The sequence below is a fragment of the Centropristis striata genome, chromosome 12 (assembly GCF_030273125.1).
Source record: "Centropristis striata isolate RG_2023a ecotype Rhode Island chromosome 12, C.striata_1.0, whole genome shotgun sequence".
Lineage (NCBI taxonomy): Eukaryota > Metazoa > Chordata > Actinopteri > Perciformes > Serranidae > Centropristis > Centropristis striata.
The window spans coordinates 33383590-33488461 of record NC_081528.1 but is presented as its reverse complement, the minus strand read 5'-3'; the positions used below and the strand labels follow the sequence as shown (position 1 = coordinate 33488461).

At 39.6% G+C, this 104872-nt stretch overlaps 4 protein-coding genes across 5 annotated transcripts; 1 reads left to right on the top strand and 3 right to left on the bottom strand.

Moving 5' to 3' along the window:
* Positions 1-34185: 34185 nt before the first annotated feature.
* On the bottom strand, positions 34186-53248 carry sox3 (SRY-box transcription factor 3). Its single transcript, XM_059346586.1, has 3 exons — positions 53081-53248; positions 40204-40300; positions 34186-35997 (listed from the first exon to the last, which is right to left on the bottom strand). The coding sequence occupies exon 3, from the start codon at positions 35643-35645 to the stop codon at positions 34743-34745; it is 903 nt and encodes a 300-aa protein (XP_059202569.1). The 5' UTR covers positions 35646-35997; positions 40204-40300; positions 53081-53248; the 3' UTR covers positions 34186-34742.
* A 4804-nt stretch (positions 53249-58052) lies between these two features.
* Positions 58053-61850, bottom strand: p2ry4 (pyrimidinergic receptor P2Y4). The gene is made up of 2 exons (XM_059345448.1): positions 61537-61850; positions 58053-60523 (listed from the first exon to the last, which is right to left on the bottom strand). The coding sequence occupies exon 2, from the start codon at positions 60471-60473 to the stop codon at positions 59388-59390; it is 1086 nt and encodes a 361-aa protein (XP_059201431.1). The 5' UTR covers positions 60474-60523; positions 61537-61850; the 3' UTR covers positions 58053-59387.
* A 3810-nt stretch (positions 61851-65660) lies between these two features.
* inppl1b (inositol polyphosphate phosphatase-like 1b) lies at positions 65661-97039 on the bottom strand. 2 transcript variants are annotated; one of them, XM_059345446.1, is made up of 28 exons: positions 96987-97039; positions 88823-89979; positions 86928-86991; positions 84217-84355; positions 84002-84122; positions 82462-82602; positions 81831-81918; positions 81627-81704; positions 81287-81424; positions 81065-81179; positions 80453-80553; positions 80264-80366; positions 79968-80164; positions 77510-77627; positions 77252-77348; positions 77008-77146; positions 76296-76395; positions 76015-76103; positions 74224-74305; positions 73026-73115; positions 72822-72935; positions 72649-72737; positions 72473-72560; positions 71140-71292; positions 70637-70718; positions 68690-69482; positions 68488-68603; positions 65661-67603 (listed from the first exon to the last, which is right to left on the bottom strand). In XM_059345446.1, the coding sequence occupies exons 2-28, from the start codon at positions 88957-88959 to the stop codon at positions 67510-67512; spliced, it is 3666 nt and encodes a 1221-aa protein (XP_059201429.1). In that variant the 5' UTR covers positions 88960-89979; positions 96987-97039; the 3' UTR covers positions 65661-67509. The 2 variants fall into 2 exon arrangements, with proteins under 2 accessions (XP_059201429.1, XP_059201430.1); XM_059345447.1 differs by lacking the exon at positions 96987-97039 and having other exon boundaries at positions 88823-90011.
* On the top strand, positions 95531-100684 carry arr3b (arrestin 3b, retinal (X-arrestin)). Its single transcript, XM_059345453.1, has 15 exons — positions 95531-95593; positions 96007-96040; positions 97328-97358; positions 97519-97579; positions 98108-98152; positions 98248-98441; positions 98586-98645; positions 98825-98901; positions 99014-99149; positions 99239-99323; positions 99457-99529; positions 99794-99931; positions 100090-100167; positions 100260-100283; positions 100396-100684. The coding sequence occupies exons 2-15, from the start codon at positions 96033-96035 to the stop codon at positions 100451-100453; spliced, it is 1068 nt and encodes a 355-aa protein (XP_059201436.1). The 5' UTR covers positions 95531-95593; positions 96007-96032; the 3' UTR covers positions 100454-100684.
* The last annotated feature ends 4188 nt before the right edge of the window (positions 100685-104872 follow it).

The following is a 104872-nucleotide window of genomic DNA, read 5'->3' as shown; positions in this document are numbered from 1 at the left end:
CCAAACCCGATAAAGCAGCTCAATGGCTGTGGGAGGTCAATGATTGCACAGAAATAAGCCCTACATTAATGTTTAATTTATATGATTTTCCTGGATATGAAATCTTACTGATAAGCTGAAGCAAATTAAGTGGCTGAAAGGAGGGCCGTAAGCAGCTTGGTATTTGAGATCAGGTCTTTGAGTGGGAGCATCTTAGAAACCAATTACCAGACAAGAAATAGATCATTATTTTTTCTTAGAGGATTGGGTTGTGGGGATGTGGGGGGGCAAAGGTGGTTGCTAAAAGGAAGGGAGGGTTTTCTAGATTGAGGAGGGAGGGCACAATAAAGACATAATCATCTACCCTCAACTTTTCCTATCCAACTTTCGGATTTTAATTTGCCGTCTGTGAAGTGGTACCTAATTTACTTTCGCCTCATCCCTTCAATGCACTATTGTTGCCGCTGCTGAGATTCAGAGCTTCCTCTCTTAGCTCACCTCGGCGTGAAATTGGTTTAATGAAGCTGAAAGGTATGGGGCTCTCACAACACTGTGGATTCCAGTGACACTGCTTGATCCACCCACCGCTCCTCTCGGTCCCTCCTCCCCCCCGTCAACCCCGCTCCCTGTGCACTCGCATTACGGTGACAATTTATAACACACCCCACAAAAGATCCCTATCTCACACATTACATCAGTGCATATTACTGTCCCTTTGAGAGCGCCAACTCTCAGGCAAACGCTGCGGGGGGAAAAAAAAGTGACTGGCCGATCAGTTTGGGTATATGGCATGCATGAGGCACTTCAAATTATCAGCCAATACCGGCATTAAAATGGATCAGATACTTCGCTGGTAAGAGAGAGAGAGATAGTTTTAAAGTGGAAGGAATCAAAAGAGGTGAAGTAAGAAGTGAGAGATATGAAGAGGTGAAACTAATCAGAGAGAAACCTTGCCGCTTTTCCCCACCTCTTCCAATCTGACCCTGTGAAAGGTGTTCTCCTGTTACCTGTCCCCCTGGGTGTGGTTTCTAATGGGAATGGGAAGGAAGTCCTGTGGGATTATTGTGTGTGGGTGTATGTGCACGTTACATTAATATGATCCCCTTAAGTCATATCGCTTACTTCTTCTCGTCCCCCTTTAGGACAATCGAATGGAAATGCATCCGTAACCAAATGTTCCGGCCTGTACTGCTTGTTTCTGGTTTGAGACCCAGTTTAGAGTTGGTAAAAAAAAAAGTGCAGGATATTCCGGCTTCCTGTGCCACAGGTTAAGAGGGAGTACGATGAGCAGCTGTTTTCTTAAAGGATAGGCTCACGATCTTTCCAGTATGACCTGTCAAGTAAGTCAGCTGCCTATATGAGCATTGAAACAGGTTTAACTAGCTGTAATCATCCCTCCTGTTATTAATAGTCCTGAAAATATCCTAAATGTTTATAATCTAAGGGATTTTGGACAACATCCAAAGTCTGCGTTTCAGACAATAACATGCTCTCAAGAACGGGTTTGTATGATTTTTTATTAGGAAAACAGTTGCAACTCAGTTTTTATATGATATCGTATATGATAATGGCTGCTGTTTTAAACACGACATTTGCTGTTTTGAACACGTTGGTAATGTGACATGGAACTACTTGGTTATGTTTAGCCAACAAGACGACCTGTTTAAGGTTAGGAAAAAATAACAGTTAGGCTTAAAATAACTGCTATTTACAGAACTACTGGGCACATTTATGATGGTGATGTAGAAGAAGAGTAAGGAAGTTTCCAACAGGACATCGACACAAAAGTCCTACGTTTGTTTGTGCCATCGACTTGCTTTCGCCTCCAACTTTAAAGCATCTGCAATCTTTTTGCTAGTGTAACAGACAAAATTTCCTAGCATAGGTAAAAAATTCAGCGCATTAAATTTGTTGGAAACCTTCATTCAGTGCATAACTTTTTACAGGAATAATTATGAACCATTTATGAGAACAGGCTGCATGCAAATATATCGTGAATTTTTTTTCTGAAGCTAATGAGGCCTCGGCGGTCTGAACACAATAAAATAAATTTTTAAGACAAAATGTACACTTTGTGTTAATGCAACTGAGAAAGTAAGAAAGAGGAATTTTCATTTGATAAACAGTAAAACTTTTGAAGATATTCACATTATTTGACAAACTATAGTGAGAGATTTGGCCCCATGGGTTTCATGTAGGAACTGTTTTCTTTATAGTATAGTGTCAACAAGAAACTGCTGACAACAAGGTCTGTGGATTATTGTCTGTTGGACATTAAAGTTTTTTAAAATCTTTTTGCACTGTGAACACCACAAACAAAGTTTCATATATACAACTCTAAGTTTCGATGAGGAAAATATGTTTTTATATATGCTGTATTTTATTTTGAAAAAATGTCCCTTTGTGGCAATAAACCAAGGAATAATTCCAATGTATGTTTTCAGAGAGGCTTGAAAAACTGTGAATCTATCCTCTGGCACAGAGAGGCAGAGACAAAGTCTGGCAGTGAGAGAGACAGCTGAAAAAAAGGAAAAGAGAGAGAGAGAAAGAAAAAGAAGGGGAAGAGCAAGTTCAAAATCTTTAAAAAGAGAAAGAGAATAGCCTAAGGAGATCAGGAAAGGGACAGGGCCGACCCACAAAGGCTTCTTTACACTGTAATGACACGGACATTATGCTGAACTTTGGCTGCCGTAACTCAAAAAGAACGACCACTTTCACTGCTGTGGAGCTCCGGCCAGCAGCACGCACTGCTGTTTGTCTTTCAAATGCCATTGTGGGTGAGGCCACTAGTGTACGCACAAAGTGCCTGTTACAACTTTCTATTCACTGTGGGATTGTGAAACTCACAAAGGAATGTCAAATTACCGGCGTATGATTTTGTGCAATTTCGAATGTCCAACCATCATTTTGTCAGACTAGGCAAATGAGATTTAAACACCTTCTTGTTTCCTGTGATTTCATAGTCTCTGCGGCCAGTTTAGTGATCGCATGAGAGTGGTTATGTATATTCATGTAGCTCTCACACACACATTTACACAGAGTACTGCTAAACTGTTGCGTTTAGCCGCTTCCCAAGCTAAAACTTGATCTGCAGCAGATGGGCTGGGAAGATGAACAGAACCACAGGAGTGCTATCTTTTACAGGTAATTACTCAATTATCAGTAAACACTGTCGCTGGAGACACAATGCCACAGAGAGGATCACACAAACCGCTGAGTGATTCACTTCAACACCACAACAACATGCATTCACAAAGAGGAAAGCCATGTGAAGAAAGGGAAAAAGTCATTACACCAACTTGTCAGTACATCCTTGTGTCTTCAAAATTAAGTGACATGTGCACTGAAATGTGTTTTATGTTTGACTTATTACTTTGAAGCAAAAAAAAAAAGCTAAATATGTCAGGTTTAGGTAAATGTACTCTATTTTAATTTATAAACAATTAGATTAGAAACTCTCTTAATAAATGCATTCACACAGACAAGCAGAAGTCTATCTGATCAGCTGCGGGGTCAGGCTCTGACACTTCTGCTTTTCACCACTAGTGGGAGCTAGTAAACAGGTGACACGAGGCTCCCCTGCAGGCTCCAACCCAGAAAAAAGTTCTTGTTTGAACAGTGTTGGGAACCAACATTGATTTCATGGGTTTGTTTAAAGACACAGGTTAAGACTCAGACAGCCAGGTAGATAAACAGATAGATGAGTTTGCAGGGGCCGGGTGTTAGGTTACACTGATGTTGGCTGAAAGGATGACCAAACCCAGAGTCCTTTCATTGGTCTGCAAACATTTAGGCAGAATTAAACTGAGAGGATGAGATTTGATGCTGATTTGCTGAGCTGTGACAGAACGGACTGAGAAGAATAGAACAATTAAATTAGATGGGTTTTTTGGGCTATTACGTGGAAAAATGCGCATGGAAAGAATCTCTGCAATAAGTTATACTATGATGCAAAGTGTGCTTTTCCTTATTGCAACTTGAGGATGCATCACACAAAATCCTAATAGAAACTAACAAGATAAGGGGGGAAAGGGTTTTAGCTTGTTTCCATTTCCCTAACACAACATTAGACTCTTTTTTGGATTATTGTATAATAACCAATTTAATCCCACTTTGTTTTATTAATCGGATATACATAATAAGCAAGTTAAAAGACACATTTTAGAGGCTTCCCTGGGTTTTCACTCAGTCCTGTTTCCCTGACATATTCCCCTCTATAACAATGTTGTATATAACACAAGTCTGACATCATTTAAGGCTCCAGAAGGCAATGGGGAGACCAAAAGTAAGTTCTCTCAGTCTATTTTCTGGATTTCTTTTTTAAATTTCTTTTATTTTTATATGACTCGGAATGCCAATCGTTCAGTCCGTTTACCTAAATTATTTCTTAGATATTTGATTGTTTAGGGAAACTACTTGAAACTTGCAAAGTGTTCTCAGGTTTTGTAGCTACATTTGTATGTGCAAATTATCTGCTAAAAACTAAGTCCTGTGACTTATATGAACAAACTTCCATTTAGAAAACCATGTAAAATTAAATGATATGGCCTGAGATTGACCATTACACCATTTCAGTAGTTTAAAATGCTAATTTTTAGTACTAAAAAAGATAAAGAATTAGTTTTTAAAATAGATATATATATAAAAAATGACCCTTAACCTCTCTATTATTTTAGGTTGTGGTTGTTGGAAAGGTTAGTCAGATTGCAGCATCTTTACACCTGCAGCGTGAAACCACACACACTTAAACACACAACCAAGGATGGAAACTCCATATGGTTTTACCTGCCTGTGGTCCGTGGTCATACACCTGGCCTTAAGCCACGGCCCAGAGTCCTTCCCTGCGGTCCTACACACTCACCACAGAGGTTAACACACACTCAGTAACACACTCTCCTCCGCTGGAGCAGCCCTGCAGGCTCTTCTAAATGTCTCCTGAGACAACCTACCGTGAGGTAATGAGGAATTAGAGGGGAGGAAGGAGGTCTCCTGAAGATTTACAGGTTTTAACTCCTGTTACTGTCACCCAGGAAGAGCCACAGGCCTGTGGCTATATCAATAACAACAACAGCCACAACCTAACCAACACAACACCAGCTCACAGCTCAGGGAGATTTGTAAAAGAAGGGGAGGGACTGTGGACGCACCACTCATGAAAAAAAGCTTAATTTGTAAGTCTGTCACATACACTCACCTCTCAATGGTCTATTAAAAGCACACATGTGAGTTATTTCTGACCTATTTTCTATCCATCCTGTAACCTCTAATATCTATACATAACACTGATGAGTCACACTTTAAAAAGCCCTGAGACTTTTTTCTTGTTAGTCAGTAAATCAACATTCCACAACTGCTCCTACGTCACATTTACATAAATATCTGAAAAATGTTTCCACAAGCTAACTATTTTTTTCCATCCTAGAAACGGAAATGAAGACACATTTCATTTGTTTCCATATTCCTATTTATTAAAACCTAAATTCTGGGTGTTTCTTTAATGCTTTTTTCTGTTGCCACAATGGCAAATTTAATTACATTCTAAGTTTATATGATATATAAGAACTGCATATTTCTTATTTTCAAAGATGAATGAACAATCAATGATATAATACTGATTATTATATATTCTTTATGTTTTATTGTTTTAGGAAAATGCATTTTTAAGTATACAGATTGGAGGATAAGCATTTATTTAATGTTCTTTTAGGCCTGTGTGGACTGGATTCACAAATGACACTGGAATTTAGAGTTGCATGTAATGATTATTTTCATTAACAATTAATACGACGATTATTTTATCAAGTTATTGATTTGTTTTTTGGTCTATTTAAAATGTAAGAAAATAGGGGGGAAAGTCCATACTGGCTTCTCAAGGTCATAGGTGATGTCTTTAAATGTTATATCAGTTCAAAATAACAACTTTAATATGAAATATGATATAAAGCAGGGGAAAGCAAGACATTTCTATATTTGAGAGGCTGAAATCAGCATTTATTTATTTTATAATTTTTGCATGAAAAAGGACTTTATCGATTAATGGATTTAAAAAAATAGTTGGATATTATTTTTCTGTTTGTCGACTAGTTTATAAATTGAGTAATCTGTGCAGCTCTACTGGATTTTTTTTTCAAAAGCAACAAAAAATTGCACAGAAAATGTTAAATTACAAAGGAACAAATGAGCAACATAAAACATGGCGGAAAAACAAGTCATTTTGGCATTGGTGTGTTATTGTACTATTTGTACACTACATGTACGGTATGTACAACAATACGGTTGGATTAGTATGTGATGTATGTTGTCAACAAGCTCGTGTGACAAACTCCTGCAGCCACTCCTCATTCCAGTTCGCTTCTCCCAGGACCGAGCTGGTAAATATATCTGGATCTCTCTGCAAGGCTTTATTTACTTCTACCCTTCATATCCGTTTTTCCTGAATAACACCAATAAATGATTCTCCTTTCTCTGCACCTCCTCCTAGGCCATCAGGGAGTTTGATAGTGAGAATTTGTTCGTAATTGTTGCATAAAAGTAAAAAACTATTGCTGTTTAACAGAGGCAATATATTAGGCACCTTCACACGCGCATACAGAGTAAGAGAGAGTTTTTTAAAGCGGTTTTCTAACAGTATGATGAGCAAAAGGATCAAAAACTGCCTTCTGATGCAATCTTATGAGATAAAAAGATGATTTATAGAGGGAAACGGATATCAAAGATCAAAGAAACCACTCAAAATAAATACAAAATAATCTTGCAATGTGATGTTTGCAATGCTGTTGTGGTTACAGACTACATTGCTGTAGTACTACTGATACAACATCACGCACACAGTCTGACTCACTAAAAATAACCTGCTTTAAGATCATGATGCCAGATGACTGTTGCAAACCATCATGACTTAACAGTTGAAGGGGGAATTCTGTGTTATCTTGAGTGTGTGAGATCATAGATTCTCACGAACAGCAGCCGATTGCAAATATGAACATGCACACCTTTCTAAGAATTGACCTTTAAAAGTGTAGGACACCTGCATCACATGCAACGACTGACACTGAATGACAGATAGGAGGCTCCCTCTCTCAGTTACCACAATACCGTGAGCTTTCTAACAGAGGGGCCCCATGTTCAGCGGATGGGCTTACACCCTGAACAGGTATGTACCGCACAATTACCAGACTAGCTCAGAGCACGCAGTAATCAGTAGGTGCTCTACCATTAAGTATGGGGGCGGCAGTGCAAACAACTTTAAAGAGAGACCACTAGTGTCAGGTGTCGAGATTTACTTCACCTGACTAATTTTCCCTGCCTCAAACCATGCAGGGTGTTCTCTGAGATGAGGACAGTCTCGCAGTGTGACATGGGCCACAGTGGGTGTGCCCAAGCATGGGAGAATGTGTGTAGGTGTGCTTAAGGTTTTAAAAATAGGGCATGCCTGAAAGACAACTGACAAACCAAAGTGTGTGTTTATGTTTTCGTTGAGGAAGACCGTGTGAATGTGGCTCGGTTGTGTCTGCATCTGACACGAGGCATGAGTGTGTGTGACGACTCCATCACCACAGAAAGCGATAAACAGATTGTAGTAATGGCAAGAATGTGTGTTTGGGTGGTTATGCATTGCAAAAACGTTGTGGGTGAATATGCGTGATGGATATGTGGAAATATGGGGAAGTAAAGTATGCTTGAAGACACATAAGAGAAATGCGTGATTTTTACAGTGTGTGTGTGTGTGTGTGTGTGTGTGTGTGCGTGTTTGTCTGTGTGTATGCATGCGTGTGTGCTCAGCCATGTCTGCAGGGTGAGGTGGAGGCCGATGCTTTGGCAGCAGGTCTGGCACGTCTTTCAGGCCCAAACCTGCAGAGGAGAGAGAGAAGAGAGGCAGAAAGCAAATAGGTGTGAGAGTCTGCCTGCCTTCATGTGATATGCTTCACTTATACCTCACCATCACTAAAAACTCCTGGCACTGTCAAACCACATTCAGGTCCGCTCAACTTGACAGCGAGTGCCATTTTAAAGTGAGGTACAGTCATTAATGCATGGAACAGCAAACAGACGAAAAAGTACATCAAGTTAATTCATGCTTGCACACACACACAACAGTGAGCTCTCACGTATCTTTGTTACATCGAGCTCTTGTTCGCATCCAGCCAGGTGGTTAGTTTCTCTATACACTTTTATGATTTTACCTCGTTTTTGTTTAAATTCATATCGGCACGTTTCTCTTCCCAAGGAGCAACAAGCAAGCATGTGGGCTATTGTTGTTTTGCTTCAACACTTCAGTGAGGCGCATAGCTGTTGATGAACACATTGTGTTTCAGCAGTCACGCGTTTCAGGAATGTGTACAAAATCAATTTGTCTGTTGCTCTTTTAAAGTATCGAACTTAGTTTTCCACCCAACTGTCCACACTGCAGCTACAGCTTTTATTTTGACTTAAATGGGACCTATTATGCCTTTACTAATTTTCTGTCATATATAGGCTAAAATGTTATATAATGTTCAAATTACACATAGCCAAAGTTTCAATGATGAGGTAAACGTAGAACCCTGATTCCAAAAATAGTTGGGATGCTGTACAAAAATGTAAATAAAATGTATGTGTGTATGTGAAAGTTTTCGGATTACGTTTCCAAAAGTTATTTCTACTCTCGGTTTGAACGGACGTAAACTCATGAAGACAATTTCTTTATATGGTCATCTACTCCAAACACATTACTGCGGTGTTTACATGACTTAAAGCTGCATGCTAACATCAGGGAAACCTGTCATCTGATGTTTTTAATTTGCCACCAATTTGGATCAAATTCCTGCTGGAACATGTTTGACTGTGTCGTCTTTGGTTTAGAAGCTGGTATTGGTGATTTTTTTTAGGGTAGAAAGTACTGCTATACGCTGTTATGGTCATTCCTCCGGCTGCAACAATGGACTGTACAGAGACAGCAAGAGGTCAGATGTGGAAGGCCCTGAAACTATGAGTAGACTGGGCTTTTTCAGGTGATTTTATAGAGACAGAACCTACAACGGAGCATTGACAGGAAGTAAATAGAGGTGCAGCAGGCATGGGCCGTCTGAGAAAAATGATGTGTTTTTAAGAGTATGTAAACATGTTTTTGTGGAAACCAAATAATCAAGTATGAACCTGAAAATGAGCGTAGTCGGTCCTCTTTGAGCTTCCAAAGATTCCGTTTTATGTTACTATATCAATCATGTTGCCATCCACATCTCCAGCTAGGCTCCTCAATCATCAAGTCGTTTTAGTGCAGTGTGATCAAGATTATAGGTTACATTTCCAAAATTAAGTCTAACCTCTACTACGGATATCGTTAGATAAAAGGATTTCCTGAATAATATCCAGATAATACGTACACCTACACAGGAACACTTCTAAAGAGAGTATGTGTCCCCTTGGGCGCTAAATCAGTCCACATTGTGACCACGGCACAAAAGTGACGTTGGAGAGTGTATCAACTCCATAACCTCAAAGGAAATCTCTATTCAGCGGCCATAAAAGAACGCCTTAGCCCACTATCTGTGTGGGGCCGGTAACAGAAAGAGCGAACGGATTAAGAGAGAAAACAGAGAGAGAAAAGTGTACAGGTGAAGTCCTATGGGGATGAAGGTTTGCTCAGCTGTGCGGTATTCTTTTCTGCGCCCCACCCAGTAACCAAAGGCAGGGATATCTTTCCATTTCACTCTTTTACACCCCTCCCTCTCTGCATCTCTCTCTCTTTCATATTTGCACAGGTGAGAGGACAGCAGCAGTCCAATAGGTGTGGGTGGGAGACTTGAAAGTCAGGTTTGCCTGGCTGGTGGAAGGAGTTCACCTGTGGACTGTGGATGGATGGAGATCTGATGGCTGGGGCCCTGTCAGCCTTTTGTCTAGAGAGACAGACAGTAAACACACAAACATACAAAAACGGAGGAATTCTGTCGATGAGCGATTCACTCAGAAAATCATAACGGAGAGAGTGGGAGCAGGGGGCACGGCTGTTTAAGAAAAAGGAATTGCACCACCAAGGACACAAACCTGTCTGACATAAACGATTCAAGAAACACGCACAAGAACGTAAAGGGAGGCACCGACTGAAGGGCAGACAGAGCAGGGAGACAGGTGGAGCAGGGCAGGAGTCATAAGGGTGGGGAGGTTTTGCTCCCAGGGCCAAAAGTTCACAGAGAGGCAAATCGAGCAGGTAACCCTAGCCACCATGTGCCAGAGTCTCACGTGTTCCTTTCATTGTCTTAACAGGCCGAAGCTCAGGTTTCTGGAGCACAGAGAGCTTCCTGGGAGATGAGGTCCAAGCACCACCACCCACCTCCTCACCCCGTCTACCCCTCGGACCCCTCGCCCCGCCCTGCAAAAGGTAAACACACACACTCAATGGGCAAACACACACGTAACACGTCAACACATACACATGAGCATTAGGCAAACACTGGAGTACACGGTCAGGCCTGAGAAACACGCCTTTGTCATGCAAGCACAAGCAACACTGACATGCACAAAACTGCTCCAAGTGGACCAATAATGTACAGTAGGTCCAAATCAAAGTAATCTTTTTTTTTATTGGAGTGAATTATGATGAGCCACTCAGCGCCTTTGCTTGAAAAAAAAAACATACAGCGCATGTGATATAATGGTAGCAACTGGAGGAACGAGTCGTAAATCACCATAATTACCATTACGCCCATGTCAAGAGAGTCTCGCTCAGACACATGAGGCGGGATTATCAGACATGAGGATATGTACACCAGAGGCAATTTCCTTCCCTTCCCTCCCTCCCTTCCTCCTCCTGTATAATTCCACCAGAGGATCTTAGTCTGATTCATTACTTACTCAGTGAGATGTTAGTCTATAGCATCCTCTGACATTGATTCGTTAGGGAGCAACTGGGCAAATTCCTCTCGAGGTTCCTGCTACCAATGTGCAACATACTGCAATTTAACATTTGATATTTAACATAATTGACACTGGTTTTATTTACTTATTTTGGTTACTTTTTTACTTGCATTATATATGTCAACTCAGAGAAATGCATGCACTGCAAAAACTGCCCTCTCATAAACTCAGTCTTGTTTGTTCTTTAGCTCTTGTTGTTGTCTTTAACCCATTTAGGCCTAAAACGCCTGGAAAAAATGCCTGGAAAACCGAAAAAGCGATTTTGAAAGAATCCCCTAAAACCTGAAGTTTTTCAGGTTCAATTCAACAGAAGATTTTTCAGCCTTTGTAGCAGATAGAAATGAAATTCAAAAAGTATTTGAGAGCTTATACCCGTGGCTTTCAGGAAAAGTTGAGTTTATTTGTCCAAACCTTCAATAAAGTTTTTAAAAAACATCAACAAACTAAAAATAAAAATCCTATGCATAATACTAATACATGCCCATTAGCAAGATGCAAACATGATATGACCATTGGAAGAAATAGACATAGTTCTCATTAGCCTACTCTAATATGAATAAAAATAATTATCATAATAATAATAATAATAATAATAAATAATAATAATACATTTTATATATTGCACTTTTCAGGGTACTCAACGACGCATAAAGTAATATAAGACATAAACAGTCATGATTTCTTATATCATCATCACAATCAATTATTATTATTATTATTATTATTATTATTATTATTATTATTAATATATTATTAATAATATTATTATTATCTCCAGATGGTCACAAATCTGTCTGTTCTTCTATGAAAATATGTCATCTAAAAATGTATTCCTCATCCATAAATCCCGGTCGATTGGTTCCGAGGGTTCAAAGTCCAGATCAGCAATAAAATCATCGGTTCTGTTTTCATCAAGATCTCTTCCGTCACTTACTGCTGAGCTCCTCCGCTATAGTCGTCTTCCACCATGATTTCAAAGTTCTGGAAAAGTCCCATGTTGCATTGCGACACTCCTGCATGTATTCTGATCATGATTCTGATGCATTTCATTGGCCAAGAGACCGAAAATAGGTGGAAAAAAATACAAATACTACAAAACGACGTAACAGTGCTCCTGGTTTTAATGGTAGAAATGCGGTAATGCTTTCCTGGCTCTAATGGGTTAAACAAATGTGCTTAAGTCTCAACTTGTTTCAAGGTATTTCAAAAAATCAACGTACAGGACAGACATTCATGGTCCCCTGAGGATGATTCCTCACATTGGTGATTTCTGTATTTTCCTCTTGGTTTCGGACTTTTGAAGCTTTTGAAAGCTGTGCTTTGTTATGTTCGTTGCATTTTATCGAATGTGGATCAAGAGAAAGTAAGCCTTATAGTTCAGGGTAAAGTTTGGGAGGCATATGTTTAGTCGCAGTGTGCAATTAACCCGTCAACTGTTCTAATAGGTTAATGTCTGGAAGATCTCCAGAAGGTGTAACAACTTTTTGACACTCTTGTTCGAAATTTTGAACACTAGGTTAACAGTTGGTTAGGTTTAGGCAACGAGACTACTTGGTTAGGTTATGGAAAATATTTATTACGTAAATTAAGTTTCATTTTCATCCATCCATTCATCCAGACCTCCTCCCATTACGGGGACTGGCGCTTACCTTCTGGAGTACGCACTCTGACTGGCTAATGTTGACATGGATGGTTTTACTTTGGAGTTAGCTTAAGCTAAGTCAATATATATGTTATATATGTTTCATATAAAAATATCTGTGTTTTGCAGAAATGTACCTCTGGAAATGGCAGCAGTGTGACGAGGTCCTCCATTCTTCCCTTAGTGCTTATCATTCTGCATTTTTCTCTGGTCGCCAAGAATTAAAAAATGTCCAGATATGGGTAAAATGATCCACTTGTCACTGCCACTTCTTACTCAGCCATCCAATTACAGTGGAGGCAGGGCAGCATCAAAACCACAAAGACCAACCATCACATCACAAGTGCTTAAGAACAACATTGGATAATAAGTTAATCCATTCCTTTCTCCTGACTCCTGTTTTAGCCTCCCCTTCCTCCGGAGCAAGGGCCAGAGCAAGTAACATACTCTACCTTGTGCTGAAAATTTTACTTCTGTGGTTATTCCATATCCTAATAACCAAATGCAACCAAAGCGTCAAAAAAACCCACTGCCCCTTCAAAGCACTCTCAAGCGCTCCCAGCTGGGCACTTTCAGAAGAGCACCTAGCGTTTTCAGCTGGGGAAAAAGGAAAAAAGTAGACACACAGCCTAAATGCTGATTTATCTCAAGCATGCACCTTGCATTCTTCAGAATATTACTCACGAGACACACGTATCTCACACATCTCCAGTTAGAATTTAGAGTCTGAAACTTCACTCACTCTTTAGTGGCTTTCTCTCGCCCACGACAAGGACGCAGACTGGAGGCCTGTGATCCCCGTGATCTCTGAACACACAGAGCCTGGAATCACTGTGATGTCATCAGGATTCCATGAGGCCTACACAATGGCCGTCTCCACGACAACATAACTCAACCTGTTATAGGGTTGCGGAGTATTTCTGGAGCTGCTGGTGTCCAGAGGCAAAAACCCTATTCATTTTCCATGTGGGCGTTGTGATGTGATTTACAGTTGAAGTATAATGGTTAAACAGGAGGTCAACAGCATTATGACTGTGTCAAATAGTGTTTTGTTTTTTTATTAAAAGTCACAGTTACAAGCTTTTTGTATATAAAGATTTAGGGTGAACAGTTAACTATGACTAACAAAGTGCATTTTGACAAAAAACATCTGATCACCAAGTTTATAGTTATATAAAATGCACTGCTAAGATCGCTAAAAAGATGAGGCTGATGAAAAAATGTATTTTATCAGTTAAACAATTCACCATCCTATAAAGACCAAACTTTTTTTGTTCTAGACTGTACACATGTTTATTTCTGCCATAAAGTTTGGCATTTTAACATTAGGATCAGAGGGGAATGACTCATTTTTGGAGCCAGCCTCAAGTGACCATTCGATGAACTGCAGGTTGGCATTTTTTAGCCTCAGAGGTTGCCGCTTGGAGCTGTCCATCATGCTAAAATGATGGAGAAAACCCAGATTTCTCAGAAACTAAATAATTGAAACTGGTGGTCTTGATGTAAACCTTAATAATCATTCGATTATCCAAGTTCAGTGTATCTATTAACCGACGATGAAGATGGAAAAAAGTTACAAGTTAGAAAAAAAAGCTCTAAACTCCTAAAATCACATTGCAATAGCTCCCACCAGAGACTTTGTTCTATCAACATGAAGCACTTAAGCATAACATTAAACATAACTGTGATATGTTTAATCGTCAACTACATCTCTGATTTCCAAACTGCACATGGTATCACATTCCAGATTGCTGTCATGCCCATACTGACTGCATAGATACTGATAGATAAGTGAGTCTCTCTCCATGGGAGGCAATGGGCCCTGCCTTCCCGGCCATTGGTCACTCCCTGATTGCTGTTGACAAGGTGCTCAGGCAAATGGTCCCCCACTGGGAGAACAAATGACTCCGGGAGTGAGAACTACAGGGGCTGCAGTAGGTGGGAAGTCTTGCAGGTACATGTAGTCTCACCTGACCAGGTCATGAATCTTCTGGTATATGTAACTGAGACTCCCTGGAAAGCAGTATTGCAACAGTGTTCTGGCCTGAATCAATTAGTCGGCTTCAGCTGATACAGAATGCTGAAAGTGGATCATATCACACCAAGTAGTTTTCACTGTATACTATCAATCAGAGAATTGGTTTCAAAATGCTACTGTTGATTTATAAAGCACTGTGTTTTGAGGCCAAAATATTGATTTTCTGCTACATAATAAACCACCCAAAACTCTCAGGTCATCTGGTGCAATTCTGCTTTCTGTTCCCAGAGTCAAAACTAAACACAGAGAAGCAGAGTTCACTATTTATGCACAATATATCTTCTTTTGAATCAAGATTGTAGACTTTTCTGTTTGTCGCTAAATCAAATTATTACTTACACTGCACAGTAACTTTCATACCTTCCTTATTCTATTTTAATTCCCTTTTGTGGTGCATTTCTCTCAAAGCTTTTGATCTTTTATGTGAAGCACTTTGAATCGGCATGTTGCTATAATGTGCTATATGAAGAAGCTTGGTTTGCCTATTGATGGTATTGATTTAGTTAGTGTGTTACCTTGGTGAAATAAATTGAATTGAACTACTGTGATGAACCTTTTTAACTGCATTCTTTAGTGGTAAGAAATAATGTTAAATGGATTCCCATCAATAACAATAGTGACTGAGAGAGTGGTAACACATCCTCGACTACATTAATATACAACTAAGTGAATGGATGTGTGTAAACCTGTATTAATACATGGCCTGGAGAAATTAAGGGAGAAATAAAGGAAAATACGTTGTTGCAAAAAACACAAATTAAGGCCACAAAAATTATTCATTTTAAATCAAAAACTCTCTGATACAGTATAAAGAAAAATATAACACAACACAGTACTTGTTATAAAATTCATTATCAGATGTCTCTGTTATTTTGTCCACCACTTGTATTTCTTCTGCCCTTCTAAAAGTAATCAAAGCTATGATTGAAGTCTAGTTTTCCTCTGCATTTTGGAGCCTCCACTGAACCCTGGGCCGCTGCGTGGAGATGTGAATGCTAACATGGCTCAATCTGTATGCTACGGAGAAAAAACAATCCATGCTAATCTGCCGCCACAGACAGGAGTCCAGTTAGACCAATCAGGAGGGGAATCATCTGGAGTGGAGAGGGCTCAGAGAAGCCTAGATCAGGGCCCTGATTGCAGCAGGGTGATTTACAGGCCGAGAACAATGATGGCTGCCTGGGTCAGCACTGATGAAGAGGCTCTGACTGCACCAGCACAGACAGCACAAACTCACCTGACATTCATGCACTGATGTGCATACATGCATGAGCACACATGCACACATGCAGACACACACACACACACAGCCAAAACAACACCGCACACATTTTGTGTAAGTCACAAAGGTACCGGGATCGACCTCACCAGGTTTTCTCTGTGACCTAAACATGCCCCCGAGGCTTGCATTTGACCCTCTGTGTTTCACTGACAACACATAAACCAAAACAACTCAGCAAGCTACTTCCTATGAACTCAGCACAGATAAAACGGGAAACTACCTTTGCCCTGCAGCGGCATATGTAAATACGACGGGAAAGGCTGAGCTTTGCATGAATGAAAGAAGAAGGGAGTTCAGATGTTAAGTGGGCATATGAGGGGAGTGGGAGAAAGAAGCAGAGAGGAGGAGGGAGGAGGGGCTGTCACCATTAAGAGTTTTCTTTGGAGCATCGCCTTTGATCTGCTGGTCATCATTTTGGGAAAGAGGAAGGACCACAAGGGCAGCAAAGGTCCCTTCAAAGTGACCCTGTGGCTTCAATGGCAGCATCCGCACCTGGGTGGTGCATCGGGTCATTTTAAGCTACAACAAATTAATTTAATGTTGTCAGTTAGTGCCTTTTTTATATCACCCAAGCTCTGGATTGAACCCATCTTATAAACTGCATTATTTAATTACCTCCAGCCCTGCTATCAGTTGTTACTGACAAGTTACAAAAATCTAATTCAAATACATAAAGACATTAAGTAAATAATAAGACAAAACATTTTAAAGGGGACATATACAGTAACACTCATTATCAGGTTCATACTTGTATTTTGGGTTTCTATGAGAACATGTTTACATGCTTTACATGTTTACAAACACATTATGTTTCTCATACTATCTGTCTGAATATACCTGTATTTATCCTCTGTCTGAAACGCTCTATTTTTGCGCCTGTCTCTTTAAGCCTTCTCTCCCGAAAAAAGCCCTAGCATGCTCTGATTGGTTAGAATGTCACGGTATCTCACATCTCAACTCACTTTACACCTTTATAATATAGTTGTGACATCATAATGTCATTGATATCCTAACTGCTTATTTAATAGTACAGTTTCCAAATATGGCATGTGTTGACTATCTCCTTGGAATGAGCATTTTTATAGTATTTATTAATTATTATCTCAGTAATTTTTGCACCTAGACCTAATTTAGAACTTCAGACATTGAAGATAAATAAATAAAAAAGAATTATTGATGTCAGAAAGGCTGTAAATATGATGACATTTGTGGATCCTAGTGTTCCAATTGCAATAAAATATATTGGCAGTCTCCCAGCACTAACTGTATTGCTCTAAGTTCATAAACATCATATCCAGGCAGATGTTAATGATGCAAATGCAATAACATACTGTATTTATTGCTGATTTGGCCATCAGGTTTACACACATAGCTTTGAATAGAGATGTACAGCCCAATTAACCCATTTTACAGATTATACTGCCGTTAAAAGCACTGAGGTCCTGCAGCTGTAAGGTGCCTGTTAAAAGTGGATCTGCTGCTACTTGCATCTGCAGGAGATATATCGGTATTAAGAAAGAGTTAATTCAGGGTTTGTCTTGTGTGTTTTAAAGTGGCCGCACTTTCGCCCCAGGTCCTGTGTGGGAGTTAAGAGGCTGGCTTTGACATGCGATGCTACACAGGCGAGATTGCTCTCAGCTTCGAGAATAGGCAGGTGAGTACATGCACATGTGCCCCCCCCGACACACACACGCACAGATACTAAGTCATAGGTCGTATAGTGATAGAATTCCAAACTCTTGCAGCTTTTATCATCACATCTAAATTGTTGCTATAAATGCAGTTAAAATAAAGGTTACAGAATCCATTTATACCCTTGGTATTTTGTTTATTTTACCAGCTTTGATCATGATTATTTAATACTTGCTCATTCCAGAGTAAGGCAGAGGACTTCTCTAACAATGAATGATGGATTACCACAAGAAATTAACTGTCCTAAGAATTAAATGAATCAAACATGATCATCGAAATAATATTTACAATACAAAAGTTTAGTGCTCATGGTAACTCATTGAGCTCTTTTAAATCACATAACAGATTCACTTAATTTATAAGATTTTAGTTTTACCCGTGTGATTGCGTAGTTGAAACACCAGAAAATGAGTATATTCAAATAAAAGCTCATTAACAACATCAACAGTGATAATGAAGCATTTCCCAAACTTTCTATGAACCCTGCTAACGCTTAGTGAAAAATTCCCAGGCTGTTTTGTAAACATCTGACAGTGATACATGAGGCTTATAGGACATCTCTGACTGATGACAGAGATTGGAAACCATGGCTACTGTTGGCAAATACATCCTGCTTTAGACCTCGGGGCCATGACTCATAACACCAAAACCAACACTTAATGGGTTTGAGGGTTCAGTTGTTGTAGGCTGCTGGGAACGAATGGGCAGCAGCCTGTGTACTGTACACCCCAGAGCCCAGGCAGGGAGGCCTGCTGAGGGTGAGAAGGCAGTGGGGGAGGTGGGAGAAGTTTTTTAGGGTGCCTAGAGTTTTGGGGGCTGAGTGGGTCTATTTAGCCCCCAGCAGATTGCCCCCCTCTCCTTTCCTCCCCCTCCTCCTCCTCCACCCCTCTCCTCCCCCTGGCTTTGTGTGCCCTGAGCCCACTCCTCCCCCTTTTGTCACCCGGGCATTCCGCTTTGGTTAGCACACACAATGGGCGCTCAGTGCTCACCCTCCTGACACTGCATTCTGCCTGTGCACCAGGGAGTGGGCACGGGGAGGGGGAGGGAAAGGGGTCCAGGGGGGAGGGTTAAAGGATGACAGCAACTCACCCCATGTGACCAAAATGCCATCAAGTAACTCCCCCCCAACCCCACCTCATCCCTTTTTCAAAGACCATCGTCTAACTTCACCCATCCATACAGATGGGCAGTAAAACTAGTGCCAGCGGGCCTCGGTTGGCACGGTGAAAAACAAAACCTCAAGTTCGCTAGAGCAAACAAACGAACAGGTGTCTCTTATGGCTGACTGGAGATGTGGAGCCCTGGCTTCATGCAGCTCGCCTCTCAGGGTCTGTGTGCCCGCTACATGTGTGTTCCCCTTGTCTTCATGCTGCTGGGCACACATCCTAAACGGAATTTTAAGACCTGGCTTCAGAACATTTTTGTCTGAAAATTAATCCCCTACATCGACGACGGTAAGAGTAAAATTGGCATAATTACAAGTCCGGGCTTTACCGCTTTGACATGTTAATCAAATATTTGGAACTCTTCCTGGCCTCCAGCAGTTTTGCCCCGCTGATATAATGGCACAGTTTGACATGTCATGGCTTATGTTATTTTGTAAATATCTGCACACACACACAACTGACGGACAGATGATTCCACATATCTGTCGGTAATAAACTCCCACGTACACAAACATAAAAACACAGACGACCTCAAGTGTAACAAAAGCAGCTTCGTTTTTAATCTGTTCAGATCTTCCTCAACAAACACTGCAGTACATCACGATCATGTGTCACCTGAAAGAACTCAGGTGCAAAAAAAGTTGAGAATAAAGTTGCAGAACATGTAACTACACACTGAAATTTAACTCCCATTTAGGGATAGCAACAAGTGGAGGGCAAGAGGATGACTTGGTCTGTATATGTGTGTGTGGCAGCAGCTCAGAGGCTGGGGGGTTAGTTTGAGTTTCAAAGACCCTGCTTGTTCGCCCATATTTCACACCACGGTGACATCTTAAAGCCTAGACAGGCCTGGTTGCTTCGCCCTCTCTTTCACTTTCTGAGAAAAAAGGGGAATTGGGATGTGAGGGAGGGGGTCACTGAAATATATGCAAATGGTCCCCCAGAGGGGATACGAATTTTATGGGTTTAGAATTTAGTTCAGCCAACCTGAATAATCAAATGTGGGAACAAAAAAACGAGCCCCCCACCATCCCACCACCACAACTCCGTACCTCCAGCTTCAACCCCCACCTCAGGCCTCATCTCAGTTCCCTCCTGCCAGGTCCTCACATAAGAGGAGCTCAGTACGTCCAAACTCTTATTAGAATCTCCTTACGGGGCAGGGGAATGGAAGAGAAATGAGAGTGGGGGGGTGGGGGCGAAGAGGAGGAGGAGGGGTTTGAGGGAAGGAGAAGAGGGGCTAGTGTACCTGATCAGGCAGAACTGCCGGCTCCTGATTACGACACCATTTTCTCAGCAGGCTTCCCAGCCTCATCCTGCTTCTGTGAATATGGAGCATAGGGCCAGCCAATCCCCTCAGCGCTCCCTCTCATCTAATGGCAGAATTAAGACCGTTTAGAGTGATTTCCTCTGCCTTCATGGTCGCACTCTGAAAGAGCTGAATCTTTTTCCCTTTGCGCCGATTTACAATGTGGGGGGTCTGGCATGCAACGGGTGAGAGAAAAGTTCTACATGACTGAACATAACATTACAACAGGTGGGGAATTGAACAGAGGCTCTGCAGAACATGGCTGAGAAGCATTTCTATTCACCTTTTGCCTTCGAGTTACACTGAGCCACGATTTCAGTTTGGTAGGAAAGTTCTACTTTTGTAGCACACTTACCTTCATGTGGGTTTATGAGTATATACAACCAGCTTTCCTGGGGAGACACAATCACCACCAGCGCTCCGCCTGTTGTCTGCATATCTCCATCACTCTGCGTTTAGTGGTGGACACCTAAATCAGCTGATAAAACACACACAAAGTGATGTCACAGATCCCATGAATGCACTTTCGTGTGTTATTTATTTATTCGTTTTTTGATAAGGGAGAAGTACAGAAAAAAACAGTGACAGTTGCAGAAGAAGTGTCTGATGTAGCAGTTCTTTGATGGGCATTGACAGTTTAAGTAATCAATAAAGTTATATGTTACAGTTTGAAATGTTTAAATCTATCCGTATAATATTCAAAAACAACAACAATCAAGCAATGCAACCAGATAAATGAAACAAACAAAATGCAAACATTCACAGCATCAACTCAAGTTAAAGTAGCTGGTGTCATGATTTCAGTTCTGTTCGAGTTTAAAATCACGACTTGACTCTTGTAGAAAATATCTTAAATCCTAAATCTGCTTTAAGCTGGTTGTGCCTTTAATTGAGAATACAGTTTGTGCAAAGAAGATCCAGCAGTGTCTGATACCTCACAATTTCCTTCTGATATACTGAGGGTTAAGTGGCAGGATAGTAAATTCAAGTGAGGAAAGTGTTGAAATTAGGTGGAACTCGAGTGTGGAGGCTTTTAAATGTAAGCGTGAGGTTAGAGTAACTAATAAAAAAAAGAGTGTATACTACAGGATTTTGCATTGAATTAATCTCTCTGGCTTCTTGTTTATAACTTTGTTAGCTTGGTTGTAGAGGAGGTGGAGGTGGAGAGGTGAGGGAAAAGAATAACTGCATGTGAATAGTCTTACAACTGTGAGGTTAAGTATACAAAAACACCCTGATCCATTTAGTTTATAATTCTGGCATTACCTACATGTTTATAAAATTCACACATTTATGCCGCTGCACCATCATTTGACCTCCAAGGGATTTTTTTTGTGAGTGTATTTTGTTTGTCTGTCTGAAATCTTCATTCAACTCAAAATGTAAAGAGTTTGTGGTTATAATGACCCTGAAATGTCTGATTTAAAACTACAAAAGGATCCTCCACACATGACAGAACAGTGAGCAGTTATATAAATTGAAGGTTGAGGCTTTTCAAACTTGGAAAAGTTCAAAGTTCAGTTGGCAGTTACTAGGAAATTATTTTTTTTGCCATATCCAGAAGTAGAAGTGCTCAGATATTTTACGTAAAAAGTAGCAATATCATTCAACAACATATTCTGTTGCAAGTGAAATTGTTAAGTGAATGGTTAAAGTAAAAAAGTATTAGAATATACTTTAAAGTAGTGAAATTAATAATTTCGCAGAACAGCCCATCTCAGAATAATGTTTTTGTTATAGAACTGGGTTATAATTATTGGTTTAAGAAATTTAAAGCTTCGTTGAGATGATTTCCTGAAGTCGCTACAGACAAATTTTAAAGGTCAGAATTGAAATAAAAATCTTAAACATTATTTTGTTGCTTTAATGTAATAACATTAGTTTTACTTACTATTATTGTGGAGATCATTTCACATTTCATCCAGTGAAAACCATCCAACTCCAACTTTGGTGCTTTTCAATCTCCTGCTTCCTAAACTTAATAAACTATCGGATTATTCTAAAAGTGCATTGTCACAAAACTGAAAGCCGGGCTGTTGTGTTAGCTCATGAAAACTGGCTTTTGCATGCATGCATGGTTTTCATGGGACAGCTGAGATTTATTCACATACATGTAATCCCTAAATGGAAATAAAGCATGCCAAAGGTTGAAAGCTGATCATGAATCAAATCAAACTGATTCATCATGACACTAACCCAAACAGGGTGTAAATCTGGACGCAAATCTGCTTAAACTCACTCCTTCTGTGTCAAACTGCATTACGTCAAGCACATCACTGTGGAATATGGCATCGCACCATATCAAACAACCACAGTTTGAACCTGTTGCTTTTGTGTTCCCCGTGCTTAATGATTCCCCCACTTTTCCTCCAACCTCCAGTAGACAAATCCTTCAGCTTTATTGCCCAGACTCAAGGGCTGCAGGTGCACAGGCCACAAAAGGGAGAGAAGGAGGGGGAGTGGAGGGTGGTGCAGGGATGGAGGAGGGGATGGGAAAGAGAATGGTCAGTCGGGAGATAAGAGAGTAAGGAACAGAGCCCCCCTACCCTGCTGTAACCTCTACTGCCACCCATCCTACCCCTCGGTAGGCCCCGGCCTGCTCCCCTGCCCCTGCAACACCTTTCTGTTTTGGTCCGCTGCCCTGCCACACGTGACGGGAGTGCAAACTGCGAGTGGTGGCGCCTGGCGCTACCAGGCCTTCCTGGGTGTGTGTGGCAGGGGACAGGGGGCAGGCGTGGCAGAGTGGCCATGTGGCGGTAGCGGCCCTTTTCTTCTGAACCAGCAGAGGAGCAGTAATGACTATGAGCTACAGCTGTGCCCACTGAGGCTTGCCCTACCTTGCCCTGCAGTGGCCCCTCAACTTCATCTCACCATGCTGCCCTCTGCTTCTCCTGGCCTCTTCTACCGTCAGAGGGGAAGAAGTATAGTGTTTTTCTCCTCTGAAATAAATGGGGAATTCCTCAAAAGAGATAAAAGAAATAGGTCTTATAAGGTTATATCAGTTAGTAATAATAAAGACAGCTGCAGAGATAATGATCCCACAATAGAGCATTAACTATTTATTGAATATCAGAGATAATACAATCATTTTGGTTTCAGGAAACATTTTAGGCATCTAAAACAAAGTTACTCATCAGAAAATAGTTATCATTTAAAAACAACATGATCTCACAGGAATCTGTGAAATAGCCACAGATTTGCTTAACTCAAAATCTGTGGAATAGCCACGGAATCACTCAAATCAATGCAAGTTAATGACAGTCATATCCCGTGGCTATTCCAACATACAAAGTGATTATGTACATTCACTGAGTGAATATTTAGAAAATTAAACATATATTTCTCGCTAGAAATGTGATCAAAACCCATTTTTATGCAGAAACTAAGTCAAAATATTGATTTTTTCACTAAAAATGAGAGAACTGTCCGCCATGTTTTTTGTTCTGACGTGACTTGGAACAAACCAATAGGAAAAATATTAACTTGCATTGTAGCGAAATCCGTGTCAGTTTCATGGAAATTTGAGTGAATCCGTGGCTATTCCACGGATTTTGAGTTAAGCGAATCCGTGGCTATTTCACGGATTTCTGTGAGACCAGGTTCTTTAAAAACCTGGACCACATTTTTGTCCCTTTTGTTTGGATGTATGCTAAACTTAACTGGCTTTAATTTTTTTAAATAATTTGTTAATAAAATTTACAGACAGATCACTCTTCATCTCTGTTTGTACCACTTTATATGTCTACAAATGCACAAATATATAACCTAAGAAACACACAAATCAGCATGAGTTGATGAGAGACTGCACTGATTTTCATTGATTAATGATAATGTTGTTCTCTTGATTCTTAACTTCAAAATGATTGTAACTTCACGGTGACATCTTCAAATGTCTAATGTTGTCCAATCAACAGTTCATTACAGTCAGAGTTTACAATGATATTAAACAGAGAAACATGGCAAATTCTCACACTGGAGAAGATGCAACCAGCTATAATGACTTAGAAATCAATTCATTGATTATCTAGATTCCTAGAGTGCCTTTTCTGACTGACAAATCAATTCATTGACAAACAGATTCAGTTCTAATGGAAATGGGTGTGAGGGTTGAGGAAGTTGAACAGTGGTGCAGAGACTGTGATCAGGGTGATAACAAAGGTGAAATTGATTTTATTTTATTGATATAATGAGCTGTACTGCAACTAGTGTGGGAAAATGAAGTGGAAACGATGTGGGCCAGTGATGGGGACAAGTAAAATGGTTAATTAAAAAATGAAGTTCAAAGAAAATAGTGAAAAATTAAGTTTTGCATTTGCAACAGACATCAGACTGCTAGCATAAAGGCTTATCATTCAAGACAGTTGACCTTTCTATGTAGGTTTTTTTTTTATTGTTTGAAACATTGTAAATCTTAACAATCAGTGCACTGAGGTGTAACACTGTTTGTATGTGACTCTATAAAGTTTAAAATGTTTGTCGAATATTTCTTGTAACTGTTAATTAGATGATGTCTTACACGCCTGATAAGGTGTGTCATCCCGACATGACACTAAAACTAATGTCATTCATTCAGTGACAATTTGTCTGATAATTGCTGCCACTCACTGTGTCACAATGTTTGTCAAACATTTAATTAAATGTATAATGTGTCTTAACACGTTCCTGCTTCTACATACATAATTAAATAGAATATTAAACACTCATTTCTTTGGTGATTCTTGAGCTGAGAATGTTTACGTCGGTGGGGCTGTGCTTAAAAAAACCAATATTATGATAATGTAAATAAAACCGAGAAAAGAAACAAAATCAGCCGCATCCTCAGAGAGGCTGTGAGATTGAAGGGCTTGTTTGTGGTTATAATGAGTCAGGTTTAAGGACACCCTGAACAGGACACACCGTGTGAGTCACAGATTACGATGTTCCTTCAGTGAAGAAACACCCAACTGAAAAAAATCCAGTTCAAGTGCGGTCCATGCCAGCGTACTCCCACCTGTAAAACAAAACAACATGCGAGTTACCTTCTAAGAAGCTCATGATACTGTAGCTCTCTCTCTGTGTCACACATACATATATAAACACACCAACCTGGCCATGTTACTGGAGCTGCTGCGCTGGGAACACACCCTCTGGGACAGGAATAACAGGCAACTCCAGAGCATGAGGACATCTGAGACACAGTGGCACCACACAAGCATGATGACTCTTTAACGTCTCCTTATCTTCATCCCTAATCCTCGGCCGCTTCACCATCAGCTACTGTTTACACCACGCACAAGTCAAGAGTAAGAGCAGAAAATGGACTTTCTTAATTTTGAATGACTAAAGTCCACTAGAAAGCCATTGAGGAAGGCCTCTAGTGCAGAGGGAACCTCATATTGAATACGGATTGAAATTTACATGACAACTTAGGAAAAATGCTTTTTTATTACTCATTCATGCCCTAAATCACTTGGCTCCCCCGTTCCTTTCCTCTGCCGGAGCTATTAAATCACCATCTTGACCCTGCGACCTGGGGCCGCAACCATAAAGAGCCCCCTGTGGGTCAGAGGCCTGATTGTAACATTTGAATATGAAATGGACTTGGTTGGGCCTGGAAACAGCCCCATGCGCTGAGACACAGGCTGACCCCCAGGAGAGAGGCCTGCCTCAGAAGCTCCGGGCCTGGAGGCTCCCTCTTCTCTCAGCGAGGATTTACTTGGACTTGAGAAGGAGGGTGAGGCAGAGAGAGGGCTGAAGTCGGGGGTGGAGGGTGAAGCAGGGTAGGGGTTGAGCGAGAGTGAGGGAGAGGAGAAAGAGAGGGCAGACATTTGAATAAGACAAGAAGCGATTGGTGTTTGCATGACAAAGGAGCCCGCCATCTCCCCTGATTGGTGTCACAGTGCGGCACTAAAGCCATGCAGGCCCCCCCGGGGTGGGGTGATGTGTGGAGCACAGGCATGTTTATGCATCCAAGGTGTGATATTAGGGAGGGATAGTGGGGGCCCGTCGTCAAGTTTCGGGTTAAGAAGTTTGTGCGCATATTCTTTAAGTGAGAAGTTTACATTATTCAGAGGACAAGATTTACAATTTTAAGTGAAAATCAAGGGCTAATATTATTTTTTGTCTTTCAGACTACGCTTGTAACTTTAAATACATTTACAACCAACAATGTGTGTTTTAAAGGAATAGTTCACCCCCAAAATGACCATTTGTATATCAAGGCCTGTGCAAGTGTGAGACAATTTATGCAATGTTTTAGCTTAAAAGTGTGTGTTTTTTGGCAGGGTTTTTTTTACATAGGCTCAAGAAATTATTTCTCCTTTACCTAGTGTATAGGCTGCAGACGCATTAAGAGCAGATGGGAGGGGAAATGGGCAGTGCATACCCAGGAATTTGACCCAGGGAACTGGTGTTTGTGTCCCATTGGTAGTGTCTTTATTAGCATTTTACATCCAGTAGTTGTGTCTGTAAGCAGATATTTTAACCCTATTCAAGATTTCACAGGCGAGATGGCAACCCCATTGGTGGAGCGGCCCGGAGCTCTTAATCCATAACCAATAACTGAAAACTATGCTGCACTACCGGCTCCACTTACATTACCAGACAGTTAATTCTGCATATATACAGTTTTTATTTTGCTAGATTCATCTCATTTCATATTTTTATTCTATTAATATTTATACTTTTAAAGGTTCTAGACTTAATTATGAATCATTTAAATTACTCAAAATTTTATTTTATTGTACTCGTTCAGTGACAATAAAGGTATCTTGTCTTTTTTTTCAGTGATCGACACATATTTAAAACAGTGACCTTTATTACGCTGGACTTCACTGGATAAATGACACTTGGATTATACTGCTCAAGTTGCGTGAGAGTTTATAATCAGATGTTTTATATAATTTTGCTGATGTGAAGCGCAGCCCGTATTTACTTCAATTCAACAAGATATTTTGGGATTTTCCATTTACTGTGGAGGCATGCACGAAAAAAAGTTATCTCCATGAACTGAAGGTAACACAGGGTGTATAACTGATAATAACTGATTATAATGACAAATAATACAATTGGGGGTGAAGTTTTCCTTTAAATAAAGGATAAATCAACTTTATTACAAGTTAGGTCTTACTTTTACATCTCATTCTTTTCTATCAGTTTTAATAACACTGTTTGTAAATACTGAGATCTGGAAATATGGTGACAACAAGTCCAACAAGGCAAGAAACACAAACATTCAGACAGATTGTGAACAAACAAACTTGAAAAAAATGGCTGAAGCTACAAAAATAACATGCACAACAATGCCCTTATCCTTTAAAACCAGGTAATCTTGATAAGGAAGTGTTACAGCTTCTGATATATAATGTTTGGGCTTCAGTTTATCTCTCCACTTTAGATACTGGCATGCTGCCACGTTCCCTACCTGAACTCCCATCCTCCTCATTATTCCACAGAGGTGTGAAGACCCTCACCCTCACCGACCCCTGCCGGGCTGTCAGTGGAGTCGTCAGCTACTGCAGGTGGACCCCTGGCACCACCGAGTCCTCTCCCTCCTGCTACGCCTCCTTCTAGGCATTTGATTGGAACAATGACAATACAAGAAGAGAAAGGAGAGAGGATCATATGAGTAGGCAAATCCAGGGGCTATGAAGGGGATTTCACAGCTCAATAAGTTTGGACAATTTGTTTACAACACCCATTATTACAGGCCTCTTGGGAGTAGGTGTATATAAATATTGATGCACTTTCAGATTTTCACAAATTAGACGGGTCCACTCAGGAGGATGATGCATAAGTGCAAGAAGAAGTACCACAGGGGGTGAAAAGAAGAGGGACAAGGATGAAGGAAGCGAGTGAGAGTTAGCGATGTCACACGCTCTGCCTCACGCACACAGTGTGTGAGGCACACACACACACACACACACTGACCCCCTGCAGACAAAGCGTCCACAGGCTCATCTGGGCAGTGCTGCCGGCCCTCGGGGACACACCTCCAAGAGAGATGGCCTGACTAACTCTCCATGGCAACTAATCAATAAGTGACAGAGTCAGTCAGGACTGACCCGGAGCCCAGTGTGCCACCTCCCCCCATGTTCCCAGGGTTACACTCCCATAAAACACACACACGCACACAGACTGGGCAACACTAAAAAAGTTAAAAGAAAAAAAAAAAAGTAAAAAAAAAAAAAGTATCCCAACTGTTCCTCCTACTTTGTGTGCATTTTTCCAGCATGTGCATGTGTTTTTGTTCTGCAGTGTGTGCACTCACATGATACAGGTTACTGACTGCACACAGCTCCAGACAATAACAATATGATCACACTACACCTCCATTGTGTATCTGTCAATCTGTGTTCCCTCTCACTGTCCTCCACCAACACTAATCAATATCTGTGGCCTAGATGAGAGGCCTAATCTTCCCCCTTGTCACCCCCTTAAGTCCCTATCCCCCCTGACTCTGCATTGTCTTGCAGCAGTCCTGTATTCACCTCGCTGTCCCAAGGCATCGTATATACATCAGCACATATACACTTGGCCCCGTTTTTCTCGGCTTCCAAGACGGGTCAGAAGTGGGGTCAGAACTCTAGTTTGGCGAATTAAAAGCAACGCTACATGCTCCAGTGTTCATAGACAAAGTGTTGTGTGAAGAGACCATCTGCAGCAGACACTCTTACACACTCTGAGTGTCTCGCTCAGCTTTCCTTAGCGCGCATTAGAAGCAACCGTTTGTATGTAATTGCCCTTACAGGTTATTCAGGAAGAGGCCTCTTAATCCAGTTTCCTTCTTGGTTGTGTGCTCGTGTACAGGACGTGCGTGCATGCTTGTGTGGTTTTACACATCTTCCTGCAACCATAATTACAAGCGAAAACAAGTTGGAGTAAACCTCAGTAGCGCTTAGTCGAACAAAAACGTCAAAGAGATCCTCATCAGAAAAAAAACCTCTCTAAACATACAACCAGGGCAAGGAAAAAAAACAGAATCCTCCCATTTCAGCTGTTCGTGTGATTTGTATTTGTTTTGTTTGGGACAAAAGAGCCGGTAAGCCTGTCTCATATTTGACAAGTCTCATATTCACACACACCTGCTGGGACAAAGTAAACACACCTTCAGAGACAGACACCTTAATGGATGACCCTCGCATTAAAACCTAAGTCAAGATAAACCTTAAAGCAGGCATGTTGACATGATATGGTAAAGAGACATGCCCATTCCGGATATGAATGATGAGGAGTCGCCACATCATAGCTAATGCATGTGTGCAGTGAATACAGTCTGTACAGTCTGTACATGAGTCAAACAACACAGTGGACATGGCACTTGACTGTTTCTCTAAAAAAAAGTTTTAATTCAAGCTCTTTTCAAGCATTTTAGGGTGCAAGATTTTCCAGCAACTTTTGTTTCATACATTAAATGCAGTATTTACTGCATATTGGATATTTCACTTTTTTTTTTTTTTTTAAATAAATGTGATTATACCACAAACAACCAACATTATGTTTAGTTTCATGGTTTAAAGTGTGTCAGCAGTTTTTGCATAGACTTGACATCCTACATAATGTTAATATCAAGACGTTTTAAGCACAAAATCCAGATTTTCAAGCTATTCTAGCACTTTACAGCTGTTGTAAATTATGTACTTTTATTATTTCACTTCCTGATCACATTAAATTAAATGTAAATGTGCTATAAACAACCTAAATTATGTTTAGTAAGAGTTTTATGTTTCAAAATGTGTCACCTGTTTGGACTTGCAATCCTATATAACATTAATTTCAAGCATTTTTAAGCACTTCAAAGCATTTTTCATGCAATTTTTATGGTGCATTTTCACATTTTTCCAGCACCTTACAGCTGTTATACAACACATATTTTTCTACATTTTATGTAATATATACAGTATACAAATTCTCCCACTTCTTCGTCACATTAAATGTAATGTTATTGTGCTATAAACAACCCAAATCCTGTTTATTAAGAGTTTGAAAATGTGTCACCTGTTTGGATCTACAGTCTATGGTTTAGACTTGCCATCCTATATAGTATTAGTTTTAAGCATTTCAATTCAAGCACTTTATTCAAGATCCAAGCACTTTTCATGCAATTTTTAGGTGCATTTTCAAGTTTTTGCAGCACCTAATAGCTGTTATAAAACACATACTTTGATACATTAAGTACTAATTATTTCTCTTTTTCATCACATTAAATTGTTTTGCATTATAAACAACCAAAATGTTTATGCTAAGTTACAGTTCATTGTTTCAAAATGTGTCACCTGTTTGTAAGCAGACTTGGCATCCTATATAATGTAGAAGTTTCCATATAAAATCTAAATTTTAAACAGTTTCGAGCACTTTATTCAAACTTTCCAAACCTTAAAAACACCATATTAAAACCCAATTGCTTTCAAAGATGTCCAGTACTTGCATGAACTTTTACTAATTCCTTCAATTAAAAAGGTTCATCTCGGATTAGTTTGCTCCATGCTTTGTCAGACAGATGTCAGGTGTTTCCAACAAATCTTTCAACAGAGATCTCGTCTATCAGATCAAAGCCAAAGTGTTGGCTAATGCAGAGAAAAACAAACCTATCAGAAAAAGTTTTTTTTCCCCACATGAACATTCTTTTTCTAAAACTTCCAATGTAATTTTTGCACCCTGAGTGAATTTGTTACGTATCATACCCTATAGCAGCTCGGCGCCTGAAAGTCTATAAGGTCTTAATTCAACTAATTTACTTTCAACTGACATAAACAGAAGCAACTCGCTGCTGGGCGGATGCAGTTTCATGAGTGGCGGCGTGCTTGGCTTTGAAGCGTTTCCCACTCAGCATTCCTTGTGGTTGTGTAAGGCACGGCGAACCAACCACAGCTATCATTAATGAGCCATTTGCATCACGGAACAAGTCTGTCGGTGCTCACATGCGTTCGGGCAAGGAGCTGAAAATTGGGGATGCACTTAAAAGAGGAGAGGTATAAAAAATGGTCAAATGTGATTTTCTAGTGTCTCTGGTGAGTGCTGTCAGTGAATGAGTGAGTGAGTGGCTGAATGAATGGAGAGGGGATTGAGAGGACGGTGCAGTGGAGAGGGATGGCTCTCAGTGGGTCAGCCCAAAAGCCCTGACCCCAGGAGGATTTGATGCCATTTTCCCACGCAGGGAGTCGACCTGAGAGGAGCTCGTTAACAACATCTGCCCCAGTTCAGGGAGATTAACCCCCACCCCCAACCCCCGCACCTCTACACACTCACACATGCACACCGCTCTGCTGTCAATCTCAGTACCTCACACACACCGCTCTGGACAGGCCTGCCCAAGCCGGACAGGCCACTCTAGGGCCCTCCAGGCTCGACTCAAAGGGCCTCCTGGAGATCCCAGCCACAGCAAATCAATACAGTCTGACTGTCATAGGTGCAGTCCCTAAAGGCACTCACACACTGTACTCAGGCACTCATCCGTTACACTCAAAACTATGTCGTAGGTGATGTCTGATCTGTACATCAGAGGAGGTTCCAGATTTGAGTTTGAGATTACGTGACGATGTGAGAGTCTGTGAGAGTTTTTTTCAGAAGGTGTGTTCCTGCTGGAAGTTGCCCATCCAGTCGAGCAGGCGGTCTAGTGATGTCACCAACGTCAGTCTGTCAGCCAGATTTGTGTAATGAGTTTTCCACTCATCATGCTGACGTAGAAAGAGAAACTCAAAATACACTTCTGTTGATTTTACCACCTTGTTCGCATGTACTCCCACAAGCTATGCAACTGGCAGGACATGTTCTGACATAATATGAGCAGGGAGACATGTGAAAAACAGGACAGACTGAAACACGGCCTAGAGCACTGCCGCTGTTAACCAGGAGCCTTGCATGCACCGCCTGCACACATGCATAGGTGCGCGTAGACACACACAGTGGCAGAATCCACTGGGAATCCGCTGAATCCATGTTCTACAGGGCTATAATTAGGTTAGTTTTTGGAGAGGGGGTTAAACAAACAGGGGCTGTGAGGTCATAGGCAGATGGAAGTGGGATATGCCTGCACTTGCTGAGTGGGCACAGAGCTCCACATGACAGGAGAGAGAGGCCCTCCGGGCGCTCAGCATGGGGAGAGCGAAGGGGGAATGGGAGGAGGAGGGGTGGTGGTGGTGGTGGTGGTGGTGGGGGGGGCCTAGCTCAGATGGCCTCACTGCCAGAACATTCAAACACAATCAATAGCACGGTCCAGCCACACACACCTTTCCCCAACACTCCTAAATCATCATTAGGCATGACATTTCTGTGCCAATCCGCAGAGATCACACAGAGGGCCGAGCTGCACTCAACTGCACTGACATGTTGGAACTTTTGCATCACTTGTTAAGCACAAGGCTCCACATTTTGGTTGAGAGTTAACCCACAGCTCCCCACGTTATCAAAGCAGCTGTGCAGGTGTGAGCCAAAGTGAGATTACATCATGTTTTAAGAGTTTGATAAAAAAGCATCAGTCCGTCTCGCCCACAGCAAACACCTCCGACACCGAGGAGCAGGAAGAGAAAAGCTGCTTAATCACAAAAAAATGAGTTGGAAAGTGTGATTAGGTGACGGGTGGCTGCTGGCACGCTAGAGTGACTTAAGACCCTGTCAGTGAATGCAGGGAGGTCTGGATAATCTTTCCCTCCACAAAGGTGCGTGGGGCTAATCCAGGCCGCTGTGTTGAGCTGTGGATCAAGTCCTACAGGGAGTGTGGGAAGGCCAGCAGGACTGCCACTGCTTCGGCCCTCTTGGTGGCCACAGATTATATTTATCCTGAGGTACGCTGCAACAGCAGGCCGGCCCATTCATATACACACACCTTTGCATTATTAGTGGCAGCCACAGTCAGTGATGTTGGGGGCTGCTAAGTTCATGAATGTGATGCAATTTCAGTAGAATTGATTATAAAATTAAATCCACTTTATAGATTTTTGCCTAAGTCATCAGTGCATTTTAAAAGAAGTAGCTCTGAGGTGGACACATCGCCACAGAGCAATTTCACACGGTTGAAATGGAAATGAGCACAAGAGAAGTTGCTCTGCACACATCACAAATTATATGACAGACTAAATTAGAGAAGCTCTCGTCAACATGCCAAATACTAAAAGGTCATTTATTACATTATTTTATATGGCAAACAGAAAGTCACACATTGTGTATAATTTGGTACATCAGTACGGACACAAAGTCAAGTCACAAAACATTTTAAAACAGGATTCAGTTTGTGGGGTATAATTATACATTTTATAATACTTTTTTACTTTACACCACTTTTAAATATGAAGTTATCTGACGATCAGATCATTTCTTTATTTGTTTAAGTGTTGTTTTTTTTGTTTCAATGAACTCATTTGTGAAAAATAGAAAAATAGTCTAACTGAATTGTTATGAAATATGAAAAACAGATTCAAACTAGCTGAAGCATCAAAGTGATGACAACCTGTGGAATTAAATAGTCTGTCTTCACCAGGTAAATACTGAAATGAGTGAGTGAAGTGGGTAAACTTAGGGAAGAAAAAGCATTACAGCTTTTGAAGGCAAAAAAATACAGTTTGCTTTGACCAACTATTTAAAAAATGAATTTAAAAGAGGGGAAAAAATGATGACTAGACTAATTCTCTATTAATGTCAAATCCAAAAATAACAAGCCTGAAAAAAAAAACGGTTTACCGGAAATATCAGATGAAAATTTAACAGGCCGAAGAATTATGTTAAATTATATTCTTAATTTTAAACATATGTTTAAAATGATACATTACATTATTTTTATTCCAGGAAAGCAACTTATAATTATTTCACCTTTGTTTAAAAAACAAATACTACAATTATTTGTATGTTCTCCATGGAAAAACATTTCATATGTTAGCAAAGTGACAATATCACGATACTTGTATTTTTCTTGATAAAATAAAATAAATGTTTTAAGCAAACATGATAAATTATTTGACCTTTACAGGATTATCATTGTGAAATAAACAGATTGCCATTCTGTGTGTTTGAAGATCTTCAAAATAACCAATTTACTGTTCAAACAACCAGAGTCATATTTCACATTTTCACAAAAGACAGAGTCATGAATCTTGTTTTGTACAAATTTATTCAGCATTTAAGAATAGAGGATGGTCTTAAAATATGTAGAAACGTCAGTTTAAATAAACCTTTTCGTTCAGGATAATGAGTAAACATGACACTGTCAAAACCATCACAGAAAATAACATTTTACAAAAACAAAAATTTAAACATTTTTTTCACGTGACAAAACATCGGGTTCACAAGCTAAAAAAAAGAACAAAAAATCTTACTATAAATAAAACTTGCGTTTGCGACCCGCACAGTCTTAACATTTCATTTTAACCTATAGGTCGTGAGGAGGAGGGGAGAAATAAAAAGAGACTACAAAATTTGGACACAGTCGAGACAACTGACATTCTACAAATTAAGTGTAAACATTTATGAAGCAACTTTTCCATCCAGCTGTTCTGAAACACACCAGCCTCTCTGAATGAGGCCACATGCCTTTTCATAGAGAGAAAATATGGCATTCATTAAAATATAGAAGTCCAATTCTTCTAGTTGATTGCTTATACTTGTGATAAAAAGCCTCTTTGCAATGCAATTTTTACTCTGATGGGCTCAACGTTCAGTTTCCATTTTAAATTCATTTAAAAATGGACAACTCATGAGATAAAATTGTTTTTTTTCTTTAGCAACCAAAAAGTTCAAGTATCCGAGTACTTTTTAAAAGTCTTTAGTGTCTCTCAGATGTGGGTGAGAGGTAGCGTGCCATTGACGCCAGTCCCTGCGCTCTGATAGTGCGGATGGACGCTGTGTAACCGGCTGCTCTGCAGAGAGCTGTGCTCCGCGCTCTCCCCGCCGGGAGGCAGGTACATGCTTATCATATCCCTCAGGTCCCCCAAACACGCCCGCTGAGAGTGGGACGTGATGGCCGGCGGCGGTGAGCTCGGCTCGGTCTTGCACACGGACGCCATGGAGCTGAGTCCCATGGCGCTGCTGCTCTGCTGTGTGTACGCCGGAGACATGCTGTAAGTGGACGCCGCGTTCATGTAGGTCTGCGCCGAGGACATCATCGGGTACTGGAGCCCCGCCATCTCGTACCGGTGCATTTGCTGGATCTGGGGGCTGTTCATGCTGTGATGCTGAGGGTACGCCAACTGGTCCTGCATGAGGGAGTACGCGCTGTTCGTCCATCCGTTCATGTGCGCGTAACCGTCCATCCGCTGCCCCACAGACACAGAGTTGTTGACGGCGTTGGCGCCTGGCGCCAGCAGCCCCCCTGGCAAAGAGTACTTGTCTTTCTTGAGCAAGGTCTTGGTCTTCCTGCGGGGACGGTATTTATAATCCGGGTGCTCCTTCATGTGCATAGCGCGCAGACGCTTGGCCTCGTCGATGAACGGCCTCTTTTCAGCGTCGGTCAGAAGTTTCCAGTCCGCACCGAGCCGCTTGCTGATCTCAGAGTTGTGCATTTTGGGGTTCTCTTGAGCCATCTTCCTCCGCTGCCCCCGGGACCACACCATGAAGGCGTTCATCGGCCGCTTCACCCGCTCCTGGTCGCTGGCACTGTTGTTCTTTGCGCCCGGCGCCGAGCCCGAGTTGGACTGCGGGAGCGGGGTCTTGAGCTCGGTTTCCATCATGTTATACATTCAGGCGGCTTTTTAGTGTTCACTCACAGGCACATAAAAAAAAAAGTTCACAAAACAGCACCAAAAGTCAAAGAGGTAGAGGTACTGACCAGTCTCATAAGAAGATGGGGAAAAAAAAACTTGCCCAAAGAGGCAAACTGTTTCTGCAGGTGCTTCTGGTTTCTCTCCGCTCAAAGCTGCTCTGTCCCCCACGGCTCTGAAACAGAAGTCTGTAAACTTCGCCAAGCTCATCTGTTAATAGGCCTAGTGGCCGGACCATGTGATGCGGATTGACAGCGTGACAATGAGGGCCGGGCAACCAATCAGCGCGCAGCTCCCGTATCCACCGCGTAACCAACCGGAGCACGCAGCGCTGTGTTTTGGTTCAGAGGAGGAGGAGAGGTAAAGTTTTTCAACAACCTGAGCGCAAAATGTTACACATTTACAACCTTTATCATGTGAGAGGAGAGGAGAAGTGAACGGAATTGTTTCTATTATCGAACAGAACATACATCCGAAATGGGGTTGTTTGTAAATGTGGGACTCATTTGAATAAAACTGAAAAAGTCAAACGTAAAAAAAAAAAGTTTTACAGACAGTACTATCCCTTATATAAAACGAACAGCAGTTTATGGAGTATTTGCTGCAGGGAAACACAAGTCTCAAGGGATCAGTGTCTCTATTAAATTAATTAGAGGCAAATCCCAACAGGCAGAAACCCACCTAACATGGGTGCAAATACTTCAAGTAAAAAGTGAAATATTGGAATAAAATGTGCCCCTAGCATTCAAAAAATCCTTTCATCTCCACCTGCTGTCAAACACGCTTTTGTTGCTTTAATCACAATTTCAAAAAATGTATTTTGTCAGCATGAAAAAATATTATTCGGGGGATTTCAATGGTCCAAAAAAACCCCAATAGATTCATTTGTAAAAGTAACAAAAAACAGATTGCCTTGAAATGTTCCATAAGAACTCATTTTGACCACCTGCTCAGAAGTTTTTTTTCCTAAATAGTTTTACAGACTTCTACTGCGCTGAATGGATGAATCTTCAAGCAACTAACCTTCAGAGGGAATTAAATCATTTGATTTCCTTCCAATATAATACAACTCCTCTGGAGGAATAATTTGTAATTGTAAATGCATTGAAATAAAACATAAGGCTGATGACTATACTGGTAAAACAAATCTTGTTTTTTTAAATTAATTAATAAATCAATATAATAATAAATAACACCAGGAGCTTTTAACCAAAATAGGCAGCAAACAGGACAGTGAACGTGTGAAATTAAACGAGCTGCAGATTACGCCAATGTGGATGTGTGCAGCGGTATTAACGGAGCCACAATGCAAAACTTTAATACATCAACGACCTCTTGTGGAGGGGACAGGACATCTCTGTAGTCCCACAGAGAAACTTTAGTTTGGGACTCTGCATTAACACACAGACAGACAGGGAGACAGACAGCTCGCTGCCCCTGTTTGCTGACTTGTTTTCTCTGTGTGGTGTTAATGGTTATTAAAATGATTGCTGCTGGAGTGGAGCTGCATTTGCATGTGTCTCCTTACAAACGAGCAGAAACCGATCGTCCGACAGCAGAGCTCACACCTGCTAATGATGATGAGCGGATCGGCCATCGAAACGACTATTAACACCTCAGTATTTACATGCAGGCTCATTCTCATATGTGCATGTTCGAGCGTTTCACCTCCCGCAGCTTTAAAGCCTAAAAAAGTGCGTGCGTCTTATGCAGTTTAAACATGCAAGCCGGGTAGAAGGAGCGCAGGCTTTTATTTTTTTAATGTTTTTAATTTGCCACCGGTGTGGAGAAAAAAATACGAGAATGCAAAACAAGTTAATTATTTACCTGAAACTCAATATCAGATCTAATTTAATGAGCAGCTTCTATTAAAATATGAGTTAATAGGATATAACAACGCGTCAGTCATTTTTCCTCAATAACGATGGAAAGTTTTCTTTTTCAAAATAAAACTAAGAAAATGTCAAAACCCGAATTTTGTTAACAATAAAATATATTAAATTTAATTTGCTTTTGCCATCTATTTATAAAAGTTATATTATGACCCAAAACAGTAAAAATAAAAAACAACAACAACAACAACAAAAAACAATTAAAATAAGATGGTGCACAAATTAAGTGTTATCTTTGAGGAAGCCGAAGGTCCCTGAGCCATATAGTTGAAGTAAATCAGCTGAAAGAAGACATCACTTCATGAATTTAATTTTCGCGTTCAATGGGGCGTTACAAACACAGCAAGAGCAATAAAACTAACGTCCAATTAGCAGCCATCTATTCTCAGGGAGCAGTTATTTGTTTATCTGGGCACATCTCAATACTGATCCGCTTGTAATCTTCTTATGGAAATGGACCGGTAGCAGAGAGAGAGAGAGAGATGGACAGAGAGAAAGAGAGAGAGTAACCCGGAGTTTGGTAATGAGGGCCTCTGTGCAGCTAATTTCCTAATTAAGGAAGCTAGGACCACCAGCACAGTCTGCTCTGATTCAGGCTGCCCAAAGGGGCTCTCAGGGGCGCGCGGCTGCAGGGTCCCACTGTTGAATGTTGGGAAATATGTGCATGTCCTGATGGGAGGATATATCCTGCATGCAAACAGATCCATAGATCATTTCATAGTTAGAAAAAAATGCATGAATTTGTGCGTAAGTTTGATCTAAAAGCACCGATTTCAGATGAGAAATTAACTGGATTTTACTAATTTTCGTTAAATTAAAAGACACATCGGATAATTACATGTTTAAATGTCACATCTATGTTTATAAAAAGCACAATATGGCGGTTAAATTTGACACGAATCCTAGAAAATAAAAGTTTTCTTAAAGAAAGGGTCTAACTGTGGCCTTTGGGCCTTCAAAATAAAACAAACAAAAATGTTAAAGTTATATTTGCAGAGAGCTTTAAGGGAATTAAAATCCATTGAGGTCGACACAAAACCACATTAATCCCACCTTTGAGTTCTCTGCATTCTTTGCTCGGCTGTCAATGGAGCTTTATGGCCAGACAGTCTGAATTAATGACGGACAAAATGCGCTCAACTTTAATATTATACGACACGACACAGGCTGCATGTCTGCCATTCAGCTGCAAATAAGTCACTGATAATAGCGCGTCATTTATTGCCTTTTTATTGCTTTTTTATTGTTATAGCGTGTTTTTTTTAAATCTCACATTTGACAATTCCCAAACAGGGCGCAGATATTGTTTAATAATCGAAAATCGCATCTCAAAGCCACAATAAACAACATTATTACCCGTGTCCATTTTAAACCCCACGACCTCCAGAATCAATAACTTTTTTTGTTTCAGCCCAGTGACTGCGGACAAGGCCTTTGAGAAACAGTAATTAACAAAGAATGGGTTTTCAATTACAGCCACAATGGAGACTGTCTCATTAAGATTTGCATGATTTTTGGACCAGGAATGCAAATGAAGATGCAATTTACGCACGGTCTGCTGTTCCCATTGTGCCGGCGTGAATGGCTGCGTCCTCCCAGTTCAACACAGGTAAAATAATATTCACGGGTCATTTAGAGGAATAAAAGTGATGCTATTATCACCTCTTTATTCCACAAAGCAGGGATAGTATTCCTGATGCTAATGTGACTTATCTGACCCACAGGAGACAAAAAATACTTAACAAAAATAGCTTAAAATGTTTAATGTCTGTGTGTAATGCAGAGTCATGGCTGAGGAAACATTTATACTCTGTCACATCTTAGGTTTTTTTCTTTTGTGTGTGTTTTTAACAAACCATTTGAACTGATATTAACTCATTTTACTAACTCTGTGTTAATTTATATCAGGGAATTATTGCAGAAGAGTCTAATAATAAATCTAAAGGCTTCTGCAAAATGCATATTTATTACTGGATGCTGCTTTTGAAAATGTAGGCATTAATATTATAAGCTAGTCTAGCAACAGGTATCATAAAAACCTAATTTTTTATTATTTATTAATACTATTTTAGAGGCTCTAAAGGGCAAATCTGAGCTTCACCTCTCGTGAGCCTTTGTTAATTTTGAAAAAATAAAAATAAAATAAAACACTTTATTTTATGTAAATTAATAATATGGGAATATTTTTGTCTGTATGATAGAAATCTTCTCTTCAGGGAGTGCGAAAAAATCTCTTTGAGAAGCAAACAACAAAGTAAAATAAGTGAAGAAAGATTGTTTTCAGCCTCATTTTCAATATGTTGAAGAATTGAATATTAATATTATAGAATGCACATTTGGTCTGAATAAAGGACGGCATGATTTGTTGAAGATTGTGTTTAGACTCTTCTGTGTGTTCACTGCCTGCTGACAGTTACTGTGTGGGCATCAGGACAGATAATTAAACGAAGGCCAGGTACTGATCTTCAAGAGAAATGGGAATCTCTTGCTCCATATCATTACTTTTTCCCCTGATTGTTCCACATAAGAGTGGCTTTATATGGAGCTTAAGTCATCATGAGAGAGAGAGAGAGAGAGAGGGAGAGAGAGAAAGAGAGAGAGAGAGTGGGTGGGAAGGGATGCAGCAGGCAAATGAATAAACTCACCAAACGTTGGGATGCAACACCGGACGATCATGTCTCACTGCGTCTGAAAGCGTCTCTAAGTTCAGTCATTAGGTGGTGGAGGGACTGTCACTCAAACCTTGAAAAGAAGCACAACACACACACACACACGTACACACACACACACACACACAGAGGACAGATGCATCGATTTTCAAGAGAGCTTTAGTGGAGTGTTGCAGGAGGACTAATGGAGAACGATGCATTCTTGCAGTTTTTCCCTGTGGTGGTGTTGGGAGTGAAGCCTGCGTGGTCACCAGCTCTGCGGAATGTCTTACTTATTGACCTCGGCTTGTAAAACAACATGCAAAAAAGCTGTTTTGCCTCCTGTAGCTGCCTGCGAAGAATGCTTCAAAACTTTCGCCTCTTTTTCTCCCCGGCAGGCCAAGCATGTCCTTCCTCATTATGTTCCTGTGTGAGCGAGGCCAAGGCTGCTGACACAGACCCAGTGTAATCTCTTTAACCCGCCACTGTCATGAGCAGACAAGGCGTGACCACCCAACACTCTGCTCCGTCTCACTTAGCCAAGGGGAATAGTTTCTCACTTCAGCACCTCTTTGGGGTTGTAGCCGCTTATCGTTTAGGGGATGCACATTTCAAACATATTTTATCAAGTGTGCTCAACACAGAAGTGCATGCAGAATTGCTCACGCACACAGCCGGGGTTAATCATTGTTACAAGACCACTTAATATAATCTTGTGCAGCAGCGTGCAGTTAAAAATTCATATACTCACTGACCCTTGGAGTTCCCATAATTGACACCAGCATTTTTTGCTGTGGTTATTGACTAATGAAGCTAGAAGCAAATGGAATTCTATCACAGGGAGAGGACACCACCGGAAGCATTTTAAAATGGATACACAATGATTATTAGCTCCTCCAAGTCATTTCTCAGACAAAGACTCTTTACGTTTACTTAGCAGATTAGGAGGAACACTCATATTAAAACATTTGGTATATGACGCGTTAAATGAAAAATAAAATACTAAATTACTGTGAATTATAAGCTCTTATCCATTCAAAGCTAATTTCAATTCAGTTTAAATTAGGCAGAAAATTTCAATAAATATGGTTTTGCTTCTGAGCCACTGAGCGAGGCTAGATTAAGCCATCTAGAGCGCAACATGATCACTCCAGTGTTTGCTCAGGAACAAAGTGTGCTGCCTAAACTTCCTCAGCTCACACTTGAACCTCTAATCTGTGCAATCTTCATTTATCCTATAGAGACATCGTATTACAACTCATTTGCTGGGTTTTTCAAGGATTTGCCGTGCGGCGGTTTTCAAAAACGAGATGCTTTTCTGAATAATACCAAATGCTGCAAACGTGCAACAAAAGAGAACGCGGTTTAAAATTAGGCCTCCGGATGCTTTTTGTGCAGCAGTGTTAAAGTTATGATAGTCTGTCAGCAAGCAGATGCCTGCTGTCTGTGAATGGCATTATCAAGCACCTCTATATGATGATCATTTTAAATACTGTTATTGCATGACTGGCTAATTACAGCACTCATTATTTTCCATGTATCTTTTGAATCATTGCCATGTTCAGTTTTTCCAAAAACAATGGAAACTTTCTCCGTTTTTTGTTTGGTAGAAAGTGCTGAATCGCCACTTTTTGCTTTGCGCCATGCCCAAGCAAGCAGCCCTCTTTTGTTTTAGGCATAATTGAGATCCCACTAATCTAGACTCTTTTTAAAAAATGAAACAGTCTCTTTGTCGAGCCTTCATTAGCTTAAGATAATATTGTGAGAATGCGCAATTAATTTGCAGTGTAACTTTAATTAATTAAATACACCCAATTTTGTAACATGATTAATGCCACGAAGTTGTTATCTGTATTCTCCTCCAAAATGAATATGTAACAGCGATACGGCGCCCAGCATTAATTGCAGAAATTGGGGCTTTTAAGAAGCCAAAACTAGGTTAGGTAATTATAAGAGGTAATTTATTAAATCTTAAATAAAGAAACAAACAAGCATAAATTGATATATAAATCATGAGTACCATTGTGTTTAATCTGGCTGCGATTTGGGAGAAAATGACAAATCTTTGTTGCGTGCAGAGCACTTGATAAAGCAGATAGTGGTCATAAATTTAGTCCCAGTCAAGGTCTCATTAAACGAGGCATAATTTAATTAAGAGTTAGCCATCGCCCTCTAAATATATTAATTACCTTGAGCATGACGAGATGAGTGCGGTGATTATTGCCTATTTCATTAGAGTGAGTCTTCAGGGAGAAGAGCAAACTAAGGTGGGGAGCCGACTGTGTTGACAAGATAATGGATGGGCTGGTCCGAGATGAATTTGGTCACCTTGCGTTGGGTTGAGCTCAGAGGAGGTGAGACAGAGGACAGCACAGGTCCTCGACAAGGTGGGGAGTCTCCACTCTGTTTACTGGGACTGAGAGAGCTTTCAGGTGAGTGTTTGAACAAGGCAAGGCAAGTCCCGATCACTTCAGAATTTTTTTTTTTTACAGTATTAATTATTAGATAAAGAAGCTATGACTAAATGATGAAAAAAAAGAGTATGTAAAAAAGAGTAAAGAGTCAGTTTAGGATAAATAATCAACATTAAACATTTGCTTTCCAGTGTGACAAACAAATCCAAATATCATCAAATTACATGCTGGAGTTGATATTTTCTAAATATTTACATTTCTAATGACTGACCTAGACACTCGACCTATAATAGAGGCTTAGACATACCAGTATTGACGATAACCATGATATTGAAAGAAATAAAAATGTATATTGTGTTAATTATACACATATCTATTTATCTAGTGTAAATAATTAAATGGCTCTTAAATTTTTTGCACTTCTTAATTTTTCTTTCATTTTGGTTTTTACATTTACATGCCAAAACAGGGACAAAACACCCAAAAAATTAAATTAAGAGATTAATTTGACTGACAGCATTTTTAAAAATATATATAAATATTGAGATATCGTTATTGTGGATTGATAATCATGTTGTGAAAATCTGATATTGTGAGACTCCTATTCTATATTTCTATGGTTGTTGTTAACCTTTCTTGTTTCTTGCTGTACCCTCCGAATATAGTGTACAAAAGATTTTTTTTAAAGAAAAGAAGACATGAACGCATTAAAAATAACAGTTAAAATCATTATTGATATAATGTAACTGCTAAACTGAGAGCGTTTGCTTAAGTTCCCAGCAGCTCCATTGACTGCCGTGCTCTTATGTACTTTTACGTTTTGCTTATATCAACTTTTCACTAACACAGTTAACAAAGAGACACACACACACACACACAAACACACACACACCACACACACCACAACACACACACACACACACACACAGAAAGCCGAGGAGTGCAGAGGCGATGGCTCATTGCCCCATAGACTGATATGTCAATGAAACATACAAGATGTTGCCGCTGCATTGGAGCGATTTCCAGCCTCGCTCCTGTCCTGGCTGACAGCAGGACAAAGAGCCTAAGCTACTATTATCTGCAAGCAAGCTCTCATTCTTGCTCTCATCTTTCTCTTCATTTGCACAAACATAGATGTGCATGCTTGTGCAAACACACGCAGCTCAGCAGAAAGTTGCAAATGCATCCAGTGTGCATATCAGACCGGCCGGGGGGGACAAACCTTTGATTGTAGGGGGATTCGAACATTGTTAAAGTGTCTGGTGTATGCCCTTATATATAGCAAATAAAAGAGGTCGGGCTTTCTGAGTGTGTCAGTATTTTTGCAACAGGCCAGAAGACTTGTGGCAGTTTACACAAGTTATTATTCTCAAACTTCATCTGTTCTGTTGTCTTTTTTTAAGTCTTCCGATCAGAATGACATCTAAACCAAAAGGTGACCTCACATGTATTTAAAAAGAAATGATTTCCGCAGGTAAAGTCTGACAGTCTTAACAAACAAACACATGGACAGAGACAGTAAACACAGAGCTCCCTGCACCATCTCCCTAAACGCCCCCTCCCTCTTCTCTCCTCTCCTCTCTTTACTACTAACCTCCTCCCACTCTGGCCAGAAAATTGAGGACACTCACCAAGGTCTGACTGGTCCCAAGGCTGCTGCTGCTGCTGCCGCTTCCCAATCTCTCTGTTAGACACACCTTCAACAGCTGGCTGTCAGCAGGGCCAGGAGCAGGACCGGCCACTGGAAGATAGCAGGGTCGTCCACGAGCCCAGAGCCTCAGCCCAGACTCCAAGCAGGGCCATTCAGACGGCACCACCAGCACCATGGCAGCTCCCAGAGCTGAAGAGAAATATAAAGAGCAAGAGAGAGCCGGGCAGTCACTGGTGTGGTAGTGCACACTGCAGCTGAGCTCTCCCTGCTCTGGGACCCATCTCATTCAGCCAAGATTGCTTCATACAAAAGTTGACAATGCACCAGTGAAAGCCATTGTTGATATTCAACATTTTTTAAATAGCTGAGCAGAATAGACAACATGGCAGGCTGCAAAACTTGGCAAGGGAAACTGACCTGGAGCTTCCCGTTTGAAAGGGTTGCCACGCTGGGTGAGAGGAGAGAGGGCTATTGTGTTAAAAAAAAAAAAAAGAGAGGGAGAGCTGGTGTGAAAGAGCTCAAAAAACAAAACATCTCCCATCCCGCGAGAGCAGAGTACAATGCTTTCTGTGCAGCAGGAAGAGGACAATCACCTCACACGGTCACAAGCATATACACATTACCAAGACGTGGCGAAACAATGACATCAATGCAATCAGATCCGTTTTAAAACAGGATATTAGATTTCTGACTCTGGAACCAAACAAGGATGCCCCAACATATAGAGTTGTTCCAACATATAGAGTTGTACCAAAATATATCTGAGAGGACATGTGTCAAGCCCAGTAGCTAAATATTACTATGATTCACTCTCTGTGTTTTGGCTCGGCTAACATCCAGAGGAATGTCTTCCACAGGGCCATCTATTCCTCTAATGTTGCACAGATGAGGACGATACTGCCCGACACCACTAATGGTGTTCAGTTTCTGTCATTGTCAAGCTGACAAGCGTGCAGATTGATATGGATATTTAAGAAGCCTTTAAGCCTCCATATGTCAGAGCATCACAGGGCCGCTCGTGCCTCAGAAGCTATCAAAACATCTCATGTAGTGTATGTGGGGTGTGTGTGGTGTGTGTGGTGTGGTGTGTGTGTGTGTGTGTGTGTGGTGGCCCTGAGGCAGCTCCCAGTATTGTGTTTCATGCATCCTCGTGTCTCTCAGCAGGAAGCAGGGTGGGAATGACTTATGTGGATTTTAAAAGCCCTGAAGGAAACAGCTGTAATACCTGAGACCCTTCCCATCCAGCACAACACAAACCCTTCCCTCATTTAGTAACAGATCACACTACTGTAAACTCAAAGTAACTAAAATCTACTTCATATTCTAGTAATTTAATCTAATAAACCAGCAGCACTACATCTAATGCAACAAAGGCAACAAATGGCCAATAAAAACCCCACAGGGCTTCAGTTTACAATGATAAATTGCAAATCCTCCTCTTGAGATGCTGAACCTTTTTATTATTTGGTAAATTACTCAAATTATAAATCAATTTTTTTAATTCTGTCTATATCAACTTTGCTTACTCAGTGTTCTCATATGCCTCAATGCAATGCTGCAAAAAAATAACTTTTTTCCTCCTTAAAGTATTTATTTTTTGTCTTCCCCCTGCCAAAAACCAAGCTTGCACATTTGATGACAAAATACAGATAGGACCATAATATACATTGCGCTTGCCAAAAACTCATTCACGGATGCATCAGACACAGATTACATTACAGTGGAGGTCGACTAATCAGCTTCTTGATCAATGAAAAAATGATTGCCAACTATTTTGATCATTGATTAATCGTTAAAGCAATTTCTCCTGTAAATATATCTGAAAATGCTGTTTTCAGCCTCTCAAATGTTTAGATTTTCTGCTTGAACTGAACCTATTTGGGTTTTGGACTGACAAAATAAGGCATTTATAAACATTAACAAGAAAATGGGATGGACTTTTTTTCTCTTTTTTTTCTGACATTTTATAGACAAAACAATCAAGAATATAAATCAGTAGATTAATTGACAATGAAAACAATCATAAATTGCAGCACTAGATTAGACTCATACAGAAAAGACTACTTTGCTGTCAAACCTCTCATCAACAACCTGTTAAAACTCTGATAACAGAAATCCAAATTGACTTATTCGGTATTTGGTAAAATAATTTTGTCAACAACAACAACACAAATATAGTGCTGAAGAAGATTCTTTGCATTTGATTATGTGTTATAGCGGGGCTGACACAATGTCTCACAAAGTTATGCACCACTTTCTGTTGATGACTAGTGAAACATGTTATGAGCTCAAATATATTATATAAAATAGATACAAATAAGAAACACCTGAAGGATAAAGCTGATAAAACAACATGAAGTATGTCTTTTGAGCTGCGGAACAGAGCTCAGTCTCTCCATCACCCCAAAACAAAACATGAGTAATTATTTCACCTCAAACACGACCACAGCGTCACAAACTGGAGGACTTGAGTAACAAAATCTGCGAGTGTTGTTCCGCAGTGTCCTCGCTTCCTCAAAGCCTGATCTGTGTATGTGAGAAGAAGTAAAGGCGCTGGGAGAAACAGGAGCGGCCTGGCCCTTTGACATGGGCAGGCTTGGAGTTGGAGATGTATAATTACACTGAGCAGAGAGAAATTACAGCTCTGAGAAAGAAGGCAGGGCCCACATAATCTTATAGGTGTGTCAGTGCTTGGCTGCAGGATGGAGAGAGTCAGAGAAAGAGAGAGAGAGAGAGAGGGAGAGGGAGAGAGAGAGAGAGAGAGAGAGGGAGAGGGGGGGGGGACCTGTGGCGTCTTTACTGGAAATCCACGTCAGCGCCACCCATCACACACTATTAGCTGCCATCAAAGCTCTAATTTTACTCTAGCATTACACCCCGCTCCCTGTAGCCACCTCCCTCCCCTGCTGCTCTGGATGGTGCAGCCTGGTGGGAAAACGACATTCAATCCGCTGTCTGCCCCATTCAGGCCAAATTGGCAAATGACAGCTCTCCGCCTCTCAGATTTCGGGAAGTGAAAGGTACTACCGCCACCATCGGCCAAAAGCTGTTGGTGGAGGAAGGAGGAGGAGGTGGAGGTGGAGAGAGTGCAAGGGGGAGATCGAGGACCGGCGAGGCCGAGGAGTGGACCGAGGTGGGTTAACAGCCTCCCTTGTCCTCCTCTGTGGTGACGGTGCTGGACAGAGAACACAGAGAAAAGAGAGAAGAATGCCTACTCAGCAGATCAAAGGAACTTCCCTGAGTCCAATGGGAAAAGTTGACCCCAATCCCCTAATCACCCACTTTACCACCCCGGGCCGAGCTGTGCGGGCAGATGGGAATACAGCATTTGCCCTCATGGAGGTCAACAGCAGCGAGAAGGCAGCACACAGAGCTGAATCTGTGCCTTAAAACCAGCTTTTAAAACTCTTCTGGATGCATTGAAATAAAAAAAGCTGCAGAAATAAAGACAACAAAACGTCTTGGGTCTGATAAGCTGCACAAAAAAAGAAACTTTCAATCAAATATTGGGAACATGCAGCACTACTCGACACACATGCACAAACAACAAGGTCTTTCATCAGCGTTTTACCATGACACACAGGGAAAAGACACAGAACATATTGTGTTAGACACTAACTGGCCGCCGACTGAATGGTACTCTTACTGCTAATTAAGTGCTAATGGCAGTTCCCCCTGCAGAGAATACTAATTAATGCTCCATTCTTCTGCAGGCTGAGCGCGTACTCCACCGCGGCCTAATGAGGGGAGGCAGGTACGTCTTCTCCCAGGCTGGGTTAATAAGCACAACACAGTGGGGTCTGAGTAGAGAGGGCCATACCAGGGGGCTGCTTCCTGTTCCCTAATCTTAACAGACCCCCCTCAGAACACACACAATGAGCCACAGAGGTAATGAAAGGATTTGTCCCTTAAACTCGGAAAATAGGCCAGACTGTGCGCCCATGTGGATAACACCTAAAAGTTTTGGTGTCTGTGCGAATGTGACATTAACATGGAGGGAAGTCTATATTTAAAAAATATACGACAACAAATCCACCTGTTCACTTATAGAAAGTGGCATATCTTCTTCTTTCAGACAAAGACGTGGTGTTTTATTTCAACAGATACTGATAATGAACTGCTTCTCAAGGCCAATGCCAATAAGTTAACTGCCAATTTCACTTAAAAATAAATTCATAATCTGTATGTTTATGCACACATGAGAATAAGATGTAGTGAATAAAGATGTGAATTTATTAATCAATTACTGTTGTGTCTACACAACCAATCTTACTCAAAACATGTTCCTTTTTTTATGAGTAAAGCACGTCAAAAACACACATTGTCTTTTAAAGAGCATTTTGACAAGGAATTCAAGTTAAATACTTTGACATAATGTTAAGGTAATGAATACTTTAAACTGCTAACAAACCAAGGCCACTTATTGCATTAGTGTTTAAATGCTGCACTTAAGAAAAAAAATACAATGAATCAAAACAATTTGTCTAATACAATCAGCTGATAATCAAATATAATTAAATTATTGGAATAAAATTAAAAATGTCCCAATATCCGCCGATAATGTATTGGTGACGATATATACCGTGCATCCCGAACATATTTGTGAACATTTGGTGGAACTGTGTCCATATTTGTGACTGTGTATAACTATTGTATGTATGCACTATTTGTGCCCAGCAATAAAAGTATATAAAGTACTTGGAAAACTGATTTCTGACACTGAATACTATTTCATATTGGGTATGTCTTCCTGTGTGTCTTCCTACAGAATTAGGAGCTAGAAACTGCTGATGTCTCTTAGAAAACAACTTCTATTTTATATAGTTTCCAGCTGCCTGAGAATATGCACGGCAGAAAAATAAATAAATACATTACCTGTTTGGATGCAGAAAGCCTGGGAATCAGATTCAAAGTGCTGAAGAATGAATGGATGTGCGAGTATGCGGGTGCGTGCATGAGCGTAAACATAGATTGAGGATGGTATTGGAATTACCTGAGTGAGATAATGGTGGTGCATTAGATTAACTTTCAGTCCTTAAATGCAACACATTTAGGCAATCTTGTCCCCCAAAAACATGTCAATGTCTGAAAGGCCTCCCTCTCGCTATCAGGAGCCTCTGGTCCCCCACACTGATGCAGCTGGCAAGGCGCTACCGTCGACAGTCAAAACGCAGCGCCAGATCTAGTTATAAAATAATTGAATTTTCATATCAGAGGGGACCAGAGTCCCAGCAGACAATAGGACTGCTGAGTCCTCTCTGATATTGGCTCAGGCCCTTTGCCATGCGCATGAAATCAGTATGTTAATGTTCCAGGGTTTTCTTTTTTTAAGGGCACTTGTGCTCTCGCAATGTACTACCGATGCGGTTTCAAAAAATTGCAACTATTGATAAGTAGGCAGCCAGCAACCCCCTCGACCCCTCCTCCCACCCAACATGCCCACCCCCGCCTCCCCCCAACCCACCGAGGCTCTAGACGTTCTCGCACCCCCATCCTCCCCCATTATTAAAATTGTAATTTATTTTTCTAAATCAGAATGACAGCTTGCTTTCTTTTCTCTGCAGCAGGCAGTGAATCACCGAGCTTTAATTACTTTCGTAACTTCGCTGACCCTGTGAGCGTGCTGCTCTGCCAGAGAAAATGGGACCTCCAACAAAGGCCCTCCACAACCACAGCCGCCTTCGGTTCATTCAAAATGCGAAAATTTATCAAACTACGGATTTTATAAGATTTTGTTAACATTTCACCTCCTATCTTTTTCACACTCCCCCAAAACACCCCCGCTTGCAACAGTTCTGCACTCCCAATCTCCCGGCCCACCTCGTAAAGAAACTCAGTGCACTAAACAACCTTATTTCAACTCTCCCTCTTGCCTTCTCCCGTGCGCTTGTGTCGACTCGATAGGGTCCCTTCAGGTCAAAGCAGCCAGAGGTCACGCTATCATCAGTGACTCCCTCATATCCAGGCCGTGGCCTCTGCAGCAGGGAGACACACAGCGCGGGGTCCTGAGGCCACAAAGCACAGATCAACAGGGATGAACGCTACATTTGATCACTTCACAGATCTTTGGCCTGCAGACACCGGGGGTCAAGCTTTATTCAGCGTGGCCGTCAGAGTCTATCACACAGCCATCCGCGGCCTTTTCTGACCACGGGGTCAGGAGTCGCCTCGGTGTTTAAAAGCATCCCTGAAGCCGTCACATGGATCATGGCCGTGGCGCTGATGTGTGAGAGGCATGTGTGACTTTTAAGCTGAACTGGAGGAAGGTTTAAGATTCTGCCCTCCTCTGCTTTGTTGCTGCAAAGTTCAGGCATGTTTCTTGTTCGCCAACAGATCCCTATTTGCTTCACATTATTCCCTCCGCCTGATTTATTAAAGAAGCTAATATGTTGTAATCCCCCGCTATCGCTCTCACCTTCTCACTGGCACACCTCTGTTTTGGGCTGTGCCACTGTGTGAACCAGGGGTGCGCAGGCACCGTTGGTCTTTTGCTGACTGCCTGATAATTGAATGAGCGATTATCCCTCCCATTAATAGACAATGATACAGAAAGCACTGCCATATGTACGGAATATTAATGAGTGGCTGCAGCGGCCTAGATAAGAGAAGCGCCATGCAGTTGCTGTAATAGGGGTTAAAACAATTTGCCCCCCACCACCCTAACCCTCCCCACTCACTCACACACACACACACACACACACACACATCAGCTCCCATGCTTTCCACTATGCTAATCCTCCATCCGCACCAACTAAGCAGGCTGCCACCAACCAACCACCCCCCATGGCCTGGGCTTGTGCTTGGCGCTGACCTCGCTGCTGCCAAGGCCGACCCGCCATTGTGTGAGAGTGTGAGCAGGGTCACCCAACAACAGAATGGCATGCTAATGATGGGAAGCAGTGGGTGTTTAGTATTTATGGTATGAGATGTTTTGCAACAACAGACTTGGAAACACATTTTCTGGACAAAAAAAAAAAAATCACAACCATGTTTTTTTGTCTTCAATATAAAAATGTCGATAAAATTATACTTGTGAAGCGCTTTTACGTAATCTGATGTATAAATTTATGAGTCGCCTTGTACAGTCTGAAAATAATGTGATCGTTGCTCTTACTAATCCTCAGGTTAGCTCCACCCGCCTCTCCTCAGTATATTGGAGACACTGGCGTAACAGTTTATTTTGGTCTGTCTGAAGATCATCTTTTTGTATTTTTTGGTTTCTGTCACATTTGTTGTCTGCTGTTTAATTTATTTATTTATATTGTTCCTGTTTTTAATATCTGTCTCCTATGGACCCTAAGTCTTGAATAAAATTTGATTGATTGATATATATTTTTCTGTACCATTTATATCACAATGTCGTCAAATAAAACAGCAGCCAAACTGCATTATGGAAATATTTACAGGCGAAGATTTAGGTTCTGATCCTTGGGAGCACATGGGAGTGAATCATAGAGGCGCAGTTTGCTAACATGATCTGTGGAGTCTACAAAAATAGGTTTTACCTTGTGGTTCTTTAATATAGACAATTTATCTATTTAATAACCAGAAAACATGCTATAGCCTGCAGTGAGGTATTGAGTATTGGTCGACATATGATTTTATCAACCAAGATGCTAGAATAAATGTTAACATTTCAAGTTTCTGCAAACTACAGATATGCAGAATTTCTTCAGTTCTTAAGCAGGATTGTCTGAATGCTGCAACCTGTTCTCGTTGTGACACGTGGTGACCGCTTCTTTAAACATGCTGCAAACATGTGACAACCACAATATGTTGTAAACATGTTACAATTGGTGTTTTAAAAAACTTAAATAACACTTTGGTGAAGTTTAAGCTCAAAAGAACAGGGTAGCCCAGAAGAATTGTGATTCCGGACAAAACTTCCAACAACAGAACACCAGTCTTCCGGTTTAAGTCCCGGGTTTAAGTTCCCGCCCATGCAACATCGCGATTAAAAGAAATAAAGGGATCGTGGTGAATTTCCATTATTGGGATAATCATGAATATCAAAACTGATTTGAAAAAGCAGTCTAGCTTGCTAGACTACACTTGCTTTGATTTCATGATTTTTTTAAAAATTGCCATAAAGTTATAACTCTATACTAAGCAGTGAGGTCCCTCTCTTCCTATCAGTGTCTGGCTGCTCTGATGATGGCAAATTGACTGCAGTTTAAAACTGTTTTTTCTATGACCCTAACATTTTTTTGGGCCACATTTCATGCAGTTTAAATAGTTAGAATAGTAGAAATTGTTTTATTTGACTGAAAATGTGTCTAAATTGATGCATGTTTTAGTTCCATTTTAAGAGTTTTAAGCATATTTTGATGATTATAGGATATATATAGGATAATATCATTAATCACAATAATTTCAGCCAAGATAATCAATAAAAAAATGTCATATCATCTCATGACTTATATCTGATAATACATGTCTATATGTCTAATGTCTATTATATTGTTATGTAGATATAAAAGTGAACGACATCGGCCCTGTTTATTAGCTTCATCTCACTGTTTCACTGCTGAATCTGTCTTCATCTTCTTGCTGTCACTGCTAAAGTGTTTTTTTTTTTTCAGGTAAAGTAAAGATGCAAGAGCAGCTGAAGCCGGCGGCGCCACAAAGGCCCCTCCAGCATCACCTCCATCAAATTTCATTAAAGGTCGCAGCGAGTCGGGCAGGTGAAACAGTTGGGGCACACTTCTATATGAATCACCATGCCAATCAATATCTAACATCTATTAGCATTGGAAAGCAATATTTCCCCTTTTACCTTGCAATAATTGTGCTTAATGCTGTGAAGTACCTTATCATAGGTCTGACGGCAAAAGAAAGGCCGGTTTCCATGGTGACTGTGAAAGCCATTGGTTTCCTTTTCAGCAGAATAATGAACTTCTCTCCTCTGTGTGTCACTCTTCCACTCCACTCTCAGCCTCTTCGATTAAATTGAAGTCCACGCGTCCTTGAAATCCCTCGTCTCTGCCTGATAATTTGCCAAACAAGAGAAAAACACAGAAAAAATGTTCCAAGGCTCAACAAATGCATCACTTTAGGCCGAGGCGTGGGCGCAGCTCACAATCAATATGCAGTGTATTTTTGTTTTGGTGAGATTTACTAACAGGAATATGTCTTCTTAATTAAAAGTGAATACTTCTATCTGTGCAGTTACATTTTAAAACTTTAATGACTGAATGGTTTAAGGTGACATTTCCCTTGACTCTGTTTAGTTGACGTGGTTGTGAGATGATAATATATTAAATTAAAATAGAAAGCTTTTATTCATGGTCCTCTAAGATTAAACAACTCTAAAATAGTGGGTTTTAAACAGAACAAAAATAGATTGAAAGACATTTATAATCAGCTGAAATTACTTTTCTTTTAGTTACAGTTTTGGTATTTTGAATTGAAATGCTTTAAAGATGCCTTTTGCTACAGGTAAAGACTTTAAGATGATGAGAAAGTCAGGATAACACGAGATACAGTGTCACATTCAGTAATGATGGATGCATGGAGCTGAATAGACTTCTCACAACGTGCTCCACAGCCAAGTTAGTTTCTCTATATTTCTCTAAGAAGGTAAAAAAAAAAACTTGCTCATCTCCACCAAACACCGTGAATCCGATCATTGATTGCACTCGCTATCCACAGCGTCCTTGAGCACAGACATCCTCACTGCCCGAGGACATCAAGTGCGCGCTGTTGTCTGCACGATGGTCGATTAAAGGCAGAAAAACCCCTGCAACTTATTCAGGTAAAGCTGAGACACACACAGGTCCACAGAAACCCATCACATCTATCTATCTGTCTGTCTGTCTGTCTGTGTTTAAAGAATAAATATGGCATAAACATTGCATTCCTTTGGTATTTTAATACGATTTTCTACATTATTTCTCATTATAATTAATTACAATTGATATAAGTATTTTAAGATTTTTTAAAATGTCTTTTAATTTGAAAATATTTGTTCTGCTTTCTCGCATTTAAAGTGACAGCCGCTAATTTTACTAATTAAGGAACTGATCAAATAACTCCGTCCTCAAATTAATCATTAATTAATGGATCTATCTGTCACTTCTCATGTTATATAAGATGAAAATGACAGAGTCTAATGCTTATTGTGTGTTTTCCCACAGTGCCAATAAATATACGGCAATTAATAATTAGGGCGAAATTTACCCGTGTTGCTGTCTCACAGGCGTTTATTTGGCCATTGTGACAGATATAACCATGACTTCTTCAACTAAATGTTACACCTAATGAAACAAAACATTACTACAATTAATTATAAGGCCTGATATTATATATCTGCTTATCTAAAACCTCCTGGTGGACAACAAATTGATCTTCCATATAAAGTTAAAGGGACACAGCACATCCAACATTTTAAACTACATATTTTTCCTCTTACCTGTAGTGCTGTTTATTAATCTTGGTTTTTTTTCGTTTGAGTTGCAGAGTGTAGAGAGGTCTGCCTTTTCTCAAATATAATGGAACTATATGGCTTTCGCTTGTGGTGCTCAAAGCATCAAAAAAGTGCATTGCAATTTCTCTTTTCAGAAATCATGACCTGGTTACTCAAGATCATCTACAGACCTTGTTGTGAGCAGTTTCATCTATATGAGCTATTTTCTTTTCTTAGGTCATGACTTCTGGAGAAACACATGGCTCTGGAGTCAAATTTGTTAGCCCCGTTTTACTGGAAAGAAGGCAGAAATCTCTGCAACTCAAACTAAAAACAACCAAGATTGAGGAGGACAAATTTATATTTTTGATTTAGGGCTGAACTGTCCCTTTCAGTTACTCTGCATTGTGTCACTTAGCAGTATTTGATCATTAGATTCGTCAATAAGAACATATTTCTCTGGCAGTAGCAGTTATAAGGGCAGTTTCACGACAACAATTTGTTTCTTCAGATTTATAAAACATCTAATCAGATCATGCAACACACACAACTGCAAATCAACAACATATCCTGTCAGCATAAATGTATTTAGATCAGTGTCTCATTTAATGTAATGAGAACTGACTTCTAAAAGACAGTGAGACAACAACATTAGAATTAAATGTGTCCAACATAACATATTATAACAGTCAGCTGGAAAAGAAAGATACCTTCACAATAAGTTAATATAAAAGAAAAAAAACTATATTTTGCGTGGTGGTGGTGAAGTTTCAGTTAATCTAAGTGGTTATTAACCGTTTCATGAACCCAACAGAAGGATTTCAGAGAGGGGGCTGTGGCTCATCATTTAGTGTCACAAAGCATGAAAAAAGCTGTAATTTAGACAAAATCCTTAAAGCCAAAAGCTCAATTTATTCCTCAAGGAAAATGTCAAGACAAGCTAACTTTTCTGAGACCAACACGTTAATGGCAGAGGGGAGGTAAAACAGACTGAGACTAGGCAAATTACCTACAATGATCACTCACCATCACTGGAGATTTATCTGCTTAATCATATTTAATTATGTTTCCCCTCCAATTTATCCGTGCGTGCACTGCACCAAACGCAGGTATGTCCGCGCAGCCGCAGGTAAGCCTCTTCTGCATGTTTGTGTTTCCACCTAAATGTTTTAATTGGAGCACTTTACAATGGCACAAGGACAGCAGTTGATCAGGCCCAGCGTCCTGACCATCTTACCGTGTTTCTGTGTCGTGTCGGCTACCTTCCTCTGCCCTCGTTCTTTGTCTTTCAGACAGAACTGAGGGCCAAAATACCCGCAAATCACCTTTACAACATTATAGTGTAGTTTCATTAGTGATGTCATTTCATTTAATACCTCTCCTGCGTGAAGTTTCTGATTTATTTACCTGAGACACCAAACATGAGCCCTCCTGACCTGCAACTGGCTGACTGTCACTTCCTGTCCGCATCCGGCCGCAGGGGGGCGCTACCGAGCTTTCATCACAGGACTGAATGAGCTGCTGTATATTACAGAGCAGTGACCGCAAAAGTATTCAATTCAAAATAATTTACTTAAATAAAAATGCTAATACCACACTTTACATAATATACTCCATCATAAGTAATAGTCCAGCATTAAAAAACATGTAAGTATTATCAAATTTAATTAAGTTGGTGCATTAAAATAATAATAATAAAAGTGCACTGCTGAGTGCAGTTAAGCAAACAGATACAATGCAGATATTTAAGTATTATTTTGTGTCTCATTTGGTATAATAATAATAATAATAATAATAATAATAATAATAATAATAATAATAATCATTTTATTGTTGTTATTTGTCATTATTATACAATTTTTGAAAAAAAATGTAAAAAAAATCTTAAATAAATAAAACTATGTAAATATAATCAGCTAAATGTACTAAGTTGATACATTTAAAAAATAATATAAGTGCAGTTGCGCAAACAATGCAAACAACAGGGTTTAAAAAAAAGTGAATTTAAGTTACATTTTGTGTCTGATTTATTATTTATTTTTTATTGTTATTGTTACTGTAATTATTTAAAATATAGTTTATCAAATACAAAAAAACACACTTAAATTAAACTGTTAGAATTATCAGCTAAATGTACTTAAGTTTATACATTTAAATATTTTTAAAGTGCAGTTGAGCAAACAGATACAATGCACACAATAACAAAAAAAGAAGGTTAATTTAAGTTCAAATATTTTTATGTCTCATGATATCATGATATCTGCATCAGATATCAGCCGCTTTGCTCTTTTATATGAGCATTGGCCAGTGAAAAACAGATCTTTATCTTCACATAAAACTGTTTCTTCATCTATACGGTGTTTATCTAGCAAAAAAAATGAACCTTCTGTCTATCTGTGGTTGAATTATATGATGATGTTGCATGTTTACATGAAAGATTACACTTTTTTCTCACGACTCCAAGTTCTGCTTTTGTTGCCCCTTATGCCCTGCAGGTTTTGCACGTTTCTCTCATTGTGCTTGACTCTTGATGAGTGTTTTCCAACATGAGTCACATAATTTTCACTTCCCAAACATCATCTGAACTGTACCTATTCAGGTAACAGCATGTAGAGTTAGTTTCAATTAATCTACACCACTGTTTTCGTTATATAAGAAGGGTTAAATAAGAAGTTCAATGATAGTGCAACACTATTCACACTGACCTGACAGGAAACATTCATTGCACAATCACATATACGTACGTGACAGACGTGACACATAAAACACCCACAATGATAAATTTATCACCGTGTGTTGTTACAGAAACATCTTCAAAGTCTGCTGAAACATCTGCTGCAGCATAATACATCAACACTAAAAACAAGGGTGGAGGGTTAAATGCTCTTAGCATGAAGCAAAACTTTCCAATACTGCCTTCACATGTTGCAAAACCATCAAGAAGTTCAACTTAAATTACTGGCCGAAAAAAGGGGCTTTAAATTCCATGTATCGCTCCCAAAGGTAAAAAGGAAAATCCCTTATTTGTGTAATGAAGCGTGGGTGGGTGGTTTGAACAGATACGTCTCCTCCTCAGCAGTTTCTCTTCGCTTTCAGCCACATTTGAGTAAAAGACAGCTGTGAATGTTGAAGGACTAAAACAGCTGGGATCAGGAGCTGCACTGGATGTAGCTGCAGTTCCTGGGTAACACGGAGACATTGTTGACACAACAGGAAGGATTGCTTCATAATTACCTCATTTTTCAGACCCTTGGCCAGACTATCTGTCATCTTTGGTCAGATATGAGCTTTAATATTTAGACTGAAACATAAGTTAATGCACCTGTGAGCATCGGTGTCAAACTCTTTTAGCCAAGTAGCTCAGTTTCTGTTCCCATAATTTCAATGTAAAACTTTATTTTGTATATGCATCGTTTCCCCACAAAGGAGAAGAGAACACAGCAGCATAAATACTGTCTATTATAACTTGGTGTAATAATAATCCCTTTGTGGTCGGAGACTGTACGCAGAGGAAAGGGTCCAGACTCCCTCCCACCTGAAGTTCATCTTACAGACACAGTAGTGAGGGGAAATAGTCTTTATGCTTGTTAAACACTGCTTTGTTGGATTGAAAGCACACTATACTGTGAGTAAATGTTACAGTAAACTTATTCTCCTCCAAACTTCTCAGTGCAAAACAAAAGTAAAATCAAACAGGTGCTTGGGGCAGCATTTCACTTGGTGCAATGACATTATTGACTAAATGAAATAATGAAACTGTTCAAGATTCAGTACAGTCAGATACAAAAAATCTTGCAATGTCCTCAACAGTGTATAGCAAAAGTTCCAATCTAAAATTAAGATTGACACCCGAACTGAGATTCTACGTTTAAAAGACTGTTGCCAATAACTGGACCAAGGAGAGACTAGCTCCATCAGTGGAGAGCACACACACCCACAGCTCTGCAGAGAGGAGGCACAGGCGGAGCCACAGGTGGATGCAATGCGGAGTCTGGGAGTGGGGTTAGCACGGAAGTGCTAGCTTTAAGCTAAGTCAGGATGTTTTTGTGCAGCAAAGTCGACATTATCATCATAACACAACTGTCTGTGCAGTTGTTTGTAATCCACAGTCTCATGTCACCCAGCTAGTTAAAGAGAAAGCAGGTGAAAAATGCTGTACAGCAGGTTTGTGCTAAGCTCGACTCAGCCTAGCTTGGCTTACTTGTGGTTTTTCTGTCATCACATCCACTAAGCAAGTAATCTCCCATGGGATGGAGATAGACACTCAGGGGCCCCATTTATTGCAACATTCTCCTTGGGTGTAGTTCCTAAATTGAGTTTTAGTTTCAGGTGTAAAGCTGCCAACTGTTTTACTACTCAGGCTGTGGTCACACATACTCAAATGCAAGCGAGTGCCAAGGCAATATTCGTGTTGAATGTGGGCAGTGCAGGATGTGGAACAGACGGATATCAGTTTACTGCTTTGTAGTGGGATCAAGCACCTACACACTTTTTGTTATTGGTTGGCTTTTCCACTGAAAGTGAAGTTTGCATGCTTACTTCATTAGATAACTCTGCAACACATCACTGTACATAGACGTCTTCAATGTAACGTCAAAACTGTGACTCCTTCATAATGTCTAGATAATGTTAGTTCATTTTTAAACTAAAATCTGGTCATATGTTACACATTGCACCTTTAATACTTTAGATGTCTGCAAAATATTTCTTTCTATCTCTCAAAATCCTCTTTGGTTTTATGGGCTGGGTTCTTATAGACCAGAGCGATGCCCGGGTTGCTGTTCGCCGGTGCCTGTTCTGGTAATTGGCTGCTTGTCGTTTGTCTGTTTCCAGTCAAAACAGACATCATTTTGGATCTGTAGTGATCCCCGGCCAGGAAATACAGAATTGGATCAATGCAGCTGTTGATGCTCGCCAGCGGCCTGGTGATCTTGTAAGTAAAGTTGACGATGTTAAGGGTTCTGCAGTTAAGTTTTAACACACGGGCGGTGTAGTAGAGTGTCCGTGTGATGTGAAATGGCACGAAGCTCACAGCGAACACCACCAAGACAATTATGATGAGCTTGATGGACTTTTGACGCGAGGCGGCGCCCTGCTGGCTGGCAGATAATCCCCGTCTGGGTCGGCACAGGGCCCGCGCCATCAAGCAGTAACACACCATGATGACCAGGAACGGGACGCCAAACAGGAGGACCATCACCACGGAGCTGTAGTCCACGTACTCCTCGAAGGCCCCGTGGCTGGTCGTGTCGTGGCACACGGTGTCGTTGTCCCTCCTGGAGGTGGTGACGAAGATGAGGTTGGGCACCAGGCAAACGCTCACCACACACCACACCATGGCACACGCCAGGTGGGCGTGGCGGGGCTTCACCAGGGTCATCGCTTTGATTGGGTGGCAGATGCCCAGGTAGCGGTGCACGCTGATGCAGGTGAGGAACAGGATGCTGCAGTAGAGGTTGGCGTAGAAAAGGAAGCGCACTATTTTGCAGGTGACCACTCCAAAGGGCCAGTCACTGCGGTTGGCGTAGTAGTAGATGAGCATGGGCAGGGAGAGGACGTACAGGAAGTCGGACATGGCGAGGTGGAACATGAACACGGTGCTCGGGTTCCACGGACGCATCTTTAGGAACAACCACAGAGCCGTGGCGTTGAGCACGAGGCCGACCACAAACACCAGACTGTAGGACACGGGCAGCAGGATGTATTTGAACTCCTCGTTAAAGCGACAGCTGTAGTTGAGCTCCTGCATGAACAGCGACTGGTTGCCTGCACCAGGGCTGCTGATGGCCGTTTCCATTGTGATGCAACTTCTCAGTGTAGCACTTTATAGCCAGCAGGTGACCGAACCTATAAAGGAAGAGGAAACACAGAGATGTTAAGACTTTTATATTATTTATGAAGAAAATACACATGCAGATAGATAAAATTAAAAGCCTTTGTTGATTAATTGATTGGTCAGTTGATAGAAAATACTCTCAGGTTGCAGATTATAAATTCTTATGCTTGGGTAATTTGAAAATGGTGTTTATTTTATTTTTATGTATTTAAATGGTTTGCAGTTGACTAATTCTGAACATAGAGTACTAGTGTTTATTTAGCTACTTATTATGTTTTTTTACAGTGTAATACATTGTATATAATCTAGCTATAATAATGTGAAATATTTCATAAAAGTTTATTAGAGTTTTGTACAGTTGAGTAGATTTTAATTTGTTTAAGAAAGAGCCCTTATGAATACCTCTGGATAGTCATATTGGTGCAAAATCACATCACAATCTAAAAAAAAAAGTTAATTATATTATTGTTTACCTCTAAAATGGGTATTGGCCTCAAAAATGTCATGTCAATCCAGCTCTAATCCAGATGCTTTACTTAGTGAAAGTGTAAAGATAATTACGCCACCATGTAAAAGTACTCTGCATGTTACAGAAAAAATATAAAGTATGAAAAGGTACAAGCATTCACTGCAGAATGGTCCCCTTCTGAATCATACTATATAATTTGTATACTATATAATTGTTAGTAAGCTGCAGCAGCTGTTGTTGGATAAGTCAATGGTGACGCTTTTCTAACTGCTTTTTGACATTTACTGTTGGACAATGTGTAACAATGTAAGTAACTATTAACTATATTAACTGTAAGAAATGTGGAGTAAAAAAGTCGGCTGTAATGTTTCACTCTGAAATATATAGCGGGGTATAAAGAGTTATAAAGTGATAAGGTCTGAATTCTCCGCTCAACTCAACAGTTGCCCACTTTCCACTTTTACACTTTCCACCACTGATGGTTTTCACACGTGTTTAACGTCGTTATCTGCAGTCACGCATACATGATAATCTAGTGACACTGCGGGTACTCACCCCAAACAGGATCCTAAAACAGCCTCCGAGTAAGGCTGGTCTCGATTCCGTTCCTAGAGAGAAGTTTTGTTTTATCTTTTCAGATAAGATGCAGTCGCTGCTCCGCTCACTTCGTCGTCTTCTTCCTTTTCTTCTTCTTCTTCTTCTTCTTCGTCGTCCCTGAGCCTTCCAGCCGGCGCACATTAGATACGCAGTAAAAGTTGTTTTTCGGTGGTGCTGGAGTCCATGGCAGCGCTGCAGAGTTGTGGAGACATGGAGAGCACACTCACGCTGTGTGTGTGCTGCTGGAATGGGAAGTCACATTGCTGAGTGGACGAAGCTGCCGCCCAGAAACTCTCCTCAGTGTGTAAGTCACTTTCAATTTGGTGAACCACGTGAAAAACTACTAGCAGAGTTCATTTAGTCATGAACTCCTGAGTCCTGCAAACTTCCAGCCTAGTGAGTGAGAGATGGTAGATTTTCTCTTCATGGCAGCTTCTTTTATACTTATATCCTTTGCACTCTAATTATGTATTTTAATGTCATTATAATGCATGCAGTGTGGTACTGTTTTCATCCACAACAGCTCAGAGTGAAATAGTATTCCTATTAATAATAATGCATTGTCTAATTTATTATGTGCTCAGGATCAGTGGTGGAAGAAGTACTCAGATCCCTTACTTAAGTATAATTACTAATAACACATTGTGAAATTACTCCAATACAAGTAAAAGTTCTGCGTTCAAACTTCCGTTAAAATATCAAGATCAAAATGTATTTAAAGTATGAAAAGTATAAACTACTTATTATGCAGAACAACCCCACTCAGATTGTTTTATGTATATTCTAAATATATTATTCGATTATTATTATTATTGATGCAGAAGCAGAAGCAGCGTTTTAATTTTCTCAAGGTAGGGCTCATTTTAATCATTAAATTGATCATGTTTTTAGGTAAAATCTTGACCTGAAAAGTAACTAAAACTGGCAGCTAAATGTAGTGGAGTAGAAAAATTGTACTTAAGTACAGTACTTGAGTAAATGTTTACATTCCACCACTGCTTGTGACATTAGTACCATATGGAATAAATCACCCAAAGGAATATAAACTAGACTTAGCGCTTTCTGGAGCACACACACTGTTTATATAGACTATTAAAGGAACACTTCACTCCCAAAAGGATTATCGTATATCAGTCAGTCACCTCATGTTACCTTGAATTCCTTGAAAGAGTTTGTTTTTTTTGCATGCCTCCACTATGAATCCAATAATGAGACATTTCTTGATGAATTGTAAATGTAAATCAACAGCAAAACAGCATGAAAAGTATAATCCAAGTCTTGTTTATCCATTCAAATGTCCACTAGTACGTACGTTTTTACTCAAATCTTACTATTTAAAACACGTCCTCTACTACACTCTCAGCTTGCACAGGCATGTACACTACCGGTCTGAGTCCGGACAAGTATGAGACTGAATGCTGAAGTGTCTTAAATTGCAAGATTTTATCAAAAATGCATATTTGAGAAAACTGGATAAATGAGACTTGGTTGTAAACAGATGTTTCAATAAAGTTTTGCTATTCCTTAGTTCAACGTTGAGGCGTGCTAGAACACCATATTTATTGGTAGCATGGGTTGAGCAGTTAATATGCAAATAGTAATTATGGGGGTGAAGTATTCTTTTAACGTGAATAAGTAGCACTCCAACACTTGTTTGTAAGGAGTATTTAATGTAGGACTCTACTGTGATGTCGATTCTTTAACTTTAGTATGTGACTAAGTCTTCCAGCATTGGTCTTATGTGTGTCATTGCCATGACAACATTTAATGGCACTCGATGCTGAACTGTTCTAGAGGTTAATATTTGCACAGCTGTACAGTACTCCATACAGGCAACACAGTAATCTTTGTCATCTGAGGTTTTTCTGTAAGATTAGCGTGATAAGGCGTGTAATTATAAAGTCTGATCATAAAGAAATAAAAGTGGGCAGGATGAGCAGAGACAGATGATAAACTGAGGTGAGATGAGGCGGTGACCACATGAGTTACAACAAACAAGATCATATCCGCTCAGATGATCTAAAGACTATAAACACAGTTAGTTGGAATTAACCTTTTATGGTCTACATTATGATAGACACTAGAAAGTAAAACACGACTCTGGTCACATGCAAGCAGCATGATTTATGTTTAAGACAATAACTAAAATGCTTTCTTTAATATACTATTGTTGAAAACAAACCCCCTCACATTTGTACAGACCCTTTAGCATATTCAAAGCTGCAGGAATGACATGGTGTGTGTGTGTGTGTGTGTGTGTGTGTGGGTCAGCTTGGTGGTAATGTGTGTCTCTGTGTAAATAGGTCAGCTTGTTGGTTGCAGTGTGAGTTTCTGTGTCTGTGTTCTGTTTGGGTTTCTGTGGTTAAGTTGTCTGGAATGTGAGTGGGCCACTGACAAAGCATGTTCTTCTTCAGAACCACATTCAAAGCACAAACAAACAAAGCTACTTTTATAAGATTATGAATTGATTTATCCATTTTTTATCTTCTTTTTTATGAACCAAACCCCTGTATTATTCCATCTTTAAAGGGACAGTTCGCTCCATAATCAACTATACAAATACTCCCTCTTACCTGTAGTGCTGTTTATCAGTTTAGATTGTTTTTGTGCTGAAGAGTTTGCTTTCTCTGGAATATAATGGGACTAGATGGTATTTGGTTTGTGGTGCTCAAAGCCCCCAAAAAACTCTAAAGCAATGTCTCCTGACCCAGTTACTCAAGATAACCCACAGCACTTGTTGTGAGCACTTTCATGCAATTACTATTTTCTTTCTAGTATAGTTTCTACATGAAACTGCTCACAAAAGAGTTTGTGAATTATAACGATATTTACAACAACTCACTCCGAAACAGTCGATAAATAGCACTGCAGTTATTTCTCATTTGGTGATCTGTCCCTTTAAACCCCCTCCAATTGAAAAGGTGTTTTGCGTGTTATTACATGCATGTTTGACCTTTACTGTGCTGACTACTGTACAGAGTTTGATATTACAAGACGTGAACTGACATGTGTATAATTATACGCTATCACAACTAGTTTGCTTGGTTCATTGTGTAAACCTGAAAAGCATGCGGTGGAATTTTGAAACTTCAAAGTGGCACACACATTTAAAGTTGATATTTGGGGCGTTCCCAGTGGCACAGTCCTCATAAGCGGGCGGCCCGGGTTCGAATCCGGCTTGGAGCCCTTTCCCACATATCTTCCCCTCTGTCTCCCCCTTTCACTCTCAATATAGCTACAAAATGCCCCAAAAAATATCTTTAAAGAAAAAAAAAAAAAAGTTGATATTTGATTGAAGAACTTCTAAAAATGGGAAATAATTGAATGTTCATAAAGATGTATCAATTAGGAGAAATATTAAACTTTACTACAACTCAACATGTTTTTGCTTGTTTATCTTTTTCTTATTTTTTGCATGTTGTCAAGAATTCCCAGCAGCCCCAGGGGTTTGGAGTCACTGCAGTCAGTGTATAGCTGCTGTCAGAGCACAGAGGGATGTGTTTGGTCATGCCTTAATGAGTAACTACCTCAACTGGATGTTACAAGCAAAAACACTAACACTCACACACTGAGTGGAATATTTTTGTTATTTTAGGATGAAGTTCCGGGTTGGCTCACCTCTTTCTGCAGAAGTCTATTATTAAACTGAGCTGACAAACATATCTTTCACACATTTGTTCATGGACTTGGCGATCACGTCAGTCAACCTGTACTTACAAATAGAACTGATGTAAAGCGATGGGGACGGAGGACCGGTTACACATTGTCCGACTCATCTGAACTGAATGCCTCTGAGGTTATCAATTCCTTTATCGATACCAACACGTTATCTGACAGTTGCACATTGCAAAACAATGACGTCTACGCTGGAAATTTGCAACAAGAAGGAGTCATGGCTGAGATGGCTTCATTTCACAAAGAAAGATGACAACGGTGTTGCTCATTATGTTTGTAAAGTGTTGATTTTATGTTGATTTTATGATTTTTCGTTTTTATTGTTTTCATGCATATTTTATTTTGTGCGGGCAGTACATTTTACATTTTATTTAATTTATTTTGATCCCATTTTTAATTTGTTTTATCTTATTGCATCTTACTGTTCTATTGTTTACTACATCTCTTTGTATTGTGTTATGTATTTATTGTTTGTGCAGCACTTTGGAAACCTTGTGTTTGCTAAAATTGTGCTATATAAATAAAGTGGATTGGATTGGATAAAATTATCACCTTCGACTGAGGGAGGAAAAACAAGAATATGCTAAAACATCTCCCTACACAACATGGGCTAAAATCCAGGATTGCCATGTATTTGAAATTTGAGTGGGACTGCTTCTTAGCTAAGAAAACCTAAATGAAAACAAAGTCTGTACAAATATTCTCTCATCTGCACGCTTTTTAGACTCTTCAGAGAGATAACAACAGCTGTGGTGACATTAAAAACCTATGTTCAATTCCACAATTTCATTTAGCAGACGCTTTTATCCAAAGTGACGTACATTTGAGAGTTCTTACAAAACAAGCAAAGATCAAGTCAGGAGACAACACAAGAGTAAGTGCCATGGGTTAAGTTTGAGTCCCATAGGACATAGCTGCTATCAGGCAGTGCATAATTATAGTGCAAATAATGCTTTTTCCCCCCATCCATGTAGATAATGTATATAGGCCTTCTTTCTTCTGCATAGACAACTGATCAAGTATCAATAGGGGAATCAATAAAGAACTGGACAGATAAGCAGAGTTGATAATGGCATTGGTATCAATAAAATCTTATCAATTCCTATCCCTATTAATTTATTCATATTTTTTATAATACTGGAAAAGCATTGGTTCTTAGTCAGTCATCCAGACTACGGAAATATTCCCAAGCCACTTTTCAAGGACAACCTGAGAAACTAGAGAAAAATGAGAAAAAACACTTGCTGTAACTTGATAAAAATCAAAACAATGAAACATAGCTTCTAACAGACAATATGTTTGCATGGCTACCACTTAAACAGAAGCATCATCTTTTAGCAATGGATTTGCAAAGTGCTGTGGCAAATAATTGCCCCATAAATTAGATATCTGTGGTTCTGCTTCACATCAGGCCGAGGTGACATTAAACAACGTACACGCAGCATTAGGTGTGATGATGATGTGATCTGAGCACTGAAATGGAACTGACTTGAGGAAGTGATTTCAGTTTCCTGCTGCTCGACAGCATGAAATGACACTTGGGATTGCTTGGTGACAGTCAGGAGTTGCTTTATGCACTTTACTTACTGTAAAAGGTTGCATAAAACATGCACAGTGGACATTGGTGCTGATTAAGTGACATGATAGCAACAATATGAGGCAGTAAACAAAATGAGATATTGCAGGTCCTTCTACACCAACTTTACAGACGATGTTCCAGTAGATATGTACAGTTATGGATTTTATGCTCCATAGGTTTAATAGAGGGCTTTTACAAGCTCAGATCCAGGCTCAATAATAGCAGAGAAATGGAAAGCACACAGTAGAAGGGCTGAAGGTGAATGGTAAACATTGGACTTGAGGGAACACTGGAAATTGAAGGACTATAGTTTTATAGTCATTTAAAGATCATTTAAAAAAAAAATCAATGAGACCTTGATACCATAATCAATATTTGAATAGGTTTCCGTAACTGGAGATACACACCAAGGTTTTCCATTCATATCACCCACCGCTTTCATTATCCCTCAAGATGGATAGCTGAATAAAGCAACTAGTACTTCCTGCGTTATGTTCCATTTGCTGTGTTGACACAGAAACTATTGTTACAGTATTGATCGAGTAAACGAAAAGATGGCAGGGCTGTGGTAAAGTCCAGCTGATTTGATTGGTATCCGATCCGGCTGTCCCCATTTCAGTTTTTCCAGTTCTAATAGAGCGAGGCTTCGTACCATCGATGCTTTTTATCTCTGTATGTCAGTTCCAGTTCCTGGGCAGGTTCTCCAGGATCCTGCGTCGGTGGGATGGGTTCGTCACTCCGGCAGCACGGAGGTCCTCCTCAGTGATACCGCTGTGGAAAGGAGAAAATCTGAATCACACCGGACTGGAAATTCAATAGTAATTCATAGTAAGTATTATGTAGTTTGTAAAGTTTGTAAAGTTTACATATGGAAAATTATTGCAGTGCCAGCTTTTAATTGTGGAAACATAACAGAAGAAGTTCAGTTATACTTTCTATTATTTCAAAGTAGATGGCAGGCAGCTCCACAACACTGCCACTTTAGCAATGCTGTCTGTGTGGCCACTTCCCCAGTGCTATTTTTGTGCATGGCGTTTTTGCATCTCTTGCCATTTTTTGTAGTTATTTCAAGATAGGATAAGATAAGACTTTATTTATCCCGCAGTGGGGAAATTTAGTCATCACAACAGCTCAAGATACAGGCCGGGAAGTTTCCAAAGATATAAAAACTGAAAAAAAGAAAATAAAAAGACATACACATACATTATATACACTTTATATACATAAATATATAATATATTGAGTCTCTTTGCTATTGCTTTTAATGTTTTATTGTGGTTATTTTGCATCTCTATGTTAGGTATGTGTATCTTTGAGTGACATTTTGCAGGTGAAGGCCAGGGGGGCTCCTGAGCCTGTGCATGGTAGGCCTGGTCAGTAATGTATCCATGGCGTTAGTCTCCAAGTGAGACTCTGACTGTCACCTTCAGTTATCTCACATGACTGTCACATGCTTACTAGTAATTTAATCAGGCCTACAGCTGCAACCACTTGTGAATACTTAGGTTTTCTCTAAAAACAAACACTGTATGTATATCTTGCTTTGTGTCTGTGTCGTAACGTTAGCCGCATTGTTTGTCTCCATCTGTGAAATACAGTAAAGAGCCTATCTTAGTTCTGCTTGTGAACATTTTTTTTATCAGAAATCATGTTACCTGAAGTAATCCAGATCATCCCAACCATTGAGGCTGAGTCCCAGTGTGTATCTCTGAAGACCCAGAGTACTGAGAAGCTCCCGCACGGTCTCTGGTGCACCTTTGAGGACTGACACCTGCGTCAAGACAAAGCAAACAGAATATTAACAGAGAACCAGGAGTCACGCCGTTTTAAAAACCGTCTCTGCGAGCAGTGTCCCACCTCCTTCTCCCAGTTGTAGCCTCTTTCTCCATGCATGGAGGGGCCATTTCTATAACTCGGCCTCTGGTTGAGTATGGACGGGGCTGTCTGCTCTGTGGGGAAGAAGTCAACTTCGCTGAGGGACTTGGCCATTTGCAAAGCAGTGAGGGAGTTGTCTCCTGTAGGTCCAGGAGGCTGCTGGTCCACCATCCAGGGAGCAGACGCCTGAGAGTGTAGCTGAGTGGGGATGTAGGGGAAAGCTGACGGCACCTTGGCTGCCCGGACAGGATTGGTTCTTTCTGGGAGAAGCTGATGTTGATCCCTTCTGGCTTTTTCTCTTATGATTGCCGAGTGATTCATATACAAGTTCCTCAGGTTCTTCTCGGGTAGTATGGAGTCTTGAACTATTTTTTTACCTTGGTATTTGTCTCTGGGCTTTGCAGTCTGTTCCTGATACTGTGACAAGATGTTACTTGAGGGCGGAGGTATTGGAGATGGGTTCTTGGCTGGAAAAAGCTGATAGGAGGAGTTGGTTTGGGGTGTATGAAGGTCATTGGTTGGAGTGTACTGGGGTAGGATGGCTGGGATTTCAATCTCTGTAAAGTCTGATCTGCGACAGGGTCTTCTGTCGAAACCTGGACGTCCTGAGATTTTTGGGAGCTGCAAGGCCTCATTTCCAGACCAGATCACCTGAGGGTCCCTCCTCTGGGGGAGAGCCTCCTCCACCCTGCGTGTCACTGACACGCCTTCAAAGATGAAGTAGGCTGGATTGGTGTAGCTGCTCGGAGTCAGTTTGGGAGGAACTGCCAAGGACCTGCAACAGATTTACAATTTTATATTATTAAATCCTCAGTTCTCACCGTCTTTGCAAAAGCTCACAATGTGTTCTCTACCATTCACTGTTACAGGAGCAGGGTGAAGGATTTAAGGGGATCAGAAACTTAATATAATATTAATTACTTAAAAGGCTCATTGATTTTGTAAGCTTAGAATGAGCCCTTCATATCTACAAAGAGAGTGGGTATGCTTTAATAGATTTTTGCCATGTTTCATCACCATTTTCAACTAGAACCAGGCAAATATATATCGCTTGACAGATATTATAGGCCAATATTGACCTATCAAAGGCCTATTGACCTATCAGTATCAGTGTTTTTATGCTGTCTGATATCTGCCATTTAAATTTTTTTACACAACATATAATGCAGGTGTGATTTAAAAAATGGTTTTAGCTATTCATTATTTTATTTTTTATTTTTTCCAGCAATAGTCAGACACTGAACAGTAATTATGCCCATTTAGCTATTTATTTTATTACTATTTATTCTTTATTTTCTCAGTTATCATGAATAGAATTGTCTGACAATGCAATACATTGTTTGTATAATATATAATGATGTATAACAATGTTAAGTTTTATGTTTGTTAAAGTACCCAGATAACCCCACTCTATTAGATTGATGAAAAATTGGTGCACAATCCTCATAAAAAAGTCTATTTTCATTTCAGCTAAAAAAAAAAAATCAATATTAGCATCGATCTCAAAAATCCCATATTGTTCAGGCTCTATTTTCAACAGTAGCCCCACAAGGACAAACCAAGCACCGACTTGAGAGGGGGCCTCAAAAACACTACACAGTGGCATTGAAAAACCAAGTAATAGCATAAAGGGTGAACAGTTTTTCAGTTTAATATAGATCACATCTACTCATCACAATTCATAAGATTTGGGAACTAATTTCTGAATTCTTTTTTCTTTCAAAGTCAGAGTATGTAATAGAAAATTCAGCCTGGTTATTCTTACTGATTCAGCTGGGTTATGTTGAAAATCATAGCAGGTAAAATATGCTCACAATGTCAAAATGGATTTGTAAACCTAGGAAATATTGCTCAAGAGAACCTTTCCATGAGAGCTGGAGACTTTCTGCTGCTTTACACAGATCCTCAGAAACATTAAGAGGTCCTCACCTGTTTATCTGGACCCGTGTGGATGCAGGAGACATGTGTCCCCTAGCAGGACCTTTCTCGTTTTTCTCAAAATAGAACCACTCTGAAAAAAATCAAATCACAGGAAAATCATTGCATTTCATAATGAGCAGGACTTCCTCAAAGTGTGTGTGGTGCATGTAAGGCCAAAGGCTATGCCAGTTTGCAATCACAGAGCTTAGTGGTGTTTGTGTGTGTGTTGTTGTCGTGCCTGACCTGGTGACATTATACCCATCTGTCCTGTTTCAGTGTCTCAGGATGCATCTGGTCAGGTTCAGTCATTCAGGAGCCAAAAGAGGAAGTGGTCGATAGATACCAGCAAGTGTAAAGCCAAGCCAGGGATCATTGAGGAACCAAATAGAGGAAGCAATGTGAGACTCACAGGAGAGTCAAAGGATGCAGTGACAGTGAAGATGAAAGTTTAGTGGGAAGTGATAGTGCAAGCAAGGCAAAGGGGAGGAGAGGATCAGTTCCGTCTGACCCACCATAGGTCTTCTCCCGAGTTCCTCGTCTGTCCTTGGGCACATGGACCCTGACCCGTCCTCTTATGGAGCCCATCTCCTCGCCTCGGTGACTCAGAAATGTCTCAAACTGCTCCGACGCACCGGTGAGTGAGCGCAGGGCCACACAGCATTCACCTGTAAAACAAGATTTTAAAAGATTAGTTATTCAATCAGTGCCTGAATAAGACATTTCAGACTGCAACAAAGTGTGGAGTGGAACCTCTCCGTCCACATAGTTTCAGCATGGTTTATATAGACCTCGACTTCACTCAGAATGAAGGTCAATGCATTCGATTTGGAGGTCTTAGAAGAAAAGTAATATTTTTAATATTGCGTGTGTTCAGTCCTTCAAAATAAGCTAATGTAAAAAAGGTAAAAAGAAAAGTTCTGCCTTAACTTAAAAGTGCGAGCATATCTTGTTAGGTGCTTCATTACAAAGACATGTTTTTATTAAAATTCTTCAAACTCAAACTAAAATCTCTGAATCACATCAAAACATAATGAAAGTATCTTTATTAGCAGATAACACTTTTGCTAAGAGTTTAACCCTCTGAGCTCCAGAAACCTCTGGCATGTTATAAAGCATTAAAGTTTTCTTTCAAAATAAATAAAAATAAAGCAGAAAATATTCTACTTATCATAACCAGAAACCATAAAAACAAAAAATCCAATAGTCCATGAATAAATCATGTGTGACAAATGATTGTGTTAAGAAAAGTAACCAACCGTAACATAAATATAATAGTGATATTTCATTAAAAAATCTATTTATTGTATGCATGTCATTTAAAAGTTAGTCTAAAAACAAATCGTTTGCACTAACTACATCTTGTGAAAAACATTAAATTATTCACTCAATCAGTAAAACTAAGAAGCCATGAATGACTCAGCTGAGACCAACAGTCACATGACAAAAGTTCTGCAAATCTTCAACTGAGCTGCAGACTGTTTACACGGAACAGAGAGGAGAGGACAAGAGAGGTTGAAAGAAATGTAAAGAATATGTATAGCTTGTGGAGCCCCCATCTTTTCCCCAATATTGTTAACAATTATAGCAAAATCGTTGTATATATAGATTACATTTTATTTAAAATTTAAGTAAAAAATATATAAAATACATGTAAAATAATTCAACTTCGATTTTTTAATGCCATTATATCTGTGTTATACTGCATAAAAGTTGTGTTATTTTTAAGTTACTCATACTTATTAGCCATGATTGTGCCGAGGTGCATGACAAACATCCTGAAACTAAAATAAATAAATATTTTTTTAGTCATAATTAGATAAAAAGTAAATTTGCGCTGTGACCAACCGTATGACTCGAACCCGTCACATGACTTGACAGACAACAGCAGGTGCTGATCCTGAAGATACTCCATGTCCGACATTATGGGAAGAAGCTGCGACAAACATAAACAAATCACCATTTAAGAACCTGATGTTAAAGAACAAACAATATTACAAGACATTTCCAAATGAGCCTCAAACCTTTGGCAGCTGTTTGAATGACCAGCCCAGTTTGAGAAACCCGGGAACATCACAGCTCTGTGAGTCATTCTCACTTGAGCGTCGTGTCTCTGCAGAGAAAAATATGAATAAATCTTTGCCTCCGTGCTGCATAATGGCTTTATATGAAACCTATTTTTCAAGTGGCACCATACCTTCAAGGCAAGACGAATGAAATTCAATGAAGAACTTTGCCTTGCTTGCCGTCTTCACAATGGCCTCGATGCCTTCGAGCTCTATCCAGGCCCTCTCCATGCCTGGATTTGTATCTGCGCGAGAAAAATGCATAACAATACGGTTCACTTTATGAAGGGATTCAGTCATATTTCACCTGCTTGTGTCAACAACAGTGACGGCACCTGTTTTGGAGCTGAACTGTGACGTCACTCCCACTTGGAAGGTGGCAAAAACAGGCGAGTGATCACTTGTGAACATGTCATCTGTGCAACCTGGTGAGAGACAAATCCACCATTTAACTCTATTATTAGAATTTGCAATAACAACACTAAATACTTACATGCACAGCACTTCAAGGCAGATGATCTGCCAGCGATATTTACATTTAGTCATTTACATTTAGTCATTTAGCACAGTAGTTCTCAACCTTTTTGAGTCGCGACCCACAATTTAACATGCATGTTGTCCGCGACCCTCACTCACTGAACAGAATTTCACACGCACAGTTCAGATCACCAAAAAAGAAACAAAATGACCACAAAAAGACACAAAATGACTAAAAAAAGACACAAAATGACTAAAAAAAAGGAACAAAGTGATCAAAAAAAAGACACAAAATGACCGAAAAAAGACACAAAATGACCAAGAAAGACACAAAATGACCAAAAAAGACAGAATAACAAAAAAAAAGACACAAATTGTGAATACTTTAACACAGTGGAGACAGAGCTGACTTCCAAATTGATTTGGCGACCCCCAGAAATCATCTCGCGACCCCAACTGGGGTCCCGACCCCAAGGTTGAGAATAGCTGATTTAGCAGACGCTTTTATCCAAAGCGACTTACAGGAAGAATAGAAGCAAACAATCAAGGTATAGTGCAATAAGAGCTATTAGTGCATCAAAAAGTGCTAGAACACAAGGATTGTCCTCCACAATTCTGTGACAGACAGATACATTACAGTTCTTTGGTTATTTAAGCTGAGATGAGATGTCTTTCACCTACCTAAAGGTTCTACCGAGATATTTCATAACATGATTGAAAAAAATGATTTAGGAGACAACAAGTAGTTTTGCTTCGTCCCAGTTAGTTAGAAACAGAAGCCCAGGCAGAATGAGAGGAAATGACTTTGTTTCTTTATGGACCACAGACCAGGATGTAGGGGTTGACCGTTATTCCTTTTGAGGGTTGCTTTCATTTTACAGTGGTGCACATTAAAAAAAAATAAAAAATAGCCACAGATATCTAATTTGAGAATACAGCATCAAAACATGTTCTTAGCTGCTTGTATGCGTTTTGTTTATGCTTTATGAACGGTTTGCTTTTCTTCTTGAAGCTTTTTTCCATTTTCCCTAGAAATAAAATGTCCCTCGATCTTACCATAAGCAGTGCAGATGATGTGTGTCTCTGGGTAGGACTTCCACAGAATCCGATCACACCATGATGGAACATTAACTCGCACCTACAGAAACAGATTCAGGTATAAATCAACAATCTACTGTACAACAATTCAAACTGCCAGATACAGAAACTATAAGCAGTGAAGGGTGCCTTCATTCCCGGCATGCCACACGTTCCTTTTTTAGGATGTGGGTTACATTAACCTCCTATTTTTAGAGGGCATGGCAGCTGCTGTCAGTCACCTCCCTACAGCCCTTTAAATAGGAGTTACGCATAAAGTGTTTTAAGAATTGAGTCAACTTTTTACATGCTTCTAAGGTATTTTCTTTGTTGTTGTGCTTTTCTGGTACAGGCTGTATTAGTTATTGAGTCTAAAATACAGTACAGGCTGAAAGTATGACAAAAATGTCATTTAGAAAAATCACTAAGACACAAAATACAATGAAGAGGTGAATTTATGTGAAGGATATCAACACAGTGATACGTGGAATACTGAGTGGCTATGAGAGGAAACATTTGATCATAGCAGCACATGTGCGAGTAGCGGAAAAAAAAGAATCAAGCATAAGCAGACAAGTTTTTGCCAAATAAATCAATTAATTTGTCAAATAAATACAATGTAAACCGTGCTATATGACTTAACTGCCTAGAAGGTTAACTAGTGGGGAAAGGTTCTTTGAAAAGTAAATTTGAGACAGTGGGGCCTGAGCAAACAAGCAGTTTAGAGTGAACAACTATTTTATAAATATTATTTACTAAAAGAATAAATGGAAGTAGATTAATGAAAACTCAAATTAAGGTACATCCGACATGTAACAGCTAGCAGAAGGTGTTAACAAGTTAATACTAAAATATAATTAAAAGCTTTGGCATAGACGATGCTGTGGTGTCGGTTGCACATACACTACAAAAAAGCCAACTTGTATGTTTTGGCCTAAAACAGTGATTTAATTTGGTAAAACTTGAAAAGTTAAATTACTGACATTTAGGGCAATAATGTAAGTTAGCACAGCAAAGGATGCCAGTTGTCTGCTCAAAAACAAGTTTGTGAGTTGTTGTTACTTATATCTTTAAGTTGGGGTTCGAAACAAGTTCTAGTATAGTTCTGCTAACTCTTATTTATTTGTTGTGAAATTCGGTCATTAGCGAAAGCTAGCGGCTAACTGATGCTAGCGGCGCTGCTTGTTACAGCTACAAGAGTAGCCATTAGCGTATCAATGCTAACTCAAAATTGTGGTCACATTAGCTGACATTTCATAATCGTGCCAGAGAAATTCAGAGTTGAGCAAACTCAAAAACAAAACTTAAAATATTTAGTTTAATTCTCCAACTTAAAATTTTATCGAAGTTTGTTGCCTTGAAATTTTGAGTTCACCCAACTTTTCTTTTTTGCAGTGTGTGTTGCACAGGGTTGTAATTGCAAGTAAAAACATCTGTGCATGTAATCTAAGAGTGTGCTGCTGATTGCAGTGCATAGTTACAACTCGCTATTCCCCCTTGTCTACAATCTACCCACTGCTTGTGGCTCTGAGAGGCTGTACTTGGTTTTCCAAAGTCTTTTGGAGACATGATTGTCAATGTGCAAAATTTAAATGTATTTAAAAAAAATGTTGTGCTATTTCAGTCCAAGCCAAAAACCCACAGAGCCTTGTCACTAAAAACCTTGATGAAGTTATTGAAGTACTGCTTGTGTGTGTCCAAATATTATTTTTGCTCAGAGGTGCAGACATTGTTTTTATTGTGGACATGCATTGGAAAGAAATGCCTCACTCCTGAAGTCTTGTACTTCTGCCACAGGTAGCAGTCCCTGGAGCCCCGCTCATACCGATAGGTGGGTGGAAATGCAATCTTCTCCTCCTCTTAACCACGATACAACACAGAAAGAGTACAGAGTGAGATAAGCAAAGGCAGAGCAAAATCAAATTTAACTGTATTTAATGATGTATCATTTATTTTGTAACTGTAAAATAGCATGACCGTGCTTATACAATAACTGTCTGTTCTATATTGAAATCTCTCATATCAAAGGCCAATAGTAAACTTAAACTCACTGAAATTGAGAAAAGACTTCCTCTTGTGTCTCTCTCGGGTCAGCTGGTCTGCACACATCAGCTCCTCAAACTCTCGCTTAGATACGTGTTTCAGGATGTCCTGGAGTCAGTGGGGAGCAGACAGAAGCATTCATATGAATGTCTGAGTATTTTTTTGATTGCCACATGTACCACTAGGCAGTGGTGGAAAGTAAATAAGTGCATTTACTTAAATATTCTATTTAGAATTTTATTACTAGTACAATTCATCTACTTTTCTATGGCAGATCTAGTCTTTTTTACTTCACATGATGTATTTGATAACTTTGGATTGGAGTCAGATAAACGACATTTACTCACAAGCTACCTAGTAGTATTTAACACGATAAAAAATTAGCTCCACCTTTACCAGCTGCAACATTAAAGTGACAAAAGAACACATTAATGCATCAATAATTATAATCCAATAATGTAAAATATGTTATTCTGAAATGGGTCATTCTGCATAATTGATTTTGGTACTTTAATAACTATATTTTGATGCCTATACATTTGTAATTTCATTTAAGTAAAGATTTGAGTTTCCTACACTGTATTTTTACTTTTATTTTATTTATTTTTAGAAGATCTGTGTACTTCTCGCTGCCCTCAGGCCGGTCTTCAATGGTGCTAAATCAGGACACTGTTAAAAAGGAGTAATAAAACCACAGAAATAAAGAACAGTCAGCCCGACCTGTACATCCAAGTCGAGCCTGTAGTTGAGGTCTCCACACCAGAAGAGATGAGTGAAGCGCAGGCTGATGTCGAAGGCACCGAGCTGCTTTTCGCCCAGAGAAAGCAGCCTGAGGATGTCCACAAAGTTCTGGTTCCTCCTGAAATTGAACATCTTTTTTTTAATATTACATAAATAAATAAATACAGAAATAAAACAGGAGCACACATATTTGGTGTTACATTTGTGCGCACACACAATGTACCTCAGGACTTTCTCACTTCCAGAGGTCAGGTGGCAGTTAACAAACCCAAAAGACGTTCCGTTAAAGAGGAAGGATACCCCAACAGCTCCCTTGTTCCCTGAAACAACAGAAACACTCAATCTTAAACATCAAGGTTAGTAGTCACATTTTGTTCTGTTAATCATGCACTATTATCTCTGACTGTCAGCCATGATGCTGTACATTTTCTGTATTTGCTTGGATTTATTTTTAATGTTGAGATTCTGCAGGGCAGCCTACCCAATGCGTTCCCCAAACCAGTCTTCACACTGGCTGTGTTCACATGGCTGATACGACTCTCGTGCTCCGGCTTAACAAACACAGCCAGCCTCATATTCCAGAGGGACTGCACTGCCACCTGCAGGACAAAGCTCCACATTACAAGAAATGACAACAACAGTTTCCAGGCAGTCAAAGAAAACATAAATACAGATTATTCCTCAATTGATTTGACCCATTTCTATAAAGTCAGGATCCAATTCAGAACAGTTCAGTTCTACAGCAAGTGTATATATACATATATATACATATATATATATATATATATATATATATATACACACATATACACACACACGCATATATATATATATATATATATACATATATATACACACACATCAATCATACATATATGTTAGCGCCATTTTGTACATTGTGGAGAAGCTGATAAATAATATGTATTTCATAGTTCATAGTTCTTTATTGAGGTTGTAGGAATGCCTATTGGTTCGTAGGAATTGCACTCTTCTTATTGGCTGAGATGTGTGTAACGTCATAATTGCATACTTTGTTTTAATTAGGATTATGGAGACGAGGAGAGCACACTAGTTTTTGACCGTGCTCATAATTATCATTTTTTGGATTGCTGCAGTTTATTGTTTGTAATGCTCAAACGAAAGGTTTTCAATAAACCATAAGAAAGAAACTGTGGGATTTTTCCGGCTTAAGACACGCGTCAACTACATCCTCACGCTCCATAATTGAAGTGTGCGTTTCAAGTAAAACTAGACAGAGCCACACTAACAATATAAATCAATCAATACATCACTATAATTGGGAAGATATTTTCTATGTACAACACAAAATATCAGAAACTCTCTTACCGCTTTCTTATAACTTGAGGAGTTGCTGAAACATTTTCTTCCAAGTGCAAAAAGTGTTTAACATTGTCGACCAAATTTAACTTTTCAAGGTTTTATACTTGAGGGTGATGCCCTTTGAGGTACTCAAGATGTTTTCTTCTTTTCACATGTACAATACTATAAAGTGAGTGAAGCACTAGTTCACATGGGGTTCACATAGAAGCTTTGAAAAATGTAAATGTCAGGGTTGACTCCGTAAATAAAGAAAGACAGAAAAACGATTTCTGACTGAAATATAAATGGTAAATGGAGTGCACTTTAGTGCTTTACACTACGCTCATCCACCCGTTCACACACACATTCATACTGGTGGCAGAGGCGACCAGGGCACACTGGTGCCACTTGCCACCAATGGGAATTCATTCACACACTGATGAACACAGCATCGGGAGCAATTTGGGGTTCAGTATCTTGCTCAAGGGTACGACATGTAGGCTGCCATGGTCAGGGATCGAACCACCAACCTTCTGATCGGTATGTGGCCGCTCTACCAACTGAGCCATTGAACCAATTACACAAATTATATGTGATACATTGTTCTTAAATGTATGCCTAATGTTTTTTGTTTGAAGTGAACCCAGAGACATTCCCTTGTGATCCTATTTCTCATCATCTTTTTCTTTCTGTCAGTCCAGAGCCATTAAAGTGAAATATATATTTTTTTTATTTTGTGTAAAAACAGTAACAGTAATATGAGATTAAGGAAAGGAATTCTTTGTTTCTGCAAAGTTGCAAATCTCTTTAGACAGCTGGGAGAATGTTTTGAGAGCACAAGCATTGATTTGGATATTTCTTTAAGTATCACTTTGAAGATGAGATTTGAATTAATTTCTTGTTAGTTAGTCAGCTGCCTCAGTTGTTACAACAATCTGCATCTTGGTTTGGAGAAATGTGTCAAATACATTCAGGTAAACTATGTTAGTGGTTATGGCTTTGCTTATGCTATGTTAAGATTTTGTGCATGTTTTAGTTAAAGCAAGAACTTGAAGTTTTTAACAGGTTATAGTAATTATAGTTATTATTGATACCATTTATATGTTTCATATATTTTTAAAAGAAAATTAGTATGACTTTTCTACTCCATATATTTTCTATATAAGCTGCTAGTATACTTGCCTTAATCTATATGTATATTTTAGTACTTTGTTTGTTTCTTTTTATACACTAATACGCCATAACAAATCCCCTGTATGTGAAAAACAACTGGCAATAAAAAACCTATTCTGATTCTGATTCTGATTGTCACTGCGTCCAAATCAGACACGCAGATTAGAGGAGCCGATGTTCACAGTGAGTAGTAAGTTAGACACTTAGATTTAGGAGATTTTTATTTAGAGAATTGTACTTTTTACATTTTAATTTGTGATTATAGCTGATATTGGGCAGGAGAAATGTATATTCTCTAATGTTACAGGGCCCCTCGTAACTATTCTGGGCATGTACATTTATGAATCTTTCTCCTGTGAACATAGTGCAGTTTTTGAGGAAATGCGCCCCTTTGAGATAAGAATCACCTCTTGAAATTGAAAAAATAGATGAAAAAGTATAATTACCTGTTTGAAGTCGATGTGAGTATAGCTGCGAAGGGTTGCTTTGATATGTTCCGTCCATTCTCGCTCCCCCTGAGGGTTTTCCTGAGTCCCCAAGGCGTAGATGTCATGAGGGAACAAGGCGGTCAAGTCATCGGGGGTGTGCCCCAAACCGCAGCAGGTCACCCACGACTGCAGGCTGCGAGGAGGAGGGGAACCACCTATGCACCCAAAAATGACACAATAAATTATAATTTTCCCTCTAATTCAACCTCTGTTGCCTGACAGTGAAAGAGACTGTCATCACATTTATTTATTACCCATGTTCCAGGTGCCAACAAACACAGAGATCACGTCAGGTTCACTCAGCTGAGAGTGTCTGGATTTCATCAGCTGGAGGAGTTGGCAGAAGGCATCACGTTTCTGAAAGACAGACAGTCAGTCAGTGAATTATGGGGAAAAAACAGAGTATATTCCAGCTAATAATCAAATCAAGCATCTTTCCTTACCCGTGCACTCTCAAAGGTCATCTCCCGGGGTGTGTTGTGGTGGTTGTCGACCACCATGCGTACCTTGGCCGGACTGCTCTGGAACTTGACAATCTGAAGAACTGATACACAAGAAACAAGGCAGCACACAATTATACCAAATCAAATCAAAATCAAATAGTCTTTATTGTCATATAGTTCACTATACAACGAAATTGAAAGTGCCACTGCATAAGGTGCATAGATATGACAATCATAACACAAAACAACATGAGTAAAAACATTTTAAAAATACAGAGCTAAACAAGGACAAAAACAAGAACAAGGACATGTGATGTAATAAACAAGTATAAAAATAAATAAATGGCTACTTAAAATGCTATAATTTATACATGAGGTAAATTGAGTGTTTTGCACATATCAATTGTATTGCACATGTCCGTTTTATTGCAACTTTTAATTAATTTATCCTGTGTGGGTGTTGAGAGTTCTGAGTGTTAAGAGTTCTGACAGCCAAAGGGAAAGAAGCTGTTTTTCATCCTGCTAGTTCTGCATTTAAGGCTTCTGTACCTCCTCCCAAGCTCTGCAAGCTAGATAAATGTTATAGGCACTCAAAATGAAATATTTTCTTACTTCTGTCATGTGAGACCCTCTCGATACCAAATGAGCCAGCCTTTCTGTCAAAGAGCAGCACTCCTGTGTCCACATCCACAGAAACGGTCTGCCTGCCGTACCTCACCATCTTCACCTGCACGCAAGGAGAAAAACAGCCGTTAATACATTTGAAAACAGATCCGTTGCAGGTTTTGTCTAATTGCATGTCATGTATAATAAAGAAAGATCAACCTGATTTACCTGAAAGGAGTGGACTGGCAGCTGTCTGGCATGGTTCTTGACAGATGGTACACTGGTGGGTGTTGGTTCAGGAGGCGGAGGGTTCGGCTGCACTGCCAGATTGTGATTGGTCACTGCATCTTGTAATGCTTTTAATACCTTTATGAGCACAAAATTTGCATTGTTATTTACTTACTAGAGTTTTCCATCACAAACAAGATTTGTTTTGTTTTTTTCACCCGTCATTGTGAGAACCTTCCATGACAAGATTGTGAAGAATAGTGTTGCTGGGAATCATTGTACTCAAGAATCTTGTCAATATAAAGCCACAAAAGGACTTTATGTAATTTAATAAACATACCTTTTTCTCCAGTGAAGAAAGAAGGCTGACCAAAGCTGAAATCTTACACAAGAGACTGTCTATCTCCATCTCTGGGCCCTTGTTCCAAACATACAAGACGACAGGCACAATGAGTTTATGTGTATGGATTTATAAGAAAGACACAAAGTGCTGGGTTACTATTTAAGAATTTACAGCTAGTGTGCTGCATGGTTTATATTGTACCTGTGCTTTGGTGTGTGTTAAAGAGCAGCTAGGATGGTCAAAGACCTTGGCCAGGGTCTCCAGACTCGAGAGCGTCAGGTCAATCTCACTGTCGATCACAACAAAACAACTTTTATTTAAGGACCATACATTTAGTTTCATACATTTTAGTGTAGAGCATCTACTGCATTAGTAAACAATGTTCAGGTCATGTTTAAAGGAATAGTTCTACCCCAAAATGATAATTTGTTTATGAATCTTTCACCCTGTGGTACCTTGAATTCAAGAAGAAAACTTACATTTTCTTGCACAGTAAATTAAGAATCCGAAAACAGAAAATTCTTCATGAATTAAAAGTAAATGGGGGCTGCCTTTAACAACAGCAAAACCACATAAAAACATCTGTTTACAAACTCTCACATGACCCATGCAGTATAATGCAAATCTAATTTATCTAGTTTTATGCTCACGACTTCCAAAACAAATGCATTTTTGTCCATTTACTTTAGTTTGTCAAGAAGTTTCTCTTTCTTCGTTTACTGTGGAGGCTTACAGGGAGAAAAAAAAGCTTCTTAAAAAATTCAAGGTAACATAAGGTGTGTAACTGACAAAAACAAATGTAGTATTCATTCAACAATAAGAGCATGCCAACCTGTTTAAGCCTTGGCACGCGGTACCCAGAGTACGCTTGAGGTGGCAGAGAGTTGTGGCCCCTTTGTGCACATTCTCAATGTCAAGAGGCAGCTCACTGAAGAGGTAGTCATTGAGCAGACCGATCACCTCACCCGCAGTACTGTAAACAGGAAAAAACAGGCAAACTTCAGGCTATTATATTTTAAAAACAATGCAAGCCATTTCTGCTCTCTCAACATCACTGTTCCTTAAATGTTATCTTCTAGCAAAGACCACACAGCAGATACTACATCAGCACTGTTTATTAATAGGCCAAAAACTGTCAAGAGTGTTTCACATGTTGCTTTTCTATGCTTGATTGCAAACAGGTGCTTATTTAAATGAGAACTGAACAGATGGCTCAGATTAACGTGAGACTATTAATCACTTTGAGTCAATAAACAGTCACATTCATAAATTGAGATTGTCACATAGCATGAGGGATTACTAAACAGGTCTACCAGGCGAAAGCCCAGGGGCCCACAGTGGCAGAGCCTTCACCTACAAAGACACACATCCCAACCAGAAATGACCACAAAGAAACATAAAATTACTATAGAGACAGACACACTCAAGGCTACAACAGTGCTACAGACTCGCAAAAGCTATGAAAAGAGGAAAAACAACTACACTACAAAAAAAGCCGACTTCTATTTTTTTGGGCCTAAAACAGTGATTTAAGTTGGTAAAACTTGGAAATATAAATTATTGACATTTAGGGCAATAATGTAAGTTAGCACAACAAAGGAAGCCAGTTGTCTGCTCAAAAACAAGTTTGTGAGTTGTCGTTACTTATATCTTTAAGTCGGGGTTCACAACAAGGGACAATAGTTCTGCTAACTCTTATTTCTTTGTTGTGAAATGCGGGAAAGCAGTGAAATTCGGTCATTAGCGAAAGCTAGAGGCTAACTGATGCTAGCGGCTAACTGATGCTAGCGGCTAACTGATGCTAGCGGCGCTGCTTGTTACAGCTACAAGAGTAGCCATTAGCGTATCAATGCTAACTCAAAATTGTGGTTGCAACATTAGCTGACATTTCATAGCGGCGTTACAATCGTGCCAATTCAGCACATTAAGTTAGCAGAAGTAAGGATTAAAAGTTATTACAATGTAAAATTATAAGTTCAAAAATCTGAATTCAGAGTTTAGCAAACTCAAAAACAAAACTTAAAATATTTAGTTTAATTGTCCAACTTAAAATTTTATCGAAGTTTGTTGCCTTGAAATTTTGAGTTCACCCAACTTTTCTTTTTTTGCAGTGTACAAAGAGACACAAAATGATTCAAAAGGGACACAAAACAGCTACAGACAGAATATAACTAGACCAAAAACGTTCACAAAAAAACTACAAAGACACATAAAATGACCACATAGTGACACAAAACAACAATAAAAACACACTAAACAGCTATAAAATGTGTGTCTTGTAAAAGAGTTGGTAATCCACCCATGATAGATAACATGCAAGGAATATTCTTTTGGCAACTGACACGTTTATCATTTCAGATGGATAATCGTACCTGGATGTGTTCAGGTCCTGCAACTTATCCAGGAACAGGGCATGTGAGGCAGGTTTTGCAGGTGGTCCTGTGAAAGGCGCTGTGTTGACAGAAGCTGAAACTGGAGGCAGCTTCTCATCATCTGTGCATGACGGAAACATTAAAGCAAACCACAATAATTAACAAATGGGTACTGCAGCAACATTTTTCATAGGTTTTGAAGCTAGCGGGCCCACCTGAGCTCTCATCCCCTGTGTCCGTGTCCCGGGGAACAGCGAAAAGCAGCGGCGTGACCAGGCCTTTGTGGGGATGCTGGTAGCCCAAGACCAGGTCCTCCAGGGTCCGGAAACAGTTCACCTGCACCCCCTGTGTTGTCTGTGAGAAGCACACACACGGCAAAGGTCACCGAGTATATGCACTATGCGGGCAAACAGGTTTTTCATTGCTTTAAACAGAGACTGTACACAAATACACTGTAGATAATAAAAGACATAATCTGCACTCACAACAAACTGATTTTGCATTCAGAAACACATTTTTGAATTTATATGAAGCAGTTTAAATCAGCTCTTTCTTTGCTTTTGATTAACCTGCTTTATGTAATAGAAAGCAAAAAATATAGACATTATTCAATTTAATTCAGTTTTAATTACTTAGCCCTGAATTACAAATCACAGATTTGCCTCAAAGTGTTTTACTGGACATTATGTTTTACACAGTGTCAAGGACTCAGTAATGCTATTTTATTGCAACTTCACTTGCATGTTTGATTCCAAACTTTTATAAAAAATCAGTCTTTCAAAATACTCTTTAGAGCAGTAGTTCTCAACCTTTTTGAGTCGCGACCCCCATTTTAACATGCATGTTGTCCACGACCCCCGCTCACTGAACAAAGTCTCACATGCAAAGTTCAGATCACCCAAAAAAGAAATAAAATTACCAAAAAAAGGAAACAAAATGATCAAAAAAGACACAAATTGACCACAAAATGATAAAAAAAAAAGACACAAAATGACCAAAAAGACACAAAATGACAAAAAATGACACAAAATGACCAGAAAAGACACAAACTGACCAAAAAAAGACACAAAATGACAAAAAAAGACACAAAATGACCAAAAAAAAGACATTAAATCACCAAAAAGACTAAAACACATTAACACATGAACACTTTAACACAGTGGAGACAGAGCTGACTTCCAAAATGATTTGGTGACCCCCAGAAATCATCTCGCGACCCCAATTGGGGTCCCCACCCCAAGGTTGAGAATAGCTGCTTTAGAGGACCTATTATGCCTTAACTGAATGTCTAAAACTTGTATTATAATCATCAAATTGAACACAAAGTGAAATATCGGCCCAATTATAACTTGGATACTTCATCTGGTTATTGGTGGATGTTTCCACAAACGAAGCCCCAAACAACGTCTCTGAAATCTTGCTTGGTAGAGCAAAGCAGAAGTATTAATTTGCATGACAGAAAAAGTCACATGCAGATGAGCTGCAGTGATAAAAAGTGTCCCAGGGGGGTAGAAAGCTCTGCTCCAGGGGGGTGCAGGAGAGGTGACATCACTGACAGCTACTTCCTGGCTGCAGCAGCAAGAGTTGGCTGTCATGTTTCATTATGGTTCAATATTCCCAGTCAGTTTAAGAGCCCAGAAAAACATGGCAAGGAAGTTTTTACATGCATATGTTCACACATCTAAGCCACAAGCTCAAACAAGCCTGTTCTCAAACTTTTCACAAAATCCTGCACAGCTACACTCAAAGCAGTACAGGCAAAAATTAACATTAAATAGGCATGCATGCTGTGTGCAGATGCTGTGCACAGATCCTCACAATGCTACCAATCACATGCATAAAATCAACAGGTTTCACATTAGACCACAGTACAGAGCTAGCTCTTTTCCTGTGCCCTCTTTTTAGAAGTTTGTGTTTTCATTTTGCGGTGAAATAAACCGTTTTTTTGGCTCGAGGTACCGCGGCTGTTTGGCCTGGAATTCTTCAAATAGTATTTTTTTGTACCACAGGGACTTCTTGAAAAGCAATTAAAAAGAAATGACAAGGAATAAGAGACAGTCAGAGACAAAATGGACCCCAAAATATCTCCATGGCCATCTTGGAAAAACAAAAAGGCAAGCATGCGACTTGTGAGTTAGTGGAGCAAATCCAGTGAGGGAAAATACGTACTGGAGGTTTATACTGATGGCAGTGGAAACACTGAAATAGCAACAGGGTTTAAGCTCTACATTTGGGAGCAGAGGATTTTTCCAAGTCAGAGGCTTAAAAACAACTGCCAGACAATCATTATTAAACTTGTTATTGGGCTTTAATATGCAGACATAGTTTTAAAAAAGCCACAGATGATTTGTGGTTTAGGCTCTGAAGCTGTTTATTTCTCTCGCTTTCTCTCCACTGCATGTGTGGTTGAAAACTGTGCTTGTGTGTGTTTTTTTATCTTCAAATAATTAGGTCATTTGCTGACTAAATGGCCCCCTGCTCAGAGTATCAAAAACAAACACATACCATCACTGGCTTAAACTCTGCCACATCCAACAGACTCATTATGTCTAATACAAACACCCCCGTACATACACATAACAAATGAGCACACCCATTGGTCAGTGACCCAGTGTGTGGGTTGAGTAGGAATCTCTGAGACATAAAAACAATTTCTCCTCTGTGCTGCTGATTTTATGCTGCAAGCATGCGGCCACATGGCAGAGATGCCATTCAAACAACAAGGCAGTGGGTCAGCAACAGAGCCTGCACAGAGAGGAAACACAAGCATGTTCCTGTTCTCCTTACGACAGGCAATAACAAACCATTGTTTGATCGCTCAAACTCCATCAGACCGGCTGTGTGTGCAGTCCGTGCCAAGACATCTATTGTTCTTCTATTTCCTGCCAGGCAGAAGATTCAGTGTCGTGTGGCGATGAACACTCACCTGAACTGCGAGAAGGCCGTCTGCATCGGGGAGAATACGATACGTGTGAACGTGACGTTGAAACCTTTGGGAAACCAAAAATAGCTCCGTTATTAATGCAGCTGCAAATTACAACATGCTTCAGAGCAAACATTCAAAGGGAAAATATACTTAAATGTAACGTTTAAATCAGGACCAGATGTCTGACTGTAGTTAAAGACACTGTAACTTTCTTAACAAGGCGCCAGTTGTTTTACACATCACTAATGACGTGGCTTGTTTTTGTTAAACAATGTGTGAGAGACACTTAGATCATCATCTCCATCAGTCACGTCTGAGGAATTCGTTCAGGCAGCACGTAGAAACGAAGCCAGTTTTTAATTAGTCAGCTACTGTATATCACCTGAACGAAAGGGAACCTTGACAGCAGAGTGACTACATCACGTGTTTAAGAAACTAAAAAGGGGAATGACATATTGAGTAAAGAACGAGGGGAAAGAAGGAGCACTGCGAGCGGCCCCGGCTCAGCTTTCAGGAATGTATCTGGCTCGGGCTGATGAGCAGTCAGCGTAGTGCGGTCGCTGGAGCTCCCGCCCTCTTCCAGGGGCCCCAGGGAAGAAATAGGGGTAAGAGGGGAAACAGGGAGTCCTGGGCCAGGTTTTGACTGGCTGAGATGGGCTGTGTTCGGACAGGACAGTGAGAGTAGTCTGGAGGGTGTGTGTGTGTGTGTGTGTGTGTGTGTGTGTGTGTGTGTGTGTGTGTGTGAGGTTGGCCCAGCCTGTATGTGACACTTTCAGCTATTCTTTGCTGGCAGATGATGGTGAAAGTGATGACTATGACAGAGTGAAGCTGCTGAATCCATTTATAGAGGGGGACATTCTGCAGAAATGTTGTGTTTATGAATAGTTTCCAATCATATACGCCAAAAAGTAACAGTTTTACAAGATTGGGCAATTAGTTATGATTTTAATGTAAAGTGGAACTGTTTCTTCTCACATGGGGTTTACTACTTCAAGACATCCTCAGTGAATCATTCATTAAGTATTTTCAAGGAGGCGGAGCACATAAAATCAGACGTATAAAGTAACATTGAATCATTTCTATAAAAATTTCTGGTGAGAGCAGAGAGTCACATTCTTTTGATTTTCCTTTTTTAGTTACACAGTTTTATTTACAAGAGCTGTACATTTAGAAATACATTTGCAGTACATGCTCGCAGGTGCTCATATAGGAGTTAATAAGACAACATAATAGTTTAAAGGGACAGTTCACTGCTAAATCAAAAATACATATATTTTCTTCTGACATGTAGTGCTTTTTATCAATCTAGATCATTTTGTTGTGAATTGCTGAGTGTTGGAAAATATGTTTGCCTTCTTTAAAAAAAAAATATATAACTATATGGCCACTCACTTATGGTGCTCAAAGCTCCAAAGAAAAAAAAAATACTCTGAAAAACTCAACTCAAAATGTCTCTTTCCAGAAATCATGACTGGTTAGTCAAGATTCCAAAGACTTTTTTGTGAACAGTTTCATGTAGAAAATATACGATAACGAAAATAAGTTCCGACATGAAACTGTCTCTAACAGGGTCTGTGGATGATTTTGAGTAACTGGGTCATGGTTTCTGTATGTATTTATTTTTTGGGCACAATGTGCTATATAATGCAATTACATTTAAGAGAAGGCAGACATCTCTACAGGTGACATCACTCAGTAACTCAAACCCAAACAGTCTAGATTGATGAATAGCACAACAGGTCAAAGGAAATATGTGTATTTTTTGTATTTTATTAGGGTGAGCTGTACCTTTAAAGTACCATGTATAGGAGATTGTGTTTGATTGTGATCAGTAACACAAGCTGGCTGTCCCCTTACGTTCGTGAATGTGTGTGTGTGTGTGTGTGTATACTCACAGCAGGCACAATGCATAGGCTCCTGGCACAGACTCACTGTCTCTCACTAGATAGCTGCCATCCCTCCCTGCCCGTGCCAGCAAGTCCTCTGCGTGCACACGACTGATGTCACGATGATACCATGCTGCCGTAGCCATGGCAATCAATGTTACAAGATATGTTCATAAAAATAATCCACATGAGGTGATGAACTTCACAAATTTTACTGGCAGGCTTCCTCAGATGGCATCACGCTGGCAGACTGTCATTCAAGTGCCAGAGAGAATTGAGTGGTCTACTTTAGTGTTTAGAGCTTTCCCATGATCCTTTTCTTCATGATCAAAGTGTCAAGCAGACAGCCAATCACCTTGCCTATACAGGCTAGCACTTCCTGGGTCCCTGTTGGTCCCTTCAGGGTCACACATCCTGTTGCAATGGAGGGATAAAGAAGAAACATCCAGCTGTGAGGTTCGTCCACCCTACCAACAGCTAACAGAAGCTCCAGTCCACCTTTCTGAGAATATCCGTGTGTAGAGAGACCCTGTTTCAGTTTTTGGTTGCAAATTGCTGCACCCAGGTGGGTGTGTTGCTCCAACAAACACAGACCATCACAGCAGCTCGAGGGAGGGAGAGGGAGGGATGGAGGTAGAGGAAAAATAGCAAGAGGTGCTGCACAGTCTGAATGAGCCAGCCACCCCTGAGGCGATGACGCTGCCTCTAGCTTAACCACAAACACAAGCCCTCCTCTTGTCCCCAAACAAAAACCCCACATGCAAACAACAGGAAAAGAAGAACCAAGAATGGCAAAACAAACAAATCAGGCCGCACACACGGCGCCCACACACTCACACACGCACACAGCAGAGTCAGAAACATACCAGATGGAACTCAGTCAGCACTAAAACCAGACAGGCATGCAACAGAAACCAGACTAATTCAAATGATTTCCCAGCTCTGTTGCCATATAAGGGAAAAGGAACACCCTCCAAAAAGTTCAGCTGATGACTGCAGTTGTCTTTGCTTCTTCCAGGCCCAGATTCCATTTAGAGTGTGTCTGAGTTGGTTGTGGGCTACTCCGGGGGTCTCACTTTCATACTGGATGTTTGTGTGCTGGCGTGTGTGTCTTGTCAGTAGAGTCCCGTCCGCACTGGCGTGGTCTCCAGCGGTTCTTCAGAGTGCTGTCAGAGCAGCAGAGGGAGGGAGCAGAGAGGCAGAGGACAACCCCGTTAGAGCGCAGGGCAGACAGAGGAAGTGACTCGACATTCCAGATGGCGGACATAGCCAGGAGAATTCTTGCGAGGGGCTCAACTTCACCACCAGTGTGTGAAACAGCAGACTGCTTCCTTTTCCTCTCTCTCTCTCTCTCTCTTCTACTGTCTCTTTAATACTTCCCCACTCAGCCCCTGCCCTCAAATTCCAAAAAGGAAAACACAGCTTACCACATACAGGTGAACTGCCCGACTAATCCCCACTTTCTTGTTGTTTTTCATCATCTTTATCTTCAGACATTTTATCCTCTGACAGGCATATTTGCTGCTTTAAGCCTCTCTTTCTCCTGTCCCAATCTTTTTCCTTTTCTCGCCCTCCCTAAACTTCCCTTCCTCTCTTGTTCACTCCTTCCCTCTCAGCAAAAAACAGCCTCCATATGGTTATGATCATCCTTCACTTTCTTATTTTTGCCCTCCTAGAACATCGCCCATTCTTCAGCCCTCCTACTTCCCTCCTTCTCCATTAGCCGGAGCGTATAACTCTGTGGGAAGCTGTTTGGTCCCATATTTTCTGTTCTGCCTCTCACTACTCAGCAGAAATGCACCGACCACCAACCACAGGCCCCATAAAACAAATAGACACAAGTCCGTCCCAAACTGATGACATATCAACTTAACTCTCAATCTGTAATCAGTTCTTCTTAATATTATGACCTCTCTGCAGCACATATATCACAAAGCATTGAGTATTTACAGCTAAATACTAATGTCAATGAACGAACAAAAAGGGTGAAACATGCTCATCCAGTTCATGTTAAGTGGGGATGTTCACAGTAATAAAGTTTGTAGCTTAACCCATTGAAGCCTGGAAAGTGGATACGTCGTTTTGTAGTATTTGTATAAGCTCTCAAATACTTTTTGAATTTCATATCTATCTGCTACAGAGGCTGAAATATCTATTATTTAGTAGAAGCGTTGACACTTCTGTTGAATTTCCAGAAAAACTTCAGGTTTTAGGGGCTTATTTTAAAATCACCCAGAGGTTTTACAGGCGTTTTAGGCCTCAATGGGTTAATGTGTGTTCTCTTGCTAATTGCTAGAAGAAGAAAAAAAGAAGAAAAAGGTACGATCTAGGGACAACCTTTGAAAAGTTAAGTCAATTTGATTTTGTTAGTTTTGATTCTTTCCACATTGATTTTGATGGTGCTCAAAACAACTTGGGTGCTGCACCGAGGCCTTACAGTTGCAGGGAAAATCCTGATAACAATCCTATTTGATAGAGAGAGGTGATTTCTGTCTACTCTACATTCAGTTTTACTAAATGTGCCGCTTATGCAAACATTGGATTGGCCAAGATACAGAGACAGAGACAGGCACATGTGCGATGAGATGAGATGTTCTTGATTTCCAAGAACCTCCTGCTTACTTTAATCTTTCTCACCGTCTGTGAGATCGGATTTTTGTTTTCTTTAACTTGCACGCCCTATCCGGATTACAGAGATGCTTGAAGAACTGCAGTTTTGAACTGTACCTCCATGAAAATACATAACATTCTATATTATATAATCACTGCCAGGCAGGAAGCCAGGTCTCAATTATATAACATGTGAGACGAAATACAGTATATTTTAAAGATTATTAGGACAATAATTAGTTAAGTAAGATGCTTTCTATTAAATGTGTTCAGTGTCATTTAAAGCACACCACCAGAGGATAAAAAAAGATTAATAGCATGTATTGATTTGATTGAAGATTAACAGCTAATTGATTGCAGAATTATGATTTTAAAAGACCAATACAATCCTCCAAGAAGCCACACCATGAATAAGAGATATGTGGTGAATTAGTGCTCTGGTCGGGCTAATAACAGCGACCTATCAATCCAGTTGATGGCAACAACAACCCTTTAAAGTCACAGCATCAGTAGAATAGAGCAAGTGCTATAAATACAGCTAGCCAAAGGTCACATCGAAGAGGCAGAACAGAACTGACAGAAATCCAACAGGTAAGTTCCCTGAACCCCTGAGTTCATGACCAGCGTGTTTGGTTCAAATCACTGATGTTAAACTAAATCAACACAGTCATAGAGAAGCACTGATTGGCTCAGGACCTAATAAGAGTTTGTCTCTGTTAGAAAACATCACTGCCTCAATTTAGCAACACGCTGAAGACTGTTGTTAAGACGCTGTAATACCATGGTGCTGTAATGCATTGGGACTTCTCAGCAGTCCCTTTAAGGCACAATGTTGACAGTCTATATAAAGAGCTTGCCAAAAATGGCACCAGATTAAGTGTAAGGGGCTTATGTGGCTGTATGTAACCTCACACAGACAAAACTGGAAAAAGGAAACCAAGATAGACTGAAAATAAGATTATCCTCGCTTTTTTTGTTTCTTTATCCTGCATGGCATTATGAGGTACACAAAAATGCAGATCTGTGTATGGTAGCATCATACAGATGACAGACTGCATCACAATGATAATCTGACATGTTGATAATCAGAGTGAATAAAACATCTGATTCAAATCATAAAATGTAGTGTATCATACTGGCGAATGCAATCATTTATTCACTTCACATAGTTCATAAATAGATAACAAACACACTAATCTTAAGCCAGAGTTTTAACCCGAGAGAGCACTGAACACAGCTGAGGACACTGTCAGTGTTTCCTTAGCATTGATGGACTGTGTCTGTTTACAAGGCAAATCAATTGTAATTTAATATACCTATGAGGTGTAACACTTTCATCTGAAAGTTAGGAACCTGAAGATTAATTTGAGATTCAGCTCAGCATTGTGTCAAGTTGTTCTAGTCGTAAAATGTTCTCACTATAATGTAGTGTATAGATCTATCGGGATTCATCTTCATGTTTCAGAATCTCAGCTTTCCAGTCAGTCCCAATTTATGCAGTTTCAATTAGAGATAGATATATATCGGCCGATATTTGCATTTTTGTTACTTGTATCGGCCTTGTGTTTGTTTTGTTAATAAATGTTTCTTTTTTGTTTAAATTGAGACTTGTGTAACATTTGTTATCATTGTGCCATTTTTATCATGTAAATGGAGGGAGAAAAGGCAATGTCGGCTTCAAGAATTGGCCCAAAAAAAAAACGGCAGCACATATCTGGGATCGGTTAAGACTGACCTCAAAATAATCGGTATCGGCGTTAAAAAACCCATATCGGTCGACCACGAGTTTCGTTACTGTTTAGCGACCCCAGTAAGCAGAGATACTCAAATAAAATTGGCAGAAATAGCACATTTCAACAGCATGAGAAAAACTGCATGGTTTTTGCCCCAAACTGCTTGGGATTGGCATAATTGGCATTTCTGTAAAGAGACTTGTGGGTACCCATGGGATGCATTTTCATTCAGATATCTTGAGGTCAGAGGTCAGGAGACCCCTTTGCAAATGGCAATGTCAGTTTTTCCATCGCTAAAATTTAGGCTAACTTTGGAGTGATATCATGACATGGTTGGAACCAAGGAATTCTTTAGATCTTATAGTTTCATATCATAAGAGTATCTTCTCTGCAGGCTGAGTCTACAACCTCTGGAAGAAGTCGACGGGGACCACAGACAGGCCATCGGAGCACTCAAGTGTTAAGACTGCTTTGCTTATTTTAAACTTCCTTTTTGTTTTTAAAAAAAATGGGGCAATAGAAGTGTAAAGCTTTACAGGAGATGCCTGAGCATTATCAGTTTTCAGTTTTTTTTCCTTGGCTGTTATTCTGGTGTGATATAAAAAGCCTCATGTTGTACATGAAGGAGCCATTGCTCCCACATCATCAACGCTCTTCCAAAGCAACTTGCTTGAATTTCTTATAATGGCTTCTATAGCAGTCTAATAATACATGATGTCCACAGTTCCTGGACTTTCATTGCACTTACATGAATACACAGAAGTGAAGCTGTAACTCATATGTGGAGCCATAAAGTAGAATGATCTAGAGAGCAGCTTTAATGTATTAAACAGCTTAACTTTGTGCTGGCTGCTAATCAAGCAGGGTCCCGCTCACACCTCAGTGTTGTCCTTTTCTGGCCAGTTTTAAAGGGATCTGAGACCACATACCCATATAAATTTGAATTGAGTCCAAAAGGAGCATCCACCAGTCTAATTCATTAGTCTTTAACTTGCAATCCATGCATTAAAACCATCATCTAGCTCCCTCATTAATCAATCAATTACCCCTGGCTGCAGGGGTGAGGAGATCCTCCACTGCCAGTCCATAGGCTTTACCTCTATCGCTCTATGTGCCAAGTCGGACACGAGACTTCTAAAAGGTTAAAAGGTAAAAGGCTAAACTTGTGTCTCCTTCCCAAAAACAACCATAAACAGTGGGATTTATTTGCATGAAGAGTATGTAATCAAATGGATACTAGTTGTTGCTTATACCACAGTAGTAAGTCAGCAGGTCACTCAGATTTCTGTAAAGCTGCCATGAGCACAGATTGCACAAAGCCTGGTAGAGGAGCCATCTGTCGTCCCAGCTACCATAACAACCAAAATCCAACTAACACTCCTGTCTAAGCTATAAGAATGGAGGTCCTTGAACATTCACGCATAGTCCATTGACAAGACAATCCTTTACAACCCCACACAACTCTACTGAAGCTCAAATAGCATCTCACAGCATGGAGTGAACAAGCTAAGCTCTAATAATAAAAAATCACTTTTTTGAACATTTACATTTTAAATTGATTATTTAAATTTGTATTATCAGTATTATTAATAGGTTGATACTTCCAAAATAGGTTATATATATATATATATATATATATATCATGATTTAGTGGGAGAAATTCAGCTCCCCCATATAGCCCAAATGGAATCATCCTTTGTTTCATAACCACATTTTCCACCGCTCAAATCAGGCTTGTAATATAGAACTGCTGAATAGTCAACAAATTTGACTATCTCAAAACCACCCCCCCCCCCCCCCCCCCGACAGGTTATGTGTATAAATAGGCTGTAAATATAGCCAAGACACCTGCATATGATTATATCATGTAACTGCTGAATTAGGGTACTGGCACCTTTTGTGGTCCAGTTGAGGTACAGCTCACAGTGACACCATAAACAATAGAAATTGCACATGACATGCATTAGAAGGCTGATTTCATTCATGATTATATCAGAGTTCCTGCGCTATCTATTATATGCAAAAAGTTCAGCACGCACTATTGTTCACGTAATGTAGCCAATGTACTGTAGAAAATCTAAGCCTGACTGACAAAGATCAAGTGCCCAGCTACTCCAGGTCATGACCTGTTTATTCTCCTCTGTATAGGTCCAACCCCTGAAATGTCCCACGTGTTCTTCCCTTGAAGTTACATAGATGGCATTATTTTTACACACACTGTGCACCAAAACAGTAGCGTTCTAATGAACTAATCTGATTTAGTCGAAAACAGCCCTCTTTGACAGGTTGGGTAAGCTGAGGGGAGGGGTCGAAGGCTGGGAGGTCAAAGTATAAAAGCACACGGGAGCCAGTGATTTGCATTCACACCCATCGTAGGTCAACAGTGACGGATTACAGCAGACAGCAGAGAAGACTCGCTGACGGAACCGAGTGCACGGTAAGGGAGCCGCTTCTCCTGCTGACCAACAGCACATTAGAAATGTAGTGATGATGATACGTTACTTCACAGGAACATATGGTTTAACCACTTAAATATCTGGCGGTAACAACGTGTTTATGATTATAAATAGTTTGAAGTATATCATTTCTAGATTATTTTTACTTAAACCAATTATAAAATCAGAAAGGTACTCTTTCTTTTAAGATGATATTCAGAAATGATTATTGTCCTACGTGGCAGCAGTCATGAGTCACTGATAAACTTAATTATTGGTCCTTTTTGAAAATTGCATCAGTGAATTATGATGAAAAATAATACTTTTTTTTTTTTTTTTTAAATAAACTAAGAATGACATTAAATCCAGAAGGAGCCAGTAAGTAACTCTGTCTTTTCATCTTTTATATTTGCAGACTGGACCCATAACTTTGCTGTCAACATGTCAAAGTGAGTATCAAGAGTTTTGTTTTCTTATCAGACATAACTGGTTAACATTATCTTATAACATCAATATTATTATCATACATTATATTATTATTATTATTATTATTATTATTATATATTATATTATATATTACATAATATATATATATACACTGTACTATTATTATATACTGTCTAGTCACAATAACATTATTACCATCATATCATCAGTACAATTACCATCATCTTGCCACTGTTCCTTACCTACAAACTTATCTTCTTTTTAACTTCTTAAGTGTCCAACAATCAATTTATCTATCTATCTATCTATCTATCTATCTATCTATCTATCTATCTATCTATCTATTAGAGGGTGAAATTCATCCCTTTTCAATTCAATGTTTTGGGCATTAAAATGCTACAAAAAAGAATTTGATAAAACGAAATAATCATTTATTCTGCCTCGAAATCAAGTAAAATTTAAGGCATTAATATTGCAATTTAATAAGCTAATCTTCGAAACTTGGAAACAATAAAGGCTAAGGACCCATGTAGGGATCAAAGTGGATGAAGAGGTCACATGGAAGAAATCCACTGGATTATACTGTATGTAACATTTTAACTCTGGCACTTCCAGGGTGGATGAATCCTGATAAAGGTGGATCTTGGAAGAGAGGTTTAGAAAACAAAGGAAAAGTTTTAAGGGGATTACTTGACCCACACTGGACCGAGGCAAACCCACCCAGGATTACCTGCTGTTTATAGCTATATGCATATAGCAAAGGGATTTTGCTTGCACGGTTATGTAATACTACAAATATTATCAAACACAATATTTTGGGACGTTGATTCAGAATTGCACCTGTTTAATGAGAAATTTTCAACATCAAACAAAAATCTGATCACATACTCAACAAGACAGGACACGTTTCTATTCATAGATGTTACTACGTATTTTGTCTGGACTTACCAAATCACTACGATGTCTTATGTCCAGATTAGACTCTTTTGCCAGCAGGTGCCTTCCTATCCTGAGCACTAATCCATGCAGAGTAGGGTGGAGGGCGGGGGGTGTCTATCCTATAATTAGACATGAGAAACTGTAAGAGGTAGTAGGTGCACAACGCTAATGCCTAAAAGTACTTCAGAAGTGGAAAAAAGAAAAGTTAATAAAAAGAAGAACATTGGGGTAAACATTTGGCCAAATTCTTGAGCATCTTATGTTTGTATCAAATACATTCAGGGAGCCTAAAATGTATGAAATAATAATCTGATTCAATGTCTTTTCCTTTTTCCTCTCTCTCTTTTCAGGGTATTTAAGAAGACCAGCGGACACGGACATGTAAGTGGCCTCTATAATATAGTCATTACAGGGCACCTCTTGGGCAGGGAGGAGTGCATTTTGTATGTAGCTCTTCCAGCTCCCAGAAATAACTCCTAAACTCTTGTAACCCTGGCGGAGGAGTAACTGTTTCCTCTCCGCTTTTCTCTGTTTCTCTCAGATTGCCCTGTACTTGGCAAAGAGAGACTTTGTGGACCATGTGAATTCAGTGGAAGTAGTTGGTGGGTTGCACAATATCTGTTTATACCTTCTCAAATGTACACACAGATAGAGTATATTGTCTCGGTGTATTCTTTTTTTTTTTAAATTTACTTTTTATTCGTTTTTTCTTAGTAACATACACATAAGCGCCAGTGGGAACAAGAACATACAACATAACATAAACATAAACATAACATAACAAGGGGAGGATTGTGCATTAAGTAAAACAGCAGAGTCGACATAAGCACATCATACATAAAAATATAAGGATGCTGCTTGAAAATAGCGAAGTAATTAAAAATAAAATCTTAATAGAGGGTTTGATCTTATCTTTGCGATCTATATGAAATCAGGTCTTACAGTTAACACATAGCTGAGCCATTTTGACCAGTTCTCTTCAAAAACATCAGTTTGGTTTCTTAGTTTAAATGTAATTCTCTCCATAACATATATATTGTAAATTACATCAATCCAATCATTTATTGTTGGTTTGTCTTTCTTGAGCGTCTCAGTGTATTCTAACGCTATTTTTTTCCTCTTATTTGCAGACGGTGTTGTCAAAGTGGACCCTGCTGGTCTTAATGGCAGAAAAGGTATTTTGTCTCATTTGCCGTCAATGACAAAAAGTTATAGAACATACATTTATGCAATACAAAGACTAAACTAAATACTTCCCTTTCTATTGCAGTGTTTGTCTACCTTGCTTGTGCCTTCCGCTACGGAAGCGATGACTTGGATGTTATCGGGCTGTCCTTCAGGAGAGACATCTGGATACAGCGTGTCCAGGTGTATCCCCCTACAGATGCAAATGTTGCCAAAACACCACTGCTGGAGTCCCTAATAAAGAAAGTCGGAGAGCAGGCATGCCCCTTTGCCTTCCAGGTGAGACATCATAACCCACTTACCAAATCCCTCCTGTGAAGAAAAAATATTAGATTCATCACAACCATCATTTCTTCATTTTACTGTCCAGCCACCATTTTCATTTATTAATGTGTTTTTATTTTTTTTATTTGCTTGTTTCAGATGCCAACAGACCTCCCGTGCTCTGTCTCCCTACAGCCCGGGCCAGGTGATGCTGGCAAGGTACTCTTACAGTCCAATTCCATACACTGTTATAAACCACTTTAAACTTTTTTTTTTAATACTTTACTGCAAGGCTTCTTACTTTCACAAACGTAATGAGTCATTTAGTTTTCTTTACAATATTGTACTTTGCAAACTTTGACAAAGAAATCATGTATTTGGGTCTTGTTCTGTTGCAGGCTTGTGGTGTAGACTTTGAGGTTAAAGCATATATTGCAAACGCAATCAACAACGCAGATGAAGTCATTGAAAAGAAGTATGTATTCCAACAGATTAACCATACTCTCAGCCTTATCTTGTATTGCAGAATTAAGGACACATATAGAGGGACTAACCCTGACTCTTTGTGTTCTTTTTGCTGGTCTTAGGGACACGTGTCGTCTGATGATTCGCAAAATACAGTTTGCCCCAGCTAACAACAAGGCCGGACCCAAGGCTGACATATCCAAGCAGTTTATGATGAGTGACAAACCTGTGCACTTGGAGGCCTCCCTTGAGAAAGAGGTACACGGAAGTCTACATACTTTCTTTTGGGCGTTGCATACATACATATAACTGCTAAATTATTCCAAATAAATTATTCTTATCTTTAGATTTACTACCACGGAGATCCAATCAGCATCAGTGTAAAAATCAACAACGAAACCACAAAGGTTGTGAAGAAAATTAAAGTCACAGGTGAGCAGTGAGGGAAGGGTTAAAATTGAATAAATTGTGTTGAAGTTTAAGAGTTCTAATTATTTTATGTGTATTTTGAAAAAGTCACAGATTTTAACTGATCACTCTAACAGAACTATTTTCTTTCTTTTAGTTGAGCAGCTAACAAATGTGGTGCTCTACTCATCTGACACCTACACCAAGCCAGTCTGCACTGAGGAGTTTGGGTAAGACTTTGAATGTATCAAATGAAGCTTATTAGCAGGATTTTGGGTTACATTTAATTAATTAATTAATTAATTAGCATTTTCTGCCTAATCAAATATCTGAAAATCCTATTATATAAAATCTTACATGCCAGTACTCCTACATATGATCAGTACCGCTATAACTGAGGAAACAGTGCTTTCATTTCTGTATGGATTTAGAAAAAGTAAACAAATAATGGCTGTTAAGTTAAACAGGTTTTATTGTTTTACTCCTATACACAGGGAGACAATTAACGCCAATGCTACATTTGAGAAGAACTTCACAATAACCCCCATGCTGGCCAACAACAAAGAGAAGCGTGGTCTTGCAGTGGACGGACGGCTAAAAGACGAGGACACCAACCTTGCATCTACCACCCTGTAAGTCACTTGATGTCTCCGGTCAAAGGGCTTACAGTGAGCCCTGGACAGTTTTTCATCCTCTTATTGAGTGGTGGCAATACAATGTGACATCCACTTATCGTGTCTTAGACCAAATCCTCAAGCTCTGAGAGGTAAACTATTCTTGTCTTCTGCAGGAGTCAAGGAGATAAGGAGATGCAGGGAATCCTCGTTTCCTATAAAGTCAAGGTCAATCTGATGGTGTCCGGCGGAGGGTAAGGCTCATCTGAATAAGAAATATCTATGTATGATACTTGAAATTGTGCAGACTTAAAATTTATTTTATTTTGTTTCTGCTCACCAAAAGCCTTCTGGGTGGCCTAACGGCAAGGTAAATGATGATTCTCCTTTATTGTCCGTCAGATTTTATTAGTGTGAATAATATCTAAATTACTATTCTGTATATTTTGAATAATAAATCCTTTTTTTTTTTTAATTTTCAGTGATGTCACTGTGGAGCTTCCTCTGACTCTGATGTCCCCAAAACCTGCAGGTGAGTGATCTGTTTTGCTATTTAAATGCTTCCTGAAACATTAGACCTAAACAAAAAAAGTTAATAAATGAACATGTTTTATTTAATGTCCTTCCCTTCTATCCCTTTTTCTGCATGTCATTGCTGGATTGTGAGCAGAAGTGTAAGTATTAGTCTCTATTAATACTTTAGTATTAATAGATTAATAGTATTTAGTACTTATAGTACTTTTCATAGCATCTCTATGAAAAGGTATATATAGACCTGCACCTGTGATGCTTATATTATTTCTCCTATGTGTTTGTGTGCTTTATTTATGTGTGTTTTACAGCATATTGGAATAGAGGCTTCTATAGTTCAGGTGAGGTCAATTCCAATTCATTGTATCTTGCTTCACTTCTTTAAAGTGCTCCAATGCATTTTTTTATTTTAAAAAACAGCTTATTTGAAGACTACAATGTTCGATCAACTTTGTGACGTATGTAAAAAAAATCACGATGAACTGAATGTTTCAGTTGTAGGCAAATATTTTAAAAGTTAAGGTTATCAGAAAAAGCACAGATATGATGGCCTTTTAATGAGTGCATTTTTTCATCCTAGAACCCTGCTGCATCAATGCCAAATATTACATTTGAATCATTGTTGCTCCACCTCCTGGATGATTTTTGTTAAATCATCATTGCATAATAGCTATTAGTGCATGCATTAGATGCATGGCAATATGCAAAAAGTGGTCTGCGTTATGTCAGTTGCAGTTTGCTAAATATAAAATTAGATGATAGACTTACAGAATCTTTTGGTTGCCCTTCTATGCCAACAGGACAGAGATCACAATTGATGCCGCGGAGAACTGAGAAGACCAGCGAAGGAAAAATCATTTCTCTAACAGAGAATACAGAACACAAAGGAAATCAGCACTGATGTTACAAAGCACAAAGTGTTATTGATTCATGACAATGTTCTTATTAGACATGTTTGTTAGAAACTATCACAATAGCTCAAAAAGAATCACTTAAAAAATAGTCAAAACCTGGTGTGACATTTCTCCGAATACCATTAAAGCATTAAATGGAAATAAAAATCTATTGAACATTTTTGTTTGTCAAGGGAAATGTCCTATAGCATAGAATGTAGGCTTCTCTTTCTTTGTCTTATGATTACCAAATGTTTATTCACCCTTGACCTTTATTGCTGTGTCATTGGAGCCACAATACAGTATGACTTAATGTGCATCTCTGGATGATTATTCCCCAAAATGATCCTACTTGTGTCACCCTTTATTGTCAAGAAAATAAACACCGTGTTTCCCCAATTATTTGGTTGTGTTTGTTTATTTTTGTTTATTACCTTTATGTCAAAACCTAGATTTTATTTTTTAAATTGAGAATATCATAATTTCTACAGAGTGCTTCATTACAAAAAAAATACCAAATTGAAGAATATGTTTAATAATTTTACTAAGAAAAGTTAAAGATTTGTTTAAACTGCATTTTGTTGTCATACATCTGAGGATTGATCTGTTTCTTTGCTAGATAGACTTTCATTCAACTGTGTATGTTCAATTTGGGACTTAAATCAGTCATCAGTCTGACACACAAACATTTCTCTGAAAAGTTGCTCCGGGTAGTGGCTTTAAAGCACTGCTCTGAATCATACAGCTAAAGATAGAAGCTATAAAATTAGCTATCTTTTCGCTGCATGTTGATGCGGTTTTCATGGCCTATTTGTCCAAAAAGTGTGACTCACACTGAAAACCACTGGTTTAGAAAGCATTCCTCTTCATTTATATCTTACTTTTCACTTTGCCCTTACTTAAATGTTTTCTGAACAAGCACCAAACACACCATCTTACCTCGCTTTAATAAAATATCAGCAGCTAAATCAGAGTAACCAGTAGGTCAACTGTGTGCAAATGTTCACTCCTTCATGCAGACAAAGTCTATTAAAAATATCAATTTTCAACACTTTGTTAAATGATTTTAGCAACAACACCATCATAGCCTGTATTCATTTATTCGTACCCCCCTGTTCTTGTTCTTTCTTTTCGCTCCTGCTCGGTGCCTCAGGTCAGTGTAAAAATAATTGGTAACGCTTTATAATAAGGTCCTTAATAACCATTAATTAACAAGTAATAAGGCATTGTTCTCGCCTTAGATCCGGTAGTTGCAAAAAGCATAGTTAACTTATAGTTCACTTATAATAGATGAGCAATATCAATAAGCAAACAAAATAAGATTAATAAAGGCATGGCAAAGACATAATGGGTGGGTCATGGGTGTTTGTAATGCCATTATTAACACTTATATAACGTTAGCCTCATAGCATAATTGCCTAAGTCATATTTTGGCCAAATTGTGATATCTGCCTATCTTTACTCTCCTACCACTGCTGCATCTTTCTGCCTCATTGCCTATGTTCTCAGCCTATCAGAACACTTGTTAGAGTCCAAAATCACTTTCTGCCTTAGTCATCTCTTTGACTTAGGCATTTTTGCCGCTACATACAAACCAAACTACATTATTTATATGCAAGAGAAAAATTGCCTTAGTCAGGGCATATTCTGCCTAAGTGACTTTTATCTGTTATGAAATCAATGTGTTTAATTTTTTATGCAAACTTGTTCTATTTGAACTTATTGTTACAATATCAATTAAAAATACCAATGGGCTTACTAAAAATTGTGTTTTTTCTTGTTTTCCGAAAACGTTCAAATATTACTTAGGCAAATATGCTATGAGGTTAACGATAAGCTTATAAACACACAATAATGTTAACAAGCATCTTGTAAGGACTTACAAGGGCCTTATTAATTAGCGCTAATAAGTTATTATTAATGGTTATTACAAGGACCTTAATATAAAGCGTTACCAAATAATTTGTTGTCTGTCTCTGTTGTCTGTCTCTGTGCGTGACGCAGGCCACTATCAAAGGTCACTATGTATGCGTAATCCACTAAACCTTGGTTGTACTATCTCTCTCTCTTTATGCATTTATATATTGATCATGCAATATGATTTTGATACAATGATTATGTTTGTGTGTTAATGTTGGTTTAGAAACTGTGATTACTTTAAATACATATATTCCATTTGCTTAAACTGATTAAGATTCTACAATCACAAAGAATATATTGTATGTTCCATATTTTAGACTTTAGAATGCATGTAGACACTGAAAAATAAGTGGCTCCGAATTATATCTGTAAGACATAACAAGGCAGAATGTTTGTCTTAACAAGTTTTGATAGCAGGTCAGGACACACACAGTGTGAAGGGCAGAAATGATTATTGCCCGGTGACATGACGTGTCCCTGTATTGATTAAAACTGACGACTCGACGGATCAAGAAGGCGGAACTTCCTGGAAAAAATCTACTTTCATGATTAGTAAACACTGTTAGTATTTAATGGCTTCAGGGAAATGAGACGAGGTTCAGACTTCACAAACTGAAACCTGTCTGTGTGTATCAGGGACATGTAGAGTGAACCCGGAGATCTCTGTATTAATTGCACATTTCTTGACGTATTGTAATAAAATTATGTTAAACTGAGAACTTGAACTTGGTTTGCTTTTATTTATTGTTATTTATTTAAATTGTTTTGTTTTTTTAAAGCAATGAAACTATTTATTTTAGTGTTTATTCCTGTTTTATTTATTTTATTGTTCTTGTTGTTTGTTTATATAGAGCACTTTGTTGCAGCTGTGGTTGTTTTAAAGTGCTTTACAAATAAAGTTGAGTTGAGTTTCTTTTGTTGTTACTATTTTTAATGTCTGTTTTGCATACCGCTATTGGCTATTGTGTATCTATTGTAATGCCATTTTAGTTACTTACTTTTGAGTTTAATGTATGGTATGTGTGTGAAAACTTGAAAAAATTAAGTTAAAACAGACGCTTTACAATGAAACTGACAGATGATCCCAACTGTACAAAATGTGATCAGAACAATGTTGGCACATATCTTCATGTTTTTTGGGAATGCCCCTCTGTGTCTGGCCTTTGGTCCAAAGTGTATAGGTGCCTTGAAAATATTTTAGGGGTTCCCATCCCGATGCATCCCCCTCTACTTCTATTCAATGATGACTGCATTCTTAGTGGCAATACCAGATTGGCACAGAGGAAAATTATATTTGCAGGATTGACTGCTGCTAAGAAAACAATAATATACTCATTGTTTTCCCCAAACACTTCATCAGCAAAAGAATGGCTAAATCGCTTTAGAGACATTGCCCTTTTAGAAAGGTCATACACAAAGTGCGAGCATCTACAGTGCAGGCCTGGGACGTCCTTATTGGTTCCCTCTCTGACATAACATTACTTGCTCGCATATAAGGTGTTACTGTGAATTATACTGTCTTTATGTATCTGTATTCTGCCCTACAAAGTCTAACTGCAGTAACTAGCAAAGGGTAAAACTGAGAAAAACTGCTTTAAAAGGTTTTTTTTAACGT

Excerpts from the sequence above, each read along its gene's own strand:
- inppl1b (XM_059345446.1), bottom strand. The coding sequence starts at position 88,959 with ATGGCTACGGCAGCATGGTATCATCGTGACATCAGTCGTGTGCACGCA. Across the intron at positions 81,425-81,626 it reads TTTCTTCACTGGAGAAAAAG|GTATTAAAAGCATTACAAGA; the intron begins GTATGTTTATTA and ends GTGCTCATAAAG. Across the intron at positions 71,293-72,472 it reads TGACGGGTTCGAGTCATACG|GTGAATGCTGTGTGGCCCTG; the intron begins GTTGGTCACAGC and ends CTTGTTTTACAG.
- arr3b (XM_059345453.1), top strand. Across the intron at positions 100,168-100,259 it reads CTGATGGTGTCCGGCGGAGG|CCTTCTGGGTGGCCTAACGG; the intron begins GTAAGGCTCATC and ends GCTCACCAAAAG. Across the intron at positions 100,284-100,395 it reads CTGGGTGGCCTAACGGCAAG|TGATGTCACTGTGGAGCTTC; the intron begins GTAAATGATGAT and ends TTTAATTTTCAG.
- p2ry4 (XM_059345448.1), bottom strand. The coding sequence starts at position 60,473 with ATGGAAACGGCCATCAGCAGCCCTGGTGCAGGCAACCAGTCGCTGTTC.
- sox3 (XM_059346586.1), bottom strand. The coding sequence starts at position 35,645 with ATGTATAACATGATGGAAACCGAGCTCAAGACCCCGCTCCCGCAGTCC.